Below are 144,179 nucleotides of genomic sequence, written 5' to 3' on the forward strand. Positions count from 1 at the left end.
TATTGGGTGTTTGTATCTACTTCCTGCTTTTGACTCCCTCCCTTCCTCCACTGTTCTGTCATAACAGTGGAACAAAGACCCCTGTTGCATGTCCCCAGGCTGTCTGAGACATGAGCGGAAATCTACAGCTGCCTCTCATATTATGCCAAGAAATACTCTCTCTTTCTCTCTCTCTCTCTCTTGTTGTCCATCTTTGTGTGCGTGTCTCTTCCAGGAAAAATCCAGTTTCCACACAGGGGTCATCACTTCCTCATGAATGTCTAAACAACTGTTTGCCTTTCCGACCCACTGTCCTCTAGCAGGGCTTAGGGCACTGGAACCGGGGGCGCTGGACACGTGTTTGTAGTTGTCAAATCTCTGGTGTAAAAAAGAAACACAGCAGAAATATAAGGAGAAATTAAACCAAATATTAAAAGAGTGAATAAAGCTAGTCTCATTTTATCTCTACTCTATCATAATTTTGACCAACAATTTACCATAAACATTTGATCTTTCACCAACAACTAATGATATTTTTCAGTTCCTGTTAAAAAAAATGTACTCAAGAGTGATTAGACAAAGCTATCACTACATATTTTTATAAGAGTAAATCCACACTGAACCATATGCAGCAGAAAGCTGCTGCTGCTGCTGCAGTGCTGCCAACTGTGCTGTGGTTTGACATTTTTAAACATGTTGCGCTCGTGGCCACATAAAAAGACAGTCATTTGTCAAAAGGCAAAACACCTGCAGTGAAATCACTGATTGGGATGAAGCCACAGGTGCAACTTGCATGAACACACAGAGACAAGTGCAGCGGCAGTGATCCGCTTTGAAATAACCCGTCATTGATTTTTTGGTCAACGGCAAGATTTGACTTGAGAAAACGCCTCAAGAATCATATCTAGATATGCCACAGATATATTTTGATGTCCTCTTGGGAAGATGTGTCTTGGAATTGTAAAACAGTACAGAAAGAAAAAATAGAACCATTATGTATTAAAGAGTAATTTTAAACAACACTGATACTAATATTCCAACTGTGTTAATCACATTACATCAGTACTGAGTTCGAATCTGTTTGAGACACGTTAAAAAAATGACAATTATAACCAACTAAATAATGAATTTAAAAAAGGCTACAGCTGCTTGGTTTGTAACACAAGCAGCAGCTGATAAAGGTGGAGCAGATTTTAATGACTTCATATATTGACAGGCCAGTGGCTGGTTTCATCCATTTTACAAAATGGATCCATTACCTGTCAGGTTGACCCCTCTACAGTCTTACTTCCTCTCTATGTTTATTAATGTGTTAGTGTTGAAAACATAAAAGTATATAGTAATTAACTATTTCCCTAAATTTAGTTTCAAATATAGATTTCATTGGCCAGTTTAAAAATAAGTTTTCATTCTGAACAATTGTTTTTTGAACCAATCAGAACAAGAGAGCGTTATGATTTCAGCTCTATAGGAAGGTTCCTATGTTATCATCATGTTGACGTCTGAGTGAGTGAGAGAAATGCCAATTATCTACTTGAACTGTGCCTGGAGCAAATTGCTTGTTAAATCTTTTTGAGCGGCAACGACAGATGCATAAATGTAAACTGATCCTCTACAGCTAAACATTTAATATAGAAGATTAATAAGTGATGGAGTCTGTTTATGTTCTCAGACAGTGGTTAAATTAGCTGTTTAAAAAGTGCTGTTTTCTAAACCACTAATCTTCATTAGGGTGTTCATGGGAAATTCCATTATGTATTAGCATCAAGCTAATAGGCTAGTTTCCATCACATCATGGCACGTTTTCATTGTCATTTGACTGAAAATATAAAACCAAAATATTTATGTTAATTAAAAATTTACATTAACTTAAATTACATGCAAAGTAGATTTAGTAGTGAATCACAAAACGTAAACATATACTAAACCAAGCTGGGCAGACTAATGCTGACACTCCGTATCACAGAGTACACGTTTGTGGATTATCACTAAAATCTAATAACTAAAACCTGAGGCCAGATTTCAGGCAATCTGTACATGAGTTTATTTTTTTATATCCTGCTGACAAACAAAGAAGCTAGCGGGGCCCCAAGAACAGCTTTCCTGGCAGAAGTAATAACAAGGAATAATGAGTAAAAGCTGTTTATCAGATGTTGTCATAGACTACAGAGAGCATCTTCTCGACAGGAGCCAAAAAGAGCATCAGTTAACAGAACTGTTATTTCCCTGGTACGAGCTGAGCCATGAAAAAGAAACACGCATTCACTCATGCAGCTCGGTTATTAATATGGTCTGCACGTTTATTTATCTGTCAGAAAACACACACATACACATCAAAAACCAGTCGTCCAGGCATCCGTTCAGTCAGTCAGTGGTATACTGTATGTATATTGGCAACATTGTTCAGAGGCACTGAAAGTGTGCTGAGGTTTTCACAGACACTACACGAGTATTTACTGTTCTGCAGGGGCACTGCTAGGAGGTTTGAGGCCCCTGGCAGTAGATGGAGGTGAGGGGGTCTTCAATTCTGCCAGTGTACAAGACTGACTCAGTCTGCAGACCAGGACACATGGGATTTTATGTGAGGAAAACAAAACCTACTCTATATATCGTGAATGAGAATAACATTAGAAATCAATGCAGCTGCAGCTCGACAGGCACAAACAGTATCCTGTATTCAGGCGATTGACTGATTGATTGATTGATTAAGAGTGAAAGCAGAGGGGAGCAACTTGTATGGCTCAACAGGATACATGTTAATTAAATGTTAGAGCTGATGAGAGGCATATTTCTGAACTCAGAGCAAGGCAAAGCTATTTCTTTCCCACTGTTTATATTCTTTAAGCTAAGCTATTCACCTTCTGGCTCAAACTCCACAATTAATGCACAGTGAAAAGGCAAATTATCCCTCCAATAAATGATACCAGACACATCCTGCTATAAAACAAATAACATTTTGTGTCCAAGTCGGAAAGTCATCCAGGTGGTACAAAAATCACTGGACCATTGTTTTGATAAAAAAAAAAAAGACTGCCTGTCCCTCATTTTGGACAGTGGATGGTCTCCCACTGCTGGTGAGCATTAACATCCTACTGTTCCTGGCAAGACATGGACTGAAAAACCATTTGAAAACCCATTATCCTGTCGTTTGGTATTAACTTTCTTTAGACATTAAACAAAGTCTTTCACCATTCAAGTTAAACTGTGTTCTTAAAATAGTTTAAACAGCGTTTCCTTTAATAACTTTTCATGCTCTTTGGATTTTAAAGAAGCCAGGTCCATTGTATCTGAACATTTGAAACGTTTCACATTTCATTGTCAGTGTTTTCCTTCAATGCACATGATCCAATGCTATTGCTTTTTACAGATTATGGTGCTATTTGTTTTGACTAAACTCTTTCCCATGTATTCTGGTCTGATCAGACCAACAAAGCAACACGTGGATAAACACACAGAATTACAGAAATGATACACATACATAACAGATTCAACATCTCACCTTGTAAACATTATAAATTCATAAAAACAAAATGAAAATGAAAGGCAAATAATGTTCATTTTAGCAAAGTCTACACTTAAACTAGACAACACACATTAGCTTAACTTCCCTTATAAACACCAGTGTCTTTTTTATATTGAGTGCAAAAATTATGTTTCTTTCCGGTGCCCTCACGTTTCTAACAAGTCATATAAACCTCATGAAACATTCTTCAGAGCGTCCTCACTGTCATATTTTCTCTCAAAAGTAGAAACATCGCAACAGTTATTAAATATGACTTTACTCATGCGCAAAATAAAGCAAATACAATAAATACGGTGCAATATGTAAAATGTCTTGTAATGTAAAATTTACAATGAAGCAGCTGAGGACTAACTCAATTTATGATGCTGAAACACATCAGCGTTCAGATAATAGCATTGGTTAATAACGGTGAAAATAATAATTATGAGTATGTTATAGTTACTTAATAAAGTACACACTCACGCACACACAAACAAATAATAGTACTTATTGCCCAAATATTTAACCTGTTACCTGCCTTTGTTTTTTCCTGTGGTTTCTTCTCAAATGGTTTGTTGGTTGTTGACTCCAAGTTTATTCAACCAATTAAGAACCTCAAATAGACAATAGTGTTTTAATGGCAACAATATCCATCTATAAAGAAGTCTCATATAAAAAGAGCAGTTTACTAGCATGGTTTAGCCCATTAACTACAAATTGTGTTTACTATGCTATTGCAGACTAATTAGGAGCCTGATGGGAAGTTTTTGAGTTGTTGCCATTGATGAATTAAAATGAACAAAGAGATTTAAAGTAAAAAAAAAAACTTAGACATGTGTTGTTGAGTGAGTCCTTTTTTAGCAATTAAGTCTGATACTTTTCTAAAAACAATCAACTGCTCTGGAGGTAACAGTCACAAAAATCATAAGAAAATGCCCTTATGGCTAAAAGCAACATGATAATAAAACACATGTGAGGAGCCACTAGTTGATTTACCAGATAAGAAAGACAACAGAATTTCTGCTACACAAAGTCACATTTATGTTTTATGACTTTTCTCTAATTGTCACTTTATTTCCTCCTGCTACCACCCACCTCCAACCCTCGGTAAGTCACCTCAACCTCCCACTAGGTTCAGCAGAGTCCACTGGCAGTTTCCCACTTGGTCTGGTTTGGTAATATAGACTATAGACTTTATTGCTTAATAGCGCAAAGAAATGGATTTCTCTAGTGAAATTCTAATCTAGATCTAGGTGAACAGCAGATATCATCTAGTTCAATAAATAATAATAAATAAATATCAATCTCTGGTTGAACGGCTTAGGCCTTAACCCAAGTCTCGAGTAGATTCTACCACATTTTAGGGGCCATAAGCCAAGGAACTACAGCTCCAATTGGTCCATTTCCATGACTGAACTGAACCAAAATGGTTTCCTGACTGTTGTCTAATGTAAAGGCTCATTAGGACTGCGCAAGCCTGTTCTCTTCCTGCAGTCTCCTCATGTCCTCCCTTCTTTCGCAGCTTATTATTTTACGCACTTGCTGAAGGTGTTCAGTAGCTGCATTGGAATATGGCTCTTATTATAAATCCAGGAGCCTGTCATCATAATAAAAGGTTATGCTATCAGGGCTTTCATGTAAGACAAAGCATGTTATTTCTAGGAGGAGGAGGAGAGCTATTAACAGACTGCATCTCTCTCAACTAACGTGAAGAACTGCTTCTCCCCCAAAGCTTTGGTTACAGCTCTGCTTTCATCAGCTCCTCTTTATTCCGTTTTGATTAAACTGTACAGCACAGTGCGCTAATAAACAGCCCAGCATTAAATTTCCTATGCTCGTTTGGCTGTCTCTCTCTAGTCCTCCCTCTCTGGCATGTTTAAATCCCTAAACACACAGCACTTTGTCCTCACAGTGTTATTCTCCTGAGTGTCCTCATGTGTGTGATCAGGTGTGTATTTGTGCTCTAGAGACAAATGTAAGATGTGAACAGCTGCCTCTTCCCACAGCTCACGAAGCCAACCAGAGAGTAAAGCAGGATGCTGCTTTCATTTCACTTTACAGCACATGTCATTATGTCACCAAATCAAGCCTTTGACTGATTGAATTATGTGGGAGTGTGTGTGTGTGTTTGAGGTTTTTCCTGCTCTTTTCATGACTCTTGTACAAAGTATAGGTGAAACATGTTGGCATCTGAAAATCTAGATGGATTCTAACTGCTACATAAAATGGCTTTTTGAGGCAGAAATAAAATATTAAATAATTTCAAACAATAAATATGTGTGTTTTCTGATCCTGTCTGTGTTTTCTTTTAATGCAGTGCAGATATTAGCCAATGTTAAAGGCACGGCACACACTTTCAGTCATTTAAAGTATAAATAAAAATCTAAATGTCTTGTGACTGCACTGTGTTCCATTTTTGAAACAAACAAAATCAAATACAGCAAAACAGCAAATCTAATTTGATCCCTATTACACAACTGATCTTGTCAGGATGGGCTAAATATTGAAAAACATCTCAACGTGGGTCATGTGAGGTAAAAAAATATGTGTACATCTACAAATTGTGTCTGCAAATCCAGACACCATGTCAGTCCTCTACAACGACTTCACACTGTAGGAAAACCTGGTTATGTCCCCTCTGGGAAAGAATCATTGGGATAATTAAATGACACATCTCACAACCAAAAACACCCACGAGCTCTGCAAACGTTCATTTGCAATTTGCAAACTAATTAGAAGTTAGCAGTTAAACGCTTTCAGCTGCATGTATCACTGTGTCTCCAGAATGTTTGCATTTATTTTTTTCCTCACAAAGATTGAGCTTGTAAAAGATGTTTCAGCTTCAGAGACAGTCTCTCCTGGTATGTGGTCCTCCTGCACAGTCAAAATGATGAAGTTAGCAGCCTTTAACTACGGGTGGGTGGTGCACCACTTACTTTACCAACACAAGCACCACCCAAAGTGGTTTATAGTAAAATCCATACACAACCATACAGTGCTGATCGACATTCAGTCAGTGCACACTTTGTACAAGATTCCTGATAATTATTAAATAGATTATGAGTATTTACAATATATACTAGGCTAACATTAACCAAAGAATCATTTATCTATTAGTATTACTCTATAATTATATGTATAATGTAATAATTTGGTGACATTTACATAACGTGTGTGTGAATTTATTATTTCTAAGAATTTTAGATGACAGGATATAGAAAACACAAATCAACACTGTAGATTCATTGCTAACCAAACCTTATGTTATAACCTTCTTCTCCCTAAAGGCACAAACTAGGTCTTCGCCTTTAGCTTCATATACACTAAAGGACAGGTAAGACGTCAGCTAAAGTTAACAGTCTAACACTGTTTCTACCACATGATGTTAGTTGTGCTTTGTTTTTTAAATGAGTAAATAGTGCTGTAGAGTTTTGTTTTTACCTGTAGTAGGTTGTAAAGACATTGAATTTGCTCTTTTGAGCCCTGCATGGCTCTGTGGTCACTAATACCCCTTTTCAACCAACACTATTTAGGTGCCAGTGCCGTTTAAAGCTGGTTCAACCCATGAACCGGTTTGATTTTCCACTTGGTAGAGAACCAACATAGAACCACATCATTACGTCTTTATAAACTTATAGCTGTATAAGTCTCTGTTTTCCCAGCAATGCAAACACCAAGCACAACCACAGCAGTCTACATGTTGTTTCATCACTTATACTTTTGGTCAAGTTGCTGTTAAACAATCTAACAAATGACACACCAATTTTTCTGTTTACAACAACGTTTGATAATTGTTGTATTCGGCCATGATAATTCAGCCATCAGCCTCCGACTCACGTGGTTCTTGGTCCTAGATCAGTAAAGAGTTGGTACCTCTCCGGAGCCAGTTTTCCTGGGTTCTTTAGCTGAAGAACTGGTTATAAAATTAGGCACCAGCTCCGAACCAGCTCCCAAAACGGCTTGGTTGATAAAGGGTTTTAAGTGTGTCTGAAATTTTGGCTACAAAGCCTGTAAGAGCACCTGTAGGGTCTCAAATAAAAGAACTGCAAACATCTCTGAAATTAAAACTTTGTCCTCGGTGATGATTACTTCCCCAAGGACAAGAATTGATCTAACCTAAGTGTTTCCCTCTATACTCCACATTATTGCATGATCTCTATGTGGGTCAGTGTCTTGTGTTCTTGTGCCCCCTCTCCTGACCTGTTGGCTCTCTGTGTGCCGTTAGTCTTCGCAAGATTTCTTTGCAGTTCATTTGCATTTACCTGTATCCTGAGTTTAAATACAACCCACTCAATGCCTTGGAGGAAAGTTGACCAACAATAGTATAATCAGTATAATCATAGGTGGTGGGTCAAAAGTGCCTAAAATTACTCTTTTAAAAATACATGGTTCGTTTTATCTGCATTCATTTTGCAGCCTGTTTTTCTTAGATGTCATAGTAAAGATAATACATTGATTAATTAAAAAATCTATCAAATCCATTCATTGCTTCAATTTAATTAATCTATAAATGAACTGCAACAAAATCTTGAGGCTATTTGGGCTAATCCCTTTACTACATTATTAACTAGTAGGCTATTTGCTTTCCTATTCACTTTGGTCTTGTACTGTCTCCCCACATATTCTGCCACACTCTAGTCTTTTCTCTCTTTGCCTTGCCCCATGTATCTCTTAGCTGTAGCCAAGGTTCTCCATCTCGTGGCGATATCTTAACTCAGACATTTTAGCTTTGTGCTGCTTGCTCTCCAAATGCTGCCTGAAGTCTGTCTCCTGCTCAGCTCCACAGTTGCACATGGAGCAGTAGAACTGCCCACTGGGAGTCACACACATGGCCAAGTCTCTGGGGATGCGCTGCCTTGGTCTGGGGTTGTAGTATGGCCCTGAAGAGAGAACAAGAGGAGAGGTGGTAGACAAGAGAAAAGATGTTAATAGCAGTGACCCATAGAGAGGCTCATTAATAGCTGACTGCTCATTGTCCTATCTGTTATGACAACTGGATGGAGCAGCAATTTCTTTTTGCCACATCAGCGTGCTGGACTGCAATGTCAAAGTGGCTTCAGACTGACACGTCTCAACAAATGGTGCATGAATTGCCATCAAGTATTGTACAAAAACTCCACAGAGAATGAATCAGTGACTTTAGGTTCACATTTCCACTTACAGGCAAAATGTCTACATTTTTTGGACAGATTGCAAAAGTAGTAAATCTGGTGTCTCCTGAACTGTCAGTTCAAAAAAACATGTTTGAGCACATTTATATTGGCAAATGTTAGCATCAGTATGTAACCACGGTCATTGTGAGCATGCTGGCATCTGAATTTAGCTCAACACACTGCTCTAACACTGCAGCCTCACAGGACCACTAGCATACCTACAGACACTAAATCTCATTGCTTGTTAAATTATTTATATTTATCAGCCTCAGACACTTAATTATAACCTGATGTAATAATACCATGTGATAAACATACATAGGGATGCACATAAACACAAACCACGTCTCATTGGGAATTACAACTAAGAGGATCATTGGAAAAAAGAGTATTGCTTGTTTGTGTGTGTTAGCACGGCAGAAAAATGAGAAGGTGATGGGGGAGAGATAAAAAGACAGCGAGAAGGCAACCGCAGGAGAGAGTGCAGCTATTCTGGGGTTTGTCTATCAAGAAAACTGATTAAATCAGCAGAACATTGTGGTGTGTGTGTAAGAGAGAGAGGGAGGGTGAGAGAGGAAGGGTATTTGCTCCACTGCGTGTTTTGCCCTGTTTTTATCGAGATGAGTGTTTAGTGTTTTTTTTCTGTGGAAAAATAAAAATTGAGTGAAAAGGCAATAAAGAAATGGTTGATGTCAGCAGAAAGTGTGACGTTACCTTCTCAGTATCTGTTTTCTCTCTCACATACAAACACATCGTATCGAAAGATTCATCTGCAAAATCAATTCTATTATTCTAATCCTAATAGGTTTAAATGTGTTTTTGGTGTTTTCTAGTATTTTGTGCTTATTTTCACTTCAGCCTTGTGCAGCAGCTTTAATTCCTCCACTACTCTGACAACTGCTCCAAGGGCATTTGTTACAGCTCAGTCAGCTAACAGAGTTGAGAATGACATTGTGCTGAGCCAATTTGAGTTGCCAGTATATACACTTCTCTCCAAATGTATTGAAACCCTGAGACCAGTTCTTTTATTTTTGCTCTAGACTGAAAACATTTATGAATGTGAACCAAAAGATCTACATTTCAGGTGTTTATGTCTGGATCCATTCACAGCTCAGAAGATAGAACCCATCAATTTGTCATGTGACCAAAAGTATTGGAACATGTGACTGACAGATAGTGTTTTGTTGCCTTGGTATGCCCTACTATATTGACTATTTAAACAATGAATAGCACTAAGTGTTTCAGTTTCAGATTGTGGTTTTGCCTGTTTAGATTGCATTTATAGTTAAGAGCTGTAACCAACATGAAAACCAGAGGGCTCTCTACTGACAAAAACCAAGCAGTTGTTAAGCTAAGAGAAGATAAAAAATCAATCAGAGCCACTGCACAAACATTGGCCATCGCCAGTACAACCATTTGTAATGAAGAAAGCAGCCACTTTTGTACTCAGTAACAGATGTTTTACGAACAGAAACACTGTGGGAACTCTTAAGAAAGACCCTAAAACAACTGTTAGTACCATCAGTTACAAGCTCCAGAGGGCAGGAGTGAAGGTATCACAATCTACTGTTCTATTTTAATTCCTTCTGTTGGACTAGTCTACAGCAAAAATAAAGGAACTGGCTTCACTTTTCCAGTACTTTTGGAGGGAAGTGTATATATCATGTGCACCGGCTTTTATGAACTATTGTAGACCGGATTATATCACATCCTATTCTGGGAAAATAAAGTCTCAACCACTAAGAGACAGACTATGCTGCAGAATTTCACCCTCGGCTCCTGGAGTCTGGAGATGTAGGTGCTTGAGTGTGTCAGCTATATTTTCTTGGAACATAACCCAAAAGAAACAACCAGTGCCAGCAAGTCTAAATAAACAGTTGACTGCTTGACACTTTTAAGATGAACATTTATTGGAAGGAATATCACTTTGTCAGATAACAACAACAAAAACAGCTATTGTGTCTTTATTTATATTATTTCTTTTGCTGCATAATGTGCCAAATGTTTTCAGTGGGTGACAAGTCTGGACTGTGGGCAGGCCAGCTTAGCACCCAGACTGTTTTACAACAGAGCCATGCTGTTGAAATATGTACAGAATGTGGTTTGCCAGTGTCTTGGTGAAATAAGCAAGGCCTTCAGCAATAATGGTGTATTTACAGATGTGCAAGTGCACAAATGCACCACCATACCGTCACAGTTGTGGGCTTTTGGACTGTGTGCTGATAAATAGCCAGATGCTTCCTTTTATCTTCACTCTTTTCAAATTTATGACGAGGAACATTATTCTCGAAGCTACAATTTGCAACTTTTTGGACTTAATCGAGCTGTAGTATGACACTGAAAATCAGTCCACACGGGCATCCAGCACTGGTTCTGTCAAAACAATACATCTATGGTCAAAACGTGCAAGGTACCCTTTCAAGTCAGTACATGACAAACAGGATTTGTACTCATCATTCACACAATATGTTGATTTGAACATTGCCCATCTGTTTATTGTTACTATTGAATATGTTTTACAATTTATAGTCCCAATTTCGAGTCCCCCTTTTTTTGGAAAATGGAGTTCGATATTTATATTGACTTTAATTTTGATTTATTTTTAATATTTACCTGGCATGGAAACAGGTAGCTGTGGGCTGCGTCGGTTTTTGACCAGTCTGTACTCACTGCCGTCTTTCCTGTTTCTTCTTGATGGTGCCTCATTGCTGCCTTCCCTGTAACATGCAAATTTGGTCCAATAGGTAAAACACACAACATACCATTATCTCATACTGTATAATATCAACATTGCTTTTTGGCTAAATCATGAAACTAAATTTAGCAGTTTTTTTAAGCCTTCTTATTCAACAGCACCCTTTCTAGAAAACCTTTATCATAGCTTCACCTTAGCTGCAAGGAAACTTCCATAACATATTCTTAGCCTGTATGAAGTAGAATAAGGATGAGAAAACCCACACAGCAAAAACCTACATGTTACTGGAGTTCTGTTGGGCCTCAGCAAGCCGTAATTTCTTAGCGTGGTTCTTGCCCTGGTAATGCGCCTGTGCAACTGCCAGTGAACTGAAGGAGGCATCACACAGCTTACAATAGTCATTCTCTGTGGCCAAGATGACCCGGGTTGCCCCTTTATACAGCGCCTGCAGATACAAGACAAAGCAATGCAGTGTTTGTGGGGAGAGGAGTTTGGGAATAAACTGGAGGAAAAAGAAGCAATATTTCAGTTTGAGGGAAGAGACAAAAATACTTCTAAAGCTGTTTGAGTGTAAAATATGAACTAATGATAGTTATTAACATAGATAGTTATTACACAAAATGAAACACAAGACCTGTTACAGTATGGTGCCCATGCTCCAACTACATGGTAAATCCTTATACTTCACAACAAAATGTATTATATACAATCATTTCATTCCATTGTATGTCTTTAAAATGTAGCTAGAACATGTAGACACTGGAAATTGTCCACTTGTGAGAGGATTATGTGGATTTCCACTGCTCAGATGAAGCAGAGTGACTCTGCGGTTCCCTACCACCTCCTCAAAGGGAAATGACCTCTATCAGCAAATTGGCCACTTCTGCAGCAGTACACCCGCCTCCTCAACTGAAAGTGTAACATTTAGGTAGGTTTGTGCCGAGTTGCTAAGGCTTGTGCCTGACCTGCCTGGCTGCGTCACTGTCGCTGGATCCTGAGCTGAGAGCTGTTTGGCCAGCCGCCTCTGGGATTTCAGGGATCCTTATGGCTGGAGGCTGTTGACTGCCAGCGTAGAAGTTTTTTAACTTTTTACTGTGGTTTTTCCCCTGTATAGACAGATAAGGAGATATAGTTTTGTATTCATGTATGTGTCTTAATACTCTCCATTTGGTGTGAGTGTGTATTCTAACTGACCTGGTAGTGCGCCTGTGCCTGCTGAGCAGAGTTGAGGGTAACGTTGCAGAGTTTACAGTACAGTGGCTTACACAGTTCCTCCAGTCCCAGAGAGTCCTCCTGCTCCTCCATCTCCAGTGGAGAGCCCTCATCCTGGAGCTGCTCACTTGCTGGGGCTGCCTGAAGAGGACCTGGGATGAGACCAGACACTGGAGCTGGGATGATGCCCTGCACTGGAGGTCTTGGAGGAAGCTGTGAAGGGTCTGGGCATGGAGCAGGAGGACAAGACAGGGGGCTGGGAGGAAGAGGGAGAGGGAATCGACCAGCTCCGGGTGCCACTACAGGTGGGGGCACCAGTGTTTGTGCAGGGTTCAGGGGTGGTGGTCCCAATGGTTGTGTGAGGTCCATCGTTGCAGGCACTATTGCTTGTGTGTGATCTACAGGTGGGGGACCCAAGGTGTGCGTCATTGGGGGCGGACCCAGTGGCTGAGCTGAGACCATTGGAGGAGGTCCTAAGGTGTGAGGTGAAGTAATGTGGGGAGGCCTTAATGTGTGAGTAGCAGTTACAGGAGGGGGACCTAGAGTATGGTTATGAGCCAAAGTGGGCGGTCCAATTGCCTGAGCAGGGACAAGGGGTGGTGGGGCGAGAGGTTGTGTAGGCGTCATTGGTGGAGGTCCCAGCTGGTGCAGAGAGTCCATATGTTGGAAAGGCTGCTGGGGATGGCTGAACAGACTCAGAGGAGGCTTCAACATGGCCTCTGGGCCTGTGGAAATCAGAGGAAATGCACATACACATTACTTTAAGACATGTGCAGATACTACAGTACAAAAAAACAGTAAATTCAATATCAGTAGCCAGTATTGATCCAGCCAAATGTGATTGCAATAAAAATACAAATGCACAGTATGTACATCTGCAATTCATGTCTGCAGTGTTTTCAATACTAGAGCATATTTCAATAATGTAGTGAAGCGAGCACCTCAGCTCTTGCAGATATCAGTGAAAAGTAGTAACCTAGTAACCCTAAGGTAATTTTGTGTGTGTATAAATATATATACAATCTGATTTTACTGCAGATTATACCGTCCTGTCATCAACAAGACACCAAGAAGCAACCTCGACCAAACAGCCAGTGTACAATGACACTAATGACAAGTGTTTACCTATTTGATCACTGAGGCAGGAGAGACGGTGAATGGAAACGAAACACATTATAGGACAGAGAAGACTCACAGTCCAGTGGGCATCAGAAAGATTAGACTTCGGCTGCAGAGCCTGCAGTCATGCATACGGGACGTTAAATACACATGTAGGAGAACGCACACAGAGACTGTGACAATAAAAATCCTCCAGCTTTTCTGATCAGAAGAGATCGCAGCCTCGAGTGTGATGGCTTAAATAAGCTCATACAGCGAGTGTGTATATTTGTGGTAAGCATGAGTGTGTATTTACAAGAGAAACAGAAAAACAGAGCATAGGATTGTGCTGATTTGTGTGTTTGTTTGCACTTTTCTAACGTGTCAATTTGTGTGTGTATCACTGTGAACATTGCCAGGTCAGTAAAAGGTCAACAGCTGTCTAAAAACTCACAGTGCTCGAAGCTTTCAGCTGGAATCCAATCAGACGCCCAATGCCAGTGATTCATGGACCCAAAATAACACCCTGGAGTGTTTGTGTTTCCGACGCTGCTTTGCTGTCAGTTTGTCTGTCCAGTCTGTCGAAGTGCTTGTCTGTCACCTGGCCTGACTGACCTCAGTTGAAAGGTATGCTGGACAAGGCACTGACCTTACTATAGTGCTGTCAACTGCAAGATGAGACTGTCAGCGAGTCAGCAGAGTGACAAGTGTTGCCTATACACCAGCAAAGGAATAATCTATTCATTTAAATAAATATTTCACCGCTTAGACACATTATGTGCTGTTAGCACATTTTGCTCAGAAAAGATCCTTTTAGGAAATGCTTGCTTGCATCCTTTGGGAGCTGCAGCACTTATTTATTTGTAATAAATAGAGGTTCTGAGTTTGCATGAAGTGGACGAAAGCTGTTCTAACAGAACATCGAGCTCCATCAACAGAAAAACCGAACAAGACAGCAGACTTAGGCACACACAAATGCAGTGCAGAAACATTATACTGTAGCTGTGACAGCTTAACACCGGTACAATTTTGAATAAGCTTGTGTTTGTTGCCTCGTGGCTCAGTAACACTCAGTATTAACAACATTCAGAACCAGATTCACCAATCAAGATCCACATACAGTATGTACATTACTTCCAATTATCTAGAGTTTCTCATTAGCTGACCCTTTGCTTGATATGATCATGTGCATACACACATGCATGCACAATATATCTATGTAACTACATGAATATATTGTACATAACATAAATCAGTTACAATGAGCTGGAAAACATTTCTGATGAATGCCTTCCAAACACATCCCCCTGATATGTCATGCATTTTCTCTTTCATGACATGTTCTCCTTCAACTCTTGGTGATGCTGCCTCATTTATTTAGGCTTTAAATAACTTTGCATAATGATATCATGTAACCATTACTGCATCTGAAAACAAAACATGAATCATACAGGGAGAAACCAGTGGTATGATGGTAATAGATACAAGTTCATGCAGCAGCATCCATTTCCATTTCCATTTCCATTCATTTGCTAGTTAGCTAAACTGCAAGACCCCTTTTCCCTACAATGCTGACTTGAAGCCTCTTACATCTAATTATGATTATGAGGGTATCTGCTTTTTCTAGTAGATGATGAAATCTCGCAATGATGTTCCACTACATGAACCCGCTGCATAAATATCTATATTACTTCTATATGAGGCAGTGTGAAGAGAAAGAGTAGAAACTCCAGAGGCAACAATGTCATTATTAAATTAGATTTTGCAATATTTTAATCCAAAATACGATCATCTCACAATAACATCAAAGCAGAGAAATCAGTTGAGCTTGGAAATATACCATTGCACAGAAAAAAGAATTGACTGGTGCTTGACCCTCAGAATAATTAAACCTTGATGTTTCATCCTCTTCTGGATCAAAAGCACAGAGGTGTCAGAATAGTAAAATGGTCTGTGCGTTCTTTTACTTTCCATAGCTTCAATGTGAGGTAGATCGGCCAAGGACAGGTTCCTCCTCTCAAAGACCTCGATCCAGGCCTAAAAAATGCATGTTCACAGTGTTTTTTTACATTTGAGGCTTTGGAGATGAAACAATTATGCACAAATCTTTGACTTGCAAACTTAATGTTCCTTTGAGGCTATAGTATTGCTATAGTATGAGCCTGAGTTGGAGAACATGAATGCCTTGCAACTATCTCACAAGTTATTAATTTAGTTATTAACCTTTGAGATTTTGTCACACTTCTGACTCAAGATTTCTTTTGAGTTTAAAAAAAAAAAACCCTTTCTGTCCTGGAGCCTGACAATCGCATGGCCTCCACTGAGAATCTCTATATAGGCCAAGTGTTGTGCATTTTCTCTAGAGTTTCTCTTGCCGTACTGTGTTGTGTCACATCAATTATGGAGCGTTATGAAGCACATGCCTCCTGCACTTATTCCATCTGCTTCACTGGGCAGTTAGTGAGTCCAGAAAGCAGCGAAGACCGAATGCATCTTACTGTACTTTGCAATGTACTTACTGTAGCATTACAGTAAAGCCTAGCTTTCACATTTACGTCTCAACAACACAGAACGTCAAGACGTCTTTCTTTGACCATGTGATTAACATTAGTAAAGCCTTTGAGGACAAGTCACCTGGCATATGCATTAGGCTGCTCTTACTATATTGATTTGTAACTATCCATTCATCCTTATAGAAAACAGCTTTCAGACATCCAGCTTCTGAAGAGGCTTGACGTCTTGCTGGGAACCATTGTGTATTTTTAGAACTGCAGTTACGCCTATACTTATTTTAGTCTAATTAGTATGACTTAAATTAAACATTTAGTCTAGAAGAGTCGAGACAAAAGCCAATCACAAGTTACCAGAGTCAAAATGGCCTGTTTTTGTTGACCAAAAGTAAAACGTTACAGATAAAATTGCAGCTGTAGTACTGATATTTAGAGAAAAAAAGCACACTTAGAGAGAAATTCAAGATTACAGTAGGTTTTTGTTTTTACTTTACTTATTTTACAATGGTTTATATAAAATTTTAAATTAAAAATATTACCTTGGTTTTCAGTCTCATATGCATTTCCTACAATGAGAGCACCTGAAATCTAGGGGATTTGATGAGTTGCATGCTGTAAATCTGCATCATACTTACAGCTACATTACCACGACATATGTTGCCCTCAGGTCCTTAAATCCAACGGGAAAACCAGTTTTGGTAGCGACTGTGCAGGTGCAACGAAGAAACACTTCACAGCATAAATGCCACATGTCACCATCAGCTGTGCGGATCAAGCAGTGCAGAAGGTGGAGGGAAGGAGGGGAGCAACCATTGAGTTTGTATTTCTTCACCTGCTCTGACAGCAGGTCCACTTGATTCACTGCCATATGCATTGACGCTAAATGATTTGTGCAGCGTTCAAGAAACCATTTGAGCATTTTGACAACCTCAGATTTTCCCTGCTCTCTCTATTCAGCTGGGCAGAATGGTGGCTGGTGCACCCCTTTATGTGACATTATGATGATGACAGCACCTACCAAGGCAACCGGCTTCAGCATCCACCTTCCTTTACACCATCTACCAACATTTCTGCAAAGGTTTTCTCCATCCTTGCACATTAGCGCATAAGACTCCTTACAGTTAGAGGCACGCTCCTATATGGGAAGCCTCCCCTTACCTGGCAATCGGGCGAGATAATGGCTGCTGTCACCGTAGCTGACAGGCGGCGAAGTGTAATTTCTGCAGTATTCCGCACTCTGGTAGTATGTTGCATCTCCGTTCTTCAGCTGCAGCGCCATCATCGCAGTCACATCCCTTTGCCAACTTCTCCCCAAAAACCGGGCGGTCAGGCAGGATGACAGTCCCAACCACACGCTCGGAGACTGTGGGTTTCAGCGGAGGGGGGATTTCAAGAGGAGAGGGACATACAGAAGGTGGCAGCCTGCAACTAAAGCTCCAGGTACACACAGCACATTTGGGTTTCACTAGTAAAGGTCGATTAAGAGGCTCTTACGGTAGGTAAATGTAATTTATAGGATATAAACTCTGCCCAGGTCCCTCCACTTTCCCTTTCCTTCTTGGTAGCGTCCATTTCCGATGCCACCGCCGCTGATTTGCATGGGTGGCAATCAGGACACATTGTAGAGATGTATGTTACACCTCTGAGCTCAGCTCCTGTCACCTACTTCCTCTTTATGATACTCTGATCTAATGGACACACGGACTTTCTTAAAGTATGGATAGGCTAAGGACAAATCAAATAAAATACCCTGATAGTTAAAAAGGAATTTAGTTTGTGGGGATGGTATAAAGAATTGAAAAGAAGTCATAAATATTTTTATTGTCAGTAAAACGAAGGTAGCCATTTCTGAGCTTGTTAGTTGGCTTTGAATAAAGTTGTTTTTTTATTGATATATATTGTACAGTGTGATATTGTTGTACATCCTATTGTCATTCATTATCTGTCCATACAATATTATACATATTATATTAAATAGAAACAAACAACCATAATTAGAAAATAACAAATGACTGAAAGTCACCAAAAAAGAACATACAACCAGTAAAATAGACACAAAATGACCTCAGAGTGACAAAAATTACCAAAAAATAGACAGGTTACACAATGAAACACGACAAATGGAAAATTATCATCATATACCACTAGCACAAGATACATAAAATGACCACAGAATGATGACTAAAAGACTAAAAATAAACACAAAATGACCAATGATTGATAGAAAACCAACAAATAGAGCCATATAACTAAAAAATAGACACAAAATGACCTCATAGGAATGAAAAAAGACAAGAGATAGACAAAACTGCAAATGATGTGACAGTCTAACTTGTATAGTTTTATTTTATTATGTAGTATCTTTGGACTTGCCATGTTATTATACTTATTCTATTCATTATTGCTATCTATTATAGGATATATAGGACTATAGTAGGCTAGATACACAAATATGTTTATTTTATTACGTGAAATGGAGAAAATCCAAGTGCAGCAAACTGATTTTCAGATATTTTATCAGCTTAAATAATTTTTTTATTTCCTTACTGCTCTAAAGTGTGATTTCCCTCCCTGTGGATCAATAAACTCTTCTTATCTTGTCTAATTATGAGCTTCTTCACAATAACAGTGAGGCGTCACGCACACACACTGAAACGTGAGCGATGTTCGTGGTCCTGTAGTAAAATGTGGTGGGAACCAAGTGAGGCGGCTCCTCGAATCACTGGATGATAAATCACACAGAGTAGTTTCACTCTGTGTTACAGAGGAAGGGAGGAGGGCCCCGACAGAAAGACAGAAAGAAAGAAAGACAGGCAGACAGACAGAGAGACAGAGAGAAGGGGAGACAGACAGCGTGGCTGCAATGTCGCAGCAAGGCAACTCGTCCAGTCGACCAGCAACTCAGTTGCTGAAAACATCCTCAAGTTGACCCTTCTCCATGGACATGCGGCTCTGTTTGTATTTGCTGTAAGTGTACAGCTTGTTGCGACAATACAAGAGCTTTTTCTGTCGGTGTGGAGTAACGCCATCAGTCACTGGTAGCTGGCTCCGACGCTGACAGGCGACGGACAAACAGGCTGCTCTGCCCGGCGCCGGGAGCCACCAGCCGGCCGTTGGGACCTGGAGGGCTGGGCTATCTGGAAGGGAAGCTAGCTAACTGGCATTAGCCGGGGAAGAGCCTTTCAGACCAGCATCCTGAAACACTCCGCCGCGTTGACGCCATCTCAAAAAAAGGGGGTAGGCTGTTGTGTTAAATGATTTATATTTGAGCCTTTTAGCAGACAAATGTTGAACGCTGGGAATCTGTTTTCCAACAAGGGGGGTGACAGACTCAGCGTTAGCCGTTAGCTAGTGAACAAAAAAAAGCTAGCTAACATAGCCAAATTGTTGGACATGAGTAGAAAGAGATGTTATTGATAAGAGCCGATGTGGTCAGAGTGTTTAAGTAATTATGTCGGCTATTTCATTATTACACGTCACTATGTTGGGAGCCCACTGTGTTATGTAGTTAGCTGTCATCTGTGGGTAGTCATTCCCAAACACCTAACGTTAGCTAACCTGTTTCTAGCCACCCTGAATCACTTGACTAGCCACTGATACAGATGTTGTTTGTGTTTTAATCTCCTCTCCTCCCAACACATATTTCAGTGACAGCTGGAAGATGGATTGAAACATGAAGGGTGGAACTGTCCCATCATCAAAATAGGTATGCTTTACACATTCCTCCCTGTGCTGCTGTTTACAGCCACTACAATTAATTTCCTATCTTGTCTTATGCGTGTGAACTGTCCTTTTTAAATTGCAGAACTGATTTCATACACAAAATAAATTAAAGAGCGATAATGGTTTCACAAGTGTGTTTTTTTTTCTTTAAACCACACTGCGAAATGTGTTTCAATTGTCTAAATCATCTACTTACTACAAATATATGAAACTGAGAAAATGTCTGGTCTCACAAGCCTACTACTTGTGCAGTTGTGTTGTGTTTCAGTATTCAAAGCAAGCTGTGTGTAGGCCAAGGTTTCCCCACTCCCCACATCCTGTGTTGTGAGGAAGCCTCCTCTTTTGTCCTAAAGTGCTTAGCTGCATCCTGATCAAGGTCACAGATCGCAGAACTGCTCAAAGGGTGGTTTGTTCTAATCCAGGGATTTCTAATTTACCTTGTACATATTCAAAGCTACACATGTTTGTAAATGAAGTTTGTTTTTTTCATTCTCATTAAGTGTTAATTTCTTCCATTTCTTTTCTCAGTCGCAACTTTCAACTTTGACTGTTTTTGATCAGTTTGTGGTTTTTAATGTCAAGGTTTCAGAGAGTTTGCTATATTTTTCTGTGCTCCTTGCACTTTATTTAGTCACCCATCCATTCACGCGCCGGATGCTTATCCTGGTCAGGCTTGTTTTGGCAGCAGGGTAAATGAAGTAGCCCAGAAATGTTCCTTTTCCTCGCCAGCTTCCTCCAGCACACCGAGGCTCCCCTTGGGACATCCCCAAATGTCCCTGTCCTTGTAAGCATGATTGAATTGCTATATTCATGTTATTGAGCTTGCTGCTTTTACCAAAGAAATCTAAAAATTTAAGAGCTGTTATATGTGCAAGATAACTTTCAACAACATGTAGTGCTACTACATTGTGGCCACAATGACCACAGTGTGAGTGTTATTGCTAAAACAATATTAGGTGCGTGAGACATGTCGGATGTCTGGGAGCTGGCTAAAGTGCAGACCTGCAAAGAGATTCAAACCCACTAGCATGGTGTGGCAATGCCTTGTATTTTACTCCCAGTTAGTGAAACTCCTAACACATTTCCACAATCAGGACCAGGAGTTTATGTTTTCAGGTGCTGTAACAACTCCATCTGATCTACAGTAAGACTCAGGGAGACGTGGTATTATGTGCCAAGACTCCTGTTTGGTAGAGCGGAAGGGTATGAATATAACATTATTGTAAATTAGATCAGATATCATCATCCTGATATGAAAGACTGCATTGGCTACTTGAGTGCTCTCAGTGAACAATACAGGATGAACAATCTGTTAATATATATCTTTATTGCTTTTCTGAAATTTGTTTGTGGTCTTAAGCTGTCTAAAGGTTAAATTAAATATGGTTCTTAAAAGACCACACAACACATTCTTTCCCATCAGTGTGTTACAATCTGCAGTTGAGTCACTGTGACTCTAGAGACCCTTAATTTCCAGTACTTCATAGCAGAAGTTTGAATGAGCTAATCTTGAATGTTAAAAATACCTCTACGTATTTTATCATTTTCTTGAGAAATGCCAAGTACAGTACACTAATTATTAATTACTCACTTTATCTTTAAAAAGTCAGTCTATGCTGACTAGAATTAAGTGTTTGTGTAATTGACAGTTTAGAAATCTTTGTTGAATATCTCTTAATATAAATGTCTAATTTAAGGCTTAATAAAAAAAAGATATGTTTCAGAAATTAAAACGCAAGTTCCATAACGTAGATATTTCACATTTGACTTATTTTTGATCTTCATTTTAGCAGCCATGTGTTACTTACTGTAACATATTTCACATCTAATTTAAAAACTATAGTAGTGTATGTGTCCTATGTAAAATAGATCACTTTGCACTGGGTAGGGCTATGTAATATGACCAAAATATCATATCCTGATTGAGATGACTTCATATCCAGAGTGTGATACATCTGTTACTCTAAATCTAACTACTCTCCTTTCTCGGCTGTATAAATCGGGTCCATGTCCACAGATGTAAGTTGCGAAAGAAACCATTTTTTACTTCCATCTCCATATTTTTTGCCATATGTTGTGCTGCAGGCGAAAACATCTTGCACTATTTGGGCTTTGCTTTGAGCATTCGACTGTACTATATGGTTGTATCATCTGTAGATCGTCTCCACACACACTTTTATGTGATTCATGCATAGGTAGTAAAAGAGGTTAACTGTGTTTTAAGGCTGTTGTGGATTTTTGGCCCATGTTAGATTTATAACATGAAACTATAGGTATTGTTATATTTTATTGCCACATCTCATGGCCGTAGGACTAGGGTGACGAGATGCAAATCTTTAGGCAGACAAGGCTCCCTTTAAATCTATCAAGTCTGCAAATGTCTGCATAAATAAAACTTTAAATCTTTCTTGTGATTACACAGACACATTGGTCCTCAGGTGTAGATAATTTTATTAAGCTATATTTTACATAATTATATTACTTTAAATCTGCTGTAAGGCTCTACTGATATATGAATTTAACTAACTTGTATCTGTTGTGAGCAGTCTCAAACATTATTCAATTTGCCTTTTACTTTTGGAAGGATATGGTAACATGCTTTAAATCTGTTTTTGTTTGATTCGAATGCATCAAAATGGTCTGTAGCTCTTCTGTATTGATCCTGAAGACTTTTTTTCAACGGTCTGTGTGATATCTGACCTGGCTTTTGCCTCCGACTTATTCGACTGAATTGCTATTGAACCCATCATTCTTTTAGAATTTAACTCTGAGATACAGGAAGTGCTACGAGGCAGGTTTGTTGAACTAGCCTTGCATGTAAAAATATAGGATTGCTGCAGTAGCGTTATGCTGGAAAGGTTTGTTAGATTGAATCTCACCTATAGAATATAGAAGATTTAGACACAAGACCTCAAGTGAAGTAACTTATCGGAATAGCCAAGGGATTTTTTCCCAATTACATAGAATCAAAACAGAAAGATGAGTCAACATCCAATGGGTAAATGAATCATCTACATACTACAGAAGATACTGTAGCACATTAGTTCCTTTAAATAGGCCACTGGGAAACACTTTGTTTGTCTCTACCTACAATAAACTAATTGCTTTCATTTCAGTTTAAAGTGCATGCACTGGATGACAACACAGAAGTGTAAAACTTCCTCTTAGATGTTTAAAATTGCTTTCACTTTGAGGACAGGTCTTTCAACGTTTAGTTTATTATTATAACTATATTTTCAGATGGAACACGAGTTGGCTGTAGGTAGCAAAAGACTGTGTTGAATGTAAGCACAAAATGTTTGTAAGAAGTAAAGCATGTTGGTTTTACATATGCCATAGATGGCCTGCAGTCACTCACTGTACTTGTTTTAGTGCACTCCTGTGTGGTTGATTGAGCATGCTTGTTATCTTAACTCGGTGAACGCAGCTGAGACTTGGCCACAGCCAGTAGTCATGACTGCAGCTTCACTAAGCCATACCCGCAGCTGCCCTCAACCAAAACCAGCTCATGTTAGCCAGAAGTCACCAGAGTTGCCAAAGGACAACAAACTACATTTATAAAACACTTTTTACGTATGTAAAGCTGCAGCTGCCTAATTGGGTCACTTACTTTTGTTTTTTTAAAAAGTTACTTTAGTTTTATGGAACTGTCAAATGGTCTCATGTGAACCCAGTCAGTCACTGGGTGTGTTTTGGTTCGTCAGCCATACTCTTGACTTCCCATACATACAACATTCTCAGTCTGAACAGAAGCCTCAAGGAGACCGCATTTTAGCTCCTGCATTGCTATTGGACTCTAAGTTGAAAAAAGTTTCAACTTGTGTTTTATACTATAGTGGGCAGAACTTGATTCAAATTGTGATTGCCTTACAGGTTTTGCTCTGCAGCTAAATTGTGTGACTGAGCTGAGAGACAGAGAAGAAGATGCCTCCCAGGCCGTCCTCAGGGGAACTATGGGGCATCCACTTGATGCCCCCCAGGTATGACATTAAGTACTATTGTTAATTTAATATGTTTCAGTGTAGTTTAAATTGTGATACACAAAATATTAGCTTGTTAATTTCATCGTATTGCTAATAAAAAAAAAAAAAAGAATTTTATTAACATTGCCATTAATGTTGTATGATGCTGTGTTGTCTGCAGGATCCTAGTGGACTGCCTTCTGCCCAATGGGATGATTCTGACCCTGGAGTGTCTCCGTGAGGCCACTCTCATTACCATCAAACATGAGCTGTTTAAGGAGGCCCGGAAATATCCTCTCCATCACCTCTTACAGGAGGAGACGTCCTACATCTTTGTCAGCGTGACACAGGTAAGAACTCTGAATCTCAATTTGAATCTCAGGGAAAGGCAGAGGTGACCAAGTAAATGAAGATACATAATGGAAGCTTTTGAAAGTATGATGGAACAATCTTGTTTGCATAAGGGGAACAGAAACTGCCAAGGCGGCCTTAGATGCTAATAAAAATAAACACGATTTCTAAACCTAATCAGAGACTGTGCTCAAAATACAGCCAACTTGTTTCCGTTTTTGTTCAGAGTAACTCCCTGTCCTCACTTTCTCATGGTTGGAAAGCTTTGTAAAACAGAACAAATCTTCATTTTAGAAGTCGAAAAGGACACTTGCTTCCTACATTTCTAAAACATACACTCTGCAGCAACTCACAGTTGGCTTTCATGAAAAACAGAGAGGTGAATATTGAGCCTTGTTGTTTTTTTTCTACTATGTGCAGGAAGCAGAGCGGGAGGAGTTCTATGATGAGACTCGAAGGCTGTGTGACCTCCGCCTCTTTCAGCCATTTCTCAAGGTCATTGAACCAGTTGGCAACAGAGAGGAAAAGATTCTTAACAGAGAAATTGGTGAGAGGGTCTGTGATTAAAAATGGTTCTGTTGGTTTATTTTTGTTTTATGACTCTGGGTGGTTCAAAAATGTGAATTCAAATATACTTTGGTGCATGGCGTCTATTGAAAAGATTTTTTTCTTTTCATTTACAAACTGTAGAAAAATATTCAAAAATTTTAGGAGAAGAACTATTCATTTGTTAGATACTTAAAAAAAATATATAGATAGTTTGAAGCTAAAGCTTTAAAAGGTTCTGCAAATAATTTAGTGTTTTCTTAAGCACCAGAATAAGAAGAATATTTATGTGACTTTATCCACGAATTGAGCATGATAAAGATCGTATTTTGTGAGTTTGAGCTAATAAGCGGAACTGATGTACAAGAGCTACTTATATTTGTTTTGGATAAAGTAGATGAAATAGGAAAACTAATTATTTATCTCTGAACAGACGAATTCTGTCAAAAACATTGACTTTATTTTCTGTTCTGTCAGGTTTTGCCATTGGTATGCCTGTGTGTGAGTTTGACCTTGTGAAGGACCCCGAGGTTCAAGACTTCAGGAGAAACATCCTAAATGTTTGTAAAGATTCTGTGGAGCTGAGAGATGCCAGCGGGCCACATAGTAGAGCATTATACGTTTACCCTCCCAATGTAGAATCCACACAGGAACTTCCCAAGCACATCTATAACAAATTGGACAAAGGTAGGCTACAAATATACACATTTGCTGTTTCCTATGACTTTTTCAGAAGACTAAAATATAAATCTTTGGTGTTGTTTGATAAAGCCTAGGATCATTATTTTTAAGAAAACAAACCAACAGAAGCTCTTACAGTCAGGTGGGGATAAGAGAGCAAGTAATAAGCGTTTCAGCCTATCAGCAATACTGCGTTATAGTACCAGTGAGCCTTAGAGAATAGATGGGGACTACAGTAATGAGTCAGGCAATCAATAAATTGACTGATGTGATGCTGTTATCTTAAAAATATTTGAAAAAGAAGAAGAGTACTCATTATAATGTGGGTAGCAGAATAACAGGAATAACAGGGTTATTTTTACTGGGCTGCTGCTAAAGTAAAAATTGATTTTATTGATTGTTTTTCACAGCTTCTATGTTCATTTTTTGAATGTTTGTCTCATTTCACAGGTCAGATTATCGTTGTGATTTGGGTGATTGTTTCCCCAAACAATGACAAGCAAAAGTATACACTGAAGATCAACCACGATTGCGTGCCCGAACAGGTGGGGGTGAATGTATGCAAAAATTAAATGCAAGGCAGTGAATGAATCAATCATTCATGAGCCACACCTTAATTTTAAAATTCAAGATGTAAGGATATAGACACACTGGCACTGTGGGTCACAAGAAGGGAACAATAATTTGGGCCAATAATGTAGACTGTATGTATGTATGTGTCTGAAGGTGATTGCAGAGGCCATTCGTAAGAAGACACGCAGCATGCTGCTCTCTCCAGAGCAGCTAAAGATGTGTGTTCAAGAATATCAGAGTAAATACATCCTTAAAGTTTGCGGTTGTGATGAGTACCTGCTGGAAAAGCATCCAATCAGCCAGTATAAGGTAAGAGACATATGGGCAAACATTTTGGGAATTGTGAAAAACCATTGAATTTGTAAAAATGTAGAATAAAAAGCATTAAACGGTGTTGTTAAGGCGTGTGATGGACTGAGTTTATGCTGTTTATATGAATGAAGAGTGAAAAAGACTTAAATGATTCAAGGATAAAGCCCATCAAACATAGTTAAGAGCTTTCTTCACAGATCACATCAAACTGTTCTTTTGATCATAAATACTGTTTGACTTTATTTGACTATAATGTTGAAAAAGAATATAAAAACCGGCATTCAGTGTTCAATTTTGATCTACTGGTAGGGTCTAAGTGTGGATCCCAGACGTTTTTTAAATTAGTCTGTATCAGTGTAGGGCACAGTCTGTTTCAGATACTTTGTTCAGTGTAAGTGTACTGAGCTCATGCACTGTGCCAGGAGAATTCCTCTGAGCCTGATCAAAGTAGAAGATGCACATGGTGTCATTGTTTCCTCTATAGTCAGCTGCTGGAAAATGACCAATTGACATCACTGGCTACACTTACGCATGTGTAACTCTATCAGCTTTCTAAGTGTTCTCCTCTGTGTCATTCCCTCTCTCCGTCTCCCTCTTTCTAGTATATCCGTAGTTGTATGATGCTGGGCAGGTTGCCTAACCTGATGCTAATGGCAAAAGACAGCCTGTACACCCAGTTGCCTACAGATAACTTTGTCATGCCATCATACTCCCGACGAATCTCCACTGCAACATCCTATATGAATGGCGAGGCAGCTGCCAAGTCGCTGTGGACCATCAACGGAACTCTGAGAATACGAATCCTCTGTGCTACTTATGTTAATGTCAACATACGTGACATAGACAAGGTGGGGTCACCCAGTGATTATAGAGAAAATACCAATGCTTGTATAGATCGGCCACAATAAACAACAGATCCTTTGTCCAGTTGTCTACGTAAACATTAACAGACACTATGCTCATTGTTAGTAGAAAATAATTGGCCAACATAAGGATGACCATTCAACAGTAAGACAAACTCAGTCGTGTTATTATGTCCTTGGATAAAACTGTCAGGCTGTATGCCAATTAAGAGTATCCAGCATGCTGTTAGCTGTGTGCTTTTCATTCTTTTATTTATGTTTCTATTTGGTCTATTCTACACTTCTGCTTGCAGATATATGTGAGGACAGGCATTTACCATGGAGGTGAGCAAATGTGTGACAATGTCAACACACAACGAGTGCCCTGCTCCAATCCCAGGTAATAAAAAAGTGTTTTAACTCACTACAACAGTCCTTTTATTATACATAAGGGCTGAATTATGGTACCTGGTAATAGTACTCACTATTGGTTAATTTACTTTTACTTAATTTCACTAAAAAAGCCTTGTAGATGGTCTAAACAGGCAATTTTCTTAAAGCAGTCAGAGGCAGGAGGGTAAGTTGTCAGTTTAGTGTCTAGTGGCTAGTAACACTAAACTGCTGTATTACATTACTGTTAAACCAAAGTCTTGGTCTTCATGTATCGAAAAGACATTTTAAATGAATGACTGCACGTTCTCTCAATGAAACAACTGTGGGACTATTATATGTGTATTTTGTTTTGCCCAATATCCCTTGGGTTTAATACATTTAGTTTTAACTCAGTGTCCTTACATAGTAAGGTTTGAGGTTGAGTTGAAGCTGTTTCGTGGGCCTCAGAGAATGATTTTTTTTTTCCTGCAGGTGGAATGAGTGGCTCACCTATGATATGTACATCCCAGACATCCCCCGTGCTGCCAGATTGTGCCTCTCCATCTGTTCTGTCAAGGGCAGGAAAGGAGCCAAGGAGGTATGTTGAAAGCAGTGAAGGAATGTACTTTGCAGTTTCTTAAATTCATAGGTGACAGGAATTGGACATGCAAAAACTGGAATCAGAAGTCTTGCTTGGCCAGTTAGTAGTGCCAGCATGTGCAAAATGTATTACCCTTCTTCATGTGCAAAAACATAATAAATAAATAAATAAATAAATAAATGGTCTGATCATAGTGGGTCTTGGTGGTAAGCAAATACAACCACAGACGATCAACATATCACTTTTTTATTTTATTAATTTAACAAAAATTAAACTGTGGACAAAAGTAAGTAATGCCCATGATTCAATAGTTTGTAGTTCCACCTATGCAGAAATAACTTGAAGTAATTTCCTGTATGACTTCATCAGTTTCACATCATTGTGGGGGAATTTAGGCCCATTCTTTTGTACAACATTGCTTCAGTTCATTGAGGTTTTTGGGCATTTACTTACTGCATCTCTCGTAAGGTCCTTTTACAGCTTTTAAATTACTTAAACTTACAACTTACCTGCAATTTACCCTCTTAAATCTGATGGAAACAGTTTCTACACACAAAACATAGACTTATGAGTGGGTCTACTAACTATTTCACATGACTGTAATTATGGAGGTAAAGGTAAAATACTTTGTACTAATGTCCTACAGTTTTACTGCAGTATTGAACAGAAAATAACTTAAATGAAATAGTAACAGTTAAATCAAGCAATCTGGCATGTTTGCGAATACTGGCAATGTAATTTTGTGATTTTTAACACACAAATCTATATATAGAAGGTTAACTCATGCTATTCAAAGGAAACTAATACCATATAAAGGACAGGCAGACAGTGCTGCAGTGTGTGTTTGAATGTCTATTAGCTGGTTTAGTGTTGATCTGTCAGGGTATATGTGTCCACAGTGAATGGGAGCTGTGGTATCGTCTTTGGCTGTGTTTAATTACTAATCAGCCGTGGGCACTGTGGTGGCAGAAAACATCATCAGCAGCACAATCAGCAGAAGGGATTTTTCTATTGACTGAGAATCAGTTTTTCTTGTATGAGCCTCATTAAGAACATGCTGTAAAAGGAACTAATTGTTGTCTCTTAAACTCATATTTCAAATGTTTAAATGTAAAACTTAAAAAATGCCTTTATAATGCCTTTATTTGTTATTATTAAAAAGCAGTTTATGTTGTGTTGGAAATACTCCATATCAGCTCTACAATGAAAATTGCATATACTTTATTTTAAGTTTAGAAACCATCTGGTGTAAAACAGCTGGTGTTCATCTGTGTTGGTGTGTATGTGGTCTGATACTTGTAACTGACACCTGCACTGATTGATTTTTCTTCCATCTCTCTGATGGAAAAGCTAGAAGAGAGAGGTGTGTTTGTGTAACTCACACCTGGGGTGAGTCCTGTCTCTTGCCACAGCGGATGCTCTTTCATGCCCCACCTGAATTAAAGATAAACACTCTAAAGCAGCTTTTTGTTCCAGTACTTACTATAAATAGGTGCATTTTGACATGTTGTACTTTGTCACCGTATTCCATCACTGCACCTTAGTTAAGACACACTGAAGATTAAGTTGTCTCATCTTTAACATTTTGTCTACTCTAAGTGCTGGAGCCTATCCCAGCTGTCATTGGGTGGGAGGCGGGGTAAACCCTGGAGCGGTCGCCAGTCTATCACAGGGCTGACGTATAGAGAGAGACAACCATTCACACTCACATTCACACCTAGAGTAGTTTAGAGTCACCAATCAACCCACATACATGTCTTTGGATGGTGGGAGTTTGTCAAGGAATCATTTCAGCCTTAGTTTCAACAGCATGAGAGGTACATTTCCTATTTTAAGACTTTTTAAGACAATAGTCTTACAGAAGTTCAAAAGTAGGAAAACTAAAAAACATTTTAAATTATGAATGACACAATTAATACAATAATTATACTGATGATCAGAAGGTCTTCCCTCCCTTTTCTTCCTTTAGGAGCACTGTCCACTAGCTTGGGGTAACATCAACTTGTTTGACTATACTCACACTCTTGTCGCCAACAAAATGGCTCTGAATCTGTGGCCTGTTCCTCATGGTCTTGAAGATCTTCTCAACCCCATAGGAGTTACTGGATCCAACCCCAATAAGGTGCTGGAATTTATCATTATGCTTAAATGAAAACAACAAAACAAAACAACAAACAAAAAAAAGCTTGTGTAAATAAAATAAAGGTTTCATTAGGAATACAAAATACTTTGTGAGATACTGCCATTTACAGATTCATCTGATCTTTGTTGTCCAGGAAACGCCATGTCTGGAGCTCGAGTTTGACCACTTTAGCAGTCCAGTCAAATATCCAGATATGAATGCAGTAGAGGATCATTCAAACTGGACCATCTCGAGGGAACTGGGGTTTAACTACAACCTCTCTGGACAGGTAATAACCTGCTTATCTAACAATAGTGACTGGGCTACAAGGGTGCAACAACTCAAAAGCTTTTCAGAAATCGAGTTAACTAAACACCTCACAAAGACAGATACATTAATTATACCATCAGGACGTATTAAAAATATGCCTTTTCCCTTTTATTCTCACCAAAAGTTGATTTGTTTGTAAATAAACAAGCTCAGTGTCTACTGAGTAAGTCCTATGAGTGACAGGAAGAAGTAAGTGATTAATGGAGTTGTTTGAAATATTTGCAAATTTAATAATAAGAAATTCAGGCTGGATGGGGAGTGTTGGTGCACAGCCAGTTTCAGGGATGTTCAGTAAGGTTTAAGTTTGGGCTCTGGACCTCTCAAGGGCATTCACACAGTTGTGCTGTAGCCACTCCTTTGTTTTCTTAACTGTTTTATTAACATATAAACTATTTGAGGTTACACAGTAATGCTGCTAGGAGTGACAGTGAATGAACGTAGCATCTGGCTGGGTTTTATTCTGGCAAAAACAGGACAGGTGACAGGTTTTTAATTTACATGTGTTTGCATACTCCAAGTTCTCTTAATATTTTGTAAAGTAAATATCCTGTTTGAGTTAACTGGTAGAGGCAGCATGAAGGTGGAAATTGACTAGTGTGGACGATCTCTTAGTTTTTAGTCTGTAATTTCAGATTTATTTAAATCTCTAAATCTTATAGCCCAGTTGTCTATAACTCGAATGTAGTTTTTCAGCTATTGTCCTTCTGTGTGTTTCAGAGCAACCGTGTAGCCAGAGATCACGCTCTGACAGAGAGCGACACTGAGCAGCTGAGGCAGCTGAGCAACAGAGACCCTCTGTCAGAAATCACTGAGCAGGAGAAAGACTTCCTTTGGAGATACAGGTAACTTCCCACCATCAAATGTGACACTGTACTGTCTACTATATAACTGAGTTCATGAAGTAACAAAATTTTATTTTAATCTTAATAAATTGCCTCGAATGTGATGTGGTAGTTATGCCCTCTTTCCCTACCAGACACTACTGCATGAACATCCCCGAGATCCTCCCCAAGATCCTTTTGGCTGTCAAATGGAACTCCAGGGATGAAGTAGCACAGGTGATACCAAGACATTTCACACCAGTTTGGAAGTTCAGAAGTTCATTTGTCCGATTTGTCTACTCAATTGTGACATATTAAAATATGAACTTGTATTTCTTGGTTTGTCTTTCCCAGATGTACTGTCTGTTAAAGGAATGGCCATCTATCCGTCCTGAGCAGGCCATGGAGCTGCTGGACTGTAACTATCCAGACCCCATGGTCAGACATTTTGCTGTACGTTGCCTTGAAAAATACCTGACTGATGACAAATTGTCCCAGTACCTCATCCAGCTCGTACAGGTAGGTCTGCCTGAAAGTTATAGCTCAGAAACTGATTGAAGAGTGAGGAACTAAGGGTGTTTTCACACCTTGGTGTGTATGCTTAGGTTCACACTGAGAAAAGTGTACTAAAACGTGTCGTGTCAAATTATGCGAGAATGTTCAATCTGCTTATTGGTCAGATGTGGTGCTGTGGTAACAAAAAAAAGTAAATATAGCAGAAAGGTCCTGTGTTGTGGACTACAAGACAGTGATGACTTCACTATGAATGTTAACGCGGGTTGGTCATTCCGCTAATTATTGTTTATTACAATACATCCACTGCATAGTCATCTGACCTGGTCTCTTTGAGGCACCTCCCCTCCCCACATCTCCAGGTTTGTCTGTGATTAATCAGACAGCATGTTTTTAAACGAACTAAAGCCTGTAGGTGTGAAAGCCCTCTAAGAGTGCCATAACCCCTGTGGACTGTGGAGTGCTGTTATCCAGTTTGAATGTCCTTGATTACATTTTTTTTATCTGTTGGAAAGCTGCTCTTGATTGGTCTGTTAGGCCTCCTACAGTAGGATACTTGATGGTGCATTTGCTTTATTCTTTTTTCTGCTGTTATAGGTATTAAAATATGAACAGTATCTTGACAATCCCTTGGCCCGTTTCCTACTTAAAAAGGCCCTAACCAATCAGAGGATAGGACATTTCTTCTTCTGGCATCTCAAGTGAGTCACCATTCAGATTGGTTTTACTTCATGTTGATGCACCTTCATTTCTGAAACCTCATCTTGCTTCTCTTTGTGTCTTCACCACAGGTCAGAAATGCACAATAAAACAGTGAGCCAGAGGTTTGGGCTGCTGCTAGAGGCTTACTGCAGGGCTTGTGGCATGTACCTCAAACACCTGAGCAGGCAAGTGGAGGCCATGGAGAAGCTCATTAATCTCACTGACATCCTCAAACAGGAAAAGAAAGATGAGACACAGAAGGTAAGAAATGTGGCAGCACACACCTGTACTAAAAGGATTATATGTTTTAAAGTTTCTGTGGCGAAATTTGTAGATTGTGTGTGATGCTGGCCAGTATCTTGATCATACAAGTGTATACAACTTTGTCCTTCATCACCGTTTACAGTTTGTAAAACAAAACAAAACATAATGAAAGAATTACAGCGAATGAACCAGCAATAAAAGGCATCATATGAGGCATCAGATAAACTGTCCAACTCCATATGTCCAAGAAACATTTATCAACAGGTAGACATGTCTATTTGTTGTATGTGTTTGGTTTCAAATGTGTGTGTGTCTCTTGTGGAGGTCCAGATGAGGTTTCTTGTAGACCAGATGAAGAGACCGGACTACATGGATGCTCTGCAGAACTTCACCTCTCCTCTCAACCCGGCACACCAACTGGGAAACCTGAGGTTACAGCAAATAGTTAATGAACTATTGTGTGTTTTTGGTGAAACGGTTCAAAACATTCACAGTTCAGTTCATACCACGGTTTTGGGGTTTTGGGTTAAAACAGGCCATGCTTTTCAATTATTTGTCAAAAAAAACTTGAATAAGCCTTAAATTCTGGAACAATCAGAGGCTAAGTAGATATCTAAAGCCAAAAAAAAACGCTGATATAAACATCCTAAGTTAAATAAATCCACCAGCCCAGACGTTTGTGTTTTCCAGAGAGTGAAATGTTTCTTACGTGTTGGCATGAGGGGATATTACAATACGACTCGAGTACTTAAGAATATGCTGGAATTCTATATCCTGCACAACTGCATAAGGCTGCATATGTTTGCCTAAAAACACCATCTCTGCTTTTGTTATGAATTTTGTCTGAATTTGCATGCAGAGGTTGTATAAAAGCACACAGTAACTATAGCTTTTTTTTCTGTGCATGCATCAAACTATTTCAACTAAACTGTACAATATGTACATGACCTCAACTGTGACTAATGAACTGAACATGTTGGATTTTTTTACTTGAACTGTTCCAACTCTACTTTGTGTGTAATTATAAGTTGAGATGTGATCTTAAATTAATTTGTGTGCAGGTTAGATGAATGCAGAATCATGTCGTCAGCAAAGAGGCCGTTGTGGCTAAATTGGGAGAATCCTGACATCATGTCCGAGATGCTTTTTCAGAACAATGAGATCATCTTTAAAAATGGAGATGGTAATACACACATACATGTGGCCTGTTAATCCACCTTTTTAACCTTTTGTTGGCTTCTCAGCAGTACAAGTACTACGCCTACTTGACACTACGCCTGACAATTGTAAAACAGTATGTGCTTGAATGGCTGCTACAGCATTCATTAAAATGTATCCTTTGCAATTAAGCTGTGATGTTTTTCTTTAATTGTAGTCCCCCTGTTGTGTAAGTTTCTGAACTGTTAGTACTGTGTGATATTAACTGTAACTGCCTTTGTTCTGTGTCTATGTTCTAGACTTGCGCCAAGATATGTTGACTTTGCAGATTATTAAAATCATGGAGAATATTTGGCAGAATCAGGGATTGGATCTACGGTACTATTTCCTCTTGTTTTATTTTTATATTTCCTCTATTTCCTCTCTTGTTTCTCTTTCTCTACACATCTTTCTCCTTAGTTTCTTCATTCTCTCTCTTAGTTTTGCCTCAGTGCATCGGACTAAGCAAATTTGTTTTCTGTATGTGTGCTAGGATGCTTCCCTATGGCTGTCTGTCATTGGGAGACTGTGTGGGGCTCATTGAGGTGGTTCGCAGCTCCCACACCATCATGCAGATTCAGTGTAAAGGAGGCTTGAAAGGAGCTTTGCAGTTTAATTCAAACGCTCTGCATCAGTGGCTCAAGGACAAGAATAAGGGCGAGATGTGAGTTCTCTCCTAAGATTATTTATGCAGCATCTCTGCTTTGTTAGACACTATAAAAAGTATTAGCAGAATTCTGAAATCATTTGGAATTCTAGATATTTTTCACCTGTCTATTTCTTTTTCTCATATGTATTTTATATATATATATATATATATATATATATATATATATATATATATATATATATATATATATGTGGTACTTTTACATTATTAAGTAAAATAGTGAGAAGATCATTGACTGCTGTTCTTTGGTTATTTGTGCAGGTACGACTTGGCTGTGGATCTGTTTACAAGGTCCTGCGCTGGCTACTGTGTAGCTACATTTATCCTGGGTATAGGAGACAGACACAACAGCAACATTATGGTCAAGGATGATGGACAGGTACAAAATTTTGGTCAAGGATGAATAGGTTACAACTTTCGACATACTATGCACCAACACATTAGACTAACCTGCACAAGGTTTCAGTGCTAGTCCAGTCTTCATCAGGTTAAAACATTGTCTATATGTATATGCATAGGTATGTTCCTATGTGACTGTACTTAACTTGTATCTGCTATCAGTGTTGATGCCCCATGTTTCCTGTGGGTATACAACATATAAGGTAGAAATTTACTTGTAAGAGAGAGTTACAGAAACTTCAACATCCTGTTTTTTCTGCTTTCCTTTAGTTGTTTCACATAGATTTTGGCCATTTCCTGGATCACAAGAAGAAGAAATTTGGCTACAAGAGAGAGAGAGTGCCCTTTGTACTGACGCAAGACTTCCTGATTGTCATCAGCAAAGGATCCCAGGAGTGCGCAAAGACCAAAGAGTTTGAGAGGTGCTACAGCAACTTTCATCGCCTTTCATCGTAGAATCTGTTGTCATCTTTCTTTCATCTGCAACCTGTCAGTTGGTTTGTTTGATGGCCGACGCCCACAAATGAGTTTCTGTCGTCCTGTTGTGAGATACAGCAGATAACATACTGATTGCCATAACAAAAATATCTATGGATGTGTTTTTCTCTGCCTGGGTTTAAAGGATGAGATTGTTATCACCATTGTTTTCAAACAGGACTCATACAATGGCTTTTATTTTAGATAAACTGTGTGTGGGAATGGAACACAGGTTTGAATTTATTACTCAGCACTGTGCATTTTTCTTGCCTCACTTCCCTTAGTTGAGCAAGTTGAGTGGAAACTTGCTCAACTTACTGAATTATGATAAAACCTTCCAGATCTCTGTGGGATACTATGGTGTCACTGCCTTATTGCATAATAAACAAAGCAATTGGCTAGTAAGCTTCTGTCTAACAAACAGGTCTCTGGCCTGTTTTACAAAATTTGCAAGATGCAGTTTGCGGCAGGTATTTTTGATGCATTATATTCAAACCTGGCAATTCAAACATAATGTGTAGGAAGTTATTACAGTTTGCAAACAATAGTAATTTGTACAACGGCTGACTGTCACCGTTTGCAGAAACCATCACACTCGTTAAAACATCTTTATATGGTCTCAGATTGCAAATGTTTTGGGTGGGTGCACTGCAGCCAACAAGACAAAAGTTGCATTTGCTTATGTTTTTTCTCACATTCTCAATTGTCCCTCCTTTCAGGTTCCAGGAGATGTGCTATAAAGCCTACCTGGCCATCCGGCAGCATGCCAACCTCTTCATCAACCTGTTCTCCATGATGCTGGGCTCTGGCATGCCTGAGCTGCAGTCATTTGACGATATTGCCTACATCAGGAAGACACTGGCCCTAGAGAAAAGCGAGCAGGTAAGTATGTGCTCATATCCGTTCTGTTCTGGGTCTTTATTAATAATACTTCCACACTTTAATTTTTGAAATCTTTTCAATATTACTTTATCTACTTATGAATCTCTTTTATTACTTCCTTGTTTGTACAGGAAGCATTGGACTACTTTATGAAACAGATGAATGATGCTCACCATGGAGGATGGACCACCAAGATGGACTGGATATTCCACACAATCAGACAGCATGCACTAAACTGATCTGTCACACGCAAAGAAAAACCACCAGTCTCACCAGGGAGTATTTACGTCTATCATCCAGACACACAAGGAGTTTCAGTTCTCCATAGGCAGACACCACAAATGGCACTGACAATGACGTACTCAACTTAATTTTTTTTTTTAATGTCTGTAGTATCAATTCTCTTTATTTAAACAAGGTTCCTGGTTTTCTTCATTGTCTTGGCATTATCATCTCCCTTTATGTGTGGTTTTGATGATGCTCTGCTCTGATCCTTTTGCTTGTTTTGGGAATTACAACAGAGCATTTTCCTCCTGTCCTGGTGAATATGTGCTTGTATCCCGGACTGCTCTGCGTCCCTTGTTTCTTTTTTTTTCCCATCAGAATCAAACTGGGTAAGCAAGGAAATTTTACTCCTTACGCTGCTGCTCAGCAACATAAAGAAGATCTGCCAAGCTATACATGTAGCCACAAATTAAATCAGACTTGCTGCCCTTCTGCTATATTAGTGTTGCATTGTGGCTCCACTGCAGAAAGGACTGGAAACTTTTTTTTAAATCTTATCACTGCTGAGAAGATAACGGGCACAAGGAACTGTTGTCATTATCTTAAATAATACAGATGTTCCATTGTACAGTACAGTAGAGGATTACTGAGGATGGGAGCTTCTATGACGACTACAACTGCACAGTCTTCCACCATTATTGTGGTGAAGTTGCCCTTCTGAGATGATTAGTATCCGCTTTTCCGCCTTTCAGACTTTTCAGGAGTGTCTTGGTTGTTTTACAGCTCTGCAGTCTCCTCAGTGAAACAGCACTCCACCCTTGGGAACATTTGTTTTGTGGTGCAGCTTTAGACTTTTGCATAAACATCAGGGTATTGATGCCTCTCCATCAAACAACAGCACTTAAAAATAACAGAGTAATATACAGATTTATTATGACTTTTTAAATTTATTTATGTATCTAGTTTCTTTCAGTTTCTACACAGTCAAAATCCTAAAACGATTCTCCAGAAATGCAGCATTATTTGTGTAAATAGAGTTGAAGTTTTTGTGTTTACCTGCAGCGTCTTCTGACTGCCATTAGTGCAACTCCTTTCCCCAGTATTTTTCATTATTGAGTTTTACTCACATGTAAATTGAGATAGCTGATGCCCCTTTTTTGCTTCAGTCACTTTAAGTTAAACATTTAATTTGACCTCATGAGTAGACCAATTAGCTTCGTTGTAGCTAGTTTACAGCCATGTTTGGAATGATAAAGATTCATTTGTTTGGGGATGCAAAATGGCAAGAGTGAAAGTGCCAGTCTCTCACTTTATGAATAAGGGGGCCTATTTTAAGCCCTTGGCTGTCTGTTTTGTTGGCGAGCAGAGGCCCAGGGGAATGTCATGTCTTCCTGTTGATAATATGCCTTGGCGTCACAGCACAACAGTCCACAACACTGCACACTGCTAAGCTATACAGACTCTGCCTAAGCAAGCTGTAGTAAACAAACCATGATAGTGCAATTACCACGAAGAAGCAGCATGGCAGTTTCTATGAAAATCTAGATTGTGTATTATTTGTGTTTCTGAACATGTTAGGTTGAAGTCAGCATGTCCCCTTGTTGAATGTCTGATGTATAATGTCGACTTATGGATAAATAGCATTTACCTTATGTTTTTCACACACTGGTGGATAATTTTATCCAGAACTCCTTTCTCTGAGCCCATAACCCTGGCAGCATTTGAGCCATGCTTTTTGTTGCCAGGTATTATTAAAGCCATGCTCTGCACTTTTTTTTGTTTTGTTTTGTTAGCATCTTAATGTTTTATATTTTTTCCAACAATTATTTGAGCATGTACAGTAGCCTTTTGAACATTTCAAAGTCACACCACCTTTTTATGAACCAAGTGAAGCATGTTTAGTTCAGTGATGAAAAGGATTTGGACAATCATTCAATGTTAATTTGATCGCTTACAGCGGAGCAAATACAAAATGAAAAAGAGGTGAAATTGGACCTTTTCTACAGAGATCCAAATGTATGTCTCCTGTTTTATCACTGCTAGCTGCTCTGGGCCACTAGCTAAGTGGGATTTTTTATGATACTGGTGGGTTAGGTAATTGTCTCACTTGTTATTTCATTTTTATTTAGTGTTTAAGATGAGTCATCAATTTTTTTTTATACAAAGAAAACATGTTTTGATATAAAAGTATTTGCGTACCTTTTTTTTTTATCATGCTATATATTTTGCATTTTACAAAAGATAACAGAACAATTTAGGCAGTAAAACAGGAGTACAGCTTGAAAATGCCATGTTTCACAGTGTCTTCATAGCAGACCATAACTGACTGGTCTCTAGAGAAGTTTCTAGGGAGCTTTATCAAAAATTGTTTTAAAAAAGGTGCTTTTGGTGGTAGAACCATGAGTGCAGTTGTGTTGAGAACCAATTAAATGCTGTGCTTTGCTGAGGTGAAAACGTAGACTTTACCAGGAAAGATGCCTCAGAGCAGCCTCACAAGCCCGCTCACTTTCAAATCATTGGAAATCCTTCAAAAGGTCAGTGGGGAAAAAATAAAAAAGAGGGAGTCTGCACCATGTCAACCGTTGATTGTATTGAAAAGCCAAAGTTGTGGTCTGCTCTCGTGGTGCTCGTGTACAGTATGACGTCGTATTACTGGCGCATTAATGGCTAGAATGTATTTGACTCATCTTTTTATGTTTTCTACATCGTTCATGTTTTCTTTCTACAGTCAGACGCCACTGAACATGCTCTCCTCCTCCTCCTCTTATTTTTCTGTGTGTCTATGTGCCAAATCAGACTTTACGGAGGTCTGTGAAAGCTGATCCTGCATTAAGGCATATCAATGACAGACTTCAAAAAGGGACAAAAGACAATTTTCTGGGTATGCACTTAAAGAAATCTAGTTCCCAATGCCTTTTTGTCCAAAAGGACTATGTAAGAAGAAAGTTAGCCTAGTATGCATGTTTTTCAAGCAGCATAACCAATACACAGTATGTATGTATGTACAGTCACAGTCTAACCTCTTTTTCTACTGTAGGCTTAACGTGACGAACTTATAGTGTTATCTTTAATATCGTTTCCCATGTATCCTCCAAACTGATACGTGCGAGTGTGTTTACATGTGTTCATATGCATTAATCGTCTTTCTGTACATCTACAGATGTTCATTGGCAGGCCCCAATGAAAACGCTCACTAATGTGTGTTTGTACGTGTTCATATGTCAGTGTGGGATGACACTTGACGGTGTCTCTGAGTGTTTTGTAAGCTTTTTTTTTTTTTTTAAACCACTGCCTCATCTGTGCCAGAAAAAAACAAACAAACAAACAAAAAAAGCTGAAACTTTTTCATCGCTCATAAGGAAACGTAAACGAAGGGATATGGAGAAATTTTTTTTTTTTCATACATCAGTTGTAAATGTTTTACTTGAAATGTTGTTAATCTGAACGACAGCTGTATTTTGAGATGGGGATGCAGCGTGTGTGTGTGAGAGAGGGTGTGTATGTGTGTGTGTGAGAGTGTGTGTGTTATATTATATGTAAGCAGCAAAGGTTGAAGCTTTGTGTACAGGCTGTTTGTTGGATACTGTTATGTAGCCTGTCCTACATTCTTTGGAGTGAAGACCCAACTACTTCTTGAACTAATGAAGGACTAAAGTTATCTTTAATAAGATTCAGTAATCACAGAATGTATTAGAAAGACGTTCAGTACCAACATGAGAAACGCCCCTTGTGTTTTTTCCTATCTTAACTGTCCATAAGCTCAGCCAAGAAAACAATCAAATAATGATGCATAATTGCACACAGCTGGAGCTGAGTGTTAGGAAACTGTGTTAGCTGTTTATCCTTATGCTAAACAGTGGACCGAACAACACCAGAAACAAAAAAAGCAATTCAATGCAGTAGCCCTGCAGTAAGACCTGCGTGGAGCTACAGTGTAGTGTTCATCCTGAGGTGTAAGATCTGTTACTCTTCCTGTACAATTGTGGGCCCTCGTATTTGAAGAAGACAACTGCAAACTGACTGTTTGGCATTGTCCCCTTCTTACTAATTGTGTTTTTTTTTTTTTTGTTTTTTTTTTAAATAAAGCTTTTGAAAGTGCTTGAAAAAAGATTGAAAATCAAGGGTTTTGAACTTTTCTACTTGTAGAAAACAAATCAAACATGGAGCAAATATGATGAATTATTTAGATTATTGATCATTTATGAGTGTTTTTAGGCTTCTGAAGTGTCTCACCTTAAAGGTAAAATGGACTAAATGGTCTGGTGTCATGTTCTTTTCTGTATGCAGTACTCTAAACTACAGTTTGTCATATATTTCCATAACATACCATGCTGTCAGGACCTTAACCTATACTATGAATGAATGTACAATGGGCCAATGTAATGTTTTTCACAGTCTACCTGCATGAGATTGGATAAAGATGATCTACTTCTTGCGACTTTTATTTTATTTGAATTACCCTTTAGGCAGCCATACAGATGTTCATACATTAATGCCTTAAGTTTGCTCCATGTAGGAACAGTTAGGATGAGTTCATCTTCACAGTAACCTGCGTTTTTATTTATAAATGTATATTGTGTTTTGTTTGGCTCCCTGGTCACAGAGTAAAGGTTTGTACCCTGACTGACTGGTCATCTGAGTGTTTTGTGACGATGTGGAAATAAATTTGTTAAACATTCACCCAGCTTCTCTCTCGCACTGTGCCCTCGTGATATTTAACTGACAGTCGGACTTTTCTATAACATAATGATGCTTTTGCTAAAATAATAATGTGACATGATTGATAAACAGGTGTCCAATCTAAGAACTAATTCTTAATGTTGATTTATTTCCAGGGTTTTTACTGTTTAACATAATTTCTGGAATATTTACAGTTTGTATTTGTTTTAAAGTTGGATTCCTGGAAAGGGACTTTCAGGGAATTTGCTGATTTCTTGGAAAGGAAACAACTTCCACTAATGTCACTTCACAGGAAAATGTGTTCCGCCCATTTGTTGCATGTGTTTGATCCAACATGTTAAGTGAATGGGATTAAGCAACAGCATTAAAAGTCTTAAATATTTCATGTCATAGAAGGTGTTGTCATGTTAGTGAAAGTCATGGAGGAAAAAGAAAACGCTGTGTGAATAGAGTTTAACATTTATATACGCAGAAGAAGTTTATTGAAGGAAGTATTCACAGAGAGAAAAGCACCTGAATGCATTATTGATTATTTCACATTCAAACAAAACCAGCACACGGAGCAAAGTTTTCTTTTACTTTATTACATATTTTGACAAATGGGACAGTTTTACAGTGTGTTTTTAAATTTAAGAAATCTGTTTGATTTATTCCAAAGAAACTGACACTACAAAACATTTATTTTTGCTTTCAGCTTTAAAATGACTTATTTTATTACCTAAACCTTTCTGCTTTTATTGTTTTAAATCTCCGTAACTATCATGAACATGTTTCTTCCCAAAAATCCCTACAGTGAAATATGTGACTGATCTACATAACAATTTGTCCGGACACTGAATAACTTGAAATATTTATGCCAGCAGGTCTGTATCACTAAGGGTGCCGTCTGCTGAAGGCGATGTGGAGACCACCTCAGTAGCCTTCGTCGGAGCTCCGGACATTGGAGGCTGGACCGGGTTGAAAGGTTTCCAGGGCTTGGAGGGACAGTGGAAAGGGTGAGTATTCACATCTTCTGCAGCTCGAGTGGCAAGGGTTGGTTTGGAGACTGTGGTGTCCTCCTCAGAGGATTCTTCTTTGGCTGGATTCTTGGAGGGCTTTGCTGAGGGCTTTGCTGAGGGCTTTGCTGAGGGTTGGGGTTCAGTTTTGGACGGGGGGACTTCATGCAGAAGGTGCCTGAGTGGAGACCAGCCAGGAGGCCGACGCCTGCTCAATGACTACAGAAAGAATACATGTGGATGAACGGTTTGAGTTGAAGAGTGATTTGTAGACAAACATGTAGCATGTGGCAGTAAAGTGGAAAAACCTTGAATGTTGTAACATAAAGCTTTTACTCTCTGTTAAACACTGGTATATAATTTTTTAAATATCTAAAACTCATGCCATTAACAGTGTAAAAGTGCAAAGTGATTATACGTTTAAAAAAAAAACGACTTCTTTACTTGCTCCTTGTTTTTGAATGACACTAACTTAAAACAGTCAAATACAGTGATGATAAATGAAGCAATTACATTACTCCACCAGTGGGAGGCAGTAATGTAAGAAACTGCCTAATCTGACACAATTCAGACCAGAGCAAGAAGCTGCTGCAGTTAAAAAGCCAAAAACACCAACTTCTTTATCTCACTCAACTTAATATGCACAATATATTTGACTTTAAATGACTTGTTTTGTAAAAAGCTGCTCTCACCCTGAAAGGCATGGGACCATCTCCACACTCTAACTGAGCCTCTGGGGCCTCAAATCTCCACGGTGCAACATCCACCGTGGTGTTACAGTTGACAAACTCCTGCACACACGAATACACACAGATGGTAAACAAACCTGTAGAAATGTCACATTGTGTCAGCGGTGATATGTAATTTGTTTTTCATGATTACCACATTGTCTTCATCAATGTTACACAGTTCGTTGAGGTTTGTGTGATCGGCTTTGACACAGGTGGTCTTCCTCATATCAAACCTTAGCTTGAACCTCCAACCTGCCACCACCTGCAGTGATACAAACGCACCATGGGTCAAAAAGAGAAAGAGAAAAGAGTTTTCCCTCTTACTGACCCCTCCCGTCGCTCAGTATCTACCTGTCTGGTGGCGGGGCCGATGTTGTTAAGGGTGAACAGATGAGTGGAGTTGGAGATGGCGTTATACTTGAAGATGGAGACAGAAAGGGGAACCCTAATGTCCTCTGAGTTCACATCTATTTCCTGAGGGCAGCCCAGACAGTGAGCTTTCTCTGGAGAGATGTGATCTTATGCAGGGAAGAAAGATTGTGAACATGAGAAAATAACAAAAAAAAAAAAAAAAAAGGAATGAAGAAGATGTCGACTCATGAAGAGTGCTTTTAGTTATGTAAATATCAACTTATGTTACAGGCACCTTGCTCCTGTCATACTAAAAAAAAAATAAAACACAATTACGAGAACAAAATGAACATAAGATAAGGAATTCTTTGCAAGAAAAAGAAAAATCATTTCTAAAAGATATATTCCATCAGTGCAGCTTAGCTGAAACAGGTCAATAAGATGTATATCTGCAGAGACTATAACCTGTGAAAATAGTCTTACAGTTATCCTAGCTGATAAAAAAGAAAGATATGAATTTAGATTTCTGCATCATCACAGGTCTAGAGGTGCAGGTCTAGATGCACTGATGCCTTTTTAGGAAAACTGCTGACAAAGATTTGGAAATAAAGTTCAGTGACCTCTAATGATTAATGATTAACAACTGTATTGACTAGTTTATCTGAAAATATGTTTTACTTGCTGTAACAATCAAGTACAGTAGTGTCAATCATACTCCATAGATGTAGTTTTGTCCTCCTACAACTCTGCTGGACGGTATTTATTTGTTGCACTAGTAACAGCTGGTAGTACTGATTGAAGTACACACTTTTCCCTTACACCCACAGATTTGTTTTATATGCATTTTTGCAACTGACCCTGTTTTGCAGTAGTTTTCCCCAAGAACCCAAAGAGTTTCCTTTAAATTTAAAAACTTAAACTAATAAGTCAAATGAAAAAACAGTAGTCTCATTAACATATTTTATATAATTACTAAATTAGTAGTGTATATAATTATTTACAGTTCAAATTTTGCCTACAGAGGAAGTGAAGTGCCACAATGGTTTATTTTAAGGTCCCTTAAAACGGTGCTAAACCTTTTGGAAGCAGGATAAAAGATCGACTCTATGTACTGTAGGTCAACAGTGGGCTAGTTAGGCAAACAGAGTAAAGTCTAGACTATGTCACTGCCTTTTATGGTGGGAAAAGTTAATACTGTTCTCTCCCTATCTGCAGATAATGTTGATATATTACACAATCAGCCCCTGCACCAAGCAGTGTACAATTTCCTTAGTGATCCACTGTTTTCATAATGAGAAATGTGTTCCCTGTCCCCTGATAAACAGAATTACATCAATACACCAGAGATTCGTGCGTCAGGAAAAGTGCACGTCCAAAATATGCTCGGACAAACTGTGGATGTTACTGCTTTTAGTCAGTTACCGCGGTGGAGGCATCGCACAACAAGGGGTGTAATAAGTATTAATGAGCCAATCACTCCACAGTTAATGTCTTAAATTAGGTCTTAGTATAAGGTATGAGGTTTAAATGTTTAAAAAATCTGGTTTGATGAGAGCATGTTGAAATATTCTGCAGTTTCTAGACTTTCTGGAATCACAGGTTGTTCAGAGGCCGTTTGTTGACATATCAACAAATTCCCTGTGTCCTAAGTTCTGTTTACTTGGATGAGCTGATACAAAACTACAGGTAGCACCCAGTTAGCTTAGCATAAAGACCAATCCAAATGCAAAAGGCTGAACCTAAAGCTAATTAAATTAGCTTTTTTACTTAGTTAATTAATCTGTACAGACTTCTTTTTTAGTTTTACAGGTTATGCAGGAGATCTCTTTACAGTCGAGTCTTTATGCTAAACTAAGACACTCGACCGAGGCCCCAGCTTCTCATTTCACCTTCAAACATGACAGAGGTATCAATGATCTCTAAGTACAGTAACTCTCTCGAAGTAAAAATGTTTTACTGAACGTCATGTAAATACAGAACCCTGTGCATCCATCTGTCACTCACCGATATGGCAAAACACCTGTTTAGTGTCTGCATCTGTTTCTGACATGTAGACCACGGCATTGCATGAAATGGGGCCCTGGGGGAACAGCAGAACAGATGATGTTATCATTATCATTTCTCCTATAAGTCACATTAGTACTTTAAGAAATCTGCAGCTTTGTTTATGTTTATTAAGTTAAGTTGATTCTTAATACCTCCTACACAGAAATGAATGGAGGTCAATTGTGCGGGAGGAGAACAGCTGTATTCCATCCCTTCATTATTACCTTGTGTTCTGAAGGCAAATAGTCACAGTCTGTCCAGTGTTTGTTGTCCCCAGCGAGACAGTTACTGTTTCTGGTGGTGAACTGCACCGAATACACCGAGTTGGAGCCGTTCTCCGACTGCAGGGTGAAAGAATCAGTTAGTGTCAAAGTGTGTGAACATGTATTCCTGCTTCTTTCATAACCGTCCATGTTCAGACCTTAAATCAGTGCAGCGCTAACCCGTTCCCCTTCACAAACTCCCTCATGTGGTGCACCAAAGAAAATACTGTGTTTGTGGTGCCATCATTGTACCTTGCTGGCACTCAGTATCTGATAAAGAGCCAGCTTGTGCCCGGTGCTCAGCTTCTCATTGAACTTGTGCACAGCACTACTGACGGCCTTCTCTACGGACGGGTCATCACAGAAGATCAGGACCCCTGGTTGAACATCCTTTGCGTCCTGGACAAGATTAAAAACATACCAACGTACAGAGGGTCAATAAAGGTGACTGGTTTCAAAATAATTATCATTAACAGTGTGTGAGAGGATTAACATGACAAAAAAACATAGAAACTTTTCTGCCGTCCAACCTTTAACCACCAGTGATTTATCTCATACCATCAAAATTATGATTACCACTACTTCTGGTTTCTCTGATTGACCTCACCTGCCCAAAGACGGAGCTGTGGAGACACAGCAGTGCCAGCACACACAGCCCGACTCCGCTCCTCATCGTCTGATCCTGGTGGTGGTTTGGCTCCGCTCTGCTACAAGACATAGACAAGACAAATCTCTCACAATTACATAATGCATTTCTAGATCTAGGCTGTAAAATAAGCCTGTATATGACCTTCAGCTTCCTTAATAAGCAGAAAATGTGAAGAGCAAGTTGTTTAGTACTTGCAGTGTCTGAAGATGGAGGCCTGCTGTTGATCCTGTTGGGCTTGGAGAGGAAAAGCCCAACTCGTCTTCACTCAGGGACAACTGAGTGAAATTCTCCTGAAAGTGTAGGTGGGAATCCTGAGAAAGTTGATGACACACACATAGACACATACACAGAGGACTGGAGGGCACATATGACACACACACACACACACATTAATGCTCAGTCGGTAAAAGGAGAGTAAATATTTGCTGCTTTGTTTGCCATCCTACGAAGCGAGTCAATACGACAGTCAGTATCAAAGAGAGCAACACACCACATAAGGAGATGAACTAACTTTCCTCATTGGTGACTTTGAAAGAGCAAACAGTCTCCTGCCTCAGGCCAGACACATACTCACTAAATAAACCACATAAAGAAGAATTAAATGGCACTGTGTGGTAGCAAGTACAGAAATCCCCTCACTGTCCATGTTTAGGGCCTCGCTGTGAGTGCATGTGTGTGATCAGTGTGTGTTTTCACTGGTACTTTGTCCCTTTCGACCTTTAGCCCATACCACTCTGATTTCTCCACTGCTCGTCTGTGAAATGTGCTCAGACGTTACACTTCATGTAGATTTATCATACGGACATTGTGTTTGCTTTGTCTTTTGTGTAAATTCAGGGATCCACCAAGTGTACTGGGTGCACTAAGGCCAGATTACCTGCAGACTGATGACAATATGACAAAAAAATGTGCAGGATCAATAAATGTAATACATCTCACATGTGCCCGAGAAGTCATTGGCTCTGTTACTCTTAAATCTGAGAACAGTCTTTGATGGATAGCCATCCATCATGTACTTACAATGCAAAGGTGAGTATATACGTTGTGGAAACTATAGCTATACTGATATTTGAACTGTGAGATGCAGAACAAGATCAGTTTGAAAGTATAAACCTGCCACCTTGTGGTTAGTTAACACACAGTACTGTGCCAAACGCTAGATCATGAAATAAGCAAAGTGTGTTTGCATTTGCATGTCAATGCAATGACAATTCTATTCCTATAGCAGTTTAATGTGATATAATGTGACAGGAATTAGTCAGATCCCTAATTGTTGTTGAATGATTCATTCAGAGATCAACAGACTCAGAAATGTGGCATTAGTTGTATGTGTGATTTTAGGTAGTTACTAAGTACAACAATCTGAAACTAGTAACCAATGGTTCATGGTAACATATTTCATGCAAAATAAATCTATGATATATATAAGAAATAAATATAATAAATAAAAGATTTATATTAAAAAAAGTTTTGACTTGTTGTCACATGTACCAATAAATGCATCTGGTCATTTTGCTGTTGTAAGATTGAACAAGTAACTAGTCTGTCCAGTTTGTTTATTCCCTTTTGATATAATAGGGTGAAATGAACTTAAAATTAAATTAAATAAAAGACAAAGCTTGTACCTTTGCACTGTTACTGTTACTGCCTGTGATTAACAAAGTCATAGAACTGATTCAGTACAGGCAACGTTTGCCCTGATATGTCTTTTATAAAGTAGCCTCTGTACATACTGTAGTTTAGTATTTGTACTTTATGTTAAAGTGTAAATCAAACCAAGTGACATGAGATGAGGATGGATAAAGTAAATAATAAATGTAATTTTGTGACTCATTTTTAGTAAATTATGTGAAGTTTCTTTTCTGTCAGACTCAGATGTTTTACGCTTTCTCTATTTGACTGACATGACCATCAGAGGTGTCAGTACCACCTCCTGTGACACTTCACTTCCTCTCCAGACCTCATTTAGGTGTTTAGGTCTTCGACAGTTTCACAGTTACAAGCAAAACCACAGCTGCAGCGCTCTTACTGCTCCTCGGTTTCTTCTTTCTTCTTTTAACAATGATGCTAAAGGGTCTCACACGCCTCTGGTCTCTTGTCTTCCTGGCTGCTCTTATTCCAGGTAAGTTTTCTTCACCCTCAGATTATGAGCTCTTAACTCTTTGTCTTTTCTCTAGAGCGCAGACATTTCAATATTTAACATTAACATCCAAATTCATCTTCTGTTTCTCACCTCTTGGATGAACAGTTATAATGCTGGGAGTGAACCGATTCCAATTATTGTCTATTTATCTATCTTTAATCATTTATAGTGATTTGACGAGCTTCATAATTCTGTTTGAACTACACGTACGGTGTCACTGCTGCCATTTCTAAGACAAATGTTTTGGTTTCCTCTCCTTTACTGATCGATGCATAAGAGGTCTACGTGGTGGTCCCCACACTTTCCGCCTATCTCACTGTGGTTAAAGGGAACAGATGACACAACTGACAAAGCCACTTCACATGTAGGGTACAACAGCACATTGTTGTACCCTACAATGTGGGTTCTTTTTTCAAATAAAGAGAGGGGGACTACATCGAAAAGTATAAACTGATTAACCAAGTAGAAGTTAAGCAGAAGCTTTAAAGTTGTTTTTATTATGTTGAAGTACTGTGATGTCATTTATTTGTATTATTACTGTGAACAAAACTGCAAATAAACACATTAGATGTAATTTCTCCACATAGGAGTTAAGATTCTGTTAAACCTGTAGCTGGATTACCAAAGTGGGAACCTGGGGTCCCTTGGAAAGCTGTGATATGTGTATTGGCCCTGCAAACACTCTCCCCAGCAGGTTTATTTGGCCACAGTTGTATTTGCACTCAAAGAGCAGAACCTTCTTCCAGTTTTGTGCCAGTGAGCGGCAGGTTTCTCACTGAATGCAACTTTTTGCTCTTTACAAACTCTTCACAGTCACACTGTTTCATATAGACAGGTGATAAAATGACGCTGAGTGTGGCGAGTCTCTTCCTTCCCCAGGTGTCCATCCCCAGAGAAATGACAGCTCCACCTATCGTGCTGCTGAGCTGCCCTCGCAGCCTCTGCTCTACCGGCCGGTCCTGCAGCCATCTGAGTCCATTCCTCCAATAGGTACACACACAAGACCAGATAGACTAAGAAATAAATAAATCACCATTATATAACATTTCATGCAGTATAAGACTGAACCACATCCAGTCACTTAGAGATAAAATACGAGAAGTGTTGCTTTAAACTACATATTTCTGATCATAAGATGCTTGTTCAACCAGTTATTAACATCTACATTCTATCTATGTACATTACTGCAAAAGCAGTTTAACATAACGGCAATGTTTAGATTCTTTTTATTCTTATTTATGTAGAATTGTACAGTTTGACATTTGACATGAAAGCTGTGCAGGCAGATTTATTTCTGCTTTATTACCTGCTGTATAATCTGCTGTATTGCAGTGTACAGTAACATTTCCAACATGATTAAATCTCTGTTATTTACAACATAAACAGAAACCTTGTTGCAGTCCACGGAGGTTCACGTTGCTGTATCAGCACCACCGTTAGTTTTCTTGCATGTGCTCCCAACAAACCTCTACTGTCTTATATGCAGCACTCTTCTTGTCAAGAACATGTGTGGAAATATTTGTGAATTATAGATAATATGATAATATTGTTGTGTTTAGTGTTAAACTTGCATTAGATTTGGTGTTTGATTTAGGTCTGGGTGTGTGTTTTGTGCGCAGGAACTTACATGCTGAAAAGCCCCGAGAGGAAACCTTGCATCAAAGTGACCATGGGAGTCGAGTACATCGTCATCGAAAAGCAGGTTAGAGGCTGTGACTGGCTCAGCACTGTCCGTGCGGATCTGTCGGCCTTGTTATTTTGTGTGCATCTATCAGATTATTTTTATCTATTTCAGCACTTTTTTTTTAATAAAATGTGTGTTTGTGTCAGCACCTCTTCGTGAGGTGTTACACTTGGGTTTCACAGTTTAAACTGTAAAAATCTAAAGCAGCCATCAGCTGTTTCTCTCTTTTGTGTCCGCTGTAAGTGATAAGTCACAATTTGACAAATAAAGAACTAATGACATTGTTCATGGATGTAATGTTTCTCTCCCCTCCTGCATTCAGAAGACTTGGTATTTCAACTTGGACCGTGCCAGGGTCAAAATCAGTGGTTACTGTGACAGTGAAGCTGCTGTTCTCTCCCTCACGCTGCCAGACAGTAATTCAGCCAGTCTGCAGTTCACCTTCAAAAAGGTACAACACGTTTCCCAACCAAAGTCACACATACAGTACCTGGGTGTGGAGCTTGCATGACTCTCCAGAGCCAAAAACTGCACAAAGTGCACAAAATGTTTTCAGAATTTTGTAATTTCTGAATCAGCTTTCATTGCTGTTGTTTTGTTTTCCAGGAAAAGAAACTTTTCTATGTCACCAAGCTGTCTGCTCATCTGTCTCCTCTGCCTGTTTGCCAGAAATGCTCCAGTAAGACCAGAGAGAGAGAGTCATAAAGAGAAGCTAGATGATAATTTCAGATTTTGAAGAATAACCTTTAAGGTTTTAGAGCCTGACTGCTCAAGTTTTATGTCACCTCTCTCCCAGATAAGACGTATTCGGGTTTGCTGAACCACGACAAGTTGTTCACGACAGCGGAGGGTAAAAGCTTCAACTGCAAATCAGAGAGTCTGTTTTTGATGTCGTCTCAGCTGAAGATCAAGCTCGTCCCTCTGCAGATGCAGGCGTTCACTCTGACAGATGGACAATTTGGAAAAGGTGAGTGATGAGTGCAGGTTGCTGGATCCTGATCTAGATGCTCTAAAACTCTGATTATGTGTAACAGCTGCTGAAGCACCAACATCTTGGGTACAATTTTGTTTAGGACCAAAAGGACCAACTTATCATTTTCTTCACTGGACAGATTCCTCATTGTGTGCTTCCTTCCTTACAGTATGTTCAGCACCGCGTTGAATGATGGGAAACAACATTTTGATTAGACTCATGATGAAAATCTGTACAGTGCAACTTTTCTTTGAAGACAATATTTTATCGTTTAATGCTTTTGCACCATATTTGTGAGTGTGTCTTATGACATCTACAGTCCTGAGGAGTTTCTCCACACATCAGTTCCTCCACCAGCTCCACATCTTTTTAATCAAACCTCTGATCCTTATTTGCCTTTCATCATCATCTCTATCATTTTTCAGAGGTGGAGTGCTGGGCTGACTTTAACAAGCGAGTGATTCCTATCGTCATTGGGGCCACAGTGGTGGGTCTGATCCTGATCGCTTTGCTGACCTTTCTGTTCGTTAGAGACCGCAACAGACAAGGCTACGACAGGCTCTGAGCCGGTTATGAACTGGTTATCATAAAATATGTTAAATTCTCTTTGTAGCTGGGATGTTGCTAGTTTTCCTTTTAATCTGCTTTCCATTGGTGACTTTTGTTTACTGTTATTAGTTGTAAAAATCTGATTTGTTGCATATTCAAGAATTATTTAACAAAAAGGAGAGTGGTGTGGCAATGAGCTATTGGACCCTTTATTTATTATGATGATAATACAAAATAACCAGACAAAACAGTAAGTAATTAATCACGATGCAGAGGTAAAAAAGATGTGAACCTCAACTTTTAAACATAAATTACTACTGCAGAATAAACATGATGGATATACAGTCTTCATCTAAGATAAATGGAGGTCTGTAGTCCCAGTTAATATGTATTCCATACATATTCACACATATATTCACACGGAGACATTTGTTTACTAGTCCACTTTTGCGCATTAACTACACTTTATCTTTGAACTCACCACTTAAATATTAACAGAAATTAAAAACTCAAAACTTTCTTTTTGGCACTCTCCTCCTGGGAATTCCAAGTCCATGTTGTTGCTAGACCTGACTACATGTGTCAACTCTTATAAAACAAAACAAATAAGTAGGAGTAAATATAAATCCATTGTGTTGTCTGCAAAACCTTTGAATGTAAGTTCCTCGATTTCAATTGCTGTATTATTTTAAAATGCACTCTTATTATAAATATAATAAAGGCAGAGATCCTTTGTATTTGTGAGTCTGTTTTTTCTTTATAAACCTTAATTCATTAATTAATCTGCTAAATGTTTCTGTGCACGTCCATGTGAAACAGAGAAACGCCGCCCTCTGCTGGTGTCAGGTTGTCACTGCAGCTTCCTCTCCGCCTCCCTGTTCTCTTTTCCGATTGGCTGTCGACACTACGAGTCCTTGGAAAGGTCACAAATAAGATATAGCGTGTGCTAATTAGTTAGTGTTAATTGTTTCGAGGCCACAGTTTTTTTTTCTCTGTGACATAAATTGAGCGATCGGCTGATTTGAAATAGAACCAAACTGTTTATGAGCTGGTCAGTGAATTACCGCTTCGCCTTTTCCCTTCTCAGTCGGTTAGCTGGTTAGCTAGCTAGCAGCTAGCCACAGCAGCTGGTAGCTATGGCTGCAGTCATTCTGAGTTTTGCCTCTCTGCAGGGTCTGAGGATATTTACACAGTGAGTACACACAGTTACACGTCCACTATGTCCGTGCTTAAAACTCGGCATCTTGCAGCACCAAGCAGTTTAGCTTATTTTTAATGTTAGCTAGCGCACAGCTGCCAAGTTTGCTTGTGTTGTTAGCTTGTGCGGCTGACAAGACAAACTTGTGCAACGTAGCAATTAGCTTAACCTGTAAATTATCTGCTGATGCACATGATTCCAGACCTGAGGAAAATCAGGCTATTTATCCACTGAAAATCAACGATGTTAAATATGTTTTCATTGTGCAAGTTATTGAATCCGACAGGAGTCGCACAAGGTTACATGTAGGTACCTGACTGACAGCTGCGTGTTAAAACTACTGGAAATGACTAAACTGGACAGTTTCCCCTTCATTTGTGTAGGAATCAGTGTTATTGTGATGTACTGAAAGTGAAGCTCCCTGCCACAGTAATTCGCTCATTCAGCCTCTGTTCACGGAGCCATCTGAATGATACTGAAGTTGTCCCTTCCTCTCTTTTCTTCCATTCAGAAAATTATCATGGACCAAAAGGGGTGTGAGGCTTGTTTCAGGAGGTGTGTGAAGGAAAACATTGTGCATAACAAATCATTGACTGTGCTGTAGTTGTTTTGATTAGTTTTTATTTTTTAATATAGTACAATAAAAATATTTGTTTCAGATTTTATGTCTACGTGTAAAGACCAGTGGTTGTAAGTTTGGAAAACTTTTTCTGCTGTGTCTTCTCCAGGGGTTGGACGGATAGAGAAGGTGCTGATTGCCAATCGAGGAGAGATTGCTTGTCGTGTGATGCGCACGGCCAAGAAGATGGGCATCCGCTCTGTGGCTGTGTACAGTGACGCAGACAGACACTCCATGCATGTGGCCATGGTGAGAGACACTGGATAGTCATCTCTTGAAAAGAGTATCTGCTTGTGCTGCCACTGAATAACCTTTAAATGTCTCTAAGCTGTGTTTAATTGGAATGCCTGATTTTAATTTATTCTTCTTTTTTGTAGGCAGATGAAGCCTACCACATTGGCCCTCCACCCTCCCAGCAGAGTTACCTCTCAATGGAGAAGGTTTTGGAAGTGGCCAAGAAGTCTGGGTCACATGTGAGTAATCCTGAACTTGATATCAATGGTTTTGGGATTGTAATGTTGAGAATGAATGCTGCCATTTTTGTTTAGTTTGTAATTGTATTGACTGTTCTTCATGCTGAGCTATTCCTTTTGAATGTGATTCAACAAGTGTTGTTGTCTTTCTTTTTTTAATATGTGTGTGTGTGTGTGTGTGTGTGTGTGTATGTGTGTGTGTGTGTTTGTGTGTGTAGGCCGTCCACCCAGGTTATGGGTTTCTCTCAGAAAACACAGAGTTTGCAGAGGCATGCAAACAGGAAGGCATCATCTTCATTGGACCCCCTTCCTCTGCCATCCGAGACATGGGTATTAAAAGGTGACATAGATCCATATGAATATACTTGTACTGTTCAGATACATGTATATTTTTCATTTGCAGCTTTTTATCTGACAGCACAGTGTTGGCTGAAGTAACAAATAAGTTTGTTTAAAAGCAGTGATAATAATAACCCAACATTTAATAGAAGTATTTATGAGAAACTTAGATTTAGTTGGTAATTAATCTGTTTTGTTTTCCTCTATAGCACATCTAAACACATCATGTCAGCTGCTGGGGTACCAATCATTGGTGGTTACCATGGAGACGACCAGTCAAATGAGCGGCTGCAAGCAGAGGCTGCGCGCATTGGCTACCCTGTGATGATCAAGGCGGTCCGTGGAGGTGGAGGGAAGGTGAGATGAAGTAAATAAGGTGAGATGACACTGACAAAGTAACTTCGTGAAGGCAAAAAATAACTTTGAGTTTGTTTAGGGGATGCGGATTGCACGGTCAGACTCAGACTTCTTAGAACAGCTGGAGTCAGCGAGGCGAGAAGCCAGAAAATCCTTCAATGACGATGTCATGCTGGTGGAGAAATTTGTAGAAGACCCCAGGTAATATTTATTCACTTACTTAGATTCTACCACTTTATATTTATGTTTAATTAATGAATGTTCCCTGTCACCTGCAGACATGTAGAGGTTCAGGTGTTCGGGGACATGCACGGTAATGCTGTGTATTTGTTTGAGAGAGACTGTAGTGTCCAAAGGAGACATCAAAAGATCATAGAGGAAGCACCAGGGGTGAGTCCATGATTGAATTAAGGCAAACTGCATTCTAATGTTGACATTAATTAATGTTAAGTTACATTAGAATTTGCCACATAACAGGAGTCTTACTTCAGATTTAAGATCAGAATATGTTGAGCCACTTGTCTTGGTCCTGTTGTTGGTGTTAACTGTTTCTCTTCAGAAAACCATTCATTCAAAGTTCTTAGTTCATCTTTTAGTGATGATTGTTTTTCTTTTTTGTTTGAAGAGGAGACGTATCAGTATTTTTCTTCACTAACATAGTGACAGAAGCTAGAAAAACTTTTACTACAGCAAATAGATGAGGGCAGTCTCCTTTTCCATTAGTTACCACTCCAGTATGGACGTCCTGTTAGATGAAGGTGTGAATGTTAGTTGTAGAATCATACGTTTCATCATTTCTGTGTGTAATTTTTTCAGCCTGGTATTAGCTCTGAGGTTCGGAGGAAACTTGGAGAAGCTGCAGTTAGAGCAGCCAAGGCTGTCAACTATGTAGGAGCAGGTGAGACACACAGACACTCACAACACAACAGTTTCTCAAACCCAGAACACACAGTGACATTATATTGTTTGTATTCCTGTGGAGGTACGGTGGAGTTTATAATGGACGCTCAGCATAACTTTTACTTCATGGAGATGAACACTAGGCTGCAGGTGGAGCATCCTGTCACTGAGATGATCACCGGGACCGACCTGGTGGAGTGGCAGCTCAGGGTGAGAGAAGGGAGGCAGAAAAAGTAAAAATAGGGGAGAAAGAGTTGATAGAAGAACAATATGTTGTGAGTTTAGAGGGTTTTATTGACAGAAACTGATTATGCTTCTCTCAATTCTCCTCCAGGTGGCAGCAGGTGAGAGGCTGCCTCTCCTGCAGGATGACATCATTCTAAGAGGGCACTCTTTTGAGGCTCGTATCTACGCCGAGGACCCAAACAATGACTTCCTTCCAGGGGCGGGACCACTGCTGCATCTCTCCACCCCTCCACCAGACCAGGACACCCGCATAGAGACTGGAGTCAGAGAAGGTAGCGTCTCTACCCCCTGAGACTCTGATTGAGTTTACATATGCAGTTGTTCAGTCTTTACGTTATAGCTCTTTTCAATTTTCTTTTCAATTTTTAACTTACTGTGAGATTTCACATCAGCTGTTCTGAGTCATTGCAATGAAAAACTAAGTTGAAGAAGGCATCTAAAAAGATGGAGTGACAGGAGACCTGTTAAAGAAACAGAGTAGAAACCACATCCACTTACTGTTGTAAAGTATTAACTGGCCTCCATTCGTCTCTTGGCCTCTGTTCTCATTGAGAAATAAATAATCTAGTCACACTTGACAGTATCAGTAGAAAACCGTATAAAACATATCTGTGCTATTGCTGCAGTCTATGCAGATAATGAAGGATCAGCAGGAGACAAACTACTTTTTAATCTCTGTGTGTTTGTTTTCAGGGGACGAAGTGTCTGCTCATTATGATCCAATGATCGCCAAACTTGTTGTGTGGGGGGAGGACCGATCAGCTGCCTTGAAGAAACTGCGGTACTGCTTACGACAGTACAATGTAAGAGACTCTCAAATGATGCTTTATATGTCATGGAGCAGAACTTTAAGAAAAATTTTGAACTTACTAAGCTTGTATATATAATTTAATTTTAAGTTACATATCTTTTTACCCTTCTTCTGTCCTCAGATCGTCGGACTGAACACTAACATAGACTTTTTGCTGAGCCTTTCGGGTAACCCAGAATTTGAGGCTGGAAACGTGAGCACTAGCTTCATTCCTCAGCACTATTCCGACCTCTTCCCCACTCCGAGAGCCCCTTCAGGGGCAACAGTCTGTCAGGCGGCCCTGGGTCTGGTGCTGCAAGAGAGGAAACACATTGAGGAGTTCACACAGGCCACAAGTGGTAAGGGGAAAACATGATCTGTGTGAGGGCAAATGAGGTACAGCAGATAGTTCAGCTGAGTAAAGTCATTCTTTGTGTGTGTGTGTGTGTGTGTGTGTGTGTGTGTGTGTGTGTGATTTTCAGACCCTTTCTCCCCATTCGGCTCCAGCGGTGGCTGGAGAAACAACATTAAGTTTAACCGGAACATGAGACTACAGCTGGGAGACAAGAGTAAGTACCAGACATGTTGTGAGCATTCACTGCCCTCTAGTGTTCAGGGGGCAGATTCTTCAGACTGAGAATCAGCTGGATTTAAAGAAAGTGAGACAGCATGGACATATCCTTTTATTAAATGAAGATAGACTGGCTCAGTCAACCTTTACTCAGAATGTTTTTACTGTTATTAAACATATATCTTAAAATAAAAACTCATTTTAGAAGCTGGAATCTGAACGTTTGGCTTAGAAATAGAGCAGTTATCAAACATTTGATGGTTAATTATCAGTCAGTGAGCTAATCAATGAATAGTTTAATAGAACAGACAAATTAATAGGTGTGAAATTTTTATGGCCGCTAGTTTTACATGTAACCATGATAATGTGAAAGCACCTGACTTGGGGGTTTGCAACGGAGGCTAACCAGTGATTCTGGTTTTTATGCTCTAATCATTTAACAGGTAATTGGATCAATGGACCTTTGTGGAGTAGGTGACAGTTAATTAGTGGTATATTAGCTGAACAATTGATATAGTGTGTTAGTTTTAATAAGCAGAAGAGTAGAGTCGACTAGAACTGCGAATCTGATTAATTTAATGATCGTTTGAATAATTAAATTTAGAGCTCGTCTGACGTGTGACACTTTGTTAATGAACTCATATTCATTACTCTAATTTTCTATTAAAAATTTCACTGCCAGGCTGAAAATAGTGACTCTTATGATGATGATGATGTTTAACGTTTAACTAAAGACTTGTTTGGCCAAAGTGAATCTCAAACCTTTTATTAACACATTTCTTCTGGTGTGTGTCTCTAGAAGTCGATGTGGTCGTCACATATAACAGCGATGGCAGCTACAGTATGCAGGTGAGCTGAAATAAAAACATGGTTTATTTTAAACTTACTATTATTGTCCTGATCTATTGACTGTATACAGTGAAAATAAAATGCTTGAAGTGTACAGTAACTAACAGTAGACATACTATCTGGAGGAGAGGATGTAGTAATGGAGCTTCGTAAATCTTTATCAGATGTATTTTTATGATTTCAGATTGGTGAGGAGGTGTATCATGTGACTGGGGAGGTGGAGGTTGAAGGTGGAGCTACGTTCCTGCATTGTTCTGTCAACGGGGTGAAGTCTCGTCCCAAACTGGTGATGGTGGACAACACGGTGCACCTGTTCTCCACGGTATGTTCCTGCTGCTGCTGTTGAATTTTATATATAACAATATATTCATGAATAAATATTTATAGTCAGTATTTTTCAGCTGATTGTGTAACTGCATAGTTCACATATTCTTTATGTTAACTAAAATATAAACTAGTAGTGAATATAAATATTAACAGCAACAGGAAACAGATTGTTTTGTATTTATTAAAGGTCTAAACTTAATATTACTTATAAATTATTACAAATTTAAAAATGCTTTTAGAGCCACTGCTAATTTTCATTACTGATTACATTATTTTCTTGATTAATCAGTTTTTGATTTAGTGACAGAATCATCACAATAACCTGGAAACCATCATCAGCTTTCAGAAATATTCAGTTTAGTATCCCATTATCATGCATTTCAAAAATGGAATATCTGGCATTTCCCTGTGACGGCCACTAATGTTCCTAAACAGAGAGGTTCATTATAACTGGGTGAACTTATGCGAGCATGTCCTAGGTTCTTCATTCTTCATGCAGTAACTCTGTCAAACTACTTTGTTGGTACATACTATAAGCAAGTCCACATCTGCTACTGTATTTGTTGGCCACAGTCCTGTTTACAGGTTCATTTATCCAGATTATGGGTTATTTGAAAGCTGCAAATCCCTGCATCCCCCAGTTGATTTAAAGAGAATTACACTTCACCAGCCACTGTAGAAACTGTCTCTGTTTCCAATTTACCATTTGAAGTGTGACATCAAGGGAAATTAAAGCCTCTTCAAATCCTCTTACCTCAGTTGTCATTACACTGTCAGTTCTGCTTCTTACATCTTTACACCTTTCCTACAGGAGGGAAGCTCCCAGGTTTCTGTTCCAGTGCCGAAGTATCTGGCTGGTGTAAGCGGCTCTGGGGCTCAGGGTGGAGCCGTGGCCCCCATGACTGGGACCATAGAGAAGGTAGGTTTGGTTGTACTCATGTGTAACTTGCATCTCTATACTTACCCATCCTTTTCCACGTATCCTTAAATTACAACAGTACATCACATCATGTGTCCAGGTAACTTAGCTAGCCATAAGTTGAAGACGTTATCCTCATCACGTACCAAGACGTTATGACTTCAGGTTTCTTTTTGAGATAATTAAAAAGTTAGAAAACCTATGGTTCTGTGTTCAGGTGCTGGTGAAAGCTGGAGACAAAGTGACTGTTGGAGACCCACTGATGGTCATGATTGCCATGAAGATGGAGGTGAGGAAGTCCTGCTGACTCTGCCTCACACACATTCTCACCTTTAACCTGTTTGAATCGCAGGTACACACACTGACGGCTGAGTTTCTATTAAACTTGGTTGTTTTTTGTCTCGGCAGCACACGATCCGGGCGCCCAAGTCAGGCGTGATTAAGAAGGTTTTCTTCAGAGAGGGCTCGCAGGCCAATCGACACGCTCCTCTGGTGGAACTGGAAGAGGAGGGGCAGGATAATGGGGATGGTAGCAGCCAGTAAACACTTAGCAGCACGTTGACACAACCACAAATACACAGAGACAGGTGGGACAGACCTGATGTGACTGAAGTGAATCACCCAGCATTAGTTTGATGGTTTTTAAAATACACATCAGCATTGAAAGAACCAGTTTGAGTGAGTGTGTGGATAAAACAAAGGTGATCGGTGATTTGTTAGCAGATGAGTTGGGGACTCCTATCCTTCAGTATGATTGAATGCACTTCTCTATACACAGTATCTGTACTTCTTTACCTGTAAATGGTGACAGAACTCAACAGTGTACGTGTAGATGAAAACTTGATGCACAATTATGTGAATGACAATGGAAAATTTTGAATCAAACCATTGCGGAATGGGAAGAGCTACTGATAATGAGGAAAAAATGTATCATCAAATGATCTTGGAGTATAACTCCTCAACCCCCCATGTTGTCCTGTCTGCCACTGTACCATAAGAAACATGTACCTCCAAGGGTGCTGGTTTCCCTACATTAACTGATGAGGTATAGGGTTACACACTTCCTTATACTGTGAAAAAGCACTTGTAAATATCACTTTATTAAACTCTGCCTTTATTTAAAAATACATTGTTCTAACCTATTAGACATTGAACTTTGAAGATGCATGTTTTTCACTGGACAGTGGCAAAGAAAGAACAGGGGGATGTATAGGAGATAAATATATTAGTGTGAAATATTTTGTATTGCAGTTGTGTCAAACCATTAGAAACTAAACCTGACGCACAGACACTCCCATATTTTTTGTGACCTGATTTGACTCTAGTTTTCAAAATGTCCCTTATAGGAGGAGAAGTCGGTCACTGAGAGCTTTGAACAGACAGATGGTTTGTCTCTGTGTAAATCCACCATGAGTTCAAGTGATTTAACTCACTGTTTTCTACTAACTGTGCTCTGTGAGGCCTTATAAACTGAAACTGATGAACAGCTGTAGTGACTATTTTGTAGATGAACATTTAAAAAAAAAATGGTGACAACCAACTGATTAGTAATGTAATAAAACTGTAAGTATCCACAGATGATGTGATGTCGTACTTGTGTTTGAAGGTGGATTAAATATTAGGCTATATTTGGTTCAATGTCTCCTCCAGGTTCAAACAGCAGGTAAGTTTCTTAGTGTTGGTATTTTTTAAATCTTATTATCACGATCAGACCAATGTGTTCATTTTGCACCTTAGTAACTTGCATTTACTAAATTGTTTTCATGTTAATCTAATTATTTTACAAATAAACCAATCAAGTATTTCGTCAAGACAAACTGGACAGAGCAGTAAAGTAATTTACTGTCTCCTCCTGACCAAAGGAAATACTATAGACTTTTTTCACAATGTCATGGTTAAATAGTTCATTCATATGATTTTTACATCATTTTTTTTATCATCATTATTTAATATTTAACTGTTTTGCTCTTGACGGTCCAGAACCAGTGACACGCTCTAATCTTATGTTTTGTCCGAATCCTAAATATATAAAAGTTTGTCACATCAAAGAAGCTAAGACGAACAAATATTTCGGTTTTACTTGATAAATGACTTAAATTAAATTAAGTAGCAGTGAGCATTTAAACTATTTACTTTCAGTGAATTTTCTTGAATCTTCCTGTGAGACTCAGGGAAACAAAGTCAATACAATTAATTCCTACTCCCTCCCTGATCTAAAGTCTTCATTGGGTTTCGTCTGCCTCATTAACTACATGTAGATTTGTCTTGAATTGTTCATCAGTTGTGAGTCTGGTCAGTTAACGTTGTTGCTAGAAGCAACACTCCAAAGACCTTAAGTTTCTTAAAAATGTATTTATTCCTTAAATAGAAGTGCATCTTCCTAAACATCAGCGAGGACAGACGGACACAGCAACACATTATCAGTCAACAGAAGAATGATGATGATGATGATGGTGTTTATTAATCTTCTGATTTACTGAAGAGGGGAGGGAAGAAAAATGACTTCAACAGACCGTCCAGCACTGACGTGATCCGCTGCCTCGAGTCTTCTCGGTCGATGCTGAGTCACAGGCCAATCTGCTGCAGAAAACTCATGGGTTGACATTTTAATTTAGGTTCCGGTTTTCAGCTAATTTAATCAAGGAAACCTTAATTCAATTCAAGTCTGCAAAAAGTGGCCAAGACGTCGCTCGTGTCCGTTTCTTCAGGTCAAAACCATCTTTTCAAAAGTACTTTGACATAAATTGATGATTTCAGTTGTTGCTTGTTCAATTTATGACAGAAACACCCACGGCGTCCATTAGCTGAATCAATATTCCACACACAGCAGGTCTGGATGCTGGCTAAACTTTGTATTTATAACAGAACAAAAAGCTGTTTCCGTTTACCTCAACCTGAGAACAGAGATGACTGCTGATGTTGGCCTTTACATATATTCAAGCTGTGGACAATGTTTTTAGGAGCAGGGATATTTGGTACAAAACCATGTCTGTAGGCAGAACTGTATCACTTTTAATCAGAGGTCCAATTAATCCTGGATGGTGCTTCTGATGGATCTTCTGGGGTTGAGATGTGATAAAATACTAAATTACCATTTTTGAATTATGTGGCTGAGTAATCTCCTGCTTCCAGAAATACCCCAGAGGTCTCGTATCCAAACCCCGGTTCTCCTCGTGGTGATGAACGAGGCACAGATTACGTCAGTGCTGTGATGCTCTAGAGAATTAGGTCCTGGTTGATTCAAATGTCACATCTGATGTTAAAAAAAACAAAAAAAACAACGTACCATCTGTCATCTGCATGAACGACAATAAAAGAACCACAGTAGAGCCAAGTTACAGTTGATGTGGAAGAGGAAATCTGTACCTGGATACAGAAACCCTAAATTATTGGGACTATTTAACCATGAAACTAGTGAAAAAAATAATTTCTAAAATTGAAAATTTTACTTTATATGGTACTTTTCAAAATAAGAGTTTAACTGCAGGTAATTTTTGCTGCATCTAAAATCACTTTGTAGGGTGTTCACCATGTTGTAGCGACGTACTGTACTGTACTCTCTGCTGTCATTCCCACAATGCACCGCTCCTCGATTTAAAGATAAGAAAATTATCTTCATGTGGCTCAAGCTAGCGGCGATTATCGAGTGTCTTAAATGTGAATTTGCTGTTGGTTATCTAACTACTTGGTGTACGTTAGGTACTGTAGGAGTATCTAAGTATAGTGAAGGATTTTGGACTCTGAGTTTCTGTTTGACAACATTCGTGATGGTTTTAGGATGAACAGGATGGAACCCGTTATTGATGTAAAATAACTCATTTTTAACGCTTCAGGCCTCCATACATGACCACGAGGGGGCATCAGAACAGCATCAACACTGCTGGTGTTTCTGCAAAGCTCAGACGCATCTGCCATCTGCTCTAATGTCATGTAGAAACTCAGCAGTGTCACAGCTCCAACGCCCCCAAAATGCTCCTAAACAGTGAGGTTGGTGTCGGTTCTAAAGAAGAGTCTCTACACTGTAAATGCTGGTTGATGAGCTTTAGTAGAATTGTATGTTGATGTCATGATCCCAATATTCGTTTCGCAAAATATTAATGTAGTGTCAGAATATTTAGCGATATTAATGTCAACATATGCTGTACCTTTGTTACTATTGCTGTGAACAAAAACTGAAAACAGTAAAGTTAGACACTAGTTTAACTCAAACAGACGAAGCTTTAGGAGGCGTTACAAAGTGAAAACTGTGGGTTTGTCCTTTATATTGAAGTTTGACTAAAGACATGAATAGTGTTTAGGAATTGTAGAATCGAGTTTTGACCCGTTTTAGGAAACTAAATTACTAGTCTGCATTAGATTTGACCAGTGTTTTCCTTTAATGTATTACAGGGATACTTCTGGATTTAGTAATCCACCTTCACATTTAAAATTGCGGCACAGGCTTAGTTCTGCTCACTACTAATAATAAATCACCAATAATGCAGAATCCTACATTTCCCATAATTGAACTAAATAGCATCTTTAATTAGATCTTCCCTGCTTGACTTAAATTACCTCATCATTCAAATCCCACTCTCCTAATTTTTAACCAAATCCTTTTTTCTGCCATATTTTTCAAGCTCCGAGTCAAAATCAAGACGACGTAATCAGCACTGACTTCAGTGCTTCAGAGAATATTATGCAACTGTCTCACGTGACGAGTAAACTTACATTTATGAGTAAAATCTGCATAATGCTTCTTTAAACTTTAAACTAATCTTTAACTCATTTGTATTTCTCTTATTCCAGATCACAGATGTATCACAGTTAAAATTGTAGAACATGAGGTTTAAAATGCTCTATGGTGGATATTGTCGAACGGATTTAAAGGGGACGGTGTCGTCATTATCTGTTTGCACTGACTGAAGGTCCTGTTACGTCCTGTTTGTTTTAGGTGTGCAGCAGCCAGTTCCCAGCTGTAATGTCACAACTCAAGTAAAACAAAGAGCAGCTCAGACAGAGGTTCAACCTTCTGATAACAAGGCCCTGTTCTTCATATGTCACTAAGAAGATACAGAATCAAATTAGGTTGGTTTTTCCAAAGCCAGTTGAGAAGTGGATTAGAAAAGCTGCATTTAATCCCATTATTTTTTGTGGTGAACAGTTGCTGGGAGTGTCGTCCCACTGCAGGTAACTTAAATCTATGATTGAAAGTTGCGTTTTGGGAAGTTGCTTCATTGGTCGTTTACAGAACACAAACACAAATATATTGATATGTAACAAGTTTAACACAAACAGGAAAAATAATGTACTGCAAAAATAAATACATTTTCATTGTCAATTGCACATGTGTGAACAACAATGACATAAGAGGCCCAGGTATATCTCAAACAATGTGTACATTTAGAAAATAAACATCAGGAATATTCAATGAATTGACTAAGAGGACTATGAAAGAAGGGAAAGTGAAAGATTTAACAATAACCCGAGAAGAACAAACATCCTGTGACTCTGTGTGAACTGAGGCATGTACTCTCACTGTTGTGTGGTGGGTGTCAAGTTTAAAACGGTTGTCTTGACAGATTTCTCCACTCCTGCTACCTTTGGAGTCAGTTGGATTCTGCTAAAATAATATCTGGCTTCGACGGTTTTGGAAGAAAAGCAAACAAAAGACCTGCAGGCAGCATTTCAACAGTGATCTGTACTTCTATCGACCACCACGGCTGCCGTGAAGATAGCACACCAGCATTCACACACATTTCATCAACAGCTGGATGGAAACACACATGAAATAAACAACATAACAGCAAAAAGATGATTTCAATGGTGACAGATGAGCTATGAGTCGAGAAACTAAATAAATAAAACGTAATGATTTTTAATATATGGGACCTGTGCAAACACTCCGCTTCTCTTTTCATCTCTGTTGAAGCTGAATTATATTTATCTGAAATATTTCGTCTGGGTCGACACGCACCAGCCGTGATTTAGAAAAGCATCTCACCATTAGAGCGGTTTTTATCCGATCAGACACTGACAGGGATACATCCACCTGAAAGTCGGTTTGTACAGATTTTCAGATTTTCTGTATAATCTGAAAATCTGATTATATCCATTTTACAGTATTAATCCCGTTCATTACTTCAAAGTATTCTCCGACATCAAGGTCTTTAATGCTGAGATGCCTTTGCTAACCAGACTGAATGAGAAAAGGCATCGAAGGGGGACAAGTACAAAGTACCAACAGACTCAAACAGCTACCTGCAGTACCTTTTAATAATCTTTGAATATAACCTCTTGAAATTTTATGGCTTTTTAAACGGACCTCATCCGTCTTGCTTCCGAGGAACACAACGTGTAGACAGAGGCCTGAACAGTCATACGAGAAAGCAGCAAGGACAATAATAATAATAGTCTTCGTAGCAATATAAGCTTCTTTAAAATCAGGCACAAAAATAAACACTTTCTTTGAGCTCCAGTCTGAATCCTTTGGTCTTTGGTACCACAATAGAGATAAAGAAGCTCCATCAGAGGAGTACTGTAGATTGGAAGGAAACAAGTTATCAGCTGCTGCTGGATCAGCAGGTCTCTGAATGCTACAAGACTGTGGGTGGTCTAGCTTCTTCATTCCTTCGTCTGAACGAGCACAAAGAGACCCCCAGATTATGGAAGTTTATGGAATGTGATGTTGAGCGTTAGCTTTTGGCCAACACCTCTGAGAATAATAATGTAGTCTGACTGCTACATGGATGATCTTGGTTTGTGGTTTCCGTCAGCTTTTCCAAACCAGCTAGGTTAGGTTACAGCGAGGCTTCGAACTGGACTGATATTAGCTAATGTTTGTGCGAAGGGTCCAGCCTGTCAGCAATCTTGATTCTGTGATTAACAATATTTAAGACATCTGCCACTTCCAAGAAGATATAAGTGCTGAGCAGTTAAATTTAAGACTCCACGTTTTTAAACTATGAAATTTAAATATGTTTTAGATTTACAGGACTCACAGATGTTCTGTATGCAGCAGACATTTCAAAAGTGTTGCTGCTGAGATGACTTGATCTTTCTAGAGGAGTAGCTCCACAGATCTGCTGACTCGTTTCTCACTTCATGTTTCATTTTGATCTATGTTGTTGCTCCCATCTGACGTCCTATTTTACAGCCTTTCGACTAAGAATTGATTCACCCGGAGACACAAACTGGTGAAAGACAAAGCAGCCTGCTGCACTGTGCGGAGTCCTTTGGTTTGAAACGATGCAACAGCTCCTGCATGAATTCCAGCTGCATCAAGTTTACGTGGAAGTAGGGTCTGAGTGTATGTTTGTGTGGCGGGGGGGGGGGGGGGGGGTGATTATGAGTCACAGCAGAGTGGTAGCTCTCATCCAGTTCTGTGCGTTACAGTCAATGGCCTTGGGTTTCAGCAGTGGGTGGCCTCAATGGGTGACAGCGTCAGGATACTGCGATCATTGGAGTAGAAGGTTTCTGTGTCGCTCCAGGACCTGAAAACAGGCAGCAGTGACTGAGGGTTAGGAGACTGACGCAGTGTGTGTGTGTGTGTTTGTGTAGTCCAAAGGTTTGTAACCTACACAATGAGGCTGGAAGAAACATAGGAAGAAAATGAAGGATGGAGGGTTATTAATGGCTGTGATGGTGTTAGTGATGAGTATAAAAAGTCTCTCCTCATTAACTCACACTAATCAGGATCTATTGAGGTCAGAGCTTCAGAAAATAAACTAATAGAAACAGTGACAGTGTTCTACATGTACAGGAACACAGAAGTTAACAGTTCTGTGTATTTCACATGTAATATTAGTTTTTTCTGAGTCTGAGGGGGGCAACGCTCAGTGGGGAAGTGACATTTAAATTAACATGTGATGACAGTGGTGGGTTGAAATAACACCCACGCACTCCCCATGAAGCAGATTTAGATGAGTGTCTGACTGCTATAATCTTAATCACAGATGACTTTGCTTTTTCTTTTTTCAAATTTGACTCTCAGAGGCTTGTTGAATTAGAGTTTAGAATGAAAAACACCAACAAATGACAAACCTGTGTTTGGTAAAATATTAGTAAAAAGTATAAAATATTGATCTGATTGTTGAGTTGAGGTGAGACTTAAATCATGGATGAAAATCAACACAATCACCATCAACAGAAACAAACTGTGAAACAAGCATCAGCATTCTTCACATATCCGCTCTCAAGATAGCAAGGATTAATATCTCATTTAGGCTGGTTAAATATCCACATCCTCAGGTTTTGCTGGCTATTTAAATATATTTTTAGTATTAATATTAAATATTTTATAGAAAAATATGCATCTCATTGTTCTAGCTTCCACAACATTAAACATATGAATATAGCAGAAAATCTATAATATGCTGTATATTTCTTGTCAGAGCCCTCTTTGTCAAGACAGATTTAGTCTAGTCTAGTCTGATGTACACCATCCAGTCCAGTTGTTCACAACATGGACACCCATCAGGTTGGACCAGGAAAAATACAATTTTAACACAACATGGAACAAAAAAGTCAACAACAACAACTTGCCACTGTCTGAATTCACAAACCAACTAACTCCACTGCACTGACTCGCATCAAAGTTGAACCAGAGTCCACAATCAGAGTTTCTACCTCAAAGCACCAGCAGGGAGGAGCAGGAAGACTGGTTCAACAAACAGCTCCACAATTTCTCACAAGACCGCACATGGTGAATTGTTTTGTAGCTGAAAACATGAGAGGACCCTCTGTCTGTTACTTCAGGCTTGTTGATTTCTCATTCCTGCACCTATCCATCCATGTTTTTTTTTTTTTTTTTTGATTTATAAATGTCAGCTGCTCTAATCTAATAATATTTCTGACCTTTATTTTAATGCTGATCTCAGGAAGACAACCATTTTAAGACCTGGTGAACAGGAAAAGAGGGCCACCCAGGGACTTTAAATAGGCTCATGACTCAAATAGTGGTTTGACTGGAGGCACTCTCACATGCTACATGACTAGCTTGGCTGTCTGACAGTGCTAGGGTCAAAGCGAAACATCTCGGAGTTAAAGCCAACTTTGTTCCCCAGGATATGAAAAGAACAAAGAGGACATTAGCACCGAAACACTTCTGGGACACGCAGGTGGGAACATGAACCCAAGAAAAGAACAGAACAGGCAGATTTCTGACAAGACACAGGTCGTTGGTGACGTTTGCAGTACATGAATAATTAATCTGGAAGGTTGAACAACAATATGCAGATTTCAGACAGAGAAGGACAAGGACACAAAGAGGACAGAAAAAGACAAAAAGTGCAAGAGGGCACAAATACATACAGGTTTACATAGTATACAAAATCCCAAAGGCAACAGCAGCCCCCATGCAACAAGACAGAGTGTAGGCATTCTTGTTCTGTAGCCTATAGTGGACAAGTGGAGTTACATACTGTTATATACTATAACTGTGGAAAAGATAACTCCACCTGCCGGCAACACCCCAGGTTATAAAACGAGCATGCCCTCAAAGTTGGCCTCTTCTCAGAAGCACATAAGGCTTCAGGATATAGTAGAAAAAGATCCATATATACACAAAGTTGCAAGAAAAAAACAAACAAACAAACAAAAACAAAACTCAGGCTATATTTCCCAGCAGCCTCTCTGGTTTAGGGTGTGGTCCGGTCCCGTGTTGTACAGTAAAGGGTGAGGAGGAAAGGAGCAGCTGAATCTCCATTATTATTTTTAACTTGGAGAAGATACTGGTAATTCATTGACAAAATAATCATGTAGGATCCATTTTCTTCTCAAGAAAAGTTTCCTAATCTGCATTGTATTTTTTCACATTTCAAAGGTGTGGGTAGAATTTACTTGACATTTGGATGGAGACACAGCTGCCGGGTTGTGACAAGTACACACAGGCTTCTATCTCGTTTATTATGAAAAACATCTTTGACTCCTGACATCCGTGTCTGTTCCCGCTTTGTCGCCCCGAGCCGTGATTCAGCTGTGGCCAGTACTCAATGCTGCAACAACAGGCCAAGTTAAGCAGCCAGCTACAAGTTGGGCTTCCAATAAATATGTGATAAATACTTTATGCATTATATAATGTAAGTTGTAAATATGCTTGTTATATATTGATTCCAGTCACTGAGTACATTATAGGGGACTGGGTGGATAAATTCCCTTTCATCTATGGCAGTATCCTAGCATTAAGGCCAAATATGGGCTGAGGCTAACTAGTCGTTCAAAGGTTTAAACAACATGTGGTAAACTGCCAGTGAGTGAGAAGAAGGGAAGAAGTAGGTAAAGCACATCTAAGCAAAGCATTTTACTTGTGTTTACCATTTATCCTTCTAGGAGTACAAATTGGCCGCTGTTTGCTCAGTTGGAAGAATAGAATTTGTGGCTTCGTGCCAAGGTCAGAAAACAAATCAATCACTCCCACAGGAAGAAATTCATCTAAACTGAATCAAGCATTTAGTGGTAATTTGACCCTGAAGCAATGGGAATAGTTTATTTCAGTGAAATGAACCTGAAATAAATTGAAATCGACAGAACACCCACATGTCTAAAGTAATAATGTAGGACCTATTTCATGCTCCTTACTGTTCAAATGCACGTTTAAAAAGATCAGTGACAGTGATCATCATTAAGATGTTAATTGTTTGCACAGAATAAAATTAGCTAAGAGATGTTATTATAGCCAGTCACAATTTTTAAATCTGTGGGTTGGTGTCCAGAGGGGCTGAAAGGAGGGTGGGGTGTAACGATACATCCCCTATTTGACCTGCATGCCGTCATTACCTTACGAACACAGACACACAAAGTCGTAAATGAACAAACATGCTTGCCCACACCGCGTTTCCCTTTACAAAAAAATAAGGAACATACAAAGAACAAGAATCCTGCATCTTCTTTACTGATCTAATCAATACTAAGTGTCCCAAGCTGTTTGGGGCAGTGCTGATTACTCAGCAGAAAGGGCTGATCAGGTCAATTAATCAATGACCCCAAAGAATCGCTGGGATTCAGGTAAGAAGACACAATAACACTGAAACTGCGGATTGAGCAGACCAGAAAACTGTGAACTCAGCTAGCTCGTCTTCAAAGCTGCTCTAGACAAAATAAGTGTTAATGTTTTGTCACCCTGCAACAGAAAAATGGAGCTGTATCGGAGAATAAAGTTGTATCTGTACTTATACCAAGCTCCGTAAACTCATATCATATTTATACTGCTTGTTGCCATTTAAGGCTACTAAGATTGAACATAGCTTTTAAGCTGCATTTAGCAAAGTTGCATCAAGCCCCTTTTACAAAGCTCTTCAATCACATAATCATTGGGGTGCAGTTCAGTTAAAAGTGGAATATTGGAACCAATCTAATGCATCACGTCAACTTAATAAATTACATTTACACATTGGTGACACTGGTTAAAGATTAGGCAGTTTCGTTGAAATCAGGAATCAGGCTAACCCATTTTGGACACCAACCTTTCATTTTAAGGGAACAGAACTGAACAGAAACATAGGAGACAGACAGTACACACAGAACAACAGATCATAACATTGATGATTAGGACAGACATGTGAGTTAGTAGACAGACCTGCCCTAGTATAGGGGCTTCACAGATGAGACAAGTTACATACTGTGGTGTAATATTTAGACCTGTTGGTTGGTTGCAAATAGCAGGTCCGAATTCTACTGGCCTTGATAAAAATACCACAACCCGAATCCACTCTGGATAGGCTGCAAAACACCCACATCTGCATGCTATATAGAAGGCATGGCCATCACAATCTATTCTGGCCTATATGATTTCGATTACAAGGTGTAATGTTAAATTTCTGATACATTACAGTGGATATGAGGTTAAACACAACTTTCTCTCTGGTTAATCACAGCGTCCAGAATCCAGCATGACATCAAGGACTTTGACAGATATAACAAACTCCTAAAAGTGCAGTCCATGATGGCTTGAGCCACACATCTTCAGCCCCTAAAACCTCCTTTTGCAGCTTTTGCAAAGTTCTTCTAAGCCACACCCTAAACCCAGTTAATATGACTGATTGAAACTCCGCTCGCCAACAACGACAACCTACTACAAACCTGAACAAGACAGATTTACAGTAGAGTTGTAGCCATATTATGATCTATAGCAGTCAAGACTGCAGCTCAGATTTCTAGAATCAAGAGGTGTGAAGTGTTTTTCAGGTTTCATAATCATTGTTTCTTGTCGCTGTTGTCCTCCCCACCTGTTGCTGCGGCTGGACGCGTGGCAATGGTTGGTGGCCTGGCACTGTCCAGTCATTTGCTCCAGGAAGCGGGCCAGGCGGGAACAGCCGCTCTGCCCATGTTGGTAGCAGCACAGGGACTCCATACAGCTGAGGGCCTGCGCCTGGGGGGCTGATAGAGACTGGAGGAAAGCAAGGAAGAGTGGAAGAGCAGAGAAACAGCAGGGGAAGGGTGATGTCAAAAGTTGGAGAGTGGCATAGAGAGGGTAAGAAAGAGGAGAGATGAGTACAGAGAATCAAAGGAAAGAAGGAGAAGTGAGTAAAGAAAGAGAAGAAAAGACATTAATATAAACCCAATACTGTATAAGCTGACTGTCACATTCTGACAGAATGATAAGGGCAACTGGAGGATGAAGTATTGCATGCTGTCACAGGAAAAACGACGAAAAAACAGGGGAAAAAACATGCAATACAATGGGCTGAACTGCTGCAAACAGATACATAAAATCATAAAGCCAGTAAACAACAAAATAAAAAGGGCTGAAAAATCAAAGATGTGGCAGATTTATTGATGTATAACAGATAAAGTCTATCTTCTGCCTTGTTTGGTAATCACATCAGGCCGAAGAGCTTAGCAGGGTGGGCAGATAATTTCCAACAATCAGGGAAGATAGATCTCAGGGATAAAGTGCTGCTGAAAAGACTATACAGTTTTCTTTATTTCTCTGCTATGGATCAGAGTGAAACTGAAAAAAATATTGAAGTAATGACATTTGAGAGCAAGATCAGTCTCTGTGATACAAGGCCTCTAAACCTCTTTCCACCAGGCTGACAGGCTGTGTGATGGATCACCCAGCATCCAATCAACATACCACAGCACCAACGCCTTCCAAGGCCAGCTGATCAGATTAACAGGCAGTAATACAAGCCACACTCTTAACTTTACTTCCTTTCCCTAAAAATGGCATTTTATTTGGATTTATGTGTTTTTAAATAATCTATTCCCTGCCGACCTGACTTACTGAATAAAACACAGTGGCATGAAAAAGTATCTGAAACCTTTGATATACCAAACAGTCAAGCATCATTTGGCCTAACTATTCCCAAACAAGGACTTTTAGTAGCTGTGCACTAATGTGCCTTATGTGTAGGGGGAACGTTAGATCATTTGTTCCATCAAAAGAAATCGTCAAACACTTGGCTCCAATTACCTCATTAGCTTAGTTCACATACTTGGTCAGACTTTTTGAAGGGTTTTTTTTTTTATTTGGGCAAAACAATCATTTGTGTGTTAGTTCAAAAGAATCTTTGTTCATACAGTAACTTTAACTTAGATGAAGGTCAATTTAATTTATCCACTGTACAGTGTTCTCAGATTTCAGATACTGTCTATCTATTCCTGTTGAAGCTGACATGCAGCACAAAGAAACGTCTCACTGTCTAAACATTTTTCTTGACTAATCAGATTTTTCAGTAAGCCAGCGATGCATTAATCGACAAAGCTGAATGAAGCTGCAGCTTAGAAACCTGTGGTATCGGGTGGATCTGTTGATCTGAGTCAGCACCCAGGACAGTGAGAGTGTGTGTGAGAGAGGGGAGAAAGTAAAGAGCACACGGACAAGGAAACAGAGACACGGTGTGAGGTTACACTCCTGTAGTCTACATCCTGGACTCTCCTTTTCTACAGTAGAACAGGACAACATAACATTAGATAGACCACAGACTTTGTGATCTACCAGGTTTTCCATGAACTGACTTTCATTTGCACTTTAGGCTGTTACTGTTATTTTTAGTTGAGAACACTAAAATTACCTTGTCTGTGCCACTGAAAGTACATTTTCAACAATGCACAACTTTTTAAAAACTGTCTGGATATGGAGAGTAGACATTTGGTCTCAAATCCGTATGTCAACGTAACTTTTCTACCAGGTCCTGTGATGCAGCCCAAAACTGCCCTACTTCGTAGCTCAGTATGTGACCCATGTATTCTACTCTGCTTTGGCTTCTTATGTTGCTTTAACATGTCTCTGCAGTAGAAATTGGAGACACAGCTGGAATGCAACCAAACTGCTTCTTGGCTGGCAACAACAATACACACACAGGTCAAACTGCATATGAATCCTTCTGGCAGTGTGAGGTGTCTCTGGACAACACATGCATGGTATCGACGAACAAACTTTAAAAGTCATTATCTTGAATATGTTAATGTGTTCTTGGTACCACAACACAAGACCACTTAAACCAAGTCACGGCACAGAGAAACATTAAGGCTGTAGAATGTGGTCATTTCAAAAACATAGAAAGCAGCCAAGCCATGCATGGTAATATATCCTGGACTAGTGCTTAGTTGTTGTGTCGTTTGTGTTTCTATGTTGCTATGACAATGTAGGTGATAAACCTGGTTAGCATTACATTACACTTTCAAGCACTGTCACTATAACTCAAAAGATGACAGATTTAGTGTGCTCCAACCAACAAGCCATTAAATCAATCAGTGAAGCAGTGACCAGACATCAAAGGGCTTGTACGTATATCAGAAGCAATGGCAGGAAGAATAAGACACGTTGCCATTTTTAGAGGATGTCATGTTAGAATAAAAAATACTGTTTGTGAGAGAGATGAGATGAACAAAGAACAAGAGAAGTATCAACGGAACATTCCACTTTTATAAGGACCTGTTTGGTTCTACAGTCCAAGAGAAGCACCAGAGTGAAACCAAGCAAAAATTATTTGATTAAGTTCTTTTACAATATTTTACTCGTACTTTCCTTAAAGAAAGAAATGAGTTATTTAGGCAGCATACGGAAATATCATTTTAGGTTGGCAGTATTATATATGGCACTCACAAAGCAGAATAATGAATAGAAAATAAATAAATAGAAAAGTCAGTAAAAATGCAACACAAAATGATCACGATATAGAAAATACTAAACACTGACAGTAACATACAGTATAATTCATGCTTAAATATGGGTTAACACTGCTGATTATGGTGGAAGTGGATGGCTGAATAAAAACACAACGACGACAGTGAGGTCAGCATGCCAACAGCATTCTCTCTCTCTAAACTCTGAACCTAGATCTGAACAATAACAGTGAGGGGTGAATTGAGACCAAGGTAAGGAAAGCATCGGGGCAAGTGTGGTTGGAAACGGAGCATGGGATCAGTCACATCTGTGCAGGGAAGGGTGATGTTGTTCATGGAAGGGAAGAGACAGATGAACATGACTAGGTGGGAAAGGGTGGGGTCATTCATATAGGAACTGAGACTTCCACTTTGTACATATGAAATAAAAGGCAGCTGTGACACACAGCCATGGGAAAATGTGCAGGTTGACGGTGGCTGTTAGGGTGTACAGAGGGTTGGTTGGTCCTCACATGAAGCCATAATGCTGGAGCTGTGACAGTACAAAGGGGGCGATGTATAGTACTACCTAGGGGAGCAGGGGTCTGGACCGGGGGCAGCAGGGGGAGGATAAGCAGCTAGCAGGTGCCAATTGTCCTCCCCTGGGCTCCGCTGGGCTTTAACAAGGTCATATTCTGGGCCGACTGAACCCTCACCCTCTTCCATCTGAAGGACAAAAGATGCTTACAATGAGGTCTGTTGGCTCCTGGTAGGTCTGACATAGCAACATAACAAAGCAAGACTATTAACCAGTCACACTTCAAAAATATCCATCCTAGTAAATTAGTCTCATACTCAGTCTTCTGAATTTAAAACACCGATGAAACAAGGGAATTATTTGGGTAATAGGACCAGATAATTCTTTATATTTTGTACAAACTTCATGTGTCAAAACTAGGCCACGTTTCAGGAAACCATATTTGGATAATTCGAAATGGTTTCCTATCATTATCATTTTATTTTGTAGAAGACTTCTATTTTCTTTAAGGCTCAATGGAAGCCTAAACAGTCGAAGTGAAGTTGAATATGATTTTCAGTGCTGCTTAATTACTAACCAGCAGATTAATTAGTTAATTAGTAAGCAAGCAGTCAGTCCAGGCAGAACTGTAGAAGGGCAGTTCATTTGAAGAAATTTCTGACCCTTATTCTACACAGTAATGCTCTAACACACTTAAACATTGAGTATAGAGACAAATTTAATGCTGGTTACCTTTTTAAAGTCATTTACAAGTGACCTCGTCAGCAATCTATTTCAGAGCAAATTGTCGTCTTACAAGCTGGATAAGACCAGCTGCTTTCTGCCTTTTCAAGCAGTCAATGAGCATTCGAGGTCTTATTTCCCTGCTGAACCTCATTTAATTGGGACTATGAGATATAAAAAAATCACTGCTTGAGAAAAGGTCTTTCAGAAAATTTGAGTGAGTTGATGAGGTCACTAGAGGAGGGCTTTAATTTCTCACAAAAGCAGAGACAACTGAACGCACTGATGAGAATGCAGTTAAGCTCAGAAATAGCTGTAAAACCGAGCAACAAATGAGCAGAAAGAAGCTGCAGGCACAAGAGAGGTGTCCCAAGGGAAACGGATTTTTCTAGTGCAGATAAGAGCAAATCTATTAGCATCCAAACCAATTAACCTGCTGCTGAATCTATCAGTGCTACAGGGTAGGCAAACAACGAAAACCCAGGAGAGCCCTCTGGGTTCTTTTGTGATCATCTCGTTCTTAATCTTATTAGAGAATTAAGACTAAATAATACTCGGATTCTTCCAAAAGAACTGCTTAAACTGCATTATACAGCAATTTAATATGAATACACCCTTTGATTTTGAACCCAAAGTAAGGATCATGTGTAGTTCTACAGATTCAACAGACAAATTAATCAAACTAAAGAAATATGATCTATTTTGCATAACCTGTCCTTTGTGCGCTCCCTTACCATAATGCACAGGACACTTAATAATCAGCATGTCTACAATTTGTCTCTGCTCATTGAGTTTGCAGGATAGCACCTGCACTGCCTATATTATTAGTGAGTTGGAACATATTGTACGCTCAGGTTTTAATAAACTAATGCAGTGTAATGTAACAGCCCTGCAATCAGTCATTTCTCCATGAAGGTTATAATCAGTTTTGCCCCAACTGTTTCAGAACGTTACTGTCATCTTGAGGCTGTTTTTGTAATCTTATTTTGTTTCTGTAAAGTTGTGTTTCCACCACCACATTTTTTATCAAAGGCATCTTTTTATCTAACCAAATATAATGAAATATATTAATGAAATGTAAACTACACATGTTTAAACTTGCAACTAATTATTATATACCACTATATAAAATAAACACCCTATAATAACATAGTGGCAACATTTACAGCAGGTGCTTTATAACCATACAAATTAGTATGCTATAGTATGTAGCAAATTATGCTCTAAAATAAATACAATAATTAAGATTAGTCCAAGACCAATGATGTTTTTTTAAAACAAGAGCTCGCAAACACTTGTTTTCAATTTCCCTCTCAGTGTATTTATAATGATATCTGCTATGACAAATGTCACTATAAGATCTTCAAGTAATTAGTCCAAGTCATTTAATAACACAAATGTCTGTCATGCTGTGACAGGACAACATCATGCTGGTGCACACGGCAGCCCAGACCACTTCAAGACACTGTCATGCAGAAATAGCAGGTTTTCAGTCTTGCTTTGTGGGTGTGCTGAATCCATGCAGGTGGACATCTCTGAAGTGAGGCAGGTGCCCACAATTTGTGGAACCAGTCTGAGGGAATTCAAGGATCGAGAGGATGGCTCATGCTATAGATACAATAAAGGGGAGGTTTACGGGGCTATACCATGCAATTGACTGATATGTGACTTAAACACAAGCATGGCATGCCACACTGCGGTTGTATGACAAGACCATTAGGTGATGGTCAGAGACAGGTCTGACCAGGTGTTCTGATTTGGGTTTAATGCAGAAATAGGACATGATAAACAGAACAGGCCTTTTAAATTGTGACTCAGGACCACAAGGATGACCACTGTATGAAAACATAGCTATGTCATTACAAGGAGTAAGGAGCAGTTTAAATCAAGTCGATGAGGGTTCTCATGTGACGTGATATTGATTCGTTCACTTTCACTCATCCACTTGTTCATGCAGTGGGGGGAGCAATGACTGTACCATGCTGTAGCAGGCAGGAGTGGTAGTGGTCTCAGAACACATTCCCTATGACACCCTTTCAGCAAAATGGAACACATGCATGAAATGCTTTATGTCACATTCTTCTGCATCATCTTCAACCCAACAATGCCAAAATATGTCTATTTTCTCCTCTTATACAAATACAAAGAATGCTGATAGGCTCCAGCAAGGCATGCAGTCACAGACATGGAACTGAAGTCTGAGTTCCAACACTAACAGTGCACGACACTGCCAATGTTAGAAACAGGTCTAAGTAGGACTAAATCCAGTCCAGAACCGGGAGAATTATTGTACTGTATGACACAAACAGGAGTGCTTATCCCGTAAAGCAATGTTTCTATTCCATGTTGTATATGACTCCGATCTTTACAAGCATTTTAACCTCTGCACTAACCTACACATAAATCTTACAAAACATGTAAAACTTTTTACATTTTCAATTCTATAATAACTGTGGTATATTTTTTTTATAGTTAATGTTTGGTCTGAAGTTTAAATGTGAAGCACATGAAAAACATAATTTAATTGTTGTATTCGTGACAAAGTTGTAACCTGCTTTTTGAAGTACCAATTACATTTTCATACTTATTTTAAGCATGAACATGTGGTGCTACCAACATGTCACTGCATGGGGAATCCAATTAAGAATTTAATAGATGTGAACACCTTTATGCCTTAGACATTATAAAGGAAAAATCAAATTTTTGATTTCCAGAAAAGTAAAAACTTGAGAAAGACCTAAAGTTGCACTGCAGAAGTTTATATGAGACAAAAATATTCCAAGTGCACATTTTCATGCTAATGGAACTAAAACTTAATTTAGAAAGAGCAGCATCACAACAGGAGGAATGGCAAGCCAGTATTGACGGTTGACAAAAATATACACATTCCTGCCAAAATTTCCTAATATAGAAATATTGCTTCTGAATAAAGCACTCATGGGATACTTCTTCTGTCTACTGAATTGATTTTTAGATGTGTTTTAAGCCGAGGGCCGAGTCTCATCTCCTCTACCTAATTTTGCCCAGCTGGCTCTTGGCTCTGGAGAGAGGCTGCAGAGCGATGAAGTCATCACCTATTGCCACGCGGTTGGAATACATCTACAACAGGAGAATATACAAAGAGGATACGAGGATGAACAAACAAGACACAGGTTAGAAGAGGAGAAGTTAGAAATCACTCTCACACATTCAGACACACAATTAATACTGAACCCACTCTCAGCATCTGCTAAAATAGCATTTAAAAGGCAAAGCCAATTTATTTGTGTTTGCTGTACAGTGAAGACATCTGAGTTAGTTTAGAGTAAATTCAATTTCATATTTGGTTGTTAAATCCCTTGTTTGTCATAACAAATTAACAATGGATAAGGCTGCAACTAGGTGTATGATGATGCTCGTTCCAATTAGTTCTGATGTCGAGATGTTTCTTCACACCTCTGAACTCATCCTGCTCTTATCACCATTAGTTACATCATCAATAAATACTGCACAGGCAGCCATAAAATCCAAGGCCATGACAATGCCTCCACTGTGCTTCACAGATGTGTGGTTTGAATCATGAGCAGATCCTTTATTCCTCTCCTTAATTGTCTCTCTTTCAATTTGGTAGAGCTCAATCTTGGTCTTATCAGCCCAAAATAATTTTTCTTTTGCTCAATTCAAGTTGTGGTCATTTGATAGAAAAGGATGCTATATTCTATGTTATTTGATGCATTTAGGTGTAAATGCAAACACCAAAGAGAAGCTGAAACTTTCAACTTTTGCTTCATATTCATCTTTTTAACCCAGTGTCTCCGGTGTACAGCAAACATAAATAAATTGTCCTCGCTGTTCCAATATGTTTAGAGGGGAATGTGCATACAAAGACAAAACAGGACACAGGTTAGAGCAGAAACAACAAACACCACACAGGACTGGAAAAGGATGTCAATTTTCTGAGAAACAACAGGAGAGTTTTGAAAGGAGGAAGGTCCAACAATAAAAAATAAACAGACCCCAGCTGGACAAATCAATGCAGTAACAGTGTGTGTCTGCTGAGAGGTGACCGTACACACTGTGTGCTTATCTATGTACTTACACTGCTCGTCCAAAAAAAAAAAAAAAAGTCACCTTGATTTAACTAAGCAAATAGGTAGGAGTCTCTTACTGGATAATTACTTCATGGATGTTTATGTTTCAGCTGGCAACAAGTTATTTAACCCTAAATGATGCAGTGAGTAGCTTCTCATTTCTTATACACATCCTGTGGTCGTGGAATCGATGTCAACCTGTTTCAGAAGGGTCAAATTATTGGCATGAATCAAGAAAAGAAAACATCTAAGGAGATTGAAGAAACTACTAAAACTGGGTTAAGAACTGTCCAATGGAAGAAGGTCATGTGGTCTGATGAGTCCAGATTTACCCTGTTCCAGAGTGATGGGAGCAGTTGGTCAGGTCTAGATTCAGCAACGTGATGTGCCCAAAGAATAAGGTCTGCTGACTACCTGAATATACTGAATGACCAGGTTATCAATGGATTTTTTCCTTTCTTGATGTCACGGACATATTCCAAGATGATAATGGCAGGATTCATCTGGCTCAAATTGTGAAAGAGTGGTTCATTGACCACACATCACGACACATCATTTTCACATATGGATTGGCCACCAGAGTCCAGACCTTAACCCCATTGTGAATCTTGGCAGTGTGCTGGAGAATACTTTGCGCAGCAGTTCGATTCTCCCATCATCAATACATAATCTTGGCAAAAAATGAATGCAACTCTGGACGGGAATAAATGTTGTGACATTGCAGAAGCTTATCGAAATGATGCCACAGTGAATGCGTGCTGTAATCAAAACTAAAAGAGGTCCAACGAAATATAAGAGTGTGACTTTTTGTTTGGACGAGCAGTGTATGTGTGTGCTTACTGGATCAGAGGGAAGTCATGCATTGTGTGTGTATGCAACTCAAAACCATGCTATTCCTGTAAAAGAGTTGGGTTACTTGTGACCACAGAGGCTGAGAGAATCATGAAAACTGAATCGTTTAGAATCTGATTCCACTTGGACCTTATAGTATATTTTCTTCCTACAAACTTTTTTTTCACACACAGGAAATATAATTTTCAATTCTATAGAAATAAGAGTTTAATCTAACACTGCACACTGAAAGCAGTATAACTACAGGAATGCTTTTGTTCATCCCTGCGCCATTTTATCCTTATGATAATTTAATTTAGAGAGAAGGCCTGACGATCATGTAGAACAACCAAAAACCTATAAAAATGGGTTTTTAGCAATCTTTATGTAAAACAGCTGCTATTTTTAGCTTAAAGCTTTGGTCATGAACTAGCTAGTGTCCAATTATCCCTATTAATTATAAGGCTGACTGCAGTCACCTAACCAGCAATTAGCAAAAAAGTAATGCAAGTTTCAAACTGCACTTTAATGCTATTATCACATTAAAGATTCACCATCATTGAGAGCCAAGACAAGCAAATACAACTCTGGAGAAAAACAATCTGCGGTTCTTACCAGAGCTACACCAGAAATTTTAGAAGAAATGTTTAAGCAAAAAAATATGTAAGTAAAACAGTGATTCAACTGAGTGACTACCCTGCGCCTTGGAGTCAGGCTTACAGAGTGCAGGGCATGTGAAAGACCTTGAAAGCTCTGGGGAATAAATACATAAATGCTGGACGTTTAAACAAAAGTCGAACTGTTCACTATCAAAGAGATAATCCACTTTAGAGAAATGCCTATCAAAGACAACAACACATATCAGTTATTACTTTCTGTTCCTTCTCCTTATATTACCTGACTCTTCTGTGTGCTGGTGGGCTGCAGATGTCTATAGAAGACCTTCTTCACCACATCAGGAAAGAGGCAAGTTATGACAATAATGATGATGGCGAACCAGGCCGAACCGCTAGACAACAGCTGCACAAAGACAAAGTACATGTCCTGGGTGTGGAGGAATGGCCTGGAAGAGAAACAACACAATGATTACACAATGCAGCAGAAGGCTAAAGGTTTATTCTTATGAGTGGTGGGAAGCTTCTATAATTTTGTTTGTCTGAATGTGACATTTTGGCTCAGTCACTCTGCCTTCAACATTTTAAATTCAGGTCTCACTGACAGTTGGAGTCTTGCTCTTAGAGTGATTTTATTACTCCCAGAGAGCACAGAGTTTAACAACCTGTGCAGATGTCAGACCACAAATTATAATTATCGTTTGGTATTATCAGACTGGCTCCTACAAGTCTGAGACCGACTGGCATGGGCGAAGTGGTCAAGACTGATGTTATCAATTTAACAAACCCCCCAGATAAACACAGTTAACCCTCAGTGATTTATCTGCCACAGGCCAAGTTACATTTGGTGTAAATCAGCCTGTTCCATCTCTGGACATCAACATTATGATCATAAAAATGTATGTGCACAATTTATACCCCTCTCTTACAGCAGATGAGTCCGTTTCAATAGAAAACTTGTGGAAGGCAAAATGATATTACAGAAAATAAGAGCCACGATTAGGTTTTATGACTTAAAGTTGTATGGTTGTTGTTATATTACTACTTATGTTGGTATCATGGTTCTCGTAGTTCTTTTAGTATCATGATATGAGATTGGGGATATTGGTATAGGTATTTCAATGACCAGCTTGTGCTATTCTTAATTAGACTACTAAAATATAAAAGAAAACTATGAACTAAGTCAACTACATGATTAACACTTTTTTGTTATTCATTCACACCAATTAGTTTTTCTGAATATCTGATGCATGATCATTACAGAGTAAGATTTTCCAAATGTAGGGTTCTCACAGCATTACGAGGCTTAGTGCTTAGACGTATAGTTTGAGAAGAAGGACATTGTAACACCACAACAAAGTCTTTTCTTTGAGTTTTAAAGCTACGCTTTTTACATCACAGATTAAACAATTTGTTAACTTTGTGAGAGGCCGTTCTTACCAGATGATGCCTCCATAGAATAGAGAGAAGATGAAGTAGAAGGCAATTGAACCCCACGTCACAAAATGGTTCATCCACGTCCAGAAATGAGTTTCTAAAGCAAGCTGTCATTATGTGCACACATAGAAAATAAAGTTAGGTGAGGAAGACAGATCAATGCACCTAAGCAATCTGCCTAGGTGCTGTAAAAGAGACCTTGACCCCAAACAGTGACAAATAATCTTCCACAGTTAATGGTCACTGACATCATCCCCCTACTTCACAACATACAGTATTTATTACCGGCACTGTGGCAATACATCTTTGTCTCTGTGGACCTAAACATTCAACTGTGCTTTCTGCTAATGAACATAGTGGCCATCATCTCAAAACCTTTTGTGGGCAAAACTCCTCAAAAAAAGACTCAAAAATATACTTTAATGATTGAGGATATGGCTAAGGTTTTAGCCAACAGCTATTTGCTTAATGTTTAGCTGACACAGAACAACATGAGCATCCCAGTAGAAATGTGCTTTTCGTTACTTCATAATATAAGCCCAACATTTTGTCTTTCCTTTGATTTACTCCTGCAGAATATAGTGAGGTGTTTAGCTTTGAGGAATTAAGGTCTCATGCTGTGAATGCTCAGAAGTTAAAGTAACCTATAGAATATAATAGATGTTAAAAGATAAATGTCAAAAAATATTTTATAATCGTGAAATACCAGATAATGATTCGTAAACATAATTCTTAACAGGCTATCTTGTACTGAAAACATATAATTAGGGGTAATTTACCTTTAATGTGACAGTAATGACCATGACAGTAAAGACCAGAGTTCCAAATGTCCAGTTTCCAAACATCTACAAAACAGACACACAACGGTCAGACAACACTATTACAAAGTAAAAACAAAGAGGACTATAAAACATGGAAACAGTGGCTAAATTTAAAAAACATCCTCCAGCATAATGATAATACAACTAAATAGGAAAGTATTGCAACATGTGGAATCACAGTTTATATGCAACCTTCTCCATCTGGTTGATGATGAACAGACTCATACTTTAGTTTACAGACGTGCAGTTAACAAGAAACCAGCCCCAGTTAACAGGCTGTGTGGTGTTACACTACTGAGGCATTGCCTTCCTACTATGACACTACGGGCAGTAGCCCCCCCACTTTACGTACAGATTGAAAGCCACAGGGGTGAGGACTATTTTGTTGACAACCAATTTAGGACCTTGCTGGAACCTGAGCACTGAAAATTAATAGTGAGGGAAGTAGGATGTATCCACAGAGATACTTTGGGAAACAGAAAGCAATTCAGGCACCATTAAAGAAAAATTGTTCAAGTTCATTTATTTTATTTGTTATTCATATCACAATTAAAACAACAGTTGTTTTTCCTTTACCAAATCTAATAAATAATAAATAAATATGATTAAATTAGGAGTTCCTCCTTGCATTGGCCTTACATGTGAAACGTGTTTTTTATATGTGAGAATATTACACACATTATCTATGTGTGAATTTCTATTTGAGAAAGAGCCATTGAACAGTAAACTGAAAGGAAAAAGGAGGACTTGAAACTGATTACAATATACCAGAAGCATCAGGGTTCAATCATCCACTGTGGTTTGAAGATAAAAGTACATCTGTGCTGTCTTGTTATTCTACATCATCATTATCAGTAGAAAAACTTTTTGAGGAACCCTGGTGTTAGTTCCCTCCCCAAGGAGACATTTACCCAACTGCAGAGCAGACTCTTACCAGCTGCCTGTTAGCTCGCAAGATCTGAAGACATGCACAGCATGAAGGCAGAAGGGGGGAAAAAAAGAGCCGTCAACAAAAGACTGAACAGAAAGAGAAAGATAGAGCAGTAGAAGTGAGTGCTTTCTGAAATACCAAACTTCAAGCAGAAGAAAGAAAAGAGAAGGAAGCAGATTTTGTGAAGAACCAGTGGCACAGGAGATATAATAAGAAGAGTTAAAATGACCAGAACTTAGTCAGTAATGAGTGAATGACATACATGCTGTTACAGTATATAGAGACAATCAGACAAACAAAAAGATAGAATGACAGGTAGATAAGAACAGGGTAAGATAAAGGGAAGGACTGACTTTACCACCAACAGGCAACCAGTCCAATCAATAACAGTATCTCATCAGAACACACATACCTGTACACACACACACACACACGCACCGTTTTCTTGCATTTGTTTATACTCTGAAACAACATTTTCCTGGTTTTGGAAAATCCTCTCACTGGGCCAGTTCTAATATGGAATACACACCTGTCCATTTCCCATAAGCGTGGTGTCTTCTCCCATCAGGATGTAGGATCCAAAGAAGAAGACAAAGGCATGACAGAAGCCCAACATAGTCCAGTACAAGAACGTCCGGAAAGACAACAAAGAGTTCTTGCTGATGTCCCTGTGGGACAAAAAAAAATTCTTAGAGGATATACACTAATTGGCAATTTTATTATATTTAATTTACACCATTTTATTATTAGGTACACTTTCACACTTCACAATTTAATAAAACACAATATTGTCACAGTGGGTGGTGGAGTCGTACTTAAGTGCATTACATTAAGAGGTGTTCCTTATGTTTTTTGCTTGATCTTACTTAGCATGTCACATAAAGCTATCTGTGCTAATGATCAAACATACAATTTTTTGCATATAGATGGTTCAAATATATGAAAACTGGACAAAGCAGCTTCCAATAAACACTTATCTGTCGTGTGCAGCTACAGATTAAACATGGCCTTACCTGTACAAGCCAGGTTTATTCTGTAGTACGTGTGGATGGACCAGCTGTTCAAACAGACTGTACACCAGGATGGGCAGCGATGTGAAGCAGATGTTGTACAGTGTCAGATAAACACTGTCGTACAGGGTCTAGAATAGACATACAGCATGTCAATCAACATCAACTTATCAGCCAAAACTGATAAACCTAACTCAAACAAAACACAGCGATAGGATGAATGTAGTCATATACAGAGTCTCCCAATGCATCGTTACATCAACCTCCAAAATAATCACCTTAATAACACATTTGTGCTGATCTACTGAAAATGACAATCTCAATGAAGTCCTTGTTAGCTAATCTTTTCAAAACCTACAATTGGTATCAAATTAAAAAATGGAAATCAAATTGGACACCAAACCTTAAAAAGTAGGTTTAATAAACAAAACCTGGTACAATCAATAAAATAATCCAGGTAAATGGCCCTAATGAAGAGCTGTGCAACATTAAAACAAATGACAAAAAACATATGAAAGAGAGAGAGACATAGAAAGGTAAAGAGACTTACTTGTTGTGAAAACAAACAGAAGAACTGGTATAAAAACTGGGGCGTGATAAAACACACATTCTAGAAAAGACAGAGTGAAGGAAAGAAACATTAAAAAACGCTGCAGTGAAGGGGGACATGGCTGAACACAATCTGTAAATGACCTCCATGGCTACTAAGGGGTTGGTGTGAGAGGGAGATCTCAGAAATTTATTCATGATAAATGAGTGTATTTGAATTTAAAAAATCCTTGAGATATTTCCTACCTTGTAGAAAAAGTACTGTACAAGCGTAGCTATTCGAATGTAGTAGAAGTGACCGTGGACCAGCAGAAGTTTAGCCAGGAACTTAAACCTGGCAATTGCATAGTCACTGTTTCTCACGGCCTGACGACCCTCTTTCCCCATGATACCTGTAGACATATGCACCACATTTTGAAAACAACACTGCAGAACATGAATACAGTGGAGAATGAAACCACAGTGTGTGTGTGTATGCTGAGCATTTACCTATGCCCACATGGGCTTCTTGTATCATACTGACATCATTGGCTCCATCCCCAATAGCTAGGGTGATGGGTTTCTCTGGAGATGTTTTTAATAGGCGCACAACCTGGAAAGAGCACGGTAACAATGACACATGGGCTAAATTTTAGAAAGTTTAAAGATTTCTCTTAATACATCACAGAAATGTATAGCACCAAAATGAAATACAGCGGCAACAATACACAATGTCACTGAAACCATTCCACTCCTCTACAGTACTGCAAAGCACTGGTACCTTAGCTTTCTGCAGTGGGGCCATGCGACAGCACAGTACAGCTGAACAGTTTTTACACACTTCCATGAAGAGCTTCTCATGTTCCCTCAATGCTAAAGACAGACTGGCGCCATCCACGACCAAACCATGCTGTATAACATGGTCTTCTTTTATTCTATAGTCCGAAAAGAACAGAATAAGAGAGAAGATTAATAAGGATAGCACAGGGTAAACACACACACGTGACTTCACAACTGTCCTTCCCCATTGGTTTCACTGGCATCACCAGCATTAAACGTTACCTTTTGGCCAGTCTGCGGAGCTGTTCAGCACACTCATTGTCAGAGCGCTGCTGCAGGAGCTCCAGGATGTTCATTGTTCTGTGGAAGTGGCCACAGGACAGGCTGACACTGACTGCTGTCTCATGTTTGTCCCCTGTCAGCACCCATACTTTGATCCCAGCCAGCCTCAGAGCCTCAATGGTTTCCTGGACTTTGTCTTGGAGTCTAGGGAGGGAGACAAGGAGGAAAGAGTATTTTCTTTCAATTTTTTTTTCAATGTACGTTTGATGCTCTTACTATAAATAACTGTTCACAATTCATTACACATATTCCTAATAACTGTCTTGGTTGTGTTTAGAATGTTTGTCCTATTTCTGACCATAGTTAACAGTCATAATGAGGGTAATATTAAACTAAAACACATAAATTTTAGTCTAGACTTCCTTAATAGATGTGGTCCTTTGATTGTGACCATGTGTGCCTGTGGAGGAATTCATTCCAGATCAAGAAACAGAGCAGGAGAGAGAAAACAGGGAGAAGAGATACAAATGAGTGGGAGAAGCAAGAGGCTTATGTGAGGAGCAGATGGCGAGCGGATGCAAACACACATCAACGATAATTTCCAGAGAGGCCCAGTTAGATGAAATCTCCATCTCCCTGCTGACTATACATTGTTTGTTGGAGACTGTCCCTAAACTGTGTTTATCGGTCTGTTTTTTTCTACAGTTTTATCACGCCCCAATTCTTTATTAACGTCAAACAAAATTTAATTGATTTGTTAAATGAGCTTTAACACTTATTTAATATTAGTGTGGTTAAGTATTCTTTAATCTCTGTTTACTTCAGAACTTTCATATTTTCATTTGCACCGCTGCCTGCCCCAGATAAGACTGAACTAGCAAAATCATCAGACAAATGTCGCCATGAAAACAGTCAATCCACTAATATATAATAATAATCATAATCATAATGATATTACAACACAATATAAGTCTTCATACTTATCCTCAACCCCTGTGGCTCCCAGGAGTTGCAGATCTTTCTCAATGTAGCTGAAGGCCTCCTGTAGTCTCTCCTCCCTCTGTTGCAGAGCAGTGCGGGCACTGTTCAGACGCTTGTCTACATCTATGTATTCTTCTGGACTGAAGTGGCGACATGCTACCACCAGGGTCCGCAAACCTTTCTACAGTGGGAGTAGGAAAATGGGTGATGAGTATAGATACACAAACAAAAAAAGAAAATTTGAAAGAAATTACATGGGAAAAAAAATTAGAGGAAACATAAGCAAGAAAGCCAGGAGAAAGATATGAGAATGCAGAATGTTAAATGTAAAAATAAAAGAACAGATTTGTGTAAAGGAGAGAGAGAGGAACGGTAGCAGAAAGAACAGAAAAACAAATTAATAAATCACAGAAAGAGCCTGAGGCATAGATGACCACAAATCAACCCAGTCAGAGCAAAGACTCCTGGGTACTGACGTCTGATAATATGATGTGTGGGCTGGATATCTGTGTGTTTAAGTGTGTGTGTTTGTTGTGGCGAGGAATTTACAGTGTAATGGGAACAGAGAGTGAAAAGGCTAAAAGTAATTGCTATACTGGTAGGAAATGTCCACACAAAGACAGAAATAGGTACACGTGCAGATCAAGAGGCATTTCAGAGTCACATTTTTCACAATAAAGTTAAGGAAGTTTTTTCTTCTTAGCACAAACTGAAGTAAAGTGAGTTTATGCAGGGTAAACAAGGTCTGCATTTATACACCGCTCTGCATGAAGAGAATAATGGATCTTGGTGTGAATACCAAGATGCGAGCGCCAAAACCCCCAAATTCTGTATATTTGCTGAACATCATACACTGAATGGATGTGTAACATAGCAATAATACAAGTTGATGAAAAAACTTTTGAATGCATTTGAAAAACAAAGAAAGGAAATTTTCCTTACCAAGGCAAACTCATCGACATGGAGTCTCGTTTTTTCTATTTCACCACTGGTGGTAAAAGGCAGGATGGCTGACTCTGCTCCCTTGGTGAACAGGACTTTACCTCCTTGAAAGTCATCACAGCAGGATGGAGGAACAGAGAAAGCAGTTGTTATACATAAAAATCTCATATTTATCCGTAGTGTATATTAGCAGTACAGTGAAAATGACAGCTCCACAGATACACTAAGTGCACTAATTGGAGGTTGGCAATTGAATCCTAGGCTCACAGTAGTAATAGCAGTGTGTATGAGTGTGTGAGTGTGTGTGTGTGTGGGCATGTCTTTATATTCTAGTATGGACATATTTTGTTCATTTACCATTCTTTTGAGGACATTTTAGCAGGTCCACACAAGTTTAAAGAGCATTTTGAATGAATGCCTTTTATTGTCACTGTTCACATATACAATGTGCATTATATACATGTACAATGAGATTGAAAGCATCTCACTGTTGGTGCAGCATGCTTATTTTCAGGAATAAGACTAGGTTTTAGGGTTAGGGATTGAATGTGATGAAATTGTAAATCTCTTTTGGTTAACATGCCATATAAATGCTCTTGATTTACCATTTACAACTATTAAATTGTAGAACATTGTGTTACCTGAGGGAGTCTGTAGTATGACGCTCATCCTCCTGCGGTCAGCATCAAACTCTAATACATGGAGCAGTTTATACCTGAGAGCACAGAGATAATTAACTTTAAACTCACTAGACCAACACAGCCAGCTATTTTAAGGATCTAGATTTCACAGATTCTTTGCTGTGGTATAACCCAAACATTAAATGCAATTACCAATACTTCACAGCCTTATACCTAAACATAAAAATATAAATATATAGAAATGTGACAAATTACAACAAGACATTTGAGCTCATGTTAATCATTAGCAATATTACTTGATAATTTGTGATAATCTTTCCCCAAGTAATTTGTATTTTGGATATATGACACATGAGAAAAATGACACATACTTCTCTGACTTGCCAAATGCTTTGATTTCCATGGTATCTCCACTGCTGCAAGCGAAGGCCACTCCAATTCTTAGGAAAAAAACACAGTAGTTAAAGATAATTGAATTTAAAGCACGAACACATTTTGCTATTTAAAATTAGGTAAAAATTCAACTGGGAGTTTTAAAGATTTTGAAGGTAACTGGGTTTTTACTTGATAAATCTTTAACTTGTAGCTATAGCACACAACCACTCATTCACCCAGTTACTAATCTCCCAGAGGGACATGGAGAGCTGGTGCTTAGAATATAATTGTATGTGTCTATGCTGTGGGAAAAAAAGGTGTGGCATCCATGAACAAATATAAAAAAAAACAAACAAACACAGCAAGTGTTTTTCATTTTGGATTTAATCAACATAGATGCATTGTCTGTAGCTAATCTGCGCATAGAGGTACAGAGTCATGGGTTCTGCCCCTCACCACTCAACATAATTTAATTTGATGATTTTAAAACTACACTAACTTCATGCTCCATAAATCCTGAGGGTTTTGTAAAACAACAAAGCTTGACAATTTAGATGGGTGCTACTCCAGCTTCTTTAGCTACCCCTTATCAGGGTGGTGTAGTAGAACCTGTCATTTTCTATTAAAGTTTTTTTCTCATTTTGAGCTATTGTTCCATGAAGACTTGCTTGACACCTAGACATAAAATATTTGACAATAAAATGAACGTCAAGTTAGAAAAAGTGCCACTTTATATTTGGCCAGGAGTCCAAGAGGAGTAATAATCCACATGTATTTTAAGGTCCCTTAGTAGCTGATACAGGTGAAAGATCTATTAGAACAGGCAGAATGTAACCTCATGTGACCAGCCAGGAGTCAAATGGTGAAGAAAAGATTTATACAATATGAACAGTGTTTTTGGCTAAACCAAAGCCCAAGCTATTGAGTTTTATATAGAATAGCATATGTGACTATACACATAATGGCTTTCACATGTTTTGCTCTGCATCACTGGGGCCATGACACTGAAGCACTGAAGAATGAAATTAACACATTTCCTGTTTTATAACAATTGCTCAACGATGTAATCTGGTGAAACAGGGTCTGTTGGTATTTTATACATAAATGTTATTTTTATTTTTTCTTCTATTGGTTCATTTTCATATCCCTGTACTTTATCGCCTACTGTTTCCTAGGTTACCTAGGTTACTTTGAGATTTTAACCTTTAAACTTGAAGCTCACCTCTTTGTTGCCTCTACTAAAGCTTTCTCATCTGGTGAAGAGGCATAGTATTCCATGTTATTGGAAGAGAAACCATTTGCATGGGAGAATGGGTCTCCTCCAGCAACCAGGCAGTCAGGTTGATCATAGCTGATCTGAACTGTGTGACACAATGACACTGCCTTGAGAAATAACAATTCCTCCCCAGTCTGGAAGAAGAGAAAACAGGAAAGATGAGAGATTAAGAAACAACTGAAATTCCTATTCTTTGAAGTTTGCACATATGATAAAACATGTGAGTTACCAGGTGAGGTATAGAACCATCTGGTGAATCATCTGTCATTCCTTCTGGTACCAGTTTGCCGTTGACCTCCCGGTACTTTGTTCCATTTATCGAACACTCACGGAACTGCATCTCGTTTTCAGTTAGCGTACCCGTCTTATCAGTGAACACATACTCCACCTATGAAACAGCGTGTTTATGTTTTGTATTTTGTGAGCTGAATAATTACACAAATTGTAATATGAACATTTATGTCTTGCCATATGTAAATGGGCTAATATTTACTTCAATACTGTAGACTGACAATATGGCAATACACAGAATAATACATTATGAAATAGTAAAACTCAGAAACAACAGCTATTTAGTGTATATGTATGTGAGTGAATGCATTAATGTGTATTTTTGACTATACCTGCCCAAGCTCCTCATTGAGGTCAGAAGTGTTGACCTGAGCCTTCTGGTCACTTTCCTCGTGATAAAGGTCCAAATCCCAGCCAATAAAAAATGAGCCCAGGAACTTTTGCATTTCCACAGTAACATAGAGTGAGATGGGGATGATGAAGTTATAGAGGACCAAAAATGCCAAGAAGTCCGAGATGAACTTCAAAATCTAAAAGAGAATGAGGCAAATGAGCAAATGCTATCAAAAGAACAAGATAAGAAAAAGAGCAGAATTTGATAGTGAAACAAATATAAAGTGGATGTAAAGACGACTGTCTTAATGTATAAGGAGCAACAGCGAATCAATTTGCTTAATACACATCAAGCCACACAGAGAATGATGGTGCTTTAGCATAGATCCTTTTAAATCTAAGCAGGCAGGGTAATTCATTCCCATTAAGAAATTAACTTAATAACTTTATGTGACAGGAAGGTCGAGCGACAAAGTCCCAGAAACCCGAGAGACCGAGAGACCGGAGTGAGCAATAATACAAAAGCCAAATGTTTGACATGTTAGAACTATAAATGAGTTCTGGCTAACTTAAAGACACAGTCCAAATAATAGTTATCCTTTTTGAACTTATATTTAACAATATATTGTCTTAAAAATTAAATATTGAGAATTTCAAAATCAGATTTTTGAGGGACTGATAGATGCCCCAGTGGGAACAGGTAGCTAAGAAATAGATACATGTATTTTATGGTAAAGGAGCAACTGTTATACTGAACTAAACACAGTGCCTTTACTTTGTTGCTAGTATTCCTTTCTGTCTCCAAAGAGAAGGAAAGCCAGTGTAACAGTGTGATTTTTTTCTCTCAATTTGTCTCAATACATAGAGGATGCTGTTCGCCCTGACTGATTAGTGTTGGCAGGTGGGCTGATAGGCCGTCAGCTTGGCTCTGTGACAGGCACTTCCTCTGTTATGCTTTGTCACAAAATCTAGTGACACTAAAAGCACCCTACCAGCAGCCTTCTAGGACACAGTGTTTGTGTTTATGTATATGTGCGCTCAGGGCCCTCTTTAATTCGCTAAATCTATTAATTTATATCAGCTAGAAAATGGTAATTCATAATTGGCAAAGAGATCAAAGTGAAGAAAATTGTGGAGGTTGTGGAGAGACACAGAAATGAAATCTCTCCTCATCTTTTCTCTGGGGCTGACACCCTCCTACTATCAAAAACAAATCAATAAAAATCCATTCCTCTGATGTTTAATGGGAAGTAGGCTAACCGGACTGCTGTTCCTCTGTTGTTCTGTCTTTTGGTTGTAAAAAGGCTCATCCCACTTGTTCTCAGCCTGCCAGGCATACTTCAGGATGGTGCTGAGGACCGCCTCGAACAGCAAGATGCCCAGATAGATGATTAGGAAGGAGTTCATGGACCTGACACAGGTGAATATTTTTAGAACAATGTATAATAACCATATCTTAAAAATAATTAACATACTTTGACAGATAACAGACAATAAATACTCACTTCTCCACAGCAGAGCGTTTCTGGGACTTGCACTTATAGTTCAGAGCCATTTTGGACTCCATTCCTGTGTACACTGCCACACCTGCAACAGCACATTACATTATTGCATATGGCTTATGGGACATCAGCACATTAGCCCACAGTTTTATTAAGTGCATGAAGTGATGAGAGGTTATTAGAAATACTAAAACTATCTATATGTTGATGATATCATCAGATCATTGTCTGTTTTTCCATGCCAAATAATGACTAATAATTATTCATATTTACAGTACACAGTAGTAAAGTATCTAGGTTTTCCTTTTTATTCTCATTGAATTCACTCACCATAAATCTCTTTGGTATTTTTCAGTCTTGCTCCTCGCAGCAGCAAATTCTCTGGACCAAGTGGTCTGACATAAAAGCACACAAAGATGACATAAATACAGGCACAGACGTATGTGGCTATATGATTTTTGCACAAACAATACACAGTATGACCTCGATAAGAACTGAAGTACTCAAAACAAACCTCGATCATAGATGTTCTCTCATTTTCATTTACTATTTCATTCCAGTTACACAGCAACACACTTTGAACAAATTAGTCATTTTAAATAATTAAATACCTTAAAATATGTTATATTATAATATATTATAGTTATTATTTCGTTATTCCTGGTTACTGGTGCCATCTTAATAGGCTCTCTATCCAATCTTAGTAGAATAGTAGAATCCTGTTTCAGTGTCTTTAGCTCGTCTTGCACAAATGTGATAGTTCATGTAATTATTAGCCAAACCAGCCTAACCTAGTCTTACCTCACTATCTCCTCCCCACGCTGAGTCACTGTGATACGCCCAACAAACCTGTAAAACACCAAAGGCATTTCAGTTCAATGGACTGAGAGACACTAACAATGTTTATCTACACAAAGGAACCCAGGATGTTGGAAGAATAAAACTGAGTAAAGCTTTAAGAACCAGATTACTGTGAAGCAGTGTTTACATGCAGCTGGTCAGTAATGATATTTTGCTCTATTGTCTAACATATTTTAGGGTTTTAAGGATCCATTACAAAGACTTCAGATCTTTGTTTGCTGCAGGTAAGTAATAGAAAGCTGTTTGAAGGGTTTGTCATGTACATGCACCTATGTTATATCTCTTAGGAATTTTGCTAGAATATATACAACCAGGACGCTCTTCCACCAAGATTGCAACATCTTTTAATCTAATCCCTTAAACGAATTAAAGAAACCAGGTTTCTTGTAGACATGACTGAAGAAATCAGATTACTGCCCATATCTGACAATAACTGGTTTAGTTAAGGGCACTTAAGTAAAATCAGTGTTGTGAGAGAGGGGGGAAAGAGAGAAACCTGCCACTAAAACAAACTGCCTGATCTAAAAATACAAGGATCGATCTTAAAGTAACCGGCTGAGACAGACAAGAAGTACAGAGGTTGTTGAGGAGGTGAGGAAACCATGGTATACAACACCATTTAATAACTCATCTCCAGGAGGATATTTTACCCAAGTATTAAATCGTAGTGGTTTTGTAAGTGGGCACTTCCAATTTCAGGCCTTTCATGGTAATCCAAAAGAATTAAAGGAGTTAAATGGCTTATCTATACATACAGTCAGTTATTAATGTTATATAATTAAACAAATGTAACAAAAAAACAAACAAACAAATACAAACAAATTATTATTATATTTTTTTAATTAAAAATATATTTTAATGTGTAGTTGGGATTATTGTTTCTTTACTGCATTTTAACCTTAAGAATAGACTTTTATAGTCCTCAACATGAGGGTCTGTGTACACACAAGTGAAGATTACCTGTACAAATCAGCCTCCGGTTGCTGACACTCCACCACAGCCTGTAATGCCTCCAGTTGGGACACTGACTGACACACTGATGTCTCTGCCACAGAGTAGTGGGTCTACAAACAGATATATACAGTACAACACACAGATACAGTAAGAAGGTGATGATAGGAAAGCACAGTTTACGATCTGTTTGTAACACAAAAAGCAGTGAGACCTCTTAAACAACCTCTAACACACACATGGCACAACATATACACAACATATACTGTACAAACTTTTCCATTTACAAAAAACTGGTTCAGTACTGCTCTGCAGAAGAAGAAGAAGCTGCCCCTCAATTGTTATCATGGTGAAACAAAGGAAGGTGTAATGGAGTAATGGGTTAGTGGTATGGATGACAATATTTACATATTGTTTGAATAAAGAAAGGTGCACTGCATTTGTATGTCCATCTATACAAACAGATCCAAAAGTGAATAATCAATTTTCAACACAGACCAGAAACAGACCTGTGTTAAAGCTGAAGATGAAAACAATGTTTTGTAATACTCTGACAGGATTTTACAATTCTAAAAAGTCAATACCAAGATGATGCCAAGATACGAGAAATATGGTATTACAAATAGGAGTGCATGATATGATAATATGTCTACAATAATGTCTTCATTGCTGACAATGTGCCGGCTGGCATTATTGAGTGTGTCACTCACTTTTTAAACTACACAAATAAGTTTCGAGAGTTCACACGCTGACTGCGTTATGTTTAGTAGTAGCTTAGTAGTATAGATAACTGCACATGCACACTGAGATTGTATGCAGTGTGCTACTATGGAATAGGGGTACATGGTTATCTCACCACAAGTTAAACTAAAAATGCATGACTATAGTTAAAAAACAACAAACGGTACCAGGTGAAAAATAGAAACCACCAATCTCACAATCTTCTACGTTGCTAGAAGCGGTTCATCCTCAATCACATAGAACTGGTTTGGCTTTGAAAAGCTGAGACAATGACAATTCGCTGAGGTCAGTTGTCTATAGCTAATCTAAGCCAGTCAGAAAACCAGCACTAAAACACACTCTAAACTTTAGTGGAATAATTCTGTAAAAAGTTGGCTTTTAACATGAAAAACAATAGTGACAATGTGATCAGTAATTACACTGCAAAAGCCCTGTCAATTCAAGCGGTCGTTTTAATCAACTTCTGAATACTTTAGACCCAAGATACTTCAAGATACTTTAAGGCCTAAAATGATACAGTCCCACATCTCTGCCTAAATTGTATAGTTCACACACCTTCATTGTCTACTTGTTGTTACCAGAAAATATTCTCCGATTTTTTTTTGTCGATATAACACAGCCCTCACTACAATGCAAGCATGTGAGACATGCCCTATTTGGGACTTCTGTTAGCTCTCCAACATTCTGGTTAGATATATTTGGAAACGTGTTTTAATTATTTAGTATGGCGTTAGAGATGCAATTAACCAACACGGTTGCTGAACCTACTGAGAGAGAGGAAAAGAGAGGAGGAGGAGTTCTAACTACAAAATTACAAGGTGTACAACACAGAAATTACATAATCATGTACATCTCAAACAGTCGTCATGACATGTGTATCCCTGACACAAGCATTATTCATGTGGCATATACAGAGGTCTGCCAACTAAACTCAAATGTCTAACCAAATAAATACAATTCCACATGAATCAGACTTTTTGTAGCTTATAAATGAACAGACATGAGTTTCAATTAGTCTCTCTCTATGCATGGGTTCTATCAGCCTTACATTCCAGGAGTAACAGCATGTTATTAGCCCTATCAGCATCATCAGAGCTACTAGCACTAGTGAGACATCCATAAACTCAAATTGATGCAGAGTACAAGGCTCCACACCTTAAAAGGTGCCTTGTTAGATTACAAACACCAAAAGCTCCAAGTGGACATCTTGTTTATTAAACCAAATGGTTGATTACACAGCAAACAATACTTATTTCAGGAAGTAAACTCCTCAGAGTGCCTGTTGTTAACAGCATGTCTGTTAACCCTTTTCCCAAGCTGGAAAACACCACAAATATTGTCACATACGCTCCCAAAGTTAACACTCACTCACACACACACCTTAAGGTTGGTCTCTCCATCGAGGCTGGCTGTGGTGATGTGACAGGTGCCGTCTGCACGGTCTGATGACAACAATACAAGGTCGGCTGGGAATGTCTCATCTTTAGCCACACGGACAATGTCCCCCACCTGGACAGACAAGCAGAAACACACAAATAGAAATCTTTAATTCCAGGTGGCAACAGGTATTCTGGCTGTGGCTAAGCACAGATATCAAGCATACCTGAATATGTCAAGTACTATTTGACCAAACAACACATTGTGTACACACGGCAATGAACACTATGAATGCCTCTGTCTGCTGCAATCATAATACGTGAAACAGTCTCATATTACTTTCTAACCAGTGTAGTTTTATAGAATCAGTACCAGTATGAGCAATTTACCAGCCAAGCTAAAGTTAGCTATGGCTGTTGGCCATGAGCTGTGAAAATATATTTTATGCACTTTCAAGTGTAGGTTTTTCAAATTTACAAAAATAATACCTCACTTACTGAGCAGAACTATATCCACTCCTAATTAAAGGGTTCAACGTTAAACTTGAATAAGTATAATAAAGTTCCTTTATGATCCTATGTAACTCACCCTGATGTTTTTGGATCTTGTCTGGACCAGGCTTCCACTGCGAACCACAAAAACTGGAGCCCCATTCACCTCATTGTCTGCCTTGTGTCTCAGCCAATCCTCGTAACCCTATGGAAGAAACACTTGTTCAAAAACAATTATCAAATACATCTGCTCACAGTTTCCAACTGAAAACCTCCCAGTGGAATACAGCACTATTGATCAACAGTGGTGGCACATTGCTGGTACTCCTTTCAGTGATCAACTAAAGTGATGCTAAACACACCTTTTTATAACAATGGCACCTTCAGTAGTGGTGAAAGACTAGTCCAGTTATTTTTATACTGAACAATATACTGTGGTAATTTATTTACCAGGGTCACATTTTCTTAATCAATTTGAATGAAACTGAATACTGAACTTGCTTGAAACAAGATGGTTTTCACAAGTAGCCAACCACAGTTAATCTAACATTAATGACATAGCATGCATATTAGTTCCTCATTCTCAGTGCAGCAAAGAGGAAGCCGTCATATGCTTGTGTTCTCACCTGTTTTATGGCAGTTACTGTGATCACAAAGAAGAGAGGCAGACCGCTGGTGACTGGGGAAGTAGGAGTGTCTATCATTAACTGAAAAGACAAATACAGAGGAACTGAAGCAGAGATGTCAACCAATTGGAAGGCACGGTGAAAAAAACATCTGTGAAGTTTAGTAGAGTAGATGTGCCCTGCTAGAGAGTAAACAAGCTAACAACTGAGAGAAGTTGTGGCTGATGTGTCAAACAGGAAACCCTATAACTTTGCTCAAAGGTTAACTATCAGCTGACAAATAAGCAGCCTACCAAAACCAACAAGGTTTGGTAGGCAACATGTTTAGAGAAGCACTAGTACTACCAATTGTTTAGAGAAGAACAAAAAAAAAATGGAAGCACAGCAATACATCCTCTTAATGTCTCAATCACTACTTCCTGGATTACATTTTAACAATGTGTTGCTCATTGAGATTCACATACTGTCAATTGTTGAGTTGCTTTAGAGAAGTGAAAAGCTCTTATTAAACATTTACACAAAAATACAGATGCTCTACACATTTGTGTGATTTAATTTAACCCTTATCCATAAACAAATTAAGTCAGCGTCAAGTTACACAGCCAGAGATGCAAATTAAAGGTACTCTCTTGAGTTACTGATGCCTAGATGTGCTACAGTATGTGCCAAAGGTCCTTGTAAGACTGGTAATTCAACAGACAATCCTATCAATGGTTATTCCACTATTATACAGAGAAAACACAGTACATTGTCAACGTACTTTTAAACAAGAAATAACAGTTTACATCAGGTGTGTAGGAATCCATCTCAGGCCATCTAAAAATGGTCAAACTGTCAAAATGATAAAAGGGCCTCTCTCCCGTGATTTGAAGCTATGCTGACTTCAGCTTCACTGACAAGTTGAGTGGGTAAAAAGAAAGCCTTTTTAGACAGAGTCAAGTCGATTGCTTTGGCTTCACTACACAGGCCCAAATAAAATCAGGAGCCTGAAAATTTGTAAGCCAAATCCTACTTCAGCACAGACTGACTGATGCATAGTGAAGGGCTAACACTTAGGCAGGCAGTGAAGACACACTTAATGTGTGGGTGTAATGTTTAATACAGAGGCAGACCTGTCGCTCTTCTGGTCTCTAGAAGTCAATGAGTCATCTACTCGCACACAAACAGGCTTCTACACACATTTGTATTCAAGGCAAGACAACTGAGGTCACGAGTGACACATCACCATCAGCCTGGGGAGAACATGTATCTGCAATTGTGTTATTACCTGCACAAGGAAGATAATGAGAAAATAGAAGTTGGCTATCCTCCTGAACTGCTCGAAGAGATTCTTGGGGACAAAATTCCAAATTGTGTACTGAAAGAGAAATAAAAAACAACATTCAGGGCTAAATGTTATTTAGCTGGGTATGTGCTGGTTTCAAAAAAGCTATATTTAATATATTTTCTTACAGCAGTGAAAATGCCACTTTAGAACAAGTAGAATATTTATATTAATTGTTCACTCAGGCTAAGTGGAGAAGAAGAAGTGGACAGCTGTGCAGCTTTATCCACTCGCTGCTCGTGTGGAGACTCTTAATTCAATTAATCACATTCTGTGCAGCATGATCTAATAACAGTGGTTGACTGATGCACTTACTGATTTACTCTTCTAGAGTTTAAATCTAGAGTCTAAACTTGCTTTTATCTTTTTAAGATGATCATCATCAAATTAGTACACATCCTGACAAAGAATAGCCTCTCTTTTTTTGGTTGCGTTAACCCCATTGTCAATAACATGTGATCAACTTCCTGCTGGTGGCAGGCAGCAGCCTTTGTGGGTTATTACCCAGATACTATTTCAACTGACCTACTAATCCTCTCACAAAAAAACTTTTGTGTCTAAGTTTACCGTTATCAACAAATCGTGCTTCACTCCTTATCTCTTTCCCGCCATGCCAGGGCTCCTGACTGATTCTTAACACTGGTCGGGCTTGTGGCAGAATAACTATTAGTTTCTGCATGTGACATTTTTCTTCAGCAGTGGTTGGCGTTTTGCACTTGGCTAAAGAAAACATAGTGCATAGTCTTTGGTACCTTGGATGAGATGATTCTGTTGTCAGCAAAGCGTTGCGGTATATAGTGGCAATGCTGCGGGAAACGGTTTGCTACATAAACAGTCCTGGTCTCGCTCTGATGAGGTGGGTCAAAACCCTGAGGAAGGATAAGTAAATATGAGAAGAAAGAGGGTGTGGAAGAGGGAAAAGTGGAAAAGGTGGAAAAACAGGTTACTTACACAACAACATTCACTACATCCTTTAAAGCAGCATTTTTTTAAAAGTTGTAACTACAGGCAGCTCCTGTACTTACGAAGCACAAAGTATTGATAAATATAGACATTTCATCTCTTGTCATGTTCACTAGTCAAGAACAGAATAAAAAACATTTAACTAATTAGCTGATGCAAGATTACTCAAATTTTCCTCATTACCCATTCAAATGAACAACAGAATCAGATAGTGGTCCAGAGGAAATGCAACAGTATGAACTTAGTTTAAGCAAATGATATATTGCTGGTAATTAAAAGAAGCACTGAAACCTTTGAAAATCGATTCTATTTAATGTGTTTTCAATCAGTAGTTGAAGGTGTCATTCAGTGAGCCATTAATGTCTCTAGTAAAGCAGAGATAGTGAGAAAAAGAAGCAAAAATAATACCACACACTATAACTATAGTAACTATAAATCATGCAAATGCAGATGGTGGCATATAAGTGCAAGAGGGAGAAGATAGTAAAGATAGCTACGACTACAGCATGTTTCCATTTACATGCACATTTCTGAACAAGTCACATTTTCCCAAGAAGGCACAAAAAACAGATTAACTTTCATTAGGATATTTCATGCCTTCCTTCATTATTAATAATATAGCTTCTTGCTTAGTTCCAAGATACTTTTGCTACCGTCCTGTGTGTCACATATCACTCAAGTGCTATAAGAAGCACTAAGGTTAAAACAACAGCTTACAATCATTTGCAAATATGTGACAAAAATCTCAGACACACACACACACACACACACACACACACACACACACACACACACACACACACACACACACACACACACACACACACACACACACACACACACACACACACACACACACACACAGAGGAATGCATCCGCGCCACGTCACTCTCTCCCACACAGACTCACCTTCACACATGCTGCAGGTTCTTAAAAACAGGATTACTATCATGGTATCATCATTTCATACACCTTAAACAAAGTGAACACAGTACTTATCAAAGTGGTAATAGCTAAAAAGTCTTATTTTCTCAAACTTTGCACAGTTTCCTTTTTGTCATGATTTGGCATAAAATCAGTGATCCACTGTTAGGAATGAAAACAATGTGTTAGGATTTTCCATTCCCACTGATCCACTCTTTTCCTTGCTGTTCAGCCAATTTCATAAGTTGGTTTACTGTATGTGACATTTCCCTGTATGTACATTCATTACTTGAACAAAATACACCCATACCCAAAGGCACTGGTTCCCTGTAGTCAGGGAAGATAAAACATACAGCAGATAAAAGCAAAAACACTGAAACAAATTCCAGTCCATGTATCTGTCCTGTTCAATTAATGTTTTGTATAATTCCTTTATAACATGCACAGATATGAATCAGGTTTAAAACAGAAACCACAGTTGTATGCATACTGGAACCATCTTGGTCTCAGCAGTGCACTGGCCTAGTTAGCAATGAGCAGCAGCATTTCTCATTTCACTGTGAATACTTGACCAGGGAAATACAGCCAACAAAGGTTCTTACAAATTAAACAATCCACTAACTGTTTAACAATTCTCTAAGTAAATGAATAAAGCCTGGGTAGATCATCTCTGTATACATATCTTTTCGGTGAGTATTTAAGAAGTAGCCTAAAAACTCAAAAAGAAAGACTAAAACAGAAGGTATGGGACACGGGTAACTATTCCTAGTAAGAGCTTGTGTCAATTTATTTACAGTACAGCAGACAACCTAGTAACCAAACGCTTTACAGCAACATCCTGCATCACACTCCGTCAGAAAATCTGAAATCAGAGCAACTGAGAAAAAAAGAAAGAAAAAAAAAAACCCTGCACAATTCTACCACAGTTTCTTGATACTGGCTCCTGAATGGTTTCTATGTGGAAGTTACAGTTAAACCTTAAGTAATAGTGGATTTTTAAAACAACCTAATTGCAGGAACTGACAGCCAGGAAGTGGGTATCATCAAGCAGAATTACCTATCTAGCAAAGTCATTGTTGAGTCATCTGTGCTGATAAATTAGCTTTAGCATCCCTGCAGATAGATTATGGTAATTCTGTACTTCAGGACTGTAAACATCTTACTTATTACACCTTAACAGGATTACTGTAGGGATAGAATTTGCCATTCCCTTTCTCCACCCAGTTTTTCAGACTGCTACATTACTCAACTATCGGTTAAGTTGCTTAATCATTAATCTCTTTGCACATAGTAGCATTAGTTAGCTTAACAGCTGGTTCATGCACATGCAAACCTGGACTGTGTGACTGCAACAAAGGTGTGGACTTGTGCAATGAAAGGAAGCACGCTACTCAATGTTTTCCTACAACTTGCAATGCAGCTTTAATAGCATTATTGATGAAGCTCAAATTCAAATGAACTATAATTACAGAATAACTCTTTACTTCACCTAAGAAAATATTTCACTACAGTAAATGTTTATCTGAAAATGCTGTTTATAAATTTAAGGAACTGATTCCATCTTTTACTTTAGAGTCATGTTCTAACACAGATGAGGGCAGTCATCGAAATTTTATTCCAGTACACGGTGGCTATCTTGTTGATAGCACTGCAGCCTCACCCCTCTGAAAAAGATCTTACTCGTACTTAGACTGCTACTTCCCTGTAGATCATTCTGAATACATTTCAGTAATTCATTAATCTAAACCATCAACATGTCTCTTGGACCCCACCCGACTAGACTGCTCAAAGATGATCAGCACGTCCATATTAGATCAGATAAATCTATCTTTACTAACAGGCTATGTACCACAGGCTTTTAAGGTTGATGTAGTGAAACCTCTACCCAAAACTCTACATTCTTATCCTAGTTGGCTTAGCATTGGCCTCAAGTGTGAGGAATCTCTGAGTTATTTAAACTACTGCTAAAAATCTAGTGCATCCATTTGTTATTTCCAGACTGGACTATTGTAACTTACTATTGATAGTTTGTCCCAATAATTTTTTAAAAAGCCATCCAGTTAATCCAAAAGTCTGCAGCCAGAGTTTCATTATTAGTAAAGACCAAAATCAGCTAAAAGAAAAATAAATCTGAAAAAGGTTTACTGAATGTAGTGGAGTGACTGATGATTTTTAACTGGTAATATAATTTCAACAGTTAATCCACTGCAGGTCATCATTAGATTTGTTTGCATAGAAATACAAATGTAGGCTATGAGTTTCTTAAGCTCACAGATGTTTTTGAATAACTAACGTTTAATATGAAGTAGTGATGATGAACCACAGACCTAAACCTATATTTATAGGGTCAGATTCGGTTACCTTGGTCTATATGGTAATAGTAGTTTCAGAAAGGATGTCTAAAAGCTGTATGATGAGGTCACAACTCGTTAATGATTAGGTGTGACCGTTTCATATTGGAGGCATTTAACTTTTTCAAGTACACGATAGTAAGGTGATTATAAGTAGAAGCCATTTTTATTTACTTTTCCTATTAAAATCATACCATTTATAACAGAGAGGATGGATTTAACAAGCAAACTTTTATTTAATCCCCTGACTCTTATGTCCCCATCAACAAGGTAATTACTTCCTACATAAAGCCTACAAGTCCCACAGAGCCTGAGAAAAATCACTGCTATGAGCAATAGCTGGGCAACAGGCTAATACATCACAACCAAGGCTACACACTCAGCTGTGTTATAGACTAAAAGGCATTCAATCAAATGAAATGAGCTAATCAGAAATCTAAAGAGGGACAAAGGGAGTTGCTTAAAGAGCAATGGTAAAGACAGAAAAATGGCAACGAAACACAGAATGAAAGATGTGCACCAATTTGATTGGTGAAAAGAGCAATACTAACATGACCACAAACATGCCAAACACAAATCTAATAGCGTGACTCGACATGAACAGCCTGGAGCACAGCTACAGATGATAAGTAACTTGACAGTATTAAAAAGGCAAAGAATTATTTGGGTAGTTAGTTATTAGATGTTCCTGTACACCACTTAATTGAAGTAGATTACTGAGACTGCTGCAGCAGTATAAGAAAATTATCCTGAATGAGACCATAAAAGTGCAGGACATCATGTTAGCTCAACAGACTAAGATGCAAAGCAGTGGTAATATTATAAATACCAAGTAGCAAGTATCCACATAATCTCTATTTAATCTTTAGTGCATTTCTCTATTCTTCTTGATCACTTAGCTATTAAATTTCAAACTTGATTAAGATCCTGCACAGGTAATGGATCAAAAAGGGAGATTTTTTTTTTTGTATTCGAAATGACATCGTGACATAGTAATACAATTGGAAGCAATACATTTACAATACAAGCAGTATCCAAAATGCTTTTTCAGCCATATCAAGCCTTGATTTAGAAAACTGAACACTGAATTTTCAAAGTGTTCATTAGGAAAATCACAATAGACACACAAACAATCACAATATATCACTTGAGTTATGAAATGTGAATGTACTGGTTTCTTGCATTAAAACTGTTGCCAGGTAGCAGCATGATCACACTTCTCAGACAGCCTGAAAAAGCGAGTTGTATTTTATACCATATGGGAGAAACCGCCACAATAATGTGTACACTGTAATTTGTGATCACCAGGTTTCCAGAACAAGATGTCAGGTCAGATTGTTACTTAGGTTTTTAAAAATATAAGAGCAGTAGCACTAGCACATAGGCTGACATTAAAAGCCCTTTACACCCCTTACACATTTCCCTTCTTCTTGTTAAAGTAGACCACTGTCACCACAAAGAAACTGTTAAGCTCTACATGAGTGAATAAACATCCATAGACAACCTTTCTGGCTGAGAAATGGATCTGAAAAATGTGATGCGATGAGATTTTTTTCCATTAGGCCTGTTTTGTTAAGATGCATTTTAATTACACTTTCAATTAAGTAGGCAGGTCAATTATGTAGCATGGGTCAAATTAACTGAGTTATCTCAAATTAGAATGAGGTTCTTATTCGTAGGAACAAAAACCCTCTAAGGACCTCTCTACAGCGAAGGACTGAAAGAAAACTTTTCGTACACACAAACTGAGAGAGCAGAAGAATTAGTGTGTCACTCTCTAGCCCAAGTACAGGGAGTGCTCAGTGACTATGGGAACTCAGAAACGCCCGTTAAATTCACTGTCCTGACATCAGTTCAACTAAAATGTGACTAATCTTATTCTATTCTTTAATTGATTCATTCACATGGGCATGGCTTCCTTAATATACTCACAAAGCCTTTTTGCCAGTCACACCAATATCATTTATTTAGTCTATCAATGAAGGTTCTTATCCAAACGTTTAACTACAGCTTGACAAACAAAAATGACCACAGAAATGCTCCAATGTCACCAGTGTGAAGTTGCAGCATGACAAACACAAACCATTCCTCCTTAAGCTATAACTGTACCAATAAAGATATGACACTGGGCAAACCTGTCATCAGAGCAAACAGTGGCTATTTATTATAAATATAATTATGAAGCACATTTGATTGTATAGCACTTTTTGCCGCCTGTTTCATTTTTAAATTAATCACATGTATGTTAATATAATTGTAATTAAAAACTGAATGAGAAGGCATGTTAAAACTTTTTAATGGGACTGTATGTTATCAATCAAAAGCAATGAACCAGCTTTAAAAATAAGCAGGAACTTATCAACTCATCAAGCTTAAACAACACGGGGTGCAAGTTAAAGTCAGACTAAGAAATGTTAACTTAAGCTTAACCAGCTGTTTAAGTTATTTTGTAGTCTCTAAAATAAATAATTCAGTTTGAAAAACTCCGTCTATGTTGGGACTAACGTTAGCATATGTTGGGAGTTAGCTAACGCTACAGTTAGCATCGCTCTAAAACTTAATTAACATGTTGTCTGTCAGCCAACTAGCTAGCGTTCATTTATTTATCTCTCAAAGTAATTCTAACAGTGAGACACGATTCAACTGTGGTCAACAAGCTGACAAATCAACCCCAATGTGTTTGTTTGGCTAGTTCTCAACTATTTAGCTAGTTACCCATTGTCAGTTAGTTAATTAAAATAAGCTAGCTAGTAGCTAACATGTTAACGCACAGTCTGTCATTGCGATACACACATCAGTGTTTTGCAAACATTCACAACAGCTAGGTTAGCTTGCTAAATTCTACCTAAACAAAGTTCATATAGCTTCGTAAAGGTGACTGTTGTTGTGATCACACAGTATGCAGGCCGCCATTATGATAAAAGTAAGAGAGCAGTTTTACCAGCTGCTGCCGTATCCACCGGAGCATCCTTGCAAAATACGATCGAAGTAGCCAGCACAGTTGCTAGCCCGGCGCTAGCAACTAGCTACTCCAACAAGACCGTCCCGAACCATAAATAAATCCCCCAAAAGGCAGTTGTTCTCGGTGGCATTACGCGAACCATTCATGCATCTAACTGGGCCAAAAGCTCGTATCCAGTCTTTCCCATTTCGCGGTACTGTCAGACAAATGATCCCCGGTAAAAGTGACAGATGGCTGGCCACGGAGTCCCAGCAAGCTAAGTTACATCTCCGCTCTGCCACGACCAGCTTCCCCTGTGCCAGCACACAGGTCTGTGCAGACGCTCCAGAACCGGCTGCTCTGTCACGGTCACTCAACGCCCCCTGTCTGAGTCTCAGTGCAAAGATCACAGATGGATCAGACTTCAGTTTATCCGCAAACCACAGATCAGTTCACTGGTCAGCAATTGAAAAGTGTCGTTCATTCTCATTGAGAAATCACAATGTATGACTATGCAAAAAAAACAAATGACATAAATAGGATAAATAGGTTTATTTTGTGTCCTGCACAAAGCTTACATATAGGTTTTAGATATAGTCTACAGAGTATGCTGCAGTGGTAGGCCTACTTCAACCTGCAGAGTAAGTCCACTGCAAACTAAAACTGTATAGACCAAATAATGATCATGCAGGGCTCTGAGTTCAACTAAACTGCTTGCTAGGCACTTTTGGTGAATACTGTTGTGACATAGATCCAAAAGACTGGAGACTTGGAAAGGGTGGAATTGCTTGCTTAAAGTGTGTTTTGGATTTCTTAAGCCACAGCTCATAGTCGAAACTGAGCATAAGTTGAAAAACTAGTCCTTTCACATTCACTCATGCTCATTCACGTCTAGCATACACTTACATGCTTAACCTGACATGAATGGTACTTCTACAAATGGTCTCTTGGGTAAAGTATTTGTTTTTCTTTTATCGATTTCTTCTAATGCTCTCCAGCCCCCCTGTTGTTCCAGAATTCCTCTTGTAAGGCATCTCACATAAAGTGAGGTCATCCCAGTATCAGTGGCTCTCTCACAGTTATGAATCAATTTCTGTTCCCTCCCTCCTCAGAGACTTGGCTGCTGTACATCAGTCAATAATGTATGGACAGCAAATTATACCGCACAGGGAGGATGAGAAATGCTCATACCTTTGAAAATCCAAGTAAGTGTCTGGAAGGTTTTGCTGAACAGTGTGCTTTCCGTATTGATTAAACATGTGATGTATGATTGACAACACTAGGGTGGTGTACACATCAATGGTAAGGAACGCAAATGGTAAATGATAAAGATCCTATAATCACTGTGTTCCAGCAGCTATTTTTAGAGCAGAATGGCTGCAGCTGGCCTCATGAATATACAACTGAATTAGCAAGTTTTTGCACAGCTTCCAATACACTTGCTTTTTAAGTTGCTAGTGTGACTCAACTCTCTACCACGTACAGCCCCCTCCCACTGTCCCCTCCATCATGACAGCCTTTTTAAAGACCAGAAAAAAACTGTGAAACTAAGCCAAACACCACCAACATGCAGGATTAACACAGCTTTAGGCTCACTGTGTGAGTCAGCACAGTAAAGCACTGACTGTGACACTGTGCTTGCAACATCTTGGGTTCATAGCCCACTCATCCATCACTTACAATAGACAGTGTCACATGACTTACGTGTTGTTTCTGCTGGGTATCCTGTAGAAGCAGAAATGTCACAAACACATCTTTAAAAGACAGCTTTACTCTGCAAATCCTGCGGGTAATCCGCTATGTGTTTGTGTTTGCATGTTAACCCAAAGCCCAGCGGTTCTACCCATGTGACTGTCATCATATAATCTCTAGGTTACACTGTCTTACATAACAGCACAGAAGCAGCAACATCTAGGATCTCTCACTTCACAGTTGGAGGCAATTTGTTAGTGTGTATTGTGAGAGGTTTGCAGGGATGTGCATGCCGTTGGTGTTAAGATAAAAACCTCACATCTCTAAATGTGAACCCTTTCAGTGACTGAACAAATCCTTCACTGACAACCCTGCAAATCCAGAAGGAACCTCCCAGAGTTAAAGGCTGCAAATCATCTGAAAGGTGTGATATTATGTAAATGCTGTGTTGTCTTTGAAAAGCAAAAGCTTAATGCTTCTATTTGTAGTCTAATTATTGTTTCCACTCCACAGAATTGCAACCTATTTTAGGTCACATACAGTATTATTAGCTGAAGTAATTTCATTTAGTTACAGTCTTGTAAAGCGTAAGTGTGATCACATATTGTAGTCACACACTGTTGCTGCCAGTCAAAATGCTATAAGATTAATGCACAGCATTGAGTCTGAGATAAAGGAGTGCTGCTGGTGGTACCCCTGTTGTCTGTCATGAAAATGGATGGCAAGGTACCGCACAATGTCTGGCTGCCTTCCCAGCTTTGTACTAAATTTAATTTCAGTTTTTCTGCAATTTTACAAGTGCTTATCATCTAGTATTCAGTGCTAAGTTGAAGTGTTTGACTGATCTGCATGGTTAGGATGGAAGTTATTGTCCTGCATGTTTGTCCTATATCCTCCTTATGTATAAAAAATATACAAGACGTGATTTCTATGTTTTTATGTCTCACTGACTATTTTATTTTGCAGATTTAAAACTGTTACATGACATTGACAAAATAACATATCACATTATTCTTGTCTAAATATCTAGTATATATATATATATATATATATACAGTATATATATAATTAATATGATTTAGGTATTCAGAAGAATCAACACAGTGTCGAAATATGTTGTTAAAAGTCTTGCACTTAAATGATGTCCAAGTAAAAGTGAATACAGTAAGCAGTATCAAAAGTGCAAGATAGAAAGTCCTTTTCATGTTTAAATGTTATCATTAAACTACATGTATCAGGATGTAGGATGTGTATGGTTCCAAACTATACATGGACTCATACAGTATTTCCTAATTATATTGATGAATTGCACAGCACAAAATTGGATTTGCATTTTTTTAATCAGACACATGTTCATCATCAAACTACAGACCTGTACATATGGCAAAGTCAAACTCTTCTCTTCTCTTCTCTTCTCTTCTCTTCTCTTCTCTTCTCTTCTCTTCTCTTCTCTTCTCTTCTCTTCTCTTCTCTTCTCTTCTCTTCTCTTCTCTTCTCTTCTCTTCTCTTCTTTCCCTCCTGGTCAGTGTGTACATCTCGGTATTGGGCTGAGTTAATCCATCAGGCCCCTTTAACCATGCCATGGCTGATCCTCTTGGTAAATACATCAGCGCTAAGTGGCTTTCAATCATTACTACCAAGTATCCCTAATAGTACTAATAGGCTTAGGACTATTTCCCCCTCTCTCAGCCTAGACCCCTCTTTCTGTGTGATAGTTGCTTGCTCAGGCTTCTGCCTCCAATTTGTATGTGAGTATATTAGCGTCTGTCTTGTTGCATTACTAGGAATATTTGTCTCCCCAAGAGGCCAAGGACGATGAGGAGCCTGTCTGAAATGGTCGTCCTGCCTATTAGTATAATAGAACATAAATGGATTGGCTTTAAAACTGGATTGCTGAATCAATACTAAATGAACAGTGGTCCTGAAAAAATAAATAAATTAAACAGTGCTTTCCAAATCAGCCTGCAAGAGGAAGTCGTTTAGTGTATATACACTTTATTATTAACAATATACACAGAGACAATGCAGTGATAACATTTTGATATGGTAATAGTTGTTGCAGATTCATTGGTCTTTGCCTTGAATGATTTACTAAAGTAAAAGCTGTGATATCTGATATGTGGAGTGAGTCTCCCTCTTGAGGAGAAACAGGGTTGTTACAGCCACATTTTACACTAACGCAATTTAAAAATAACAAAAAGTAACACATTGCAGGCCAACATTGTAAAACTCACATTATTTTTATGTATGTATGTGACTTTAGCTTCTAATCGGCTACTTAGGATACTTAAAGGCTGCTCGTCACAACTGAGTGAATCACTGCTGCTCTAGTGTTATTCACTGTCTTGGTATGTGTGTGTGTGTGTGTGTGTGTGTGTCAGTGAGTGCATGTGTGGCCAAGTGGGTGGTATTGGGTTTCCCAAGGAGCTACTAATTCTTCACCTAACACCCTGACCTCCTTACTCTGTGACCCGGAGAGACAGAGGGAAGACAGCTCTTCGTCCACTTCACTGGACCTGGACATAGATGACAAATTGTTTTTGTGCGCATGTGTGTATCGAATGGATCACCGCGGAATGAACCTGAATCTTTATAAATAATCCACATACACAGTGCTGAGGGTTTTTCCTTTCACTGAGAACAGGCAGAGTAGTCAGAATGGTAGCGCAGTGTTTTTTTATTCAGCCAAAGTGCAGTCAGTGATACCAGACCTGTGAAATTCTTTGCATCAAACAGGGTGAAACTGAAGCACCTTCACAAAATGTGCAAATGTTGTGGTTGCTGAAAACCAGTATTTAGTAGTTTGAATCTATCTGATAGGATTGATGTAATTTTATAGCATCTCTCACCTTTTTCAGAGTTGCAATTTGTTGTTCATTTAACAAAAACTGAATCTCACAGGTGACTCATGGTTTTATGTGATGCGTGATGTCTCCAGATACTATGCCATGTGGCAGCTGCTTCAGTACAGCCACCCACAGAGCATCTCAACTGTGTGTCGTATCAAAAGCTTCCCTCTTGAGTAATATGCTGAAGCTGCATGTGTGTGGTGTGTGGGAAGGGGCTGTCTGTGCTGTGCCGCTTTCTGAGCTGCTTCATTTCGACTGGGACAAGCAGCTGCTTGAAAAAGCAAACCGTCGCTCCTCCATCATCCTGACACACACAAACATACATGTTTTCTGAGAGGGCTGGAGTGGATAAGGTCCCGTCTGTGATGGTAGTTCACTCCTTAATGTCACACATACAGAAACAGTTAACACGCAGAATTCAGTGAAGTTAAATTAACCTCACTAGACTGGATTGAATTAATTTTTCTGAGCTTGATATAATTCATACATGATCATTTGCATCTTAGTACTAAAATGTTTGAATTAAATACTGTGTTACTGATAATATAGATTCCTGGGACTGAAGCGAATGTTTGAACATAAAATAGCTGTCTACTTAAACAACTGGAGGACATTTCTGTAGATGGGTTGCTCATGTTTGAAAGACATCAGTGTGTCAATGTGAAAAGGTGACAACAGTCCTCTGGACTCTTGGCCACTGAACACAGCATGACGTCTGACGTCTTTCCTATTAAGACTTATAAGAAAAGCAAAAACGCAGTGTGAGGAGAGACATGATGGCTTAAGAGAGAACTTGCATGAGTGAAGGTGTGTAGAATTAAAAGTGAATAAGCCTCCAGTCCACCACACGTTCATTCTCTTCTTGATTTGATGTCTGTGTTTTGTATAAAGTTACTGTGGTAACCCGTAGCTCACAACATGCGTCTGCTTGTATAAATACATTTGCGTGTGTTCGATGTTGCCATGGTAACATTGGCCCCTGTTGACCTTGGCCTTTAGGGCCCCTATTCTCTCTCTCTCTCCCTCTCTCTCTCTCTCTCTCTCCATCTGTTGGCTTCCTTGCTCGTGACTGAGTGAGCAGCAGCTGGCTTGGACTGGTGTGTCTATATGAGTTCAGACATGCTCAGTGGCATCTGCTGTGTTTTATCAGACGGCTAGTGTAGTGAGAAGTTATTTCTACTTAACCGGTGGTGGGGGAAGTACACACATCCTTCACTAAACACAAATAATGAAGATAAAATACATCATCATACTGTGAGTTAATGTCCTGTCTTCAGAATGTAATATGTATACTACTAGGGAAAATAAATAAAATGAAATTAGATTAGTGATAAGACATTTACTGTACATGAAAGTAGCATTTCCACATCAAATCAAATCAAATCAAGATGGAGCAGAATTTATTACTGGTAATAGATAATCTATTACTAATCTTTGTCTGAGACGTAAAAGGCACCTGTAATTGTAAATGTAATCTGAAAATGCAGCATAGTTCAAGAGTACAGCAGTACTTAATAAAAAGTAAAAGATATACAATAAGGGTAAATAAATCACTGCACCACTACACTCAGGTAAATTACTTGACTAACCAGTGCACCAGTGTACTTCAGTTTTATCACATAATGAAGCAAAGCAGTCCATAAAGAGTGTAAATAGTGCATTACATAGTAGAGTGTTGTACAAACAACATTTTACTCTAGTACTGTGATGCTCTTTCAGTGTCCCAGAGTTAGGGGAGCTGTAGATCTACTGTTTTACAGAAAGACTGGAACAAATTTGATCCTTGCAGCAAGAATCGACTGACAGTGTGTCTGCATGATGCACTGAATAGCCAGGACACAGGTGTGCATGTGCGACTGTACATATGTGTGTGAATGTTATCAGCAAAACCTCCAGTTGAACTCTTGATGGATTGCGCATATCCAAAGTAAGACAGATCGTGAGTGTATGAGTGCAAGTGTGTGTGCAAAGGACTTAGCCAACATCACAGTCATCAATCATACCTGTTGAGCGACACTTGCAGCATTTTTTTTATCACTGTCCTGACAATATGTGTGTTTCATAATTGAATAATAAATACAAAATTAAGAAATGCAAATGTGCACGTACAGTATTACCACATTACCACCACTCACATTAAGACTCACTTTAACATCTTCTCTACTTTACAGGCCTTTGCAGCCTCCATGCCTGAGGTAGTAAACCTTTCTGTCCATCAGCAATGATAAGCCTTCTAATAGTTCGCTCAGTTTAAATGACAGGCCTTTCATCTGTCTGTCTGCCCTCTCCTGCTACATGACTTTAATGGTCCTGACATCATGTAAGCCGCAGCAGCTGGCTGTTTCTGTGTATATGTGTGTGTATGTGTAGATGAACAGGGAGTTGTTGATACCTGCATGGTGGTGTAGCTCTAATCCATGTTTGTTCTGCTCCACCACTAGAAGAGAATGTCCCACACACACACACTTATGGCACACCTGCAGCCTAACACACACACACACACACACACACACACACACACACACACACACACACACACACACACACACACACACACACACACTGAACTCAAAAGGGCTGTTCCTCTACGCTCATGTAGCATTACAAGTAGAAGTAGTTAACACATCCTGTTTGTGCAGAAGTTGTTATTTTAACATCAGATGCGGTGATTGGGATCTTCAAGGGCCCTGAATCTGGATCAGTATCAACATATAGTGTTTGGAAATGTTTTGCTTAATCACATGGTAAACATATTTTGTAAAGTCACATTTGACACACTTCCATTGACTTTAATGCAAGCTGTATGGGTATATTGTGTACAATTAAAACTATTTTGTAGTTATAAAATGTTTTTGAAGATATTTAAAGTTTTTTTAATTTTTCAGATTGATATAGATAAAAATAAATAAAAACTTTGCACATGAATTACAGCCAAAAGCAGTCGCCTTAGTGTTACTGTATTAATTTCTATACCTTTGGTCTAACTTACAGCGACTTGTTTAAGTCTGACTCTAATGTCTTGGAAGTGAGACATACATACCAGTCAGTCAGTAGGCTAATCTAAGAGGCAGACAAGAGGGAGAGAGACCACCAACATAGTTAACAAGTCTATCTAAAACTGTGTGTGCGATAGAGAGAGCAGTTATCGCTCCACAGCTTTGATATGAGACTGAGTTTGAGCTGAAGTGGAAAGATTTGCACAGTTCGTTTCACAACTTCTCTTATCTGCACTGACTGAAGTAATGCCTGATACTACCATTACTACTGTGGATGTGTGTGTTTAATGCACAAAATGGGAGAAAATCTGAATTCTCATACATTAAATCGACAGAAAGAACATATGTGATCGAGGGAGCACATAGGCCTACTGTTACTACTTCTAATGCAAATGTGGTATATCTTACAATTTTAAGTTCAGAGGGTTTACACATAGAACCATGATTTAGTGTGTTTGCCAACTGTGAACACATGATAATGCTTGAGGAGGCCCTTGATAACCTTTCTTGGCTCAAAAACACTTGTCCAGGTGCTGGAGTCAGATTTATTTCACAGTGAGGTTTGCACAGATTAACATGGTAGGAAGTTACCTGAAGCCAGGGTTAAGCTGACTGGTACTTCCTTCAAATGCAATTTGACCAGGAAGGCTAAACAATGCAAAAGAGGCCCAGCTGTTTGCTCATCTACAAGACATGTTAAAAACCTGGTTTTGTCTTTGTTCTACAAATATTTCCCTTAACAAACGTCTTGCACATTGACCAACACTTCTATATGTTCTGATGTCCACTCAGAATTTAGCGCTACATTTGTGAATTTGTGCATCCAGATGATTTAGATGGAAGGTCATGTGAGAGCAGAAACTGCGCTGTCAACCGCCCGCTCTTTTCTCTCTGCTACATACGGAGTCAGGTGTGTTTTTGGAGGCAGACAGACCAGCATGTTTATCTCAAGTCTCTATCAGGCACAGACCAAACATTTGCCTTACCTGCCTCTCCCTCTTTCCCTTTTTCCCTCCCTGTCCCTCTTTTTACCCCCATATCTTTTCTTCTGAAGAGGGAGCATGCCACTAAAGACCCACAGCTATCAAAGACAAAGCAGGAAAGCAAGGGGGACAGGGGCTTTTAAAAAGTGTATGTGTGTGTGTGTGTGTGTGTGTGTGTGTGTGTGTGTGTGTGTGTGTGTGTGTGTGTGAGGTCTGCTTCAGAGAGAACTAAACATTTCACTGGTCTCACTTCTTATGTTAATAACACCATATTATCTTTATGCTGTCTGCAGTGATTACTAAATGAATAACTATTAGTAATAAAAACTGTGGTTATCATATAAACATATGAACAAGAACAAGTTTGATCATCTTTCCTATCCCACCCTCTTACTTCCTTACTTCACCTGGGCCTCACCATTACTTTTTAAAACCACTAGATGGCGACACATCCTCAGGAATCTGAAAGAAATACACCCAAGTTGGTTTTTACAGCAGCTCGTTGGGTTCATCATGTTTTTTCAAACCTCTTACTGTTACATGCAGGACATGATTTTATTCTTAAAACTATAAACTTACAAGTGGAGTTAATGCTTACTTCGTGATCAATAGCATGCACAAAATACCACTCACTGTTCTAGGTAAACTCTTTAATCAGGCGACATTCATTTCAGTCATGTTGTTGTGTGCACACATTTTAGTCCCAAACATTTTGAGTTGGGGTAAGATTAAGTTACAGGGTTAAAAAAAATATGTTTTGTCAATGAGCATCCTGAAAACTATCAAAGGATGTAAAGCTTATGTGTGTGTGTGTGTGTGTGTGTGTGTGTTTCCCCAGAAGATTCATCACTCCACTATCTGTAATTGTTATTGTACACCTGTAGGTAGGTGCTGTCTTTAACATGCACACACACACACACACACACACACACGCTAAATATTCTCTCCATGTTTGCCTGCTGTTTGTCAGAAGCAGCTGCAATGACGTTAATCCCAACCCAAAATGGAAACACACACATACAGTGCACACACCACAGCACAGCACAGCACCTGAATCCATGGGACCTTCCTGACTTGACTTTCTCATACTGATCAAATATTTGCTTCTAAAACCTTCAAAGATGTTTGCCGCATTTTTGTTACACGTATTGTTACTTTAAATCTCTTGTAAAGAAGAACGAGTTTATTGTAATGTTTTCCAGGGACAAAGAGATGGAGTAAACGTGGGAGTGGGAGTTGGTTAAAGGGTGGTCATTGTCCTGTTTTCGACATGTTGATGAATGTACAGGGTTTACTTTCACACTCTTTCTGCCATCAAATCCCACCCAGGTGTGGCTGTCTTTTTGGTTGACTTAGAGTTTAAAGGTATTCACATATTTTCCTTTGCTGGAAGTGGGTGGAATTGGTTTTTGGTCAACAGACACCAAAGTAATCCCCAGGTAGATAATTGACTGTGGCTTTCCATGCAACAGTAACTCTACTTTATAGTGTGCTGAGTAGATGACACTGACATTAGAGCAATATGATTTCCCACAGCTTTGTGTCTCATGAGCTTATTTTATTAGGACTGGAAATAAAAACTATGAACTGTATCTAACTGTTCATCAGCAAAAATACTATGCAATCATACTGACACTGGGTGTTTCTTTGTGGTCAATTTGCTTCTGTGGAAAGGAATTCAAAGAAATCTGTCAAAGTTGTGTGTGTAGTAAGTTAACTTGAGGCTGACAGTTTAATGCACTGTGGAGGTGAACAGTGAACTCATGTGTTATATGTTTATTTAAATTGATTTAAGTATATTAACCCTGGATTGGTTAATTTTGTCCACTTGGGTACTATGGAAAGAACGATGAGATAGAGTATTATCACATTTTAAATTAGATTTTTTTAATTACACATAAAGGTCAATGAATATAGAATAACGAGTAAAGAGCTAATTGTGAATGTGATTTGTTGGTGACGACGTTGGTGCTCAGTCCGTGTCTGTAAAAATAATTTTTTACTGTGTGCAGTGTAAAGAGCCTTGGTTTTAAGATCCAGTTTCAAAAAGATTTGTTTAAACATGTTTAATATTTGTGAAGGATAACCTAACTAACTAACTTATTTAATCTCTAGTTCTCTGTTTAGGCTCCATAGCTTCTCTAATAAAGACATGACCTGAAATGTACTCTCTGTTTTCTGAGATTGCACCATTTATGAAAAATACAATAGGGCAGTCGCCATGTATGTTTGTTCTGACACAAGAATATGCAGGAATTTCAGTTTTTGTAGGATTTGTTGCTGGCAAAACTTCCAACCATTACTCACCAGTCATTCAGTGCCTTATATATTACTACTATACTATACTTCGAACTCTGATTTTGGTGTCCTCCAACTCTGGCTCTACTATGTTTATCTTTTGCCATGCAGTTAAACATTTCCTTGTTTTTTAAGGCTTTGTTGTTGAGAACAGCTGCCTAATGCAGAACAGTGAAGCTGCAGGTTAAAAAGTCAAAACAATAGGCAGACAGGCATTAAATGTTCTGCAGACCTGGAGGAGACAACGTAGTTAGACTGAAAACTCTTTGTCCCTTTATTACTACCACCTATCTTCACATTATACAAAAAGAAAACACATTATACTGCACAAAGCAATTTGATCAGTTAATAGATAAATATTGATTGTAGCACCTTTAGTGTTTCACAGTGCTGAAAAAACGATGCTATATACCAGTTTATCTGCATTAAAAGCACCACATAACATAATGGAGTATTTGCTCCAAAGCACTGTTCCCGTACGAGTCCACTGAGAGGTTTACTTCCTCCAAACTTTATTTAACTTTCCAAAATGCTAATAGCATGGAGAGGATCTCGAAATTGGAGCCAGTGACAGCCAACAGGAGGAGAAATTAGAAGTGGTGATTAAAGATGACGGTTGTTAAGGAAAGAGAAATGTCTCTAGCCCACTTTTCTCTGCCTGTCTCTCTCTCTCTTTGCCCGTCTTACTACTGTCTCGCTCTCGCTCTACTATCAGTGGGAGCTTTCACTTTGCTTTGCATGATAAATATGATGGCTGTGTGTGTGAATATATGTGTGTGTGTGTGTCTAACAGAGTCCAACAGTCCACTCCAATGCATGAGTGGCTTGGAGAGTTGCCAGCATGTAAAACCTAGCAACAAGATTTGACTTGGCCCGCTGAGAGAGAGAGAGAGAGAGAGAGAGAGGGAGAGAGAGAGAGAAAGAGAGAGAGCTGGCATATGTACAGCATGGGCATATGGATCTTTGTTTGACCGTTTTGGACCATTTAGTCATTCTGTCACTCCAACTGGACTACTTAGCGAATTGGTGCTACTTCTAGTTCTGAATTACACACACACACACACACACACACACACACACACACACACACACACACACACACACACACACACACACACACACACACACACACACACACACACATTTGTGCAGACACACAAGTGAGCCAAGACTTGACTCTGCTGCTTTACAGTCTGTTACTGTTCACATGGCCTGAATGAAATGAAGAAGCTTTTCCAATTAATCCTTTTAACCAACATGTGTGATCCCTGGCTCACACTCATGTGGCCTTCAAGCTAACCGGTCCATGCCAAATCAAGTCAGTTCGTAACCTCTGGGGTCTTCCCTGACCATCAACACTGAATCAGCGATTCAGTTAGGCAGCTCCTGCACTGATTCCCATTCCCTTCAGAATCCAGTATATCATGAAATAAATGTGAGGCTGATTGAAAGCCCAACCTGTTTCACTCTTCTGTCTCCAGTATATTATTTTCTTACCTTGATGGAGAGTCTGATGGTTTTTTGGCATACTCTTCCATTTTTGAGCCTACCTACTTCAAGATGATAATATTGTGTCCTCAAACATAATACTGCAGCTAACCTCCAAACACTCTTTTTGAGTATAAGGCTAAAGGTTTCAGTATGAGTCAAGCATAGTCCTTGTTGGATTGTTGGATCTGGAACCCTCTACCCCCACCTGCATACAGGATTGGAATTAGGGGGAGTCTGAAACCAACAATCCAACAAGCATGTTCACTTCATGCAGTGATTGGCCTGGTGCGCAGAGGTGAGATTCCAATATCTCTTTTTTGTTTTTCATGCAAATACTTCAGTCACTTTTCATGCACTGTACAAGTAAGTGCAACAGCGTGAATGCCTTTGGGTAGAGGCTGAAAATGTGCAACGTTTTCTCCATTTGAAAGTCTTTTGTTTCTTGCTCCTCTGTGTGATACCAGGCTTTATCACGGCACTATCGAGACCGGCCCCGCAGAACAATTTGGCTTCAGAGATGTTTACTCATTCTGAAGGCACTTTGTTGTGAGTAACAAGTCTCTAAAATGTTCTTACTCTCTGATGTGATACTGATCTCATGGTGGTGCATGCAGTTCATTACAGTATATGAGGCACAGCATGGTTGTTGGTTGGTCACCAACAAACCCTTTAAAGGTGGACCTGTGTCTAAAGACACTTTGTGATCTTGTCTCCATCCACTGGACTGAACCAGACTTTAAATAAGTTGAGGGAGTGAGTTCAGAGAACTTCTCCGTGTGTCATGTAGTCAACACGACGGAGCGTCAAACCGTCTCCCAGGATTTCTACCAGCTTCAAACCTCTGCAAGAATTAAACCATTTTTAAATTAGCACTGTTCAGAAATACACTAAATCTGTCATGCTCTAACGTGGTGTCACATTCCCTCAGATTATGATCATTACAGTAATTAATGCTTTAATTTCTGGGTATATTTTGAAATGAAACTCAAAGTGCTGTGATTTTAATGTAATATGGGACTAATGTGGTGTGGAACATTTGGTAATCTGGCTCCCACATGCCTTGGATCTGTCGAATGGGTTTTATCTGCTGTAATATGGTTCAAACACAAAGCTACAGTCGGTTAGGAGGAAAATAGACTGTTTAAAATGACTCTGTGTACAAGTACTGAGACATTTATAAGGAGGAGTTTCTAAGCATTGCTCTTTTTCTTGAAGTGTACAGTACAGATTGTAAGGAACATTGAATTGCATGACATATAGTAAAGGTATCATGACGTTGATAAGCAATGGAGCTTTTACAACAGTGCTATTTCAGTGCCTCTATTCTGTGCAGTTTATACTGTATGTTTGTGACTAATTTAATACCACAAAATGAAAATGGAATAGCAATAATGGACTAAAAGGCATATGCAGTGTTGATGATTGGTGATTTCTTTTCTCCCAAATGAACTGACCAAACTTTGAGTGAATAAAATGAATACGCTTCTTTTTTTGTCACCAAAAGATGAATTGCTAACTAGGTTACTGTGTCACATAAATGTATAATGGGCTGCACTTTCTTTGAGCTCCACCTGGCCTTTGCTTGGCCTCACAGAAAGTATCCAGCTCATTCAAACACTATTAGTCATAATGTACTGCATACTTCCTGTTAAGCTAATATTAAAAAATGCTATTAATAATCCAGGTCAGATGAATAAACCTCAGTCTCATTACATAGTGTAAATGCAATGTTTTGTCCGAGGTGGTTTGTATCTTGCTCTTGTTGTTTCTCTTCCTGTACCTGTCCTGTACCTTAACCACCTGGCACTTCTACTATTGGCCATTAAATTGTATCATGTATGGATTGCTTGTTCTTTTCTGCTGCTGTTACAAACAATCTAAAAAACTCAAATTTAGGGGAAGACAGTTCAATAAATTGACAGATTCAACTGAACCATTGAGGATTCCACTTAAAGTGCTGATCATGTCCACATTTTTATGAATGGTCTGGCTTTTGTAGATGTTAATTTAATATTTAGATGCTTTGTGAATGATTTCCGACTGATGCTGAACACATTATTCATTAAATGTCTAATGTGTAATTATTATATTCACCAATCGTAATATAACACGCTGCCAACAGACGCACCACTGTATGTGTGAGGTCGAATTGATCCCATGTGGAGGAGGTGTTAAATAACAGATGAAGCTGTTAACAAGGTGACAACACACACACACACACACACACACACACACACACACACACACACACACACACACACACACACACACACACACACACACACATTTGTACAGCTATCTTTAAAATTAAATTCAAAAATATTGAACAAAAATGAGTTCAAACAACAAATAGACATTTACACACAGCAGGGGCAATAGCTGTATGCATTATTCAGTGTGTACGTGTGTGTGTGAGACAGTAGATCTGTGTGTGTGTGTGTGTGTGCGTGAGTGTGTGAATTAGCAGCTCTAATAAACAACTGTTTACACCCATCAGGAATTTCCTGTACTTAACAAGAGAGGGTTGGTCAGGGGTCATCAAACACAGTATGATGCTGTGTGTGTGTGGAGTAGTATAAAGGCTGGTGTGGGGGGGTTCCTGTCTAGTAGTTCTGTAAACAGAAACCTTTGTGTTAACACCATGTCACAGTGAAACAGGACGAGCGAGTCCTTTTAAATTCATTCATTCATGTGACGGTTTGAACATTCTCTGACATATATTCGTACCAGTGAAGGTCTTTTTATAAAACCTGGAGACGGTGAGAGAGAGCTGAAGCAAAACAAATGAAAAGAGTCTATTGTCAATCAAGGTCAGTTGTTGATTCCAACGTACTTGTGTACTTGGCCATGTTGTTGTTGTTGATGTTGGCTCTGTGCATGTGTGGGTCTGGGTTCTGCAACATGTTTCTTTCTTTTTCAAGGTCATTGCGATAATTAAATTAAAATCTGAACCTGTCTGTGCATGACTTTGTTTCTTTGTGCAGGTTTGTCTGCCTCCTTATAAAACAATATGAGTGGCAATATTGATGGTAAATTTGAAGTTGTTAATAATTTAACAACTTAATAAAATCATTGTATTGTTATATTTAATATCTACGACCTGTTTTGTTTTACTAATTCTAATGTCAGGTACCACTTGTGTTGTAACAGGGTGTTATTTCCTTCTGTTTGTTAAAATAATCAAATCAATTGTAGAATACATATATCATATCATCTTTAACCTCACTGTGGCACAATAGTGGCACCAAGTTTGTTGTAAAGAGGCTGTCACACTTTGCCCTTGAGTATAGGTAGTGTCACCAGAAATGAAACTGGAGAAATTATATCAAGGCTCAAAACTTAGATCTTCTATGTAAAATGAGAACTCAACTTTGTATATTCAGTGAATTTCTGTATTTATTGTGCATTAAATAAGGTAATAAGTTTCTTCACTATGTACAAGCATTAGAAAACTGGAGCTATTTGATTTGATTTCTAAAACGACTACTTCAACGCATAATGAGAACACCTAAAAATATTCAGCACTCCCATCCAATATATTTAACAAAATCATACAACAAAATGCTTAATTAGGCAAGAAAACAAATCCAACTAGCTAACGCAGGCACATATATAGACCCCTTAGTTGATGTGTAGGTCCTTTTGCCAAACCAGGAACTCCTACTGATCAAGGTAAGAACAAAAGAGACATTAAATCATTAAACTCCAGAAAATACATAATAATAAATCTGTTTCTACAACTTAAATGTTTAAGGCTCTTAAATGACTGTTGTAAAATAAGTTCACTGTGTTCTTTGAGCTGAAGCTAATGTCTAATGCATTTTAGCCATTTAAACCAAAACAATGTTCATGTGTTGAAGCTTCATGTGACCACAAAACTTAGGAATTTGAATTTTAGGCTGTTTGTGCTTAAGTGGCAAAATCTACTGTTGTATATGTAGCTCAATAGGTCAAAATGCTGTTAAAGAGTTTTCACAACATGTCGGATGTGTTTGAAGCCCATGTTGCTTGTAATATTGTAGCTTCTTCCCTAGTGCACAAATAAATTATAAATGAAATTTAAAAATATCTCTAATAATGTCAACAACACGAGCAGATTCTGTAAAACATGCACATATGAGATGAAGTCGATGTGAAAATGGAGAATACAGTGAATTCAATAATGAAGAGGTTAATGAGTAACTATAAATAAAAATGTTTGGTGTTTAGTTTTCATGATACTGATATAAACTTTCAGTAGAAGTGATTTATTAGGCTGTGCTGTCAGTTTTTTTAAGCATAATAAAGAATAAAAGCTCCTAATAAACAGTAGGTGGAATAATTGTTATCAACAGCAGCTATGTGTTTAAAAAAAGGCTGCTGAAGATGTTTAGTCATCTCTGAGTTGATTCTCTTATTATTTCTCTGCTTCATTGAGTTTCAATTAAATCATCCAGAACATGGGAGCTTTGTGTTGTTTTCCACCGTGTTTCTTTTCTATTTTTTTTTAATTGTTTTGGGCTGAGTGAGCGGGCCGAGGGAGGGCTGCCTCTGCAAACACTGGAGGAATGTCCTGGATACGGTGGGAGGTGTGTGTCTATGTGCGTGGGTATGTGCACTGAGTTTAAACCCCCTTAATGCTCTTGGATGACACAGCTCACTGATGCATCTCGCTCATTATCCCACACACACACACACAGACTAACAGCTACTATGTGTTAATCTGTCTGTCATGAGAAACGTTCAGGAAACGGCTTCTGTGTGCAGCAACGTAACCTCTTCATCCACTGTGACCAGCTGGAAACACGAGTGGATAAATGTTCAAGTCCAAAATAAAACACTGCATGTGACAGTTTTGATATTTTAAATTCAAGAAAGATATAAAATGTGGAAACAATTAAGCACAAAATATACAGAAAGTTTTTCAAAATGTGAGTAAATGGCTTGAATAATGTCCTGAAACAACTCCCTAATTAGGGTAATTGAAAGCACTGTAAGAAAACTTTACATTTAATTTGATATTTGCAATCACAAAATCTTTTCCACAGTTTAAAGGTATATAGTTTGGTTGCATTTTGGTTAAATTCTGATAGATTATAACAATAAACTGGAGTAATAATGGTCGAAAAATAACATTCAGAATATCAAGAAAGGTCTCCTATAATAATTTGAAACTGTCACTGGTAACAAATGTTCTTTCCATCTTTTAAAAGCTCCCTCTTTTTCTGTTCTGTCTAGTTCTCACACATGCCCACATGCATAAAAACACGCTGGCACACACATGCACACGCACACACTCATACAGGCCTGATTAATGGTACCTAATTAGCAATGGTAATGACCAGGTGTCTGAGAACCAGCCAGCTTCTTCCAGCATGAGGGGGCTAAGGGGGAAGGAGTGTGTGTGTTAAATGTAGTGTGGTGTTCATCGGGGCTCCCAGTTCCCAGAAAATCTATTCCCACTGACTGTCACTCCCTCTCTCCCTGTCTCACTCTCCCTCTGTCCAGAAGGCGCGCACACACACAAACACGCACACATGCTGAATTAAAGGCCAAGATCAATTAAGGTTTTGGGCAACTAGGATGGGAACTGTGCTGGATGGTGCTGATGACAGTGTTGGGGGGTTTGCTGGGAGCTGTTGTTGGTGGTGGTGCATATGTGTTTGTGGTGTTGGAGTGCCATTGAAGGAAGCTATGATGGTTGTCATCGTGCAAAAAAGCTGCAAGGGGTTCAAGCAGATCCAAAATCACGGCATAACTTCATATTTTAGTTGAAATTACAATAAATGAGGATCCTCCAAAATGTACATATCAAGATAAAATAACCAATGTGTTCCACTGATTAGAAAGGTAAATGTCACTCTAACGTTTTGAAGTGAATTTCTCTGCACTGCTGGCCATGCTGGATAACAGCAGGCCGCGGTAGACGTCGAAATACTGACCATCATAAAGCGTCATTAGACCATACTTGAAGGCAAATGTTAGTTAAAACAAAGCAAGGGCCTGTGAGTGTAGTTTCTTCAGGTAGCCATGAGATTTGAAATGCAATACAGAAAGTCCAGTTTTTCTAACCAATCCATTAACATGGAAGTTACCAGATGCCAGTATGCTAGTATTCAGTACTACTCCAGAACAGGATCTCTTCAGCAATAAATGATTCTAAACAGTAGAAATGCAAAAATCATTGCTTGGAATAAAGGGAGAAGATCAAACTGTGTTCTTTATCATCTTCATACTTGGTCAGTTATTGCAGGAAGTGTGTTTTGTTCCCTTGTCTGTACTGACTGGACACTGATCACACAGCATTCCAACAAAATCTTCAGTCCTTGTGTCAGGAGTCTGCAGTCTAATAGATTTGATGTATGTATGTATGTAACACTACTCCACAGACGTGTTACAGCAGTACTTCCACTGCAGTAGTGTTGTAACATTTTGTATTTGGTTTCACTCTTTGTTGAACCCTGATTCCTTTTCCTTGGTTGTGAAACTCTCCTTTATAATCTGGCACTTTCTGTTCACTCAGGTTATTCAAACACTCAGATGTACCAACGAACGCGGACAGACACACTAACCCTCCATCAGCGCGCACACACAGACCTCCTGCTGTGTAGGATAACCAGTGTTAGGTGGGCAGGTGAGAGGGTCAGCAGTGGGAAAAGCTGTTATCAACCCACCCTGTTCCCACATAGACACACACACACACAGGTTTATCACCCTCTCCCGTTCCCACACACTCACCTTACATCATTACCTGGCTGTGGAACCAATCAGCCAATCGCATCCAGAGACGGAGGTCAGGTGACCCGATCAGGAAACTCTAGCAGGGGGATGAGGTTACACACACCCCTGCTCTGATAACGGCTCCCTGTCTATCCCACTTGCCGTCTCTTTCCTTTTCCCGGCTCTGCAATTTACAGATTCAGTTTCACCTTTGCTTTCATGCTTAGCTGTTGATTCCCAAAGCCTGATGAATCTGAGTGTGTGTGTGTGTGTGTGTGTGTTTACTGCTGTTGGGTTAAACACTTTGACATGTTGATCAACCAAAAACCAGAACCATGTCCATCTTTTTCCTGAGCATCCTGCAGGAAAAAGAATATTGGGGTTCATTTAATCTCTTGTGCTTTTACATTGGTTAAGTCTTCTCCTCATGCAGCAAAATTAAACCTTCAACGTGTCATTTACTTGGTGAAAACTGTCTTTATCTTTTATGTACGTCTGACTCATTATTTAAGCTGATGTGAGAACATTTGATAGGGGTCCAGTTAGCACTAGAGGGAGACAGAGATTGAGCCGAGGAGCTGACATTGTTCATAATCAATGAGCAAATCTAGAAATGTGTTAACTCTGTGTGTTTTATTCTAAAGGTTACTGTTAATAGGGGTGTTGTGCTGGACTGCAGAACGTTAGAAAAACCTTAAGATTTTAGATTTCAGAGGTTTTGTCTTGGAGTGTAAATCTCTTGTAGCAACAGTAACTGTTTTTTCTGTGGTGTATCTGCAAAATGAGATATCTGGCTTCGATACATACCTGTACATACAAGATGTGACTTTATTGATTTATCTCAGTTTTTAAAAAAGACAAAATGTGCTTCTGATGAAAGCAGCCCATCATAAAAAGTTAACTGCAAAATTAAAAAGCATGGGATCACAGGGTGCCAAGTACCATAGTGATATGACCTATAAATGCGGCAATGGAAACACTCATTTAACCAGTTACTAACTTTATTTAGATGACAAATCAGCAGAACCACAAATTTTAAATTAAAATTCTCAGCCGCTTTCATCAGCTCAAGGTCAGTAATTTAATACTGATCCATATTTGTGTTTCCTCTTCTGAGTCTGGTCGTTGGAGGTGCAGGCTGCACCGCTGAGAGATTTGTCAGAGAGGTGAAGGTTATGGTTCAGTGCTGTGATCTGCTGACAGTGAGTGACAAGACCCCTCTCCTGTCCTGTCTCTTTATGTGTAACAGGACCCCTGTACCTGAGTGCAGCCCTGACCCTTTGACCTCTGACCCTACCTGCCAGGTCATTCTCATGCCACCCTGACCTGCTATGAAACCAGAGAGCACCATGGGAGAGAGGAAGTACATCTGCATCACATGGTTTAAACTGAGGTACATTCTGTCCTTTAAATTAAAATAAAGCTTTATAGGGAATTAGCATCAATTAGCATAAAAAAAAAGATTCACCATTTGTTTTTCCACTAATATTTTTTATCTCAAATAAAGCCAGAGAAATGCAGTATTTGGATATGTATCTTTCCAGGTCCAAATGCAAAGCACTTATTCGTCACACATGGATATTTTAGAAACCTAATTCACCTTAGCTGTATGTTGTTGCAGAGAGAGAGAAAACAAGTGCACCTGCAGGAAAAAAAACACCCATACACGCGGGCATGCAAATTCCACACACAGAAGACAAGGGAAGAGGTCACACTGAGGACTTTCCTGTTGTGAGAGGCCAAGGCTAACCACTGACCTTTTGTACAGCACAACCACAACATTAAAATATCACAAAATTGAGTGATCCCGGGTTCAGCCAGAGGCACAGGTATGTGCTGCGCTCCACCGTAACTTCTGCCAGCTTCACATTCATATACTGATTGGTGCTGATCCAGGGACAAGTTGCACACAAACAGATTCACGATAGTAATTATGTTTGTTGTTGCTGATAAGTTGGAACACTTGACTAAACTGACTAAACATGACCCCCCCTGTTAGCTTCAGTCCCTGAGATAGAGAAACACGGCAGATGATCAAGGTCACCTGCGCCCAGCGCTTGTCAAAGCTGGATGGCGCTGAATATACCTGTCACCTTGATACTCACTGAAGCTGCAGCGTGAGATGGAAGATCTGCATCTGGGAATCACTAGGAGCCCAAGGTTAGCTGCTCGAGCTGTCAAATCTGGCCGAACGAGAGAGGAAGTAGCAGTCGATCAAGGTTTCTGTCTGCCCCTCAGATTTTTGTTGTAGCTGCAGTTTAATTAGAGATGTCAGAGCTGCAAATGCGCCGATATCTGTGTAGGAAGGTTGACACATGCATGTCTTTCTCACTTTTGTTTTTGTCCCCTGAAAGCATTTTGTAATTCTCTGAAGGCTTTTAGCTAGAAAAATAAACCCCACAACAAAACAAAAACTAAACCTTACCCTGATCTTAACATTTTTGTCCCCACGAGGGAGGCAAATCTCATACCTGTATGAAAAGGTTTCCCTCAAATGTGATGGTTTGTCTTGGGATTTGGTCCCACTGGGGTCCTAAAAGGGGAAAACAACCAGACCAGACTATCATCACTGAGCGAAACCTTTTTTTTCTGGCAGAGAGAAGCAAGATGATAACGTTCTTTTGTTTATTCCTGTGTCCACTGGTCAGCCCTGTTTCTATTTCACCCCCCAGAGGGTGGGTGGAGGATCTCCTCTCCTCAAGAACAATTAACAGTAATGGCAATAATAAACACATTAAAGGACTATTCCACAATTTTACATCATTTCCATGTACAAAGAGAGATTGCTGACCTTAGAGTAATAAGAGTAAACTGTGATTTTCACAGCTACATTTCCTATCCTTAAGCATGTTGTTGCCTTTCCAGGTGTCAGCCTTTAATTTGGTGAGTACAGTGGTATTATTATTATTATTACGTCTGATAGGAATGAATGGCCAAAGTAATAACATATGATAATCCTTTAAGCGTTAGCCAAATGTGATGTGTATCCTTAAATCTCTTTTCTTTTTGGCTGTGTTTTTGGGACAGTACACTTCACATGTAGCTTCCACAGGAAGTTCCCTTTGGGCAGTGTTTTTTTTTTTTTTTTCATTGTGTGCATGAGTGTGAGAGCGTGCCACAAGTTGTTCCTGTCCCACTGACCTCAATGGAAAAACAACTTGATATTAACATATTTGTGCTTTCTCTCTCACCGCCCTTCTCGTACGCTTTTCCCTCCCACCCTCTCGCCCTAGCTGTACCTGGTTTCCGCTGGATCGATCCTACTGTTGTCTCTCTGTAACTAATATGACACATAAAAGGCCTTTGACAATAGGAATGGTGCTAACTCTGAATCAGCCTTCACCTGATACTGAGGCTTTACCCATGAGCCTCAGGGTGTGTGCTGAGGGAGTGAGAGGAGGGAGGAAGGAGGAGGAGGAGCAGGCAATCATGGCTTATTTATCTTTTTCATGTGGTTTTCTGCCTTTTTTTTAAGAAGCTATCAGGCTCCCTCTTCAGTAGTTGTATGATTGTTATTTTCTTTGGGAGGATCTTTTGTCTGTCAGGAGGAAGAGTTTAATACTCAGACCCCTGGGGTTAATAATAGGTTTGACCTTACCGATAAACCTGTGTGCGTATGCGTGTTTGCGTCTGTGAATATAGAAATGTTTGTGCATGTCTGTGTGCTCCCTCCCCTCGTCTTTAAGTTGATAGTCTGTGTAATAAGTTGTTTTTAGATAATACCAATTGTCTTTGACTGTAGCAGTGTTGCGATAAGCTTCCAAACACTATGGCTGTTTGACTCGCATTGTTCTGCTTGACTTGTCTTTAGTACACATTAATATTATCATTAAGGTTGGATATTGTTAAGTGGGCACCCCTGCAGGAACGGGGTAAAACAGATAGTGCTCTCTGTTCATCAAATAATTGACTGCTATAATCTTCATGTTCCTGATAACAGTTACAGTAGGAGATAGGTGCCGTGTTCAAGACTAACTGCAGCACCGCAAACACTGGAAAAGGTGGATGTGAGGGGGGAAAGTAAGAGGGGAAAGAAAAACTAAAATTAACAAAAGCTTAGTCTTAATGTTGTGCATTCACACAACAATAACAAGGATATCTTGAGACATATAATCGCTTTTAAAACTGGGACACATTAATTGCAATACATTAAGTATAGGTTTGGTGATATCCTCTATTTTTGTACAACAAATCCCACCAGAACACTAAAACCAACAATTTGTCTCAACTAAGTATTGTCTGTGTATTTAAAGTCCATAATGTTATCCCATTCCGTTGTTTTCCAAAAGCCATTAAAACACATCAGTGACTTTGCTGCATAACTTTTTCTTCATTATGAAGATGATACTCTATGGTTTATTTGGACTCAAACCTACATTCACACCTGGTTAGGGTTAGGGAAAATATTTTCTCCCCCCAAAATTCCTCCAGTAGACAAGATTTGTGAATCAACATGTATCTCTGCAGGGTTTATTAGCTGAATTTTTAAAAAAAAATTTCTATTATGCACATGGACGGTTCGAATCCATTTACCGAAAACTAAAAGCAGCTGTTTGCAGAAATCAATCTAGATAAGCTGATTACACTACCTGCTGAATGTGCCCAGCAGGAAATGGCAAAGAACCAAGGTAACTAAGAAAGGTGTAGAGATACAGGCAAAGACCAAGATGTTTTCTTTTCAAGAATTCTACTAATAGATGATCTTCAATTCGATTTATAATAATCACATGATGAAGTGGAAAGGTGGCAGCAGATTTATGTTAAATCATTGTAAGGAGTTTTTAGTTGAGATTCATTGCTCCGTTGCATTTTCCATTTTTATTACATTTGCTTAGTATGTAGCCTACACTACATTACAAATATGTATTTGTGGTTGTACTTTAGTTGCATGATAGTCATTTTTAGAAGACAAGGTTGTTTTAGGAAGACTTAAAAAGAAATATTTGTGTAAATGTCTTTTACAGGCATTTTAGAGTCACTAAATAACCAAAATTTTATATTTTTTGTATGCAAGACTGAGATGCACAACAGAACATAGGCCCTGGGAGAACATGCTAACTCATGCTGCACCAAAGTGGGATTCAAATAACAGAAAATATTAATCACTATCTTAATAAAATATTGCAGAATTGCCATACATTTTCTTGTTTGACAAAAGTTGAGTACAACAAACTGCGTTTGTACTTTATAGGTTCACTCTTTGAGGTACAACTCAGTCATGGTTGTTGAAATATTTTAGGCATTAATGTTCCAAAGCTGATACCAACAGTGATCTCTAGCCTAAGCATTTATACTAAAACACACACACATACACACACACACACACACACACACACACACACACACTTGTCTGACAAGTAGCTAAATAAAGTTTGTCAGTGTTTGTCATGACTTTTACTTTCAATGGAAACATTAATGAGGTGCCAAGAAATAAGTCATGGTATTTTAAGTGTTTATGTGTGTGTGAGAGTATGCTTGTGTGTTAAGTTGACACTGAGGTGGAGCGCTGAATCCTGTCCAACAGTGATAAGGCTTTTGATGACAGGGCTGCATTAACCTACCTGACACGCACACGAAAACATACATATGCGGCATGGTTGGGGAGGGACAGGGGTGTGTGAGAACACGCTTTAAGAGGCCTTGGCTTCCTGTGTGTGACACTAAATCCTATTCATGGCAACAAACGCACCGACTGAGTGGCAGCAGTGAGATGGAGGCGCAAAGAAGAGGTTTATTACACACCAACATGACATACAGGAGGAGGGAGGAGACTGAATCTACCATAACATACACTATTAGCTGTCATCTTCTTTACCAGGAAGAGGAAGGGAGGAGGGAAAGCGCGTGAAGCAAGTGATACAGTAAAACCTGCTGGTTGTGTTCAAATGAAATCAAAGTATCTAGTTATATGGGTCAAAACACACCAAATATATTATAGAAAAATCTGATTCTTAAACTATGTACAACCTCTGTTTTGAGAATATTATGCACATCCTGTATATATTATGTTCCAAAGTTAAGCATGGGCATCCGTGTTCAAGCTTTGATTAACTTGTTTTTCCAGCAGAGACAGTTACTCATATCAAACTCTGATGTTGTTCACATGACTGTCACCAGTTGATTAAAAATTCAACATGTTATTGTTGAATGTTGTCACATCAGGTGTCATATTTGTGGCACCATGTTCACATTTTACAAATATTAAACAAGTCATTGAATTGTGGCTCTTTCTAAAAAAAAGGCAAATCCTTTAAAAGATTTAATGTAACAGATGTTTGAAAGAGAAGGTGAAGAATGAACTGAGAGGGAGGAAGAAGGGTGGAGCAGGAAAAGATTATCAGATGCACCTGATTCCAACTTAAACCATCATTCTCCATATGGTGCAATAATGACAGCCCTCCACCCACAAGCTTGTCCGGCCCTGCTCTGCTCAACAACATGCCTCGGGGTGTCTGCCTTAGTGTGTGTGTGTGGGCGGCATGTTACCTGTCTCATTTAACTCCTCACAGCTTGCAAGTGTGACATAGCTGAAGGGCAAAATTAGAGGGAAATCATGCATATGGATTTTTAAATCTAGAAACTGATGAGAAATTAAATTAATAATAATTGCACATTTACTCGTAGCAGATAATATCTCCAAAGTGAATAGATTACTATATGTTGTCACACTGCAACCTTGTCATCTGAGTGTTTAGTTTTATGCATGATTGTCTATCTATATGATCAGTGAGAGCCAGGAAGAAAGCCAAAGAGACAGCTGTGAAAGGTGACAGATGACAGACCTGCTTCACAAAAATACCTTTTGCATAATTCACATGTAAAGATCTGTCCTGTCATCACAAACATCAACATCCAGGTATCACGTTATAAATATTGTAACATTATCACTTCGTCTGTCTTTGATCATGTATTACACAGCCATCTGCTATGAACACTCATATGTTTAAGTTACTTGATCATAAAATATGGGAGAGTTTGTTACTGTATATGTGACAAAGCCATTAGGTTTCATGGAGGACGTTTTGTTGGTCTTACAACACATAATTTGACTTATCCAGCCAAATGGTTAAAGTATTTATTTAATTTTAACTAAACTTCATCCAGCAGGGGTTTTCTGTATAATTACCTCAGATATGCTTTTTATGTGCTGCATCTCCTTCTCCCTGCTTGCTTTGATTTGTTATGTTGGTTGTACCTCACTTTGTACCTGACAAGAGGGTCTACCAAATGGCTAAATGTCAGTGTATTTTATTTATATAGTTTTTCAAATCCCAGATTTTTTCAATTAGCTTTCCAATCTATACATTTCATTAGAGTAAAGAGATTGGGGCATTATACAGGAGATTGTTTGTAATAGCCACAAAAAATGATTGATATATATACGTGTTATTGTGGATGACGTCTAGAAGCTGCAATGACCATTACATGGGAATAAACTATTTAAACATTATTACGTTTGTCAGGAGGAGGTTGGGGTGGATGGGTGACACAGGACTTATTGTTACCTGTTTAGTGATGAACAAAGTGATGTTAAAGAAGCAGGGTGTTTAAGACTAAAATGAAACATTTTTACTAACCCCAACCACGTTAATTTATTACAAAACATTACCCGGACATCTTTGTGCCTAATCCAAACCAAATCACTTTGTTTGCACAAAAGCGTTGCACCAGCCACTATTTTTCTGCCATTGTTGCCACGCGCAATTTCAACAAATGCTTGCTTTTGCTTTGAAATGGTCAATTTGGCCATATGAGAGAGTTGGGGACAAACAGCCTATATGGGCGTTGAAGTTGGAGGACATGTTGAAAACCCAAAGTCAGAAGCAACAGACTCTTCTTACTGTACAAACATCAGAAGGATATTACATTGAGAAATGAAAGGAGAGTTTTTATAATGAAAAGTTCAAAATGTTTCAATCCTGTTTTTATTTAGTGCAAAAAGAAAATCTCTCTTAGTTCGTTCACTTTATTAAAAAATGTATAGGAATCTATATTGCACATGAAATATAATGAGAACTAAACACAACAGGACAGAATAAGATGTGGGGGAGACAGTGACAGGGTAAGAGCAGTAGAAAGTAGAGAAGCGTAAAGAAAGTACAACGAGAAACCATCCTTCATGTATCAGACAGAGCTCTGTGACCACCAGAGACTTCCCCTGAGACCTACTGCCACACACACACACACACACACACACACACACACACACACACACACAGAGTAGCTTGGCCTGTATGCTGAGGGCTGCCTGTCTACCTGCCTGGCACACAGATACCTGAAACTGCTTCAAAGCTGAGGTGAACCTTACTCCCTAGCTTTTCCTACACACACACACATATACAAACACACACACAAAGGCTTTAGGCTAGTGCTGCTGTTCCTTCTGTGACACAGTGAGAGTGTCACTCTGTGTCACAAGAATTGGAGAAAAATCAAGGTTAGTTCATACAAGAAACCTAGGTACATGTTGTCATACATCTAAATTCACCTGATTATGTATCTTTTATGTTTAAAATGTATTATGCAAGATGTACCCAAGACCAGAAGGTACTAATGTTAAGGTGCAAACATTTAAATGCAGCAAGAAGGCTGTTTAAGTGCTTTAAAAATTCAGCTGCATGGCAAAAAATCAATCAGCAACACGTGCAATCCTCACATTAATGAACTCCATGGACCTAAGTACTGACACCTCAACACAGATCATTTTAGTGATATGTTACTGATGAAAATTATATTTTGGAAAGAGAGCAATGTGACATGTAGTGTTGGAGTTGTGCTTTTCACATATCAGTCAACACATGACACAGAGTCAGACAAACAACCAGCATACAAGAAAAACTTGTCTACAGCCAGACAACTGGTAATTAGGCAACAAGATAGAACTGATACAAATAATTACTCAGGTCAGTAAAGATGAGCTTTACTTGCACTTTTCTTTATCATGTCTTATGATCAATGTGTAATAATTTGTAATATTTAGTAAGTAAATACAGATTATGATCATGAATACCAGAATTAAAAAGTCTAATTAATCCAGTGCTAATTAATAAAGCACTGGAAAACACCTGCTGCGCATACTATTACACACAATATTTCCATTTTATTTTGAAATAGTTAATACATTTTCTTTGTGTTGATGATTGTAGCAGCGAGAGGTAAACGGTGAAAGAAAATAGACACCTGCAGAAACTCAAATTTCTTAAAAATAATATCAAAGACTACAAGTGACGGTGAATGGTTTTTGCATGACAGGAAATCCTTTTGAGGACTTATTGTTCGGAAGTGCAGCGGAACAGACGCGTAACTAACTTCGTGCCAACAACAACAACATCATAACACCAAGGAAGTCATAGATTAACATTTTAATTTATTGCTCCGCTTCTTTGTTTGCTGATATGTCAATTACAGGAAATATTTGTCTCCCCTCTCGGTTGCTCTTCCTCTCGCTCTGTTCATGCCAATCCTTTGATGTTAATTTGAAAAGTAGGATTGCACCAAAATGTACTTCCCACTGCACATCGTAATGAAATAGACTTGTTAAAAGCAAAAACTAGATCTATATTTGGTATCTAAAAGGGTTGTCTGGTATGTGAGTGCCTCTTATTAGATGGGATGAGGAACTGTCCTAAAGGCAGAAAGAAAGAGACGGATTAAGTGCAGTGTCCTGTAATAACAGTTGGCTCCAACCACAGCTATAATGGCTGTTATGATTTAGCCAGGATTAAGACATGCCAAGACTAATCGATCCCTGGTAGCCCATAGCAACATAGTCCTACAGTATATGGACCTGAGGAAGGAACCAGCTACTTGTATGTAACTCAACATATTCTATCCAATGTCAGGTCCACAGTATGTAGACACCTGAAAGTAGATTAGCTGACACTTCCACAAGATTAGGGAACTGGTTGCAGGGATTTGCTAACATTCAGCCACAAGAGCATTAGAGAGGACGAGTCCTGATGTTGGGCAACAAGCCTTGCTCTCATCACCATGCCCATTTACACAGCATGCCCTTCCACCAGGGGAACAGTGAAATGGTTGGTTCTACCCTTTAGAAGAGTCCCTGTTGGGTGCAGTACTACTTTCAGAAGGCCAGAGTAGGTCCTGCAGTGCTGAAGGCCACAGATTGATCGACCATGGCAGGGCGTCCCAGAAACTGTGGTGTGGATTAGAAACAACAACTTCCATCATGGGTACGGTTTAAAGAAACCAGGGTTATACAAACTGAAGCAAACACCCAGCCACCAGCTCCTCGCTCCTTCCTCCTCGGTTTCTATAAAGTCACTCTATTTAAACACGTTGTCTTTGGATATTGCCTGAAATTATAGATTTATGAGGATCTACTTGATTGACTTTGCTTTGGGCACAGAGACATGTTGAAACAGAAAGACCTTCCTAAAACTGTTGGCACAAATTTAAAAGCACTTTGTTTCCCTTAAATACCATTGTATGTATTTTTCATCTGGTCCAAACTTTGAAAAACAGCTCTATACTAAAAGGACACACAGTGTAGTACAGTCACGGGTCAGATTCTCTGTGTAAAGTATGCTATGCATGAAATAGTTAACTTGAGCAGTGATCTCCATCTCTCGCTTGCTCTACCTGCTGTGATCTATGTCTCTCCGCCTCAGGGGAAACACAATCATCAGTCAGCGGATCCACCCATCCGTCCCTCCATCGTGCCCAGGGGCGCCCAGGCCACTCCTAACCCCAGAACACTGCACCCTCCCTGGGATGAAACCTGGCCGCGCACCCCCCTCTCCCCTCCCAGGAGCCTCCACGGAGCCGTTGGCTTCGACTCGTCTTACAGGGCGTCGATTCAGCCTGAAATCAAACCCTGGTGAGAGAACACAGGCCTAGACAGACAGATAGATGGATCTACAAGCAGTGGGGTGGATACGTGGCGAGCAGGTGAACTGACGCATCCAGACCAGTTTAAGGGGACATAGAAGACGTCCACAGGGACAAGTGGACATGAATAGGACCTGGAAGTGTGTCATTCTCCTGTGGGATGTGGGGAAGGTAATTTTGCAGCTCTCCCAAACTTTATCAAGCCTGATGCAAGTACTGTATCTAGGTTTTGACCAAAAACCCTAAAACGTGTGGGAAGGAGAGAGAGAGTGGAACAGGAGACTCCTATGTACCAGCTGTTGTTTCTCTAAACACACACACACACACACACACACACACAGACTGGGCCTATTCCATGGAAAAGCCAAGCCTCCTGTAAACTTCTTCAGAACTGCACATATGGGAGATAGGAAAGGAGTTATCACACACACAACTAAAATGCCCGAGCCCTGGCTGTTTTTAAAAAGGTATCATGCTTTAGTATTTATACTAAAAACATATAAGATAGGTTTCAAAGAGGGGAATGTGGCCAATGCTGTGTGTACTTGCTTTCATATTATCATTTGTACCACACACACATACAGATTTCCAGCTCCAGCACAGTGATCCTCTCAAATATCAATCTGATTTTTAAAATCAATAATATTATGAGAAACTTACAGCTATATTAAAAGAAATAGTACAAGAAAAATCCCACCCTGGTGTATATTGTCAGTTAGATGAGGGACAAATAAGGGATGAGCAGGATGATAACACTCGGTTTGCTCGTTTAAATTGTGCAGCATTAATGGATTGAACAGGATTAGTGTTTGAATTGACCTTCAGTGAAACGTGTCAGTAGTTTGTTGCAATGCTCCAACTTACAGAAACCAACTTTTTCTATAAATACTTGTTGTAAACCTCTTTCTGTGTTCTTCGTCTGCCTTACTGTACATGTACCTTCTCTCCTCCTCTCTTCTCTTCATTTCAAGCATCCCTCTAAAAGTTAACACTGAGGGAAATAAACTTTGAAGCTTTGCAACCTCGAGGCACGGAGGAAAATGAGAGGGAGGGAGGGGGAAAGCAAGAAATCCAGGGAGCTGCAGAGGGAGTGAAGGAGAGACGGACTTGTTACTGAATGTTTCCATCCAACTATCAAGTGAATTTTACGCAAACTTTAGAAAAGCCCCAGAAAGTAAAATGGGAATTAGGTCCACTGCCATCAGCTGAAGTTGAAGCTGATGAGAATAAATCAGGTAGACAGACGATAGAGACACACGTTTATGAAAACTTCTATTACTACATCAAAAACTAAACAATTGGTCTGTCTCTCCATCTGTCTACGTAGCTTTAGCTGAAAATCTTCCAGCCCTGGCTGCGGTATTGAATTTCCTGACATTAGCGGGTCCCGTAGCGGCTCTGCGGCTGCTGCTCTTTGAAGCCTCGGCAGTGTTGCTCTGGCTCATTTGGTAACAGGTTGGGAATGGGCTACTGGCGAAAAATGAGACCCCAATCACCTTGGAAACAGGTCCCCCACCCACTGCCACGATGTGGTTTAGAGGGGGACATGGTGCCAGTTTCTCTCTGAGGAGCCAACAACATTGAGAGTGAACAAGTAAACAGAGTAAATTAAAATGGAGAGAAACGTCACTGAGAATGTGTCAGAGCTCCAGTTATGTCACATTAATGTGTGTGTCTGGTTGTACATTTTCACTCCCCTGTTTTAGAATTAAAACTAATTATTATACTACATTAATGTAGTATTATTGTAGTAAGGTTTTTATGTGCTACGCAGTATAAACTGAAAAAGCAGCTCATGGCTCTAAGTTGGACGGTCGTCAAAGTATTCTGTTACCCTTCTCACAGGGAAACCAGCCTCCAATCAGGCCCCGGCCCTAAATTTGGTCCCGATGTGTAGTTTAAAAAAACCTGGATTTGGACAATTGGTTTCGGTGTAATGAGTTTGTCCTCACAGTGATACCTAGTCATTACAGTGTGGTGGCATGGGTTGTAAAAGGGGCTAAATGTTACAGAGTGTTTAACGTAAGAGGTTTCTGCTAACTGACCGGCCTGCAGCAGGTATCAGTTTTCTGCAGCTGGGAAGCAAAAGGTGCATCGACATTTGAGGAAATAGAGCAAATCTATAGAGTAAATCTGCAGTTAAAAACTATAAGATGCTGCCCAAATAAACACATTTAAAAGTAGTTCAGTGATGTCTCGATAACAGATTTAAGTCCCTAAGTATTGAACATGTACATGGACACAGAAAATCCCTGAGGAATACAAAAAGGTTCTTAATGCTCCACAGTAAGGACTGTATGAAGGTGCCTGCTGTTTATTTTAGTGTCACATTATCTGCTGTGCTACTGTACTTGTCAGCCCACAGCAGCTGGCACTCAAGTACTAAAGTATACAGAAGAAGTTTGGTGCTCCAGGACTTTGTCCTTCGGTACTTTAGACGAAATTAAGTTCTTCTGCAGCCTAAGCAGTTAATTATAACCATAACTAATTATCAGCTGGCTGTGTCATTCAGATGGGTAAAATTGTTCGCATGTCGTGGGCATAATCAGAAACTTTTTTTTTTTTTTATTGCAAACAGCTTTTTTTCCAGCAGTAATCAAGATGAGAACAACCTGATGCATTTAAAGTAGTTTACATTTCAGTGTATATGCCCTCTTTATGTATCTCTTTATTATTCATAGTCCTACTCTTTTTCTCTTTATCACTTGCTTTACCTCATCCCTGTACAGCTTCAGAGTCTCTCTCCGCTGCTGATTAAGAACACAACCTGTTGTTGTTGCCACTCTTTCTTGATTACCTACTGCTACGTTTTTATCCCTTCATCTTTCTCCTCCTCATCTCCATCTCTTTTTGGCCTAGCTGCTCGCTCAACCACACAGTGCGTGTATGTATGTGTGTGTGAGTGTGTGAGTGTGTGGCGATGCGTGGCGGCCTAACGAGTTTGATAGCTGTCACCTGATCTCGGTGATGAGGGTTGCTGTAGAAGCGAGAGGAGCGGGAGCGAGAGGAGAGTTAGGTTTCTCCGCTGTAATTAGTTTTCCCAGCCTCTAATTATACCAGACGGAATTACAAGCCTGATTGACTGTCATTTAAGCATTTTAATTCATGGAATTACCCTTTTTCTCTTTAAAAAAGAGGGAGAGTTGTTGTTTTGACAGGCGGGCGTGTTGGGATGGAATTGGCAGTGTGCGGACCATACCCATACATACTGGCAGTTTTGACAGAGGTAAACACACTTTGTCAGAGTAAAACAAAGAGACATACTGTATTACAGTGAGTTAAAATGAATATCCTGAACTGGTAAACGCACTGATGCACTGACAGTGGATTCATGGTGATCCAGAGCCTCATTTATGATTGATTTGTTTTAATAAAAACTTCTAAAAGGAGGTTAAAGATAGAAAAAAAACGAATAAGCAACTTTTAATACAAGATCTAATTACCCTCTCCTATATCCTCTCCTCTCCTCTTAACCTGGAAGCTGTGTTGTTTTAACCCTCATCTTTAATTCATCCCGACCAAGCAGGCTGCACTCAGAGCAGATTAGAGAAGGCGACAGGCGAAAAAGAAAATCATTTGGTTTCTTTTCTTTTTCTAATCTTGTTTTTCCTCTTTTCTCACTCAACATAAGAGGTTTCAATACGTCTTTGGACACTTTAAACTGCACATTTTCACAATTTTGTTTTATTAGTTTGTACAGTTGTTTCTGTTTTTTAGAATGATTCTAATGTAAATGGTGTTTTTGAGCATTTCTGCTCAGAGACATGCAGAACAAAAGGCCAAATCTAAGAGGATTGAAATAACTTAATCTCTCATGTCATCAAACTTTTAAAATGCCCTTGATAAATTAGCCTTTGGTGACTCTTTGATTTAACAGCTGGTGGTGATGGTGATCACTGAGGACCGGGTTGGATGAAGACGACCAGATGTACAAGTTTTCTGTTATTCTTTGACTTGGTTGTGAATATTTATTATTATTATTATTATTACTTAACATCTGTTATCTTCTGCCAAATGTGGTGACTCTCAGTTGACCCAGCCATGGCTTTTACTCTTAAAGGTTAAAGGTTTCCGTGAGTCCAGTCATGTGACTGAACATCCTACATCACTGCTTCTGCTCTGTGAAGCTCAGTGGAGTTGAAATATTGGCTAATGGATTTTGTTCTTATAACGTACATCTGATATCCAACCAAAACACACACACCTGTAATTGAATCCTGTTCCTCATATCAAGTGTGATTCCCGTCAACACACTGAAGTGATAAATGAGTCTGGACCCCGTTTCCCTGTTTCCACTCCGAACATTCAGATCAGATTCTATAACAACAAAGGGAATCGCTGCCAACTCAATAAATAATCAATAACCAAAGAGTAAAAGTCATGATTTAGGTGATGGTCATAAATTAATATAGATCAATTTAATTTATTTATTTTTGTCTTCTTTTATTTCAACCCACATCTCGAAGACTATCAGAAGCTTGTTGTGCTTTTTGTCAGAGTGTGTGTGTGTGTGTGTGTGTGTGAGTGTGTGTGTGTTTGTGTTGTTGCTCATGCGGCTGTAGTGACCTGAGAACTCGCTGATCTCATTAATAATCCTGCTGACTGAAATGAGCGCTCTACACAGAGCTCTCGCCCCCCCCCCCACCCCTTTTCCTTTCTTCTCGTCTTATTGTCTTTACTCTCTGACTTTTCCTCTTCTGTTTTATTGTCCTGTTTCTTCTGGTCTGCTTCTTCCTGTTTTGTCCTCAGCATCATGTCTCTCTGTCTCTGCCTCGCTGTACGTTTCCTGTTGTCTCAAACATACTCTCTGTCTGTCCCCTGTCTTTTTTTTTCCTCGTCTGTCTCTTGTTCTGTCTCGCAGCAGACTTCTCCCTCTGATAGAGCAGCAGCCCCTCAACTGATTAACTCTGCAATCCCTTAATAACTATCTCATTCCCTCTATCCCTCCCTCCCTTCCTCTATCTCTCTCTGAAGCCCTCCCAGTTCATTTGACCACTTTATTTCAACCTCCCATTCATGGGGCTCAGATCACACAAGGGGCTGTAATGACAGCACATTTATTAATTAATTGCATGTGTAATTGCTAAAATTAAGTTTTGGAAACTTGGTAATGATGTGAGGAATTACAGGGGTGGAAGGAGGGGACGAGCTTTGAAGACAAGCCCTCACAAGTTCTTTTGGGGATGGAAGATGGGGGAGGCGTGAATGGATGGAGAGAAAGGAAGAAATAGAAAAAGAAAGGAGGAGAGGGAGGGGTGGGAGTGTAGTAATCTAGGAGGAGAGCCGCACTGTAGGGCTGATCAGAGCTGAGAGTTTTGTCTCTGGGCTAATCTTCTCTTCTGAAGTGGTGTCATGGCCGTCACTCCGCTCTTCCCGTCAGTCTGTTGGTCTGTCCATCGTGTGGATGCAAATTCCCCCATTGATTCAGACTGGGCCACTTTAATTAACTTCTTCCTTGAGATAATGGTTAGCTCAGTGGAATCTGCTCGCCACGAAAAAACTCGGAGAAAAACTTTTCCCTATGTCTCTAGAACGGCTAAGGCGGCCCCTTTAGTAGGGCGTAATTTATTTCTTTTTATTGTCAAGACTTTGTCCGAAAAATGAGATTTGAACATGAGCAGTGAATTGTTTATTGTCTGGGGTATTCGGGAGCAGATGTGGGTTCTGGGTCTCTCTGTGCTAAGATGATAGGAACAGACTCCATTATGTGTTGAGTGTGTAATTTCACTGGATGGATGCTTGGATGGGAAAAACGTCCTTGGAGGGATAAATGGTTTATCAGACACGTGAACTGTTGAGTAGGAAAGTGAGCGAGAAAAAATGTGAAATGCTGTCAATATGGGACGTGTACAGCAGTTTGTATCCAGTAATATGTTCATACCACTAAAAGAAGTACATTCGTGGAATAACTCTCTGTTCTGCACACCTCTGGCCTTTTGTAAATGCTTATTTTTGGCCATATAACTTGTGTGAAAGTTCAGTAGTGTGGACATTGGTTCAACCTCTTAGTGCATGGTAATACTCCACTTTGCACAGTGTGATTCTCTTTCCTGTCAGAAAATGTGAAGTATTACTCTTTTCTTTGACTTTGAAATGTTTTGTCACTGTTTCTTTCTTCCAGCCTGGTGATGAGGGTAAGGCCTGTAAATGGGGGGTCAGGGGTTTGACCCCTCAAATGCACATCACCTGCATGGAACCAAAGTAGGGGAGCATTTAGCAACTACAGATATTTCATTGAGGATCTGGTGGAGACCAAAACAGAGGAAAAAGAGGAGTTTAATTTTTCTAGCGGATACAAACACATGCTTCGCTTTGCAAATAAGCAAACACATTAACCACATCAACTCAATAAGGTAATAATGTGACAATGTTAATGCAGGTTTAACAGTAGTATCCAATACTTCTCATCACATAGTTAAACATCAACAGAGATTCTCAAAAGTCTTATTTTACATTTAGTGTAGCATTTAGTTTTTCTTCCTACTGAATATAATTTATCTTCAAAATCTCTCTGTATTCTCACTCAGTTGTGCCACATTTGTTGCCCACATTGTCGAGCAGGCCAGGAAATTACCTTTGAGACACACAGGTCAATATGAGGTTAATGATAGTCGCCCAGGGTTGTTTTACTAGTGGGAGCAGGTCTGAAATGTCTGTAAGTCCAAAATGAATGAACATCTCCTCATCTTCTCTACCTGTCTGCTTCCACGGAGAGGCACAAAGAGAGGGCAGCTAATCCATGCTGGTGTGGAGAGAGGAGGGGGGAGGTAAACCCTGCCAGCCAGCCAGCCAGCCACTCCGATGTGAGGGCTTGTGATAGCAAAGATACTTGATCACATTTATCTGCAGTTTACACCTTCCTGTCTTGATCTCTGAGCTATACAGCGGATCACCTTTCCTACTCAAAGAAAGAAAGCAAGCAAGCAAGCGAGGGTTGGGGGTGGAGGGGTGGATGGATGGAGGGAGAGAAAAGAGGCCAGGGCCCTCTGTGTGAATGCTGGTAGGGATTGTAAAGCGAGCTGAGCGATGACAGCTAAATGCGCTAATTTTCTACTGGGACTTGAGCTTTGTCTCACAGGCAGGGCTCAGAACATTTTTTGAGAATTCAATAATCTTAAAAATCAGCTGCAAGTTTGGTGGACTAAAATTTAGGACAAAGTGTTTCACAGGGTTTTTGATTGAATTGAAATATTGACAGACATCTGTAAACCTTGAAGTGTTTTTTTTTCTAATCTGTTTACACGCTGTCCTTGAGAAACGAGCTTTTGAAATCAAATGTTTTGATCTTTTGGTTTGTTTATTTCGATTTCTTTTCATAATTAAATGTGATCTGACCTTGAGCTGTCTGCAAAATGCTTAATTTCCACAACAAACTCATTAGAAAATATATTCTTTGACTCGTGTTTTGTCAGGAAATTGGAAAATAATTTCAGAAAATGAATGTGATAAATCAAAATTTGATGAGACTGTC

General features: G+C 39.1%; 6 protein-coding genes across 12 annotated transcripts; 3 read left to right on the top strand and 3 right to left on the bottom strand.

Annotated features, from left to right (window-relative positions):
• Positions 1–6,791: 6,791 nt before the first annotated feature.
• zmat3 (zinc finger, matrin-type 3) lies at positions 6,792–17,428 on the bottom strand. The gene is made up of 6 exons (XM_026345735.1): positions 17,308–17,428; positions 12,524–13,266; positions 12,295–12,435; positions 11,608–11,774; positions 11,248–11,351; positions 6,792–8,361 (listed from the first exon to the last, which is right to left on the bottom strand). Exons 1-6 carry the CDS (start codon positions 17,426–17,428, stop codon positions 8,153–8,155), a joined length of 1,485 nt encoding a protein of 494 aa, XP_026201520.1. The 3' UTR covers positions 6,792–8,152.
• Positions 17,429–18,818: 1,390 nt separating this feature from the next.
• On the top strand, positions 18,819–41,394 carry LOC113152346 (phosphatidylinositol 4,5-bisphosphate 3-kinase catalytic subunit alpha isoform). Of its 3 annotated transcripts, none has more exons than XM_026345531.1 (26): positions 18,819–19,386; positions 19,798–19,855; positions 23,746–23,852; positions 24,016–24,184; positions 24,606–24,732; positions 25,209–25,418; positions 25,863–25,957; positions 26,139–26,294; positions 26,900–27,145; positions 27,454–27,539; positions 28,004–28,109; positions 30,082–30,234; positions 30,389–30,523; positions 31,282–31,406; positions 31,541–31,622; positions 31,740–31,904; positions 32,496–32,599; positions 32,690–32,861; positions 33,189–33,295; positions 33,926–34,047; positions 34,322–34,400; positions 34,555–34,725; positions 34,993–35,110; positions 35,401–35,552; positions 36,327–36,489; positions 36,621–41,394. In XM_026345531.1, the coding sequence occupies exons 3-26, from the start codon at positions 23,797–23,799 to the stop codon at positions 36,726–36,728; spliced, it is 3,207 nt and encodes a 1,068-aa protein (XP_026201316.1). In that variant the 5' UTR covers positions 18,819–19,386; positions 19,798–19,855; positions 23,746–23,796; the 3' UTR covers positions 36,729–41,394. The 3 variants fall into 3 exon arrangements, with proteins under 3 accessions (XP_026201316.1, XP_026201318.1, XP_026201317.1); XM_026345533.1 differs by having other exon boundaries at positions 33,195–33,295; XM_026345532.1 differs by lacking the exons at positions 18,819–19,386; positions 19,798–19,855 and adding an exon at positions 20,557–20,656.
• Positions 41,395–42,000: 606 nt separating this feature from the next.
• kng1 (kininogen 1) lies at positions 42,001–46,786 on the bottom strand. 4 transcript variants are annotated; one of them, XM_026346507.1, is made up of 9 exons: positions 46,625–46,786; positions 46,388–46,484; positions 46,033–46,179; positions 45,742–45,858; positions 45,476–45,551; positions 43,472–43,641; positions 43,272–43,382; positions 43,082–43,180; positions 42,001–42,608 (listed from the first exon to the last, which is right to left on the bottom strand). In XM_026346507.1, exons 1-9 carry the CDS (start codon positions 46,771–46,773, stop codon positions 42,246–42,248), a joined length of 1,329 nt encoding a protein of 442 aa, XP_026202292.1. In that variant the 5' UTR covers positions 46,774–46,786; the 3' UTR covers positions 42,001–42,245. The 4 variants fall into 4 exon arrangements, with proteins under 4 accessions (XP_026202292.1, XP_026202291.1, XP_026202290.1 ...); XM_026346506.1 differs by having other exon boundaries at positions 43,472–43,638; positions 46,388–46,487; XM_026346505.1 differs by having other exon boundaries at positions 46,388–46,487.
• Positions 46,787–48,414: 1,628 nt separating this feature from the next.
• LOC113151920 (lysosome-associated membrane glycoprotein 3) lies at positions 48,415–52,499 on the top strand. Of its 2 annotated transcripts, none has more exons than XM_026344790.1 (7): positions 48,415–48,551; positions 49,452–49,562; positions 50,192–50,274; positions 50,579–50,707; positions 50,863–50,935; positions 51,053–51,223; positions 51,655–52,499. In XM_026344790.1, exons 1-7 carry the CDS (start codon positions 48,491–48,493, stop codon positions 51,792–51,794), a joined length of 768 nt encoding a protein of 255 aa, XP_026200575.1. In that variant the 5' UTR covers positions 48,415–48,490; the 3' UTR covers positions 51,795–52,499. The 2 variants fall into 2 exon arrangements, with proteins under 2 accessions (XP_026200575.1, XP_026200576.1); XM_026344791.1 differs by having other exon boundaries at positions 50,582–50,707.
• A 182-nt stretch (positions 52,500–52,681) lies between these two features.
• mccc1 (methylcrotonoyl-CoA carboxylase 1 (alpha)) lies at positions 52,682–60,942 on the top strand. The gene is made up of 19 exons (XM_026346218.1): positions 52,682–52,970; positions 53,488–53,531; positions 53,705–53,844; positions 53,973–54,068; positions 54,287–54,408; positions 54,617–54,764; positions 54,844–54,965; positions 55,043–55,154; positions 55,581–55,662; positions 55,747–55,874; positions 55,999–56,182; positions 56,604–56,713; positions 56,843–57,059; positions 57,183–57,269; positions 58,071–58,120; positions 58,305–58,442; positions 59,259–59,366; positions 59,584–59,655; positions 59,775–60,942. The coding sequence occupies exons 1-19, from the start codon at positions 52,915–52,917 to the stop codon at positions 59,907–59,909; spliced, it is 2,151 nt and encodes a 716-aa protein (XP_026202003.1). The 5' UTR covers positions 52,682–52,914; the 3' UTR covers positions 59,910–60,942.
• A 3,672-nt stretch (positions 60,943–64,614) lies between these two features.
• Positions 64,615–107,186, bottom strand: atp11b (ATPase phospholipid transporting 11B (putative)). Its single transcript, XM_026346325.1, has 30 exons — positions 106,850–107,186; positions 100,423–100,539; positions 99,614–99,703; positions 98,347–98,427; positions 97,818–97,925; positions 97,233–97,361; positions 95,121–95,224; positions 94,101–94,148; positions 93,630–93,694; positions 93,303–93,384; positions 93,058–93,208; positions 91,797–91,994; positions 91,403–91,561; positions 91,120–91,307; positions 89,894–89,962; positions 89,523–89,596; positions 88,882–88,985; positions 87,939–88,120; positions 86,959–87,162; positions 86,678–86,831; positions 86,407–86,509; positions 86,164–86,309; positions 85,919–85,978; positions 85,372–85,499; positions 84,888–85,026; positions 83,386–83,451; positions 82,610–82,713; positions 81,453–81,618; positions 71,570–71,730; positions 64,615–66,838 (listed from the first exon to the last, which is right to left on the bottom strand). The coding sequence occupies exons 1-30, from the start codon at positions 106,874–106,876 to the stop codon at positions 66,757–66,759; spliced, it is 3,489 nt and encodes a 1,162-aa protein (XP_026202110.1). The 5' UTR covers positions 106,877–107,186; the 3' UTR covers positions 64,615–66,756.
• Positions 107,187–144,179: the final 36,993 nt, after the last annotated feature.

Source organism: Anabas testudineus, chromosome 4, assembly GCF_900324465.2.
Source record: "Anabas testudineus chromosome 4, fAnaTes1.2, whole genome shotgun sequence".
Classification (NCBI taxonomy): Eukaryota; Metazoa; Chordata; class Actinopteri; order Anabantiformes; family Anabantidae; genus Anabas; species Anabas testudineus.

What these genes read in the sequence shown, in the direction of transcription:
- zmat3 (XM_026345735.1), bottom strand. Translation starts at nt 17,428, where the DNA reads ATGGCGCTGCAGCTGAAGAACGGAGATGCAACATACTACCAGAGTGCG. An exon ending in AGGCACAGGCGCACTACCAG is followed by an intron (nt 12,436 to 12,523) that starts GTCAGTTAGAAT and finishes CTGTCTATACAG; the next exon opens with GGGAAAAACCACAGTAAAAA. An exon ending in GCTACCTGTTTCCATGCCAG is followed by an intron (nt 8,362 to 11,247) that starts GTAAATATTAAA and finishes TTCTCTCTTCAG; the next exon opens with GGCCATACTACAACCCCAGA.
- LOC113152346 (XM_026345531.1), top strand. Translation starts at nt 23,797, where the DNA reads ATGCCTCCCAGGCCGTCCTCAGGGGAACTATGGGGCATCCACTTGATG. An exon ending in CTATAACAAATTGGACAAAG is followed by an intron (nt 25,419 to 25,862) that starts GTAGGCTACAAA and finishes CTCATTTCACAG; the next exon opens with GTCAGATTATCGTTGTGATT. An exon ending in CCCTAGAGAAAAGCGAGCAG is followed by an intron (nt 36,490 to 36,620) that starts GTAAGTATGTGC and finishes TTGTTTGTACAG; the next exon opens with GAAGCATTGGACTACTTTAT.
- kng1 (XM_026346505.1), bottom strand. Translation starts at nt 46,773, where the DNA reads ATGTGTCTATGTGTGTGTCATCAACTTTCTCAGGATTCCCACCTACAC. An exon ending in TCGGCCCCGCCACCAGACAG is followed by an intron (nt 43,383 to 43,471) that starts GTAGATACTGAG and finishes GTATCACTGCAG; the next exon opens with GTGGTGGCAGGTTGGAGGTT. An exon ending in ATGGTCCCATGCCTTTCAGG is followed by an intron (nt 42,609 to 43,081) that starts GTGAGAGCAGCT and finishes TTCTTTCTGTAG; the next exon opens with TCATTGAGCAGGCGTCGGCC.
- LOC113151920 (XM_026344790.1), top strand. Translation starts at nt 48,491, where the DNA reads ATGATGCTAAAGGGTCTCACACGCCTCTGGTCTCTTGTCTTCCTGGCT. An exon ending in CCTGGCTGCTCTTATTCCAG is followed by an intron (nt 48,552 to 49,451) that starts GTAAGTTTTCTT and finishes TTCCTTCCCCAG; the next exon opens with GTGTCCATCCCCAGAGAAAT. An exon ending in TGCAGTTCACCTTCAAAAAG is followed by an intron (nt 50,708 to 50,862) that starts GTACAACACGTT and finishes TTTGTTTTCCAG; the next exon opens with GAAAAGAAACTTTTCTATGT.
- mccc1 (XM_026346218.1), top strand. Translation starts at nt 52,915, where the DNA reads ATGGCTGCAGTCATTCTGAGTTTTGCCTCTCTGCAGGGTCTGAGGATA. An exon ending in ACTCCATGCATGTGGCCATG is followed by an intron (nt 53,845 to 53,972) that starts GTGAGAGACACT and finishes TCTTTTTTGTAG; the next exon opens with GCAGATGAAGCCTACCACAT. An exon ending in TGGTGGAGTGGCAGCTCAGG is followed by an intron (nt 55,875 to 55,998) that starts GTGAGAGAAGGG and finishes ATTCTCCTCCAG; the next exon opens with GTGGCAGCAGGTGAGAGGCT.
- atp11b (XM_026346325.1), bottom strand. Translation starts at nt 106,876, where the DNA reads ATGCTCCGGTGGATACGGCAGCAGCTG. An exon ending in GCATTTGGCAAGTCAGAGAA is followed by an intron (nt 89,597 to 89,893) that starts GTATGTGTCATT and finishes CTGTGCTCTCAG; the next exon opens with GTATAAACTGCTCCATGTAT. An exon ending in GCCACAGGGGTTGAGGATAA is followed by an intron (nt 87,163 to 87,938) that starts GTATGAAGACTT and finishes CTCCCTCCCTAG; the next exon opens with ACTCCAAGACAAAGTCCAGG.